Raw genomic sequence first — 117,795 nt, 5'->3', positions numbered from 1 at the left:
ATAGCTCAATGCCAGTTTGCCAAATTAACTCAAGTCCTAACTTCTCAAGATGGGAAGAAAACTGAGAAATACTCCATATCAAGGGAAGAGCATGTAGATCATTAGGCTAGAAGGGTAATACACATCAACACCATATGATCTCAGACCTGCCAATTCTACTTTCTCAGCTTCTTTTCTTACCTGTAAACTCAGTACATTAAACAAAAACATGGAGGCTCCCTTCAGCTCTGACATTCCATGAATAACTGATACCAGTTACCATGTACTGAGTGCTTCCTATGTGCCAGGCACTATGTTAAAACCTTACATTCAATCCTCACAATAACCATTTGAAACAGGGACTGATTATGCTCCAATTTTATAGTTGACAAAACTGAGGCTTAGAGAGGAGAGGGATTTGCCTGGCCATCCAGCTGCTAAATGTTGGAGCTGGGAGCTGAACCCAAATTTTATTCTAAATCTCAGGCTCTTAATCACTATGCCATTTGCCTTTCACTGAATTACTAGTATCCCTGCAGTCACCAGCTGGTTAAAATGCAGATAAGTAATTATAAATCAAAGTAAAACATTTTAAATATTTTGTTAGTATAAGAAAAATAAGGGTAAGATTCTAGGGACACAAAGAAAAGAGATGAGTCATTCTGACTGAGAGGTTGGGGGAAGGTGTTTTATAAGCAAGATCTATGCCCTGCAGAAGCAGGGTAGAAACCTGTATGTGCCATATGGGCACCAGCTGCTCACTTTTTAATGCCAGCAGAAATAAAATAAAATTGCTATTTGATGCAACGCCATTTACAAAGCCCATGTCACCTTCTTTGATGCTATCTCATAATTCAGATGTTTGTTATCCTTTATGAATAAGGAAACTGATTCTCAAGAGACATGAACTGATTTTCCCAAAGTCACACAATAAGCTAGTGACAGAGAAAGAAACTTGGACTTCAGTTTTCTAATTCCCAAAAGGTGGTGCTCCTGAATTTTTTTTTTTTGAAACTTACAGAAGGTATCCCAAATCAAGATCTCCCTGCCTAAATTGATATTGCTCAGTACCATGGCCAGATCCCCATGCAGATAACCCAGAGGCTTGGCTGTAACAGAGTCAAAGACTTCTGGGAAAACTGTCCTAAGGTACCAGGGAAAGCTTTCAGGCACCTTCCCAGCTGCACACTTGAATATGTCAAACAACAACAGCTGTAGGCAAAGAAGGATAATTGAACTAATCAATTGTCTGGACATTTTGCAGGTTAAAAGAATCTTGATGTCTTAATAGTGATTAAATGTGGTGAATTCCTAATAAAAGAACAGACCAGGACCTAGCAAAGGTGGACTGCAAAGAGGTGGCTACAGCACCTATTTCCTCAAAGGGATCAATGTAAAGGCCCTTTGCCTTTGCATATGCCTTCCCCTCTGTGTGGCAAGCCACCAGGTACACTGCACAGGTTGTGCCCTGTTGAGGACACCCAGCCAAGGACGGGCGGCGGCTTGAAATCCAGTCCATGCTCTGCTTGCCAGGCTGTGGGCTCTGCTTCCCAAGCTGAGTCCATTCCAAAGCAGAGGCATCTCTTCCTAACTCTCCCAAAGGAACTCTTTGTGCTAGTGGTTCTTTTTTTTTTTTTTTTTTAATATTTGTTTATTTGGCTGCACCAGGTCTTAGTTGCGGCACGCGGGATCTTTGTTGCCATGTGTGGGATCTTTAGTTGCGGCCTGTGGTATCTAGTTCTGTGACCAGGGATTGAACCTGGGCCCACTGCATTGGGAGCATGGAATCCCAGCCACTGGACCACCAGGGATGTCCCTGTGCTAGTGGTTCTTAAGAGTCTAGAATACCTTTCCTTCCTCTTCTCTGCCTAATTCCCAGAGTTTCCCCAACCATAGTTGAAGAGAATGTCCTGGGCCACAATCTGTATAGTTGCCCCACCTCTGAACTTCCAGAACACCCTGGTCTTATTTATGGCACTTACACAGCTCTATAACTGTCCATTAACTTGCCTGTCTCCTCTATTAGACTGAGCTGGACTTTATTTTAAATCAGTTTTATTGAGATATAATTTATATGCAGTAAAATGCACCCAATTTAAGTATACATTCTGATGTGTTTTGACAAATGTGTACACCCATGTAACCACCACCACAGCCAAGGTATAGAACAGTGCTTTCCAAAAGAACTTTCTGGGATGATGGAAATGTTCTGAATTAGCACTGTCCAATAGGGTAGCCACTGGCCACATGTGGCTATTGAACCCTGGAATTGTAGTTATGGGAATGGGAACTTAAGTCTTTTAACTTTTTTTGGCGGGGGGAGGGCCTCATCTCGTAGCATGTGGGATCTTAGTTCACCGACCAGGGATGGAATCCACGCCCCCTGCGGTGGAAGCACACAGTCTTAACCACTGGACCGCCATGGAAGTCCCAGTTTTTATCTTTTTTTGTAGTTGATTTACAATATTGGGTTAGTTTCAGGTGTACAACATAGTAATTCGTTTTTTGCTTTGTTTTTTTTGCAGATTATATTCCGTTATAGGTTATTACAAGATATTGGGCATAATTCCCTGTGCTATACAGTAAATCCTTTTTGCTTCTCTATTTTATGTATTTTACTTTGAATCTGTTAATCCCATACTCCTAATTTGTCCCTCCCCCATCCCTCTCCCCTTTGGTAACCATAAGTTTGTTTTCTAGGACTGAGAGTCTGTTTCTGTTTTGTATATGGATTTATTTGTATTATTTTTTAGATTCTACATATAAGTGATATCATTAAGTATTTGTAAAATTTTTATCTTAAATTTAAATAGCCACATGAGGCTAGTGGCAACTGTATTAGCATTGATATAAAACATTTCCATCACCCCAAAAAGTTCCCATGTGATCCAGTCCCAATCAATCTCCATTCCACTTCAGGAAACCATGATCTACTTTCTGTCATTAAAGATTTGCCTTTTCTAGAGTTTCAGGTACCTGGCATCATACAGTATGTACACTTTCTGTGCCTGGCTTCTTTTGAAAACAGGTACTTTTAATTCTATATCCTAAAGTCTATCATAGTACCTGGCAGATAATAGGTGTTTAATAAATGTTGGTGAAAGAGTGAATTATAAACCTTAATTAGAATTAATGATCTTATCCCAAACACTCTTTTTTCCTCACCTAACAGAATACAAGAGTGAAAAAGGCCCTCACAGAGACCATTTAACTAAATCTCTTGGATGTACCAATGGAAATACTGAGACCCAGATGGGTTCCATGGCCTGTCCCAGTTCACTCTGTAAACGTAGAGCAAGGGTTACAGCCTACATGTGCAGACACAAGGCTTGTACTCTTCTCACTTCCCAATGCCCACCTCCCATCCATTTCCCACAGGCAAACATGGCAACTCTGTGAATCCCCGTGGGACCACAGGGATGCCTGCAAGATGCCATGCTGCCTACTTCAGCCTCCTGTGGATGCCATCCTGGCCCCAGATCACCTACCGAAGCACAGAAACGGCAGCAATTAAACTCAGAAAAGTATCTCATTTCATTCCAAGCATACCTAAAACCTAGGAGTGACCTTCCTCCAATACTGGGCTGTGGGTTGGTTTTCTGCTCAGAAAACCAGCCACCCGGTACCGCTCAATAGAGAAAGAATAACACTGCATTTTGGGGGTAACACTTTTATTGAAGACCTCCTAAATAAAAGGGAGAGAGGAAAGGACCTACCATTCATTATAGATGCGGCATGTGCTGGGGTGCTTCACATATGATTTCATTTAACCTCAGTGCGACCTTAAGAGGTCAGCATCACTATTCCTTCTACAGGTGAGGACAGTAGGATTAAGAGCCATCAGTTATCTTGCCCAGGATACTACAGTGTGGAGCCTGCACTGGAATCCTCTCTGCTTCCAAAGCTGATACTTTGTACTACAACCTATTGTGTTTTAGAACTCAGTTAAAGAGCTTTTCTATCGATGTTCCAGGATGCATCCTTTCATTAGTAAAAGCTAAGTAATCTATATTGTTGTTTGCTGGGAAACTCAGCTAAATTAGGTGCCAATTGCTAATGCAGCCTTAGCCTAGCTTTGCTGGTGTACTCCTACCTCCTCTTTGGTATACTAAACGGGTACTTTCATCCTTTATTTAGTGGTTTAATGATCTCTGTCTTTTAATACAAAAGGTGAGGTACAGATTATAAGTAAATGAAGTTCATTCTTTACTCAGGACTAATAACCTGTTATCACTGCTACCTTTTCATTTTAACTGAAGGAGATTCAAAATGTAACTGTTGCCAAACTCTGATCCTTGCTCCAGCATATAAAGGGCTCTCCATTTCAGACAATTGCTTTGGAGATTAATGGCCCATTGGAGTCTATACAATTTGCTGAATTGCCCCCAAATTATTATCTCAACTAAAACAGAATCTTAAGAGACAACCATTAATGTCTTGATCCTTGTCTGGAAGAATCTCATGTCTTGGCAAAAATAGCTTCTTCAAATGAAACTGCATAATCCCCTGGCCATGGTGATTAAAGATAACAATGGCTCATTTAAAAAATGTTTTGGGGGAATTAAAAAGCTGAGATTTAGCCTGTTCTGCAAGCTATTGAAAATAAAGGCAGGCAGGGGAGCACAACAAAAGCATCCATATATCAGACTAAGTTTGCTTCCTACCCAGTCAGCACAGGCCACAATGTTTGAGGATATGCAATCCAGTCTGTGGGCGAGATCTCTCTCTGCACTATAGGAGTGAGCTTCATCGGCACCGTTTCGCTGAAGGAAATTTTGTGCTGTTTGTTCCCAGTGTCACTCAGAAACATCCCTATTTACAAATGACTTGGTGCTGCCCCAGATAACAGTCTACTTGGGTTTTGGTTTAGGCTTGCATTACTTTAAAGCTTACAAACTGCAGTTCTTACACGCCTTTACCGTATTTACCAGTGTAAACCCTGCAGTACAGCAGATTCCATCACTCATTCATTCACTAACATTTATTGAGCACCTTTTGGTACCAGGGCTACGCTTGGCAATGGCATTAAAAGATTATACAGATATTTCCTTCTAAACATTTTCTGTATATGCATTTTTTCAAGAGTTGAAGTCATGTGCATCCATCAGTTTTTATCCTATTAAAATTTTTCACCATAACATGTTACATAAATATCAGAGTATACGTGTATGTGTGTATACACACACACAGTGTTTAAATACAATGAAAACCCATGTACACACACACTACTTAAGAAAGAATATTACCAATACCTTTGGAGTCATCTGTGCATGCCCCTCTCCCTTCCAAGGTTATCTTTACTTTTGTATTAATCATTCATTTTCCTTTACAGTTTTCCCACATAATGTTTTGTTTGTTTGGTTTTTTTTTTGCAGTACGCTGGCCTCCCACCGCCGCGGCCTCTCCCGCCGCGGAGCACAGGCTCCGGACGCGCAGGCCAAGCGGCCATGGCCCACGGGCCCAGCCGCTCCGCGGCATGCGGGACTCCCCGGGACCGGGGCACGAACCCGCGTCCCCCGCATCGGCAGGCGGACTCCCAACCACTGCGCCACCAGGGAAGCCCACACATAATGTATTTTTAAACACCATATTCCATTTCCCATTTTGGGCCATTATATAAAAGAAATTATATTGTATATATTCTATGACTAGCTTTTTTTGCTTGACATGTTTTGAGACTCATCCATGATGTATATAGCTGTACTTCATTCATTTTCAACTACTGTATAAAATTCTGTTCAAAGTATATGGATAGACCACAATTTATCCATTCTTCTACTGGCAAACAATTGGGATATTTCCAGTTATTTTGCTATAACAAATGATACTACAATGAAGAGTTTGAAACGCGGGTCCTGGTACACATACATAAGAGCTTCTCTAAACTGTATACCAGAAGTAGAATTGCATGCACATTTTCAAAATATTCTATTTTTTCACTTAATTTTATTGTTTTTAATCATCTTCCTTAGTCTTTTTTTTAAATAAATTTATTTATTTATTTGTTTATTTTTGGCTGTGTTGAGTCTTTGCTGCTGCACGCAGGCTTTCTCTAGTTGCGGTAGGCGGGAGCTACTCTTCGTTGCGGTGCACGGGCTTCTCATTGCGGTGGCTTCTCTTGTTGCGGAGCATGGGCTCTAGGCACGCAGGCTTCAGTAGTTGTGGCTCGCAGGCTCTAGAGCTCAGGCTCGGTAGTTGTGGCGCACGGGCTTAACTGCTCCCCAGCATGTGGGATCTTTCCAGACCAGGGATCAAACCCACGTCCCCTGCATTGGCATGCGGATTCTTAACCACTGCACCACGAGAGAAGCCCCATTCTTCCTTATTATTAATGACAATATGTTAATTCAGCAGGTGTATGCACTAAGCCATGTCTCTGTTGTTGAACATCTAGAGTTTGTCTCCATTTTTTTGAACTTTATACACGACTCTGGGGAAAAAGAAATTTGGGGGGGGGGCACAGAAGTCTCTGCTTTTTAGGTCATTTCCTTATGAGAGATTCCCAGAAGTGGATTCCTTGAATCAAGGCTGTACCAATTTACATTCAGTGGGGGAGGGGATTATTGCTGAAATACATAAAGTAATCCCCATCCTAATAGCTGTTAATCCTTTCGGGATCATAGATCCTTTAGATATTGTGATTAAGGGTATGGACCTTTTCTCCAGGAAAAAAAAACACACACAAATTGTTTGTATTCACAAGTAAGCATACAATCTCAAGAGTTTCTCAGACCCTCTGAACCCTGTATGCTGACATCTCTATTAAATAGAAACATTGTCTTACCCACTGAATATAAAATTTCTTATAATACCTCACCAAATAAGTTCACAGACCAACTGTTGTATCTGTCAAATACTTTTTGTTTTAAACCACCATTTACTGAGTACCCATAACATGCCAGCACTATGCCAGATACAGGAGACAGAAGAGGAAATGCTCGTGGCCTCAAGGAATGCAGTCTACTGAGGAAGACATAATATAACAAGTATTTGTAATAAAATATGTGCAATAAGAGAGGTCTTCATTAGGCAAATGGAGATATAAATTAAGGACTTATCAACCTTCTTTTATCAAGGGTTTGCAAAGAATGAATAAACATTCTCAAGGATGTTATAGATAGAAGGAATAGTACCAGCAAAGGGAGAAAGACATCATATAACCTGGCATATATAGGAAATTGTACATGAGTTTATACAGTTGGGTTAGAATGGTAGTGAGCATAAGAAAGGGCTAAGACTCTTCCTTATTTGGAGCAGAGATTAAGAAAAACCTATTGACATTACAGGACTTTAGCAACTGGTCTGACAACACAAAGGAAACCACAAAAGAAGATCTCCTCCCAAACACTTCATTACCCAAACCTACTCTTATTACATACAAAGAAAACATTTTGCCTGCTTTCTCTGCAACTGTCTGAAGTTTAGTGTTCAACACACAACATGTGTATTCTTCCTTTTTTAAAATTTATTTATTTTTGGCTGCATTGGGTCTTCGTTGCTGTGCGCAGGCTTTCTCTAGCTGCGGAGGGTGGGGGCCGCTCTTGCGGTGCACGGGCTTCTCCCTGAGGTGGCTTCTCTTGTTGCGGAGCACGGGCTCTAGAGCGCAGTAGTTGTGGCACATGGGCTTAGTTGCTCCGTGGCATGCTGGATCCTCCCGGACCAGGGTTCGAACCCATGTCCCCTGCATTGGCAGGTGGACTCTCAACCACTGCGCCACCAGGGAAGCCCCCAAAACAGGATTTTAAAGTTCAAATCTCAACCAGCTGAAGCTGAATAAACCAACTGAAGTTTATAAAGCTCTCAGGACAAAGGCCTGACTTATTTTTTCTTATTTTTCAGGGTACCCCTTGGATCTCTAGATGGCATCCTTTGAGCTTTGTCAAAATAGAGGATCTCCAAGGGTACCTCAAAAGAGTAAAAAGATGTACTTTCATTACAGGTTATCTAACAAACACATAGAACATGGTTCCCTTCATATTCTAAAGAAAGGACATTTTTTACATGCATGAAAAAGAAATCCAAAAGAGCAAGTTTTTTTCTGTAATATTTTCATGGAAAACCCAATGGATCTCATCGGAGGCAAGTAAAAGCACAAACAAGAATATATGTTAGGGCTTCCCTGGTGGCGCAGTGGTTGAGAGTCCGCCTGCCAAGCAGGGAACACGGGTTTGTGCCTCGGTCCAGGAAGATCCCACTTGCCGCGGAGCGGCTGGGCCCGTGAGCCGTGGCCGCTGAGCCTGAGAGTCCGGAGCCTGTGCTTCGCAACGGGAGAGGCCACAACAGTGAGAGGCCCGCGTACCGCAAAAAAAAAAAAAAAAAAAAAAAAAGAATATGTGTTAATATATGCTTTTTTCTCAGGGTGTTTTGTTTTGTTCTGAGGGGGGGAATCTTCTTCGTGTGACATTTCTTTTCCTAAGTGGAAAACATTCTTTAAAGGAACTTCTTAAAACAGAAAGCATGGTCAGTAAATGAAGGGTTCAAAGACTTTCATGAAGTGGTTTGAAAATGAGTGATCTGTGCCATATATTAAAAGACTTCCCAAAACTCTGACCACATAAAAAAGTAAAACAACAAATCTACAATAGGTACAAATTATATACATTTATTTTTTAATAATTTTAAATAACACTCTTGTATAAATTCTTTCATATATTCAAATCATACACAAATTTAGAAATGCATCATGAAGCCTAGTACAGCATATGCATGAGACATGTTTTTAAAATTTGTGTTAGAATTTTAGTGACATAAATACAAGTTTAATGTTTCAGAAACACTCCCCAATTGCTTGGGCTGAAATTTAACGTAGTACAGAGTGCTTGTGCCTAGCATGAAAACGTCACTGTAAATCAGTTAGCTCTTGGACTAGTGCAGACCTAAAGCCTGGGCTCACGTTCTAGGGCTGCTGGTTCAGTTACTGCGTATGCATGATAAGTAAGAAAGGTTCCCAATGGCCTTTGAAAAAGCATCATTCAACCACTGACATTGTGATGATCCAGAACTGTTCTAGTCCACGTGATGTCATTTGACTTCTTCCGCTGACTCAGTGTGTTCTTCCTGCTTCTCCCCTTGGCATAATCACTGGCTCAGGGCTGAAGGGAAAACTTGCATTAACCTTCCGTTACTCCCCTGCACACACCAAACTCATTTTAGCTTCCAAATTCCTATCAAGATGATCATAATAGACCAAAGGTTCTTCGTGGATGAGGCCAGAAATGCTTTCTTTGCTCTAACAGATTACATTGGGTTGCTTTTTACTTCTCTGACATTTCTGTCAGAGAGGTTTCCTTGAGATATATAAATTCAACTCCTTCCCACATACCTCAAAATATAAGAACCAGGGAATGTTCATCATAAGTGGTGCTACGTTCACCATATGTGCTACAGAAAATACAGGACCAAGGTGAACGATTTAATAACCCAGTCCAAACTGAGGCTGTCAGGAAGAAGTACTGTTGCTTCAGCTCTCTGGCTCCAAAATAGCACAAGAAGGACTAAGTGTCCTCAAGGCACTCAGCTGACCAAAATGAACTAGTGGGTCAGTGAGTATTGCCTTAATGGTCAATTTGCTGGGAATACTGGGGCTAGAGAGTAGACATATAATTTGATGCTTCCACAAATCCTCTCCCCCCACATCTCTCTCCTCCCATTCCACGTCCGCTCTGTTCTCCTCTCTTAAAATTCAGGTATCCCTAAGAGTAACACACTAGGTCCATAGGACATTAGTATAAATGAGGTTTAGTTTTTATTATCATTTTTCTCTATAACTGGAGAAATTCCATTAGAAGAGACCTCTGGGAGGCAGAGGATGGAGGGAGGGAGGGAGGGAGGGAGGGGAAGGTAAGGGAGGACAGACATACTTAACAACACTACCGAGGGCATCTGTCAGAAATGCGGAAGGGCTTACTAAAACGAATTAATGAAGATAGAAGTATCACTTCATAGCAGTATCTGTCATTCATCAATAAGATTCATACTAGTCTTATCTCATTTGAAAATAAACACATTCCTAATCCTTAGAAAAAAGTTCTTCCAATATTAGTCTTTCTAAAGGACGTATGGGATCCTGGTGCTAAATGCCATAGTTCATGGGGATCACGCCTTTAGAGAAATGACTATTGTGCAATGCATTCCATACTGGTCTCCTAGTCTGATTTTGGTGGTAGATCACTTCATGATTGATTTCATTTTAGAGCAAAATTATTTCCACCAGCAGAAGCATGGGACACTAAAGAATATTATTTAAAACAGATTTTAAGACTTTAATTTTTTCCATCAGGACAAATTGAGAACATGCCCTAGGAACTGTTCATAAATATTTAAAGGTAAACGTTCTTTGTGATTCAGTTTTTTCAATATCTTTTAAAGTGGGTTTCATGGAATCTCTACATGGCCAGAATCCGGACTATTTGGCTTTGGCTCTTAGACCCCAACAAACTCTTTCTTTCTCTATTTGGTTACCTTCTGTTTAACAAACGCTTATTTCTCACCATCCTCAATCCCTGGCTTGAGGAGGTAGTAATCTGGGGGAAAGGCAGGTATGTCACTTTACACAATTCCTTGGAACTATGCACTGCACAGTCTATACACGCATATGTGGCAGCTGCTGGGGAAATCAGGTTTTCTTTCCCTGCTTGGAAGGATTAGTTCACTTTAATGAAGCACAAACTGGTATTTTAATTTTCTTATCACCAATACTGGCTTCAGAGAGTAATCCTCCTGTGTTCTTTCCACAAAGTCCTTCATGGCTGTATGGCCCTGGACTGTACCTTGTACTTAGAAAAATTAGAAACATTCACAGATGGGCTCTTCCTCCCAGCCTTCTTGTGTTCATGGCTGGGCAATTTCTGCACAAGCATATGGTTGAAAGAACATGTGCTTCAGAGTTAGGAGTCCTGATTCCAAGCCTAATAATGACATATTATATAGCTTTGAACAAGACATTTAACCTCACCTATAAAGTGGGAACAACAATTACTTCCTCAGGGGCCTATGGTGAGGAACAAAGGACACACATATAGAAAGATGCTTTGCAAACTGCAAAGGGCTATAGAAATAGTAACTAATTCTAATGTAATGTAATCTCTACTTTCACAAACCATGGCCAAACATTCGGAGCACCTAAGGTTAATAGAAGTAGATTATCTGCCTGTGCATCCTCCAGAGCATCATCTCCAAACCCTGAGAACAACTACAGAGGGATGACCAAATTCCAGGTTTTTCTCTGGGGAAGTTAGGCAAAGTTACCAACTTGGATTTCCGAGGTCTAATCTTTGTTTTTTTTTTTTCTAACCACTTGACAGTTTGCTCTCCTTCCTAATAAATATCTATATTTGACTTCTGGCTGATTTTCCTGGCTTGCTTAATCTACAATCTGTCAATATCATAATTAGATGAGAGCAAAGGTAGAGATGGTCTCTAAGAAAAAACTGCGTCTAAAAGCAAGGACCAACTAGAGCCACTCAACTACAGAGCTACCCTCTAACCAGACAAGAAGAAGATACAAGAACTGTAGCACTGCAGAGAGATGGTACACACCTCATGGCATGTGAGTGACAGGCTACGTTCAAATGTAGAAAGTATTTTGGGGTGGGGGGAGAATATAAATATTTCACAGGCATGATATTTCACAGGGGATCCCAAGTAATATGATGGCTTTTCTTTTGGAACTAAAATATTTCTAATTCCTTTGGAAGACTATGTTTTACATTAAAAAAATTCTTTAATGAGAATATATTCTACATTCATCTATGTAAAATATATAGAGGCTAATGTCTAATTAGGTGAGTAGTTTGGAGAGTGCAGCCTGTGTCCCAGCTTAACAAACACTGTCTGCAAAATCTATTGCTTAAATCTATAGGAAGCCAAGACCATAGAACTCTATTTTTAGATTGTAAAGGGAAAGAAAAATTAGAAACATCCAACCTCTTATAAATTTCAACAGTGTCCAAAGAGGGACTAAAAATGACTGGTGCTCACCAGAGTCCCAGCTCTAGCAATTTTGCCATCTATTTTACAGTATTTTAACCCCATATTTTCTTTTTACAACTCCATTAACTGCTGTACAAATAAATTCTAGATGATAAAATATGACATGATTTTTTTTACAAATAGATACAAATACAATGCTGACCAGATATTCTACATTAACTATATACACCTTATTTCTCTAGAGGCAGGAATATTCCTTATTTTTAGATAATTTATCATTTACACTGAGACCCCAAGGAGGACCATCAGCTTCCTGCTCCCAGATGTTGCCTTCCTCTCTCTACCATTAGAAGCTTATCCTGTGCTTTAATCTTATCATTGAGCAAGAATTCTGGAAGGAAAAATCAAACCCTTCTAAAGATCTTCTTGGGACTTTTCTGCCCCTATTCTGGAAATAATCAAGGTTGTTTATTGTGATACAGCCCAAACATCAGCTTATCACCCCTGACCCCTCCTTTAAAAAAATGTGTTTCAGGAATGGAGATGAAGTCTTCTGGCAGTCCTTTCCCCCTCCACATCCATCATCCTGTTTCCGCTGGTCTGATAAACACTTCCCCAGGAGTCTATTTGGAGGTCAAAGTGGATTTGGGCTGCACTATGCGGTTCCGCCTTTCTATATTCCCATGTGGTTTGGTACAAAAATATACTTTACTTCAAGTCCTTATTGTCAGTGACTGCTTCAGATCTTCATGGGAAATCTAAGAGTAATAGGCTAAGTACATTATAAATTTGTACCTGAAAATTTCAGATGCACTATATGCCTTTGCTTTCTCATCTCAGTGACTCTACCCAGGCTTTGTTTGGCCCAGGGGCTGATGCTGTTTTAGTAAGCACTGTGGTCTCACAATCCAGGAGAACAGCTCTAGCTCCTTAGGCTTTATAGTTATGTATTGGTGTCGTCAGGGTCAGTTGCCCATTGGGAGCCACTTCATTGCCATCATCTTCCAACAATCCTGACACATCTGCATTGGGAATGCTGTCATGGTAGCTGCTGAAACTGATATTGTCTTCTTTCAGCTCAATGGTCCAAAAGGGGGCGTTGAGTTTCCGGTTTTGGTACTCCCGGTACATATATACGGCCCCCACAAAACCCATCAGCAGCACCACCACGATGATGATGACTGTCAAAATGATGATGTTAAACTGGGTCCATGATACATCAGCTAAAGCTGATGTGCTATTTTCAGCAGAGCTTACTGAAAAGATAGTCTGCAGAGTTGTGGGGGTAAATGTACTATTTATAACAGGGGTGGGCACTGATGTGGTCAGAGAGGCATTGGAAACCAAAATGGTAGAACCTTCAGGTGTTGGAACAATAACTTCTGAAAATAAAAACAGAGAATGAAATGTAAAAGACAAAATATCTTGTTTTAAGAAACCATAAAAGAAATACACATGGGAGTGGAAATTGATATGGAATGCTGACATGATACTCTGCTTTAAGGTAATGCAAGTTAAAAATAACTTTTTAAGAACTGTCATGAAAGGAATCAGGGTCTAGAAAGCTAGATTATTACATCCATGGCTGTTATCCAAAATGTATAATATCTATGCTAAAATCTTTGGGAAAATTCTAATGTTGGAGTTTTCCAACCTTCTGTACTCTTGAATAGATTCATACAAATTCCTGAAAAGGTAGTAAATATGTCACTAGAGACTTCTAAATCACTTGGTTAAAAGTGATTTAGATAATAATCATTTGAACTAAGATAAGTTCAACATGTCAGATGGCATTTCACAAAGGTAAAATTCTCTTCAATGGAGGCAAAAACAAAATAGGAAAAATTGTATTTCTAGTTACTTCTGAAAAACACAATTTAAATATCCAAAGTTGATATCAGCCAAGACAGAAAACAGCCATTGCAAGCGTAATGATTCTTCCTTTATGTAGGTTATAGCTATTTTATAACTAAGGTACTATACTTTGTACTTTTTTTTTTTTTTTTTTGCGGTACGCAGGCCTCTCACTGTTGTGGCCTCTCCCGTTGCGGAGCACAGGCTCCGGACGCGCAGGCTCAGCGGCCATGGCTCACAGGCCCAGCTGCTCCACGGCATGTGGGATCTTCCCGGATCAGGGCACGAACCCGCGTCCCCTGCATCGGCAGGCGGACTCGCAACCACTGCGCCACCAGGGAAGGCCAATATACTTTGTACTTTTAATGCAGCATAGCTCAGTAGAAATACCAAAAGCTTTGGAATCAAGTAGAACTGTGTGGCAATAAATAAGTCAGTTAATCTTTTTAAAACTGAAGTTCCTCATCAATAAAATGGGAATAATGATATCTACTTTGCAGAGTTCTTGGGAAGGATTAAATCAGATAATGTACTATATAACATTCTCACATTTAATGTTTACAGTGCTTGGCACATAGTAGGCACTCAACAAAATGATTACTATTATCATTACAATTCATCACTAAAGTCAGACACATCAGTCTATCCTAAAAAGAGGCATGTTTTACATTTCCTAATAACTAATAAGAAAAATCATCACAGTCCTGTCAGCTAAGTATGGACAAGGTATGCCTCTAGTGGGAAAGAGAATTGAGTGACAGGACCTCCAGGCTAATGACAGGGTTCAGTCTGAGCTTTTGAGCCTTGATAACAGCAGAATAAGGATATCAAGATGGCAGAAGGATAACCCTTGCCACAGACCAACTGCCTATCAGCCCAGTATTCAGCATCTGTCAGAATATCAAAGAATGGTTTATAGGAGAGCATGGCCTAATCTCTATGATCTAATAAAGCCTGAGTATCCCTAATTCATCCTAAATTTCTAATCATTAATTTTTATCTAAACCCTTACTGAACTTCCCTGAAAGAAACATTTTGCCATATGAATAACTTTTTCTTTTAAAAATTGAGGAATATTTTTACTGTTTCCTCCATCACACCTGGGAAAACTTAAGCCCAAAGTTAGGACAGAAGTTAGAATAAACCCTTGTTTCTCAGCTGGAACTTCTAACCAGATACAGGTTTCTACTTTAAAAGACCTTTGATGATCACTGGAAGTGATGAGAATACAGGAAGCAAAGGATAAAAGAAATGATAGGACTTTTAAAATATTTTTTTAAAAATAGATGAAGAGGGGCTTCCCTGGTGGCGCAGTGGTTGAGAGTCTGCCTACCGATGCAGGGGACACGGGTTCGTGCCCCGGTCTGGGAAGATCCTACATGCCGCGGAGCGACTCGGCCCGTGAGCAATGGCTGCTGAGCCTGCGCATCCGGATCCTGTGCTCCGCAGCGGGAGAGGCCACAACAGTAAGAGGCCCGCGTACCGCAATAAATAAATAAATAAAACTAAAAAAAAAAAAAAAAAAAAAAAAAAAAAAAATAGATGAAGAGAAAATGTGAGAACACTGCAATGACTTTGTCTTGGTCCTCAGATTTCTAGAGTTGACTCTGGAGTCTCAGGAGAGCAACAGGAATAGAAGGAAATCTCTTTAGGCAAATATCTGTCAAAATCTATTTCCAGAAAACTTCTCTGGTAGGATTGGAAGCTTTTACAAAGCTAAAAGTAGCTGTCCTGAAATTTTCACTGCTAGGTTTAAATATTAAATTTACAACCTTAGGTGAAGTTTTACCTTTCTTGATGCAATTTCCCTCGAGGTCTTGAACATAACCTTCTAGGCAGTTCTCACACCAAAACCCAGTGGTGTTATGGAGGCAGTTGATGCACTCACCACTCTCAGGCTTACAAATCTTTGGAGTTTTAACTGGGTCCACATGGCCATGACACTGGCACTCCATACAGATGCTGTCAGAATTGTAATAGCCATTGTCACATTCATTGCAGTTCTGGCCCATGTAACCATCTTTACACCGGACACATTCAGGTTCCAATTCACCCAGTTCTGAAAGAGAGAGAACATCAAAATAATTTAGTAAAATTTCAAGCTACAATTGAAAATGCAAAACTACTACTAGTCCCCCCACCAAAACAGTTTACACACCCTGCCTACTATCTCCTCTCAAACTTAAGAAACACATGAGATTCAAACTAATAATTTACACCTTATTTATTAATTGTCCAGTTTGTTGTGAGAATGATAGGGCCACCCAGAAAATCTATTTAGGTAGAGAAGGAAAGAAGTGTGCTTACATAAAGAATCTGAGTAATTGAGATGGATAGGCACTCAAAATTTTTTTATTCCTTCCTCTTTAGTCATGTCAGATGGAACAAAATACAGTTTTAACAAAAACTTCCTCATCCCTCCCTCATGTCTCATTTCACATATGTATTTGGCTTTGACTGAAAATTCCTAGAAAGGAAAACCTATACTGTTTTTATAACTCCCTTTCACCTACAGCATCTAGAACTTTACCAACAGACTTTCTACCTATTGATAATTGATTCACTGATTTTTCCTCTAAAAATGAAGATTTAGGGAAAGGCCTTACTTATGATACAACTGCCTGTAGATGTCACTGCTGAACAGGGGCAGCGAAGACATTCTTTAGTGGCATCAGGACTCTGATAAAATCCTTCTTTGCATTCTTCACAATGATCCCCTCTGCTATTATTCTGGCAATTTAAACAAGCACCTAAAAGAAGCAAATCATTTCAAGAAGTTACAGATTCAAGAAGTTAAAGATTTACTCTGAAAGCACAGTAACTTTAAATAAATCATACCTGCAACCAAAAAACCTTAAGAGTTAACCAGAAAAAGTTATCCAACAGAGATTGCACAGAGTTCAGTTTCTACCCCATCTTATTTCTATACTAAACAGGCCTATCAGTTCTGTGTCCCCTACTAGATTGTAAACTCTTTAGGGAAAGGCTAGGTACATGACTAGAGTCGCAATAAGCCCTTGTTGATTGACTGACTACATACCAAAAGCAGGCCAACAATTTGCAAAGAAAAAATAAAAACAACCTAAAGACCTATTAAAAGAAGAATAGATAAATTGTATTATTTTAATAGTTGGGATACTGTAGTTAAATTAGTGAACTACACCATATGTATGAACACACATAAATCCTAAAAACAACATTGGTTGAAAAAAGCAAATTGTAGAATGATACACAAAGAAGGAGAGTGCTTACTTATTTTGTAAAAATTGATTGATTGATTGAAATAAAAAATTTAAAAACCACACTAAACAATACTAAGCAAATGGATACATAATACTCTAGGCAGATGGATACATACATATGCAGTAAAAACTAAATCCAGACTGACAGGGTATAGGCAAGTTATATGCTGTTTGTCTCTGTAGAGGGAGGGAGAAAAACGAGAGCAGGGAAGAAAACAAAGAGGAAGAGTTCCAGCTCTATTTGAAATTTTCTATTTCAAATATATAACTACAAATATGTATAAATATTAAGCAAAATACCAAAGTGTTAATATTTATTAATTCTTTGTTATATTATTCTCTATATTTTTTTAAGATTTTTTTTTGATGTGGACCATTTTTAAAGTCTTTATTGACTTTGCTAAAATATTGCTTCTGTTTTTTATGTTTTTGGTTTTTTGGCCCCAAGCCATATGAGATCTTAGCTCCCCAACCAGGGATCAAAACCACACCCTCCCCCTGCATTGGAAGGCAAAGTCTTAACCACTGGACCACCAGGGAAGTCCCTCTCCATATGGCTTTATATTTAAAAATTCAAAATAAAAATGAAAACAATTAATAAAGGAAATGAAAAGGAAGGAGGCAAGCAAAGTTATGTGTTTCTTAATAATACTCCTTTGGTTCCCTACTAGTAAGGACATTCTACAGGCACTGAAGCAGCATAACATCTGCAAACAGGAAACAAAAATGCGTAGTGTAATTTACATTCCACAAAGATTCAAAGGGACACTCAGAACTCCTATTACAAAAATAAGTGAGTAAACTCTACAAAGAAATCTAGGAAGACAATGAAATTTTTACATGATAAGCTAAATATAGTTCAGTGCAGAAGTATCATAAGTAATTTTATTTGATTTCTTTTCCTTACTAGTGAAATATTTACAAAAAAAGGGGAGCGAGAATGAGGATGTGGAATAAAATGGTCTGACAACTGGAACAAGATTTGAAAAACCGAAAGAATGATAATTATTAACGTACATCTCAAATCTCAATTCTTATGTGATTACAGCAAAGTTCCTTGAAACTTCATGTACTTATTCAGAAAGACATTTTTTTAAGTTTATTATATGAACACTTAACTCTGAATTAAATCAAATTTGCATGTAAATATCACTTTTAATGATATAATTTTTTAAGGCCTGATAGTGTTAATGATGTATTTCATATACGTAACAAAGTAGTATATCCTCATACGTTGATAAACACTTAAGGTACTGGTTTCTTCGTAGATCTTCTTATATCCTGATCCCTCTTTAGCTATGTTTCATTGTGACAATAAAAATAGCTGAAAAATACATACTAGGAAACTGTAGATTTTGGCTCTAAAAATAAAATAAATGTCAAAGTGTTCTGCAGGTTGGAAAAGTCAAAACCTGCTTTATGTATAAAATCTGTCTACCTGCTCTCCCCCTATTAAAAATGTCCAACAGAAATAATTTTCAAGAAAAATTTCTGATAATGTCCTAAACTTTAATATAAAAATATCTCAAAAATTAATAGTTCTGAAACAGAATAAGGATGCATTCCAATAACATGCCGTTTGCAATGTGGCAAGAAAAGGTCTTATTAAAAAACAGTATATATATATATACTTTTAATACTTTGCTCCTACAATGTTACTGGACCTACATGCTTATTATTTTGGGGCTTTCTACTATTCTAGGTAAGACCTTCAAAAGTTTGTCGCTGTGCTTATCACAATACAGCTTCACTCTCCTAAACCATTTATATTAGAATATTTAATATTTTTTTCCAGAAGATTTTCTTATTTCAATTTGTTTTATGCCACAAGCCACAATGAGAAATCAATAAGAAAAAATAAGCCTACATGGTAAATATGTTATCTGAAAAGTAAAGGAGGAAACAAGTATAACAATAAAACTCATCAGTTTTTAAAAACTTATCACTCTACATTGCTTTAAAAATAGCATGTACCTGGAACACAGCTATAGAAAAAGAAAATTAATAAATTAAAGACAGATAAGACATAAATACACCAGAATGCTAACAATAGTGTGAGGGGCAACAGTCCTTTAAGTGTTTTTTTCCCCGCTAATTTTTTTTTTTTTTTGTGGTACGCGGGCCTCTCACTGTTGTGGCCTCTCCCATTGCAGAGCACAGGCTCCAGACGCGCAGGCTCAGTGGCCATGGCTCACGGGCCCAGCCGCTCCGCGGCATGTGGGATCTTCCCAGACCGGGGCACGAACCCGTGTCCCCTGCATCGGCAGGCGGACTCTCAACCACTGAGCCACCAGGGAAGCCCCTCCCCTCTAATTTTTAAATTGTCTCTAGTATGCACTTATCACTTTTATTTTTACTATCTTAATTTTTTCTGATTACAAAATTAATACATTATAAAATCTATCAAATGCATATTGTAAAATACTTCAAAAGCTCAAGCAATTTCAAAACATTTCATGTACAAATTGAAGATTGATTTTTACAATAAAAATAAAGATCATAACTTTTAAAGTCCATATAGAGCAGGAACGAATAATATGAATTTGCTTTTCTAACAGCTTAGAACTCCTCTTTGGGAGGCAACATAACATAAGAAAAATGGTATGTATTTCATGTCAGATATGAGTTCCATTCTCAGCTGAACCTCTTACAGCTATGTGACCTTCAGCAAATAGCTTCTCTGAGTTTCACTTTTTTTAATGTGTAAAATGGGATAATAATTCCTTGCCCAATGATTTAATGTAATGTAAACATTTCAGAGGGTATATGTAAATATTCCATAGGATATAATGCTTCAAATTCCTCCTCTACAGGGCTTCCCTGGTGGCGCAGTGGTTGAGAGTCCACCTGCCGATGCAGGGGACACGGGTTTGTACCCCGGTCCGGGAAGATCCCACATGCCGCGGAGCGGCTGGGCCCATGAGCCATGGCCGCCGAGCCTGCGCGTCCGGAGCCTGTGCTCCGCAACGGGAGAGGCCACAACAGTGAGAGGCCCGCGTACTGCAAAAAAAAAAAAATTCCTCCTCTACAAACTAGGAAAGATGAGATCTAAGTTCCCTTTAAAATCTGAAATTTGAGAATCTTTCTTTTATGATAAATGACATAAAAATTAGCTGAAGTGTAACTTTGTTCATTATGCTCTGCCTGGAACCTCCCAAATATAACAATACTGCCTTAAAATTCACATTTTCTTTGCTGCAAGATGGCCAAAGGAGTGAATCCAAAAAAAAGAATAAGTGTTTCCTGAAGATGATCTCATGCTCTTTGGCTAAGCATCAAAAAAATCTGGTGGGGGTAACCAAGAAAATAACTGGTCAAAGAAAAGAATGTAGGGTTCTTTTCCAACCAAATTCAGTGACAAAGCTTTGAAAGCATAAGTCGCCACCTGTAAAAAGCCTTTTCCTTATTTATTTCGTTACCTCTAGTTCACATATAAACCTGTCAGAAATGCAGCAAGGTACTTTGTTATAAAAAGAGATGCCTAATCTTCTCTATGCAACAGAAGACAAACATCAACCTGTTAAACAGAAAGAAGGCCAGCCTAAGCAAACAAGGGAGAGGGTAACAGAAGATAAGGTCAGAGAGAAAGGCAGAGGCCAGAAAAATGTAGTCATGGAAGGAAGTTTGAATTTTATTCCAAGAGGGATAGGAAGACTTTGGAGGGTCTGAGCATGCGAACGACATGATCTGGTTTTACATTTTTAAAAGATCACGCTGGTTGTTATATAAGACTGGACTGTGGTGGGGTGGGGGTCAGAGGACGAGAGGACAAGAGAGAAGGCAGAATGATCAGATGAGAGCGTGTTAAAGTAGTTCAGAGAGATGACAGTTGCTTAGACAAGGATGATAGCAGTGAAGGTCATGTTGAATGTCAGGCTGACAGAACTTGCTGACGGACTGGATCTGCAGTAAGCAAAAGAAGCAAATGTGACTCCTATGGTGCCAGTCACCAAAATGGAGAACACTAGGAGTAAAGCGGGCTTAGCTTATACAGTAAAATAAAGAGTTGTTTTGGATGTGTTAAGGCTACCTTGCCACTTAGAGCTGCGGTCCCCAACCTTTTGACACCAGGGACTGGTTTCATGGAAGACAATTTTGCCATGGAGGGGGGTGGGGGGGTGGGGGCATGGTTCAGGCGGTAATGGGAGCGATGGGGAGCGGCAGACGAAGCTTCACTTGCTCATCCGCCGCTCACCTCCTGCTGTGAGGCCTGGTTCCTAACAGGAACCGGTCCACTGGTACCGGTCCACTGCCTGGGGGTTGGGGATCCCTGACTTAGAGCATTCAAATGAAGATGTCAAGTGCACTGTTAGATCTTTGAGTGTAGAGATCAAGGGAGAAATGTAAATCTGGTAATTAGCTCATTTGTAGATGGCATTTAAATTAAATCCAAGGGACTGAATGAGATCATTTAGGGAGAGTATAAATGCAGAAGACAAATGTGTCAAGGCAAACAAACCTCTGAGGCACTCCAGTGCTTATAGGTGAAAAGAAGAAGATCTAGCAGAGCTGACTGAGGAGGAAAAAAAAAAAAAAAAACCAGGAAAGTGTGATATCTTAAAGTGAAGAAAGTCACTGACGAATGAAGGATGAAGGAGTGGTCAACTCAGTCAAGCTACTGACAAGTCAAGGTACTCACCGTGAGACACTATGAATACACGAAGTCACCTTAAATTCTTAAAAAGAGGTACACTATGTGAACATAAAGTTTTAGCTTAAAAATGACAGTCCCTCCCACCTCCATTTTAAGGGAAGTATCTAGAAAAATATCTAGAAAAATACAGGAGAATAGAAACAAGATAAAAATCATCCAAAGAAATCTGTCATTAAGATTTTGAATACTTTTCCTTGCATCTCTCCTTATATAGAGAAGTTTGGGTTTTGCTTTTTAAATAGTCTAAACATATGGCACATGTCATTGTATACCCTGCTTCTTTCACTCTCTCATGTCGTTATGTTTCATTCTTTAAAACATTTTCATGGCAACATAACAATAGTTGCCATTTACTGACTGCTTGTAACTAGCCAGGCACTGTACATATTGCATTTAATCTTCACAACATCTCATTAGGCAGTTACTGTTATAATCCCAAATTTCTAAGTGAAAAAACAAGGCTAAGTAATTTGTACAAGGTAAGTCAAGATTTCACTTTCTGTGCTCTTATCACGTATTGCCTAGATAACATAATTTGCTTCATTCCCTGCTGTTAGAAATAGAGTTGTCTTATTTTTTAGAATTATAACTGCCACTGTGGTGAGCATCTTTGAACATAAAGCTTTTTATGAATTTCAAATTATTTCCTAAGAATTGATTCCTGAAAACAGAATTACTGGATCAGTGAAATATTTTTAAGACATATTTCTTTCCAAAATATTTTTCTCAATATATTGTATCATGAAAAGGTTACTTTAAAAATCTACTTCAATCTAAAACACAAGGTATAGATAAAGACTAGGCGGGTGGGGGGAATAAGAACTGCAAAAACACAGTAAGTGGCCACCAGAGGGCAACCGTATCACAACACTGTTGAAAAAAATTCTTTTCAAAGTTTGAGACAAAAGGAAAGACTGATTTTATATTAAGCTGGCAGTTTTATATTATTTGCACTCTTTCACATTAGATACCACTTTTATTATATTTCCAAACAGAGAAACCATTTATTTCTTATGACTAGCTGCTTTAGAAATCATAACCATGAAAAGGATTTCTTTTGCCTTAAATTATCTCCTGAGCAAAAACAGGTTGGGATTTATATGACACTAAAGAAAGTTACCTTGCTGCTGCAAGGAAAATTAGAAATGAGAACCAGCAATGTAGACTGCTTCCTGGTACCATAAACGAGCTAGGGAGCAATTTAAATCAACTCAGCATGATGAAGCATTTCTGTCCTTATCCAGGATTGAAACTCATCTTTGCTTTGTAAGTTTCCCCACTCATTTGTTCATTTATTCAACAAAAATTTAGCAAATACTTACTATATGCAAATATCTTTGCTAAATATTGTATAAAATGGTGAACAAAACTGGTATGAAACTTACAATGTAGTGAATAAACCATATATGACTCATAATCACAAATAAATATATAATTACAAACTGTGATATGTGCTATGAAAAAAGTACAAGCGTATATGAGAGTGTATAATTGGGAATTATCATTTAGCCTGGAGCATGAACTGCTTTCTAATGAAGTCACTTTTAACTGAAGGCCTGAAGGAAGGATATGGTTTAATAAGGCAAGGGGGCCAGGGGTGCGGGTACAGGTATATTAGAAAGACCATTCTAGGCAGAGGAAAGATCATGTATGAGAATCTTGGGACAGGGGAACATAACACGTTTTAGGAGTAGAAGCCAGTATGACTGGATCACAAACAGTAAAGAAAAAGAATAGCACAAAATAGAACTGGCAAGTAGGTAGGGACCAGATCACATAATTGAAAAAAAAAAAAACACAATTTCTTCTAAATCAATTTGTTTCACCACAGACTACAGGATTAGAATGAAGAATAAGATTTCAACACATTTTTCCAGGGTACTTTCTTTTCAAATATTCTGCTACCTTGGTCTCATAAAAACACTTGTACTTGTCAGACTAGTATGTTCTGATTTTTTTTGTTGGGGAAAAAGAGATTTCCAAGGAAGTATCTCTAATCCTTACATTTAGGAAGACTGAAGAGCAGAAAAGTTAATTGTCTTTAGTTTTAAATAGTTTAACTAAGTAAGCCTAGATGTGGTTTTCTTTGTTTTTATACTGCCTATGGTTTGCTGAGTTGTTTGAATCTGTGGGTTGATGTCTTTCATTAATTTGGAAAACTCTTGGACATTATCTCTTTAGATATTTGCTGCTGTCCCAATATCTCTCCCCTTTCATTCTGAGCCTTCAAGTACATTTATGTGAGACCTTTTGGCTATTTCCCACATGTCTTTCCTGCTCTGTTCTTTCCATTGCATTTTTTTCCTCCATGCTGCAGTTTGGATATTTCAAATTGAGCTGTATTTAAATCTACTAACCTTGTCTTCACTGTATACAATGGTATATAACCTTGTCTTCACAGTATATACTGTATACTGCTGTTAAGTCCATGCAATGAGGTATTAATTTCAGACATACTTTTCAGTTCTAGATTATTCTTTTGATTATTTTTATAGATTCCAAATCTCCTGATATTTTGCCTCTTTTCTCCTGTCTGTTTTTTCCTCTATTTTCTTAAAATATTAATTTTAGTTATTTTAAAGTCATTTTATGCTACCTCTAACACTTGGGTAATCTGTGGGTCTGCTTCCATTGTTTTTCTCTTTATTATTGGTCACATTTTCCTACCTGAGCATTGTCTAGTGTTTTGATTGCCAGACACATGTACAAAGAACCACAGATGATTCCCCTTTCCTCTGTTAGACAGATATAATGAGAGGATCACCTCAATTCAATCAGAAATTGAGATAGGTTGAGGATGGACTGCAATATTAGTATGAATCAGTTCACCTATGGTTCATCACTACTTCTTTGTCATGACCCTCTAAGGCTTTTGACTGAAAACCTAGCAGGCATGTGTCTCCTCAGCTCTGAAAGACTGCAACAGATTAGTACTTCCCTTAAGTAATGTGAGCCTAAGTCCCACTCCACGCACCTCTGAATATGGCAATGTCTTGAGAGAGAGATGGTTATATGTTGTAGCAGGTCCTCTCTTTCTAAAGAGGTTTTGTCTCCTAAGCACCACAAGACTGAGAAATTTCTTTCTACCTTTTGGGACAGCCTTCCATCTCTTGCACAGTCAGCTTATGTCCTGTGGGAAAACTGGCCTTGTGCTTAGGGCTCCTCTAGTTTCCAATTCATCACGCAAGCCCCAAATGACTGCCAGAAGCTCTTCTTGTATCTCTTTCCTCAAGAAGAATTCTTTTACTTGGACCAAGCCTGCTCCTTAGTCTGTGCCCAGAATCAGCAATGTCCCTTGAAAGGAAAAAGGCTGGTTGATCATCAGCTTACTTAGGAATACCCTGTCTGCAATTTTAGTTCATATAGTTTTCCTTTCTTCCATGGATCTCCAACCAATATGATTTTTGAAATTTATATATCTTTTTAAAGTTGTTGTAGCAGGAGTTTGGCCTGCTATGACCTATTACATCCTACTTAGAAGAGAAAGACCCTTACAAACTATTTGGGAGAATCAACTCATAGGTGAAGGACTTCAAAGTGAAAAGAACAGTGGAATAATTATATAAAAAGGTAAGGAAAGGGTGTACCTGTGAGGGCATCACAACTGGCAGACCGATTATTGCATTGGCAGGGCAAGCAGCCATTCTTATTAAAGTCATAATATCCATCTTGGCATCTATCACATGAAGAGCCGGTGACACCCACTTTGCACTGACATTTCCCAGAACTGCAAATAAAAGCAAAGACAATGAACAAAAGTAAATAAGTTTGAAAGTTTTGTTGCCTAACATCCCATCATAGATGATCTTAATGTAGAAATAGTTTCAACTAGATTCTAGTCACTAGATGTACTGAGTGATTTTTATTTTGAATTGGAAGTTGAGCAGCTTCATGACTATATGAATTCAACTAACAAAGTACTAACACTAATCATTTTTGACAATTTAATCCTCTGCACTTAGGTAGTTTAAAATAGATGATAAAGGAACCATGGAGAGTACAAGTCCCTGGTCCTTCAAAATCTTTATTTACTAAAAGCACTGGGGCATAGAACTGGCACTACTGCTACATCTCATTCCTGAATCATTCCACAGTTCCCTCAGCATCTACATTGCCCAATCTGGAGAAGAAATACCACCCAGCCCTCATGCAATCTAGCTTTTGGCTGAAGAATATGAAGACCAGGACCTTAATGAATGTGCTGGAAACTCGACATGATTTTCTACTTTCGGTCAATGCTGTATTAAAATATTTCTGATAATTAACTGGAATTCATAGCTAAGTAAATATGACTATAATGGGGACCTCTATTGGTTTCTGAATTAAAACCATATAAAAACTCTAGATTGGGCCTCCCTGGTGGCGCAGTGGTTGAGAGTCCGCCTGCCGATGCAGGGGATACGGGTTCGTGCCCCGGTCTGGGAGGATCCCATATGCCGCGGAGCGGCTGGGCCCGTGAGCCATGGCCGCTGGGCCTGCGCATCCGGAGCCTGTGCTCCGCAACGGGAGAGGCCACAACAGTGAGAGGCCCGCATACCTCAAAAAGAAAAAAAAAAAAAAAAAACTCTAGATTGTCAACCCAAAAAGAAGACTAAAAATCTAAAGTAAGAAAAATATTTTATTTAGTATCCCATCTCTTCCTATTAACCTGTTTCCTTAGAGGTCAATTACATCAGTGACATCATCTCTCTCTAATCAGTGAAACTTACATCTTTGTTGTAATTTTCACCTCTCCTCTCTCTACCCCATGCTCTTCCAATCACTCCCTCAAATCCAATATATCAGCAATTACGGTCAAATTTTCTTTCAAATTTTCTCTTCTTATTTACTCTATAGTCACCCCTCTTAGACTATCTCTCCTCTTCTTCACCTCTCAAAATTTTTCCTGCTTTCAGGCTCATCTTTTCCCATGAAACTCTTCCCTGACTGGTCGACAGAGATCTTTTGGCCTCCTGACATCACACACTCTCTACCATACATTTTATTCCTAATTATGGACCTTTCTATATTCTTTCATATATGTAACTCTTGTTTCTCTAGTTAGATTGGTAAAGACCTGAGGCAAAGGCCATATCATGCAGTTTTTTAGAAGGTTATCTTCAAGACTTAGCACGAGCCTAGGAATAGTGTACTCTAACTATTTTCATGTCATACATCTGACTCGGTAAGTTTGCTGAGTTCAGGGACCATATCTTAGCCATCTTGGTATGCTCAGATTCTAGTATAGTTCCTGGTTTGCTGCAGGCACTTAATATATGCTTGATAAATAAATGCTCAATACACAAACTGAGTTTTAGAGTTAAGCACTGGAAGGGAAAAAGAAAGATGAAAGACTATATTAATTACTAGAGTTCTCAAAACAGCTAAAGTACTTTCCCTTTTTCAACCTTTCTTTATATGCTCATTCTGGACATCAAGTTTTTAGACTTCATCTCAGTAAAATTTTGGCACCAGTCATATTGGATGGGAGACAATATAAGGTAGATCTGCATTTCAATATAATTATTTTAGAGACTGAGCTCCTAATAATGAGCCCCTATGGGGTTGTTCATTTTAGTTCAGAAGACTTAGCTAAAATTATTAATACTTACACAGCTCTTACATATGTCAGTTAAAGTAATCCCCTACTGCTTCCCATATTCCTATTTCTGTAATAAAAATAGAAGTTCTAAATTTGAGTTATTGGAACTTTGGGTTGAACTTTGCAGAATGGAAGTAAAGCAATTTTCAGCTGTGTGTATTCTACTTGTAGCATACAAACCTAAGAATTATTTTTTTAATTTGAGATGTGCCTCTCTGTTTATCAGCATGCCCTGGGCTAAATAATGAGGCTTTTGCCTTCTATCCTAAAGAACTATTTTGAGCAGCTAGAGTTGAAGTTTACTTCTCTCTCCCACTTACCATGCTTCTTTGCAATATCCCAGGGTATGCCAAAAAAGAGTAGAAAAACAGTTCTACATGTTATATTTTTAAGGCATAACTCAAAACCATTCCAGAAAGGAAAGAAAGCCAGGCTTATGTAAATAATAAATACTTAACATATCTTAAAGCCTTATATCCTGAGAAGTCACCTATCAAACTCTGTATTTCTATCTTAAAGCTGCCTAGTATACTTGGTTACGTAATTTCTTGACTTACAAATAATTTTACAGAAAGTGTAAAATGGAACAATGTCATCATTTATTGAGGGTCTATGTCAATAAATATATATTCTCTCTAATCCTCAAAATAACTCTACAAGGTGGCGGTCATAACCCTCATTTTACTACAGAGGGAATTCAGAGGGTTAAAGTTACTGTCCACACCTAGTAAAGGCAGGTTTACTTATACAAAGCCAGACTTTCCCACTCTGCTACCGACCCTTTCCTCAGTTTAACTCTATATTTGTACAGGAAATCTGACTGCCAAATAATCTGATACCCACTTGTGTATCAAGCTTCATTCTGTAGATTCCAAGCACCAAAATTCACCATTTATTTAGGTTCTGACCCCAGTGAGCTGTTTCTGCCTTGCCCAGAATAAATCCCAGTCTCTTTTCTCACTGCCAGTAAGCTTCAGGTCTTCCTTAACAAAAGCTGAGAGTTCTTTCTGCTTGAAGAGACTGCAGCCTAACAAAGTCCAAGGTTCTCAGAGACACAAGCCCAGATACTTTGATGTTTAGTTAAAACTTAATTAAAGCTTGTATGGATCATACTATAGAAGATGATTATTCTCTTTAAAAATGCAACAGAGATGTACATTTCCAAGTCTCTCAAGTAACTTTGCAAAAAAGAAAACAACTGAAAAAAAACCCCCAAAAACCCACCTGCATACATATACGCAGTCTTACACCAGAATACCCCAAGGTATTTAAAGATCTAGCAAAGTAAATCTGTATTCGTCAAATATGAAGTTCAGGATTATCTTATGACTCAACAAGAAGGAATCAGTCAACGTAAGTCTCACTATACTGTCAGAAAATTATAAAGGATATAATGTACCTTTTGGAGACTGGCCTTAGCCAATTTCCAAGGCTTTAAAAATGTTCATCAAAATATTCTTGCTCGGGGCTTCCCTGGTGGCGCAGTGGTTGAGAGTCCGCCTGCCGATGCAGGGGAAACGGGTTCGTGCCCCGGTCCGGGAAGATCCCACATGCCGCGGAGCGGCTGGGCCCGTGAGCCATGGCCGCTGGGCCTGTGCGTCCGGAGCCTGTGCTCCGCAATGGGAGAGGCCACAACAGTGAGAGGCCCACATACCGCACAAAAAAAAAAAAAAAAAAAAATTCTTGCTCCCCATTTCTCTATAGACATTAGGTTATTTGGTATACAAAAGAATAAACGGTTACTTTTAATGACAGTGTCTGCCCAATCCACCATCTATAAGAAAAAGGTATTACCTTGGAATACCTAATCACCTAATAATATCTCAACACCATAATATAGCCAGTGTTCCCAAAGTAGTTGCTATTCCTGTAAGTGACCTTTCTCTTCATAGTTCTGCTCTAGACACTCAGAAGACTGATTCAAGCAGGCATCTTTCTCCCTGGAGAATATGCTCCTTAGTTCTTCATTTAAAAAAAAAAAAGTGGCTTTATGAATCTTGATGAGGTGGTTGACTAGTCTAGATACCATGCATCACTTTTCCTGGTTAGATTTTAAAACAACAAGAAAGGAGGTGTTTTTTCTCTCTTTTAAAAAAAATATAGAATGGAGTGGGGAAGTTTGGTTGTGAGCCTGCAACTAGTAGTGCTTTTCCATCATGTTACTCATGGCCCATGGCCAATTTCTGCATGTATAAGAATTAAATCACTCAGCAAATATAAAGCTTTCCCTGTGTGACTTCTCTTATAGAATAAAGCCTTTACAACACCACTTTTCATGGTCTCCCTCTGTTAAAGACTGCTGAATGCTTTTTGAAGCAAAGGTCAATGATATAAATGCAATGAAATTTTTTAAAAAAAGAAAAGAAAAAAAAGGCCTGTTAACAGACCACTTATGCTTATCCATAGGTTTAAAATGAAAGAACCAAAGACTCACATCTTCATATCTGGAGAATAAGGGCACAGAGCTGGATTTTGAAAAGTCAGAAATCTATACTACTGAGATCAACTAACAAAGAATTTAAGATGGAATTTCCTCATCTGGCATCACTTTTTATAGACATGAGTTAGTTGCTAGTAAAGAACCAATGAAGTATGGATAATTATATCAGAAAGAAGAATATGGAATTATTTATAAAGGAAGCACATTGTGGAACTAAGCTACACTAAGTATAACTAAACATATATTACACATTCTTAAATTATCCCAGACAGAATTATCAGATTTTCTTATGGTGTCAGTGCTTAATTATAGAATTTATCACACTCACAGGTGTGAACAACTATTACAAGGTTTAAACACTTGAAAAATTCTCTCTTAAAATGTAAACAAAGAATGTGTTTTCTGACATGAAGTTATTCGTTTTTCAAAAGGAAATTCAATGGTGTGTCATCTCAAGATATTGTACATATTTATGTCATACAAGTAGTAACCAAAATATCATTTTAAGCGTTCTGTTTTAAGATGAGGGCTTCCCTGGTGGCGCAGTGGTTGAGAGTCCGCCTGCCGATGCAGGGGACACGGGTTCGTGCCCCGGTCTGGGAAGATCCCACATGCCGCAGAGCGGCTAGGCCCGTGAGCCATGGCTGCTGAGCCTGCGCATCCGGAGCCTGTGCTCTGCAAGGGGAGAGGCCACAACAGTGAGAGGCCCGCCGACCGCAAAAAAAAAAAAAAAAGATGAGTGGGTGGAGAATCTTCAGAATTTCCATTATTTTACTAGGGTAGGAAGGGTGGAACACAGGAAGGGAGGTATCAGGGTCTATGGAAAATTCATAGCCTGAGGAGACAGAGAGAGAGCTTGGTTCAAATTCCAGCTCTGCTAGTAACTAGCTGGGACTAAGTTCTTATTCTATCTTGGACTCAGTATTCTCATTTGTAAAATGAAGATAATTATACCAAACTTTGTAAAGTTCTTGTGAGGATTAAAGATCACATATTCAGGGTACTTAGCACAGTGTCTGGCACATAATCAGTACTCAAAGATGAAAGAACTATGAAGGTGATGACAATGGTCCTAGATCTTTAATTTTTTCTGTGAATTGTAAAGAGAATGAGTTAGAATCTCTACTAGGCAAAAACAGACAAGATTATTTACTTTTAAAATTCTGTTAACAAACCTAGAAAAATGGCAAGAATTTATGGGGTAATTACTAGTTTGGAGCAAAAATGTGGCTAGGAAAAGAGAGCACATTATGAACACATGGTAGAAACAGTTTTTGGAAAGAAAATTTAAAAGTTGAGAAGGGAAAGAATCAGCAAAATCCTACATTAGGTGGGACCAAAGCCAGCAAGAACTGATATGCTTTTGTACCAACTAGCTAATTGATTTAACTTTTTTCTAAATTGCCAAATGTCTTGACATGTTTTACATTATCAAAAACATTGTCTATTTTCTTCCTAAGATTTACAAGGTATAAATTATGTGCATGGCATACCTTTATATATAATGTTATCAATTTTAATTCAAACAGTCACAGAGTAACTACAAAGGTATAGTTCTAATTAGGGGAAATTAATTTATTCAGAAGCCTTGTTTTTCCTCCTTCCTCAGACAGCTTACATGTTGTCACTCTGACATGGAAAGAACAAGAAACAGAAAAAGAGAGATCATTAAATGTATCAATTTTCTTCTTCTGCCTCTTTTAATAACTAAAAGCAATATAGTTTAGGAAGAGACTTAAACTACTAGTTAAAACAGAATCTGAAATTAGAAAATTGCTGATTGCAAGCTCTCCCAATATATTAAAAATAATATTAAAAGGCAGCTAGCAAAAGTTTTTCTAACCAGAAAAAGCTTTTACATGGGAAAATAAACAACATGAAAAGTTATTAACAATCCTTAATATCATGTTTGGCTCATGGTTTGTAAAGGTAATGAAAAAAATAGTTTCTCCTTTTTGTGAAAGAAACTCAATAATCAGACATTTTGGCAAAAGACTATTTGCATTTAGTGTTCCTCTGTCTTTCTACCATCATGGAAAAGACCATTATGCAATGAGCAAAGCTCCTTGTCTGGAGGAAAAAAGAAGATAGCTTTATTGTTGACAACATTGGGCTATTATGCTAAACATTCCTTGTTTTTTCGAGTCTAAAATATGTTTAGAGGAAATTCTATTTGAACAGAAATCCTTCATACTCAAAAAGGGCACTGCCTAAGTGTAAAAATATTTTCTGATAGCTGGTCTTACCAAAGTCAAATTTTAAAGTTTATTTGAAAAGCCAGAAGTAAAACTTAATGGTAAAAAAAATAAAAGTATCATATTTCCAGAGCCACAACTTGGGAGGGCAAACTTAAACTAGGAAAGTTATTTTTTATTTCCTTCACTTTTTTTTTAATGGAAGAAATATAGCCATAAGAATTCGCAAACCCACACAATTACTCCATTATTTGATAGTGATTTCTGCATTTCAGAAGTCATTTTGAAAACAGAAAAAGCATGAAGTCCCAGTATCATCTTCTTGAAAAGATGATGCTTCTCACATGTTAACATTTGTATTCTTTTGTAACCACTGTAAAAGGTTTGCTTAGTAAAACGACAATTATTAATATTTAATTTGTTTTCACGCTGAGTTCTAAAAATTAACTTGTAGCGCTTAGAATTTAGAACTCATTTTCTCACAGAAATGACAGCATAAGTGGTGGCTTAGTTTCCAGATGAGCGAACAAAAACCTGTTTAACTCAAAATGTTGATATCAACAGTACTGAGGACCAAGTCCTTTATACCCAAGTCCTAACTAAGCCTTTGTGTTCTGAACCCTGTAGGGGGTGGAGTGGTCAGGGGGCAATATTAACATTTATTGAATTCCTACCATGGGAATTATAAATAAAGTGCACAGAGCAATACTTATCTACACATTACTTAATTTTGTCCTTACAATATGACATTCATTAGTTTCAGTTTTGTCACTTTCTTGCTGTTTGATTATTGGGCAAATTAAGTTTCCACATCTGAAAAATAAGAATAATAAGCCCTGTTTCAAAACATTGTAATCATTGGCTAAATTTACATATTTAATTGTCTTCCGAATATTAGTAGCTCCATATATGGTAAAACACTAATATTGTCAACATCCCCAATTGTTAGAAAATCAGCAATGTGAACGACTCAATTTTCGAGGTCACACAGCCAGAGAGTAATCAGAATCAGAGCCTAGGTCTTCTGCCTACTAATACAATGTTTTTTTCTCTCTCTTCTATATTACAGATTACCTCTATGTACATAATGAAAGCAGTTCAGAAGGATTTAATGTGCTCATCTCTATAGACTTGCAAAACTCCTAGAAGAAGCTTTTTATGTTGATCTTCTCCTGGCTCAGTCGTCAGTCATTTAAATATCTCCTCAGTTGAATGAGACTTTAAAACAATTGCCAAAGAAATAAGACATTGCTTCCGACCTGTCTCAATACAATTACAAGACTTAGGAGCTCTTGTTTCCTACCTGTATCTAGCACGATTTGCAAATGCCCCTATAAGAGCCAGTTTCCTTGCAAAGTTTTCTTTTTCCCCCTACCAACTTTATTGATATAATTTTGCAAAAGTTTTTCAGTCTTTATTTTTAAATTATGAAATATTCTTTCAAAAGTAGACAAATTTAGGGCTTCCCTGGTGGTGCAGTGGTTAAGAATCTGCCTGCCAATGCAGGGGACACGGGTTCAAGCCCCGGTCCGGGAAGACCCTACATGCTGCAGAGCAACTAAGCCTGTGCGCCACAAGTACTGAGCCTGCGCTCTAGAGCCCGCGAGCCACAACTACTGAAGCCCACGTGCCTGGAGCCTGTGCTCCTCAACAAGAGAAGCCACCGCAATGAGAAGCCCGCGCACCGCAACGAAGAGTAGCCCCCACTCGTTGCAACTAGAGAAAGCCCACGCGCAGCAACAAAGACCCAAAGCAGCCGAAAATAAATAAAATAAATAAGTTTATTTAAAAAAAAAACAGAAGTAGACAAATTTAAAGACAATACAATCATCTCTGAGTTATTTAAAGAACAATAAACTCAAAACTTTGATACCCACTAGTGAGACATTTGAAGCCCCTTAAGTGTCCCTCCTCAACTGCACCCTTTCTCTTGCCCCAGAAGCAACTAAGTTTTAATCATTTTTTAGCGTTTTAAGAGTTTTACCATCTCTGTATGTATTACTAAATAATATATAGTTTTGCCTGCTCTTAAACATCATTAATAAAAATAATTATGTAAAGTTCGATTCACTATTTTCTTGCTCAGTAGAATATTACGTTTTTGAAATTCATCACTGTAAATTTGTATAGCTGTAGTCATTCATTCTTCTCTGCTGTATATTTCATCATATGAATATAACCCTATGTATTGATTCATTCTTCTAGACATTTGGGCTGTTTTCATTTGTTATTGTGGATACCAAAGGCTTCTGTGAACCTTCTTGTATGTCCCTTCTGGTACACATGAGCATGCTTTTCTCTAGGGTATTTACCAAGGAATGGAACAGCAAGGTAATAGTTTGTGCATGATCAACTTTACTAGGCAATGCTTAACTGTTTTCCAAAGTGGTAGCAACAATTCACACTCCCACTACTAGTGGAATAGTGGTCTCATTGCTCTGTATCCTCACCAACGCTTGATGTCATCACCTTTTTAAATTTTGGGCAATTTGGCAGCTTGAAGCGGTATCACGTTCTGGTTTTAAATTGCATTCTCCTGATTACTAATGAGATGGAACATGTTTTCTGGAACATGTTTTCATGTTTATTAGCCATTTAAGCTTCCTCTTCTATGAAGAGTCTGCCCAAGTATTTCTGACATTGATTTGTACACATTCTTTAGGTATTCCTGGAAAAGCAAACCTTTATCAGTATAATGTGCTACAATTATCTTCTCTCAGTTTATGGCTTGTCTTTCCACTCTTTTCATAAGTTTCGTAGTTTAATGAAGTGTTAAGATATGAACTCTGGCGCTTAACGACCTGGATTCAAATCCTGGTTTTATCACCTACTAGCCATATGACCTTAAGTAAATCATTTAAACTCTTTGTGCCTCAGTTTCCTCAGTTATAAAATGGAGAAAATAATAGTACCTCTCTTATAGGTTTGTTGTGATGATTAACTTAGTTAATGTGTCAAGCATATAGTACAATGCCTGACACATAGTAAAGACTATGTAAGTACTGTCATAACATTAACATTATTGTTTAGGAAATCCTTCCCCACCTCAAGGTCATTAAGACGCTTTATGTTTTGCCTTTCACATTTAGGTCTTTAATCCACCTGATCTTTATTTCTGCATACGAAGAAAGTTAGAGGTCCAATCTCATTTTCTTCCTTACAGATAATCAAAGCTCTAGTACAATTCATAGAAAAGTCCATCCTTTTATCCCTAAGCTTTAATACTTCCTATGCCATATGTCAAATGTCTTCACAATCATGGATTGCTTCTGAGCTTTCTTTTTTGTTCTATTTATCTGTTTGTCTATTCCTGAACCAATACCACACTGTCTTAATTACTATAGCTTTATTTCCCTCCCCCCCATTTTTCACATAAAATTTTTTGAAAATATAGATATATTGAAAGAACAGTATTTTGAGTATCTGTGTATATATTTTGCTTTACCTAGTACTCCCCTAACCCCTTCTCCCAACTCACATCACTTCAGCCACAATCACCCTGCTTTTGCTCAAATATGCTAGGCATATTCCTGCATCAGGAACCCTGTACTTGCTGTTCCCTCTATTAGCAATATCCTTTCCCTAGGGGATCCACATGGCATGCTCCCTAACTTCTTTTTGTTATTTATTCAAATGTCATATTCTCAACAAGGCCTTGGCTAGCTACACTATCTAAAATTATAATATCTCTTACTATTTAACATAATATATATTTTATTTCCTTGTTTATTCTCTCTCTCCCCATCAAGAATGTCAGCTCTATGAAATCAGGGTGTTTTATCTGTTTTTTTCCACTGCTGTATTCCCACGGCCTAGCACAGTGCCTGGCACATGATAGACACTCAAACTTTTTTGTTTAATGGTTATGTAATCTGGCTCTAAAATCTATGTACCTTTTTTTCATTAACTCTGATGCCTTCTGAGTGCACTATTTGTCTTCAATTTAGTCCATTTAATATTTTCCAAGCACCTAATCCTGATGCTTTATATCACATTTAAATAAACCTCCTAGAATCTTAGAAATAGGATATTTATTCTAGGTGAGCAAAATGAGACATTTAATGACTGGTCCATGATGGGTCAATCAACCTTGGAAGACAGTGATCCCTTGGGTTTGTTCTTTAAAGTAGGACAAAGAAGAGCAGATAAAAATAAAATTACTAGCCCTCAAAGAAAATGCTATGTTACTTAACTTCAATATTCTATTATGACCCTGTTAAAAGGGCCTCTTTAACGTTTATAATCCTTATATAAACAAAGAACAGAGACTAGAATGCCTGCTGGTTTTCTCCTGCATGTAAGTTGACATTAGGTTTTAGGGGGCACCATTGTCCACTAGATCAGTGGTGCTCAAACTTAGGCATGCATCTGGAAAGCTTGTTATAACACTGACTGCCCGGCCCTATCCCAGGATTTCTGATTCAGATAGGTCTAGGGCTGGCCCCAAGAATTTTCATTTCTGATTAATACCTAGGTTATGCTGATACTGGTCTGAAGACCATACTTGGAGAACCACTGCACTAGACTAACTGGGAAAAAGATCATTGTTCTTATTTCACTCCCTACTTTTAATACTCTTAGCCCTGACTTAATTTCCACCTCTAGGCTTAGTGCTGAACCCTTTATTTGGTATCAGTTCTGACCTAAGGAGAGGGTACTTACAGCCGTCAACCTCAGTGATGTCTGTCATCAACTTCCATTTGCTTACTGGTTCCTTTGACCTCAGTCCCCTGTATTCTCAATGACTGAATTACAACTATTGTCCCTAGCTTCTCAATGCCTGGCTCCTGGTCCCAGTTGCCCTGCCTCCCCACTTCCCACCTCAATGGCTAGGTCCATGACACTTGTTTTCAGATCTCCTGCATGTCAAATGCCTGCCATTTAGGCTCCAGCGAGTCAGGTGGACTCAGCTTTGATATTCATTAATGTGCTAAGTCCTACCTTTCAAATGATTCTCTACACATACTCTCATTATTTCAAATTGCCTTCTTCTATGCAATATTTATTTTTATTGCCCAGATCTGACTTCTAGATTTATGTCTCCATGAGCCAGTTCCTAGGTGGATGAATCATGCTAACCACACCCAGAACTTCACTTACACTGAGCCGCTGCCATATCTAATCTTGCCCATTCTATTTTAGGGTACAGTGGGGAGAACCTTGGAGTCAGACAGACCTAGTCTCAAATCTAAGCTCTGCCACTTATTAGTTATGCCATATTGCTAAGTAACTTAGCCTCTAAGAGCAAGATAGCTAAATTGTTCTGAGAAGTCAGAGAGGTTATATGTGTAAAGCATCAAGCATAGAGGTTCAACAGTGTTCATTAGATGTTAGTTTCCTTCTGATCCTCCTGCTAAATTATGCAGCTTCCTTAGGTAAACAGTTTAGTCAAGAAAGCTAAAACTATTACCCTGCAAAAACCTTTCTTTCAAATACCTATAGTATCTGTTTTACTGGACATTCTATTTAACTGTAGAACTTTAAAAAAAAATCAACTCAAGACCAGGAAAAATAAAAATTAAAGAGATGGTTGTAGTGTATGTGTTGGGAATTGGCAGAAGAGACGAAGGGATTCCGGTACTGATAATATAAGCCATATTTTCATTACTGCTTTTGGCAATGTGAGAAGAACATCTATGCCCTTCCTGTATAGTATTCAGAAAACTTCTTACACTTGATGGTATCTCAGATCTCTTTGAGAATCGACTGAATGTTGCAGACCTTCTCCACAGAAAAATGCACAGATTCACCTTTACATTTCATGTGCTTCCCCCTCTTAGGTTAAGAACTCCTGACCTCGAGCACAGGGGGGTATACTTACCCAGAACTGCAAGCCATGGGAGTTTAATGCAACAGAAAGAACATGGAATATGGTGTCAGAAGACCTTGAGATGACTCTTCTCACTCTGGTATGTAATAGATATCCAACTCTGGGCTTATCATGTAACCTTTCAAATATTACTTCTCATCTGTAATTTGGTGGATAACAATTTTTACCTCCCTCTCAGGGTTGTTGTCAGAATCGAATGAGAAAATGTACGGGAGAAAAGAACACTATTACTTCTAAATGACTTTACAGATATTAGTTATTAACATTCTCTGGAAAACTACTGAATTTATAAACACAGAGGCAAGCTTGAAAATCCCAAATTATGGAAACTAATGGAATATATCATACCAGAGAATTATCTTAATAAATAAAAAAGCATAATAATGATTTTAATAATAATGAAATTAATAATTTTAAACTAGTCCTATACACTTTGAATGTCAAAATTATCATGGCTGAAGCACTTATGCTCCTTTTTAAAGGAAATCTTGAGAAACTTCAAGCCCAAATCTCTAACTGGGATTGAGAAATTTAGATATTTTGAGTGCAAATCAAATCCAAGGAGAAAAAAGATGAATAGTCCCATATTTCTCTCTACCCTACAGGAAACATATTTCTTGCTATGAAAAAACCATCTGAGACGGAGAAAGTCATGCTGATTTAATTTTCTTTCAAGGGACACAGGGGAAGACAAAGCCTTCTCTGTGGGAACAAGCGTCCTTCTATTTTAGCCTAAGTCTACTAACATTTTAGAAGCTCTTCTTTTAAAACTTTAGAGAAAGAAGATACTTAAAATATTAAAGTAGGCTACGAATTTGATCGTATATTCTAACCACAACGTCATACATCTAAAATGGCAGATCTCCATGACAACAACGTAAGTTTATTTCCTTATCCTGATTCCTCTTATGGATCTAAGGCTAAAAATTGTCACCAGGACCAATTCTGCCCTCATAATAAGAGAGTAATGCTATCCATATTCCCTTGACTGGCTGTTCCAAATAACAATTCTATTAACTTTTTATTTTGAAATAATCTTAGATTTAAAGAAAAGTTGTAAAGATAGTGCAGAGGGTTCTTGTATACCATTCATGCAACTTCCCCTAATGTTAACTTCTCATGTAACCATGGTATATTCATCAAAACTGAAAATTAACATCATTACAATGCTGCTAACTAAACTATAGACTTTGTCAGATTTTCCTAATTTTTACACTAAGGTTCTTTTTCTGTTCCAGGATCCAATCCAGGATATTACCTTACATTTACTCATCTCCTTAGCCTCTTCCAATCTGACAGTTTCTTGGTCTTTCTTTGTCTTTTATTACCTTGAACCTTTTGAAAAGTACTGGTCAGGTATTTTGTAAAATGTTCCTCAATTTGAGTTTGTCTGATGTTTTGTCATGATTAGACTGAAGTTATGAATTTGGGGTAAGGATATCACAGCGGTAACATGCCCTTCTCATTTCATCATATCAGAGAGTACAGGATACTCACATGACTTATTACTGATGATGTTATCTTTACCACTCAAAGGATAATTTTTCATGCTAGGAATCTGTCTATATGGTAGCTAAACCTAGGATGGTTACCACGCTTATTTGGAAAATAAGCAGAGGTTCAGCTGCTCAACTAAGAAACTCTGGGAACCACTGAAGGCAGTATAGTCAGACAGGTGTTGGTTTGAGTCTGTTTCTGCCACTTACTAGTTGTCTGTTGGGGGGCAAATTACTCAAGTCTCAGTTTCTTCACCTGTAAAATGAGAATAATACCACTTCAACAAGTTGTTATTTTATCCTTACAAGATAGCATATATAAAGCACTTAGCTTGGCACATAGTAAATTTAGTAAGTTTAGAGTGAAGAGGCCCCACTGTCCTGAGAGAAGGGTTTAACAAGACCTTTTGTATTGGGGAAGAAGGGAGATTTATAGTTTGTTAGGTAAAAGATTCTACAAAATGTCCTCAACCAGTACTCTTGGAACTGGCTTATACACTGGGATGTAGCTGCACATATAAACTAAAGGAGCCAGTTGTTAAATCTCTATAACTTCCGAGCCCCAATTCAGAGTATAATTGAAGGAACTTGGAACCCAGGGAGTGGGTTCATCCTACCTCAAAGAAGCGTTGCTGCCAACGATTCTGGACCAGTAAAAGCATCATCTCAGTAGTGAGCAAGGATCATCTGTCAGGTTGTTCAGGGTCAGGCCTCAACCCCAAAATTCAATATAAGAGTAAGAAACAATAAGATCAGTGAACTGATCAGAATCATGTTCCCCTGATACTCAGCATTAGAGGGGGATTGACTCCTAGAGCTACTGGAAAATTAGTAATTAATTGCTGGGGAATGGATTGATGCAAAAAGAGGGCACTGGATTTATGCTACTGAGGCATATGAGTGTCAGAGTAATTAATTGTAAAATAAAAGAGGTATGCCTATATTTGAAGCCCGTTCGTGGAAAGTTTATCAGTTGTATAAGCTTTCAACTTCCCTACATCTGTTGTTTGCTACCCCCATAGGCCTCTCTATAAAGACGAATAGTTTTTAAAATGCTTAAAAGGTAAAGGGCCCCTGGATTTATTTTTAGCAACACAGAAAGAACATGAGTATGGGGACATGGCTTGACACTTAGCAGCAAGGTTTATGAGGGAATAAAAATCCCATGGGATACAGTGGGTGGTAGCAACTACTGAAGCATAGGAAAGCAGATTCAATTCCTGCAGCCTGCAACAAAGGAAGAACGGTAAGCATACAGGGAGGGTATCGGCCTAAGAAGGAATCCCGGGGCTGAGCCCTTGCCTAAATTCAACTTAGAAACACAAACTGCCTTTAGATTTGTGTGCATGTATTAATGCAAAACTCATAAAATGTCTAGAGAACTATGCACAGAAACACTATCATGGGGCAGATCACCATTCTCCTTTCTCTCCGCAGTCTCTCCAATCTCACAGTTTTCATTCTGCCTCTGATCTCCCCCTACTTATATCCACCCAATCTACGACTGCTAGAACACAGTGCTGATCTTTTACCTGCTTAAAATTGCTTTGTGAATAAAATCCAAATCATGTGTCTGGCCCTTAAGGCCCTCTGGGACCTGACCCCAGCAGGACTTGCCAGATTTATCTCCTCTGCCCCGCTGCTCTTGCACCTTACATCCTGTGTAAGCACATCTCTGAGATGTTAATCTTGCTGTTTCTATTCTGTAACGTTCTTTTCCACTTTTTGCATTTCTGTATGTCTAAATCCTTTCCTTCCTTCAAACTGAGGTCAAAAGCTATCTCCTCAATGAAATCATCTCTGATTTTTCCAGCTATAAGTGATATCTCCCAGTTTCTTAATCCCCTTAACATTTTATCTTTCTATTTTATGATGTGGCTCAGTTTTTACCTTGTATTATATATGTATGTATATATATATGTATTTCTTAATGACCTTACTAGACCAGAAGCTCCTTTGGTCTTCATATTGTCTTATTTATTTCCCACAAGGTCTGTTAAAGTATCCTGCACATAATTTGTTAAACAAATAAATACCTTGGCACCAAATACTACATTTATATGAACTTGATTATCTGTACTATTAGCATATATATAACTACAGATGTGGGGGAGCTTCTCAGAAGAAGCAAAATAAATAATCTTTTAATATTATCAATAATAAAACTTTAACTTTAAAAGATTTCTTTTAAAAATTCAAAACTGACCTAAAACTGGCTTCATAAAATGAAAGAAGCAGAGGATTCTGCAATATGGTTTAGGAAAAATTACGCATTTGATCAACAGCAACTACATCAATTCACTGTGACATGTTACGTTAATGTTCACAAAGGTCACCGATAGCTGGGAGGAGAAAGTGTTTTGTTTGTTCTTTTCATTCGACTACAGATGATATCTAGTTAATAATTAGAAGACCAGGAGGGCAGATCATGTTCTGTATTGAAAGGAGGATTTAAGACAGAGTGCACTGAAAAACATACAAAGCTTTCCAAACTGTAATAGACATGCATTATTTACACTTAAACCTCAATGCACTCAGTGCCTTTTCTAAATAAGCCCCTGTCTGGCTATTTATTAACATTCAAATTTTATTCTAATCTGTTTTACCATGAACTTTACATGATTTATTTTCTAAGATATAAACCATTTGGAACTGTAGAAACATTTATTGAAACAAATGAACCATGATAGGATAAGGGCTGAGATCAGTTACCTGCTTCTGACCAAGAAAGCTACATTTTAAAATTCTACCAGCAAGGAAAAAAATACTGAAGTGTACCAAAAAAAAAAAAAAAAAAAGTAATTTAAACTAGAGATTGGTATACTTGCAAGAATAATAACAGGGGTATAGAATAAAGTTATTTTTAAGTAAAATTAAAGCTATGAGGCTTTGTTTTGTTTTCCTTAGAAAATGCTAGTTTCCTTTCCTAAGAATATGCTAGCTAGTTTACAAGATTTCTTGAGTTTGGCACACAATGCATGTGCAACTGTCTACCAGACACCACTATCTGAATGTCCCATAGAAAATGAACACGTTGAAGCCTAAGATCATAATCATCTCCTTCCAACTTGCTTATCCACCTGTATTCTTTATCTAGTTAATAGAATATCTCTTCACTCATGTGCCTGTGTCAGAGCCAGAGCCAGAGCAAAAAACATGGGAGTCATATCTATCTCTCTCTTACTCTATAAATACAATCAACCATCTAGTTCTGTAGATTTTCTCTCTTATGCTGGTTCCCTCCTCTCCAGCACCATTGCCAATGTCAGTGTCAATGCCTTAGATCAGCCCTTTAATTTCTCTTGCTTGGAGAGTTGCACGATAGCCTTCTCCCTGGTCTCTCTGCCTGAGCTCACTCTCTCTATCCACCAGACTTCTGATGGAGTAATTGTTCTAACGAGCAAATCCGATGTTACTCCTTACTCAGTATTCTTCAATGGACAAACTAATTTACATGGCATATCAGGCCCTTCATGGTCTGGCCCTGTTTACTCTTAACCATTCACTCATTCTGTTCATTCATCAAGTATTTACTGAGTCTACTTTGTACCAGGCATTATTCTATGTATTAGAGATACAACAGTAAACAAACAGACAAAAATCTCATCTTTTCAACCTTTCCTCTCTACCACTGCCAAGGGTTCCCTGCCATCAAGAAACAGTGAGCCACTTGCAGTCTACTAAAACATGGCTGTTCTTTCACGCAAACTTCTACTCATCCTTCAAATTTCAACTTAAATGCAACTTCCTCTCTCAAGACCTCCTGAATCTCCTGTGTACTTTATAAATACTCATATTATGTTTGTGTGTCTATCTTTCCATTTCAAGTTTCTTGAGCACAGAAATAATATCTTTTGACATATAGTTGGCAAATGCAATGTCTGTTAAATGAAATAAGTGAATAAAATGACAAAGGTTTCCTCAAGTTTTAATTGTTTCTAGTGATCAAATAACTTTTTCTTGATGTCCCAGAGTTGCAGGCAAAGTAATAAGTAAGAGTTTACACAAGCAACTGTTACTCCTTATTATTACACAACAGATGATTTTCAGAGCCCCATATGAATGTAAGTCTTGGCGATTTTGTCATCTTTCTATTTGACATTTATTTCAGCCTAAGTTTATTTCATGAGTAAAATTTTGCCCTCTGCCCTGCAGCATATTCCCATAATTAAAAATGCAAAGTAGTAAATATTTCAACATACACTATACAGCAGCAACCACAGGTTTTATGGGAAAGGATATTACGCAATGACAGAACTTTGTTATCTCACAGAGACAGTTTTAAATGATGCATCTTGTATACTAACCTACTATGGATACATTAAAAAATCTCAAATCAGTGTATGACTGCCTACATATAAGTCAACCCTGACGACATTCTAAGGCTATATTAAGAGAGTTAGGCTCTCACTAGGCATACTGCTTTATTGAGATAAAATGCTATCTGATTTCTCCATTCATTTATTCAACATATGTCCAAATGTGAACCAGGAAAATATTAGAAATGCATTCCAAAAGCAAAGTGAAAATATAGATATTGTAGACCAAATCCTTCCCAATTAAACAGGTTGGAACACCACTGTTGATGTGAGGGGTGGCCATCTGTCAGTACATAAAGGAACTTGTGTTTGCACACAAAGACATTGCTCAACCCACATCTGGCTCCTGCAGCCAAATTCTACCCTCACTGGGGCAACTCCCACTGAAATATATGGGCATAAAGAACAGGAAAAAAAAAAAGAACAGGCAAATAAATTTTTAAAAAGCCAGCTATTCATTCATGGACAGTAGATGTATCAGAGAATCTGGATAGAATTGAGTCCACATTTCTACTTTCATTTTTAAAAAAAAAAAAAGAGAGAAAAAGAAGGTCATGACAGAAGAGAATTTGCATATGTGTTAGGAGATCATATTCCTCATCTCATTGTATAAACTTAGGAAATTCTCTTGGATTCACATGTTTTTTCTCTTCTCATCTCTCTTCTCAAATCATAACCTGTAAGGCACAACTCAGTTCCTACCTCCTCTGGGAATCCTTTCCTAATTATTCCTGCTTTTTTCCTACTCTAAACTACTCTACTTAGAAATTTAGCATATATTTATAAACTTCCTCTAATGTTCTCAATGTCAACTAAGCTAAAACTGGGATTACTCTTTCCCAAGAAGAGTTATTTATATAGAACCAACTATATAATCAGAAGAAATTCCTATAAAATATCAAGTAGTTGGCACCACAGCATAAAAGTTTCTTACAATACTCACTCACTTTGCTCAATATCTGAGATTTCGAGAGGGGCTATACCAACATAATGGATAGGAATATATACTATAGATCCAGACTGCATATGTTTCAATTCCAACTCTTATTTACTGGCTATTATATCATAAGTCAGGCAAATTACCTAACTTGCAACTCTTTTCCTGTACAAATGAGAATAATAATAATAGTGCCTTCCTAATATGGTTGCTGTGAGGATTAAATTAATCACTACATGCAAAGGCCTTAGGATAGTGCCTAGCATGCATTCAATTCATTTTAGCTGTTATTATTCTGAAGTATGAAATGTCCAATTTTAAAAAGCATATATGGGTTTCTTTAAAATGGAAGAAAATAAGCTAAACTTTTTTTTCTTCTACAGTGAACAATTTCTTCTTTAGCCTACCAACAGAAACAGATATCCCAACCCCTACTCATACCCAAGACTGGTTGACTTAATTCTCCTCTTTTGTGAGTCACCAATTCTATTCCTCACTTAAAAACAAAAACAGGGGACTTCCCTGTTGGTGCAGTGGTTAAGAATCCACCTGTCAATTCAGGGGACACAGGTTCAAGCTCTGGTCTAGGAAGATCCCACATGCCGCAGAGTAACTAAGCCTATGTGCCACAACTACCGAGCCTGAGCTTTAGAGCCCGCGAGCCACAACTAGTGAGCCCGTGTGCCACAACTACCGAAGCCCATGCACCTAGAGCCCGTGCTCCACAACGAAGAGAAGCCACCGCAATGAGAAGCCCTTGCACTGCAACGAACAGTAGCCCTGCTTGCTGCAACTAGAGAGAAAGCCCATGTGCAACAACAAAAACCCAATGCAGCCAAAAATAAAAATAAATAAATAAATTTATAATAAATAAATAAATTTTTTTAAAAATTAAAAAACAGACTCAACTACTGGGGGGTTACTGAGCCGAATCTAAGTGCCAGTTACAACATAAGTGGGTATACACACACACAATTTAATTCTCACAAAAATTCTTCATGCTACATTTATGAATCCTATTTTACAGATGAAAACACTGAGGCTCAGAGAGGTCAAATATCTTAAGATTGTACAGTTAGTAAGTGGCTAAATCAAGAATGGAATCAAAGTACTAATTTCAGATTCTACCTCCTTTCTGCTACATATCACACTACTTGCCTACAATTTCCTTTTTCCCTTAACTTACCCACATATAATTTAGAGCAGAGCAGAACACAGAGGTGTTTCCTCAGAGTCCACCCATATGTTCTTGCCAAAGTACATAGTCCCGCAACTTCCCATTTCTGTTCCTCAAGTCTCATGTCAAATTAACTTCCTTTCTTGTAGTAAGAAATGCAGTGCTTACAATTTGTATGGAAACACAAAAGACCCCGAATAGCCAAAGCAATCTTGAGAATGAAAAACGGAGCTGGAGGAATCAGGTTCCCAGACTTCGGACTATACTACAAAGCTACAGTAATCAAGACAGTATGGAACTGGCACAAACAGAGAAACATAGATCAGTGGAACAGGATAGAAAGCCCAGAGATAAATCCATGCACATATGGTCACCTTATTTTTGATAAAGGAGGCAAGAATACACAATGGAGAAAAGACAGCCTCTTCAGTAAGTGGTGCTGGGAAAACTGGACAGCTACATGTAAAAGAATGAAACTAGAACACTCCCTAACACCATACACAAAAATAAACTCAAAATGGATTAAAGACCTAAATATAAGGCCAAACACTATAAAACTCTTAGAGGAAAACATAGGCAGAACACTCGATGACATAAATCACAGCAAGATCCTTTTTGACCCACCTCCTAGAGAAATGGAAATAAAAATAAAAATAAACACATGGGACCTAATGAAAGTTAAAAGCTTTTGCACAGCAAAGGAAAACATAAACAAGACAAAAAGACAGCTCTCAGAATGGGAGAAAATATTTGCGAATGAAGTAACTGATAAAGGATTAACCTCCAAAATTTACAAGCAGCTCATGCAGCTCAATATCAAAAAAACAAACAACCCAATCCAAAAATGGGCAGAAGACCTAAAGAGACATTTCTCCAAAGAAGATATACAGATTGCCAACAAACACATGAAAGGATGCTCAACATCACTAATCATTAGAGAAATACAAATCAAAGCTACAATGAGGTATCAGCTTACACCAGTCAGAATGGCCATCATCAAAAAATCTACAAACAATAAATGCTGGAGAGGGTGTGGAGAAAAGGGAACCCTCTTGCACTGTTGGTGGGAATGTAAATTCATACAGCCACTGTGGAGAACAGTATGGAGGTTCCTTAAAAAACTAGAAATAGAACTAGCATACGACCCAGCAATCGCACTACTGGGCATATACCCTGAGAAAACCGTAATTCAAAAAGAGTCACGTACCACAGTGTTCACTGCAGCTCTATTTACAATAGCCAGGACATGGAAGCAACCTAAGTGTCCATCGACAGATGAATGGATAAAGAAGATGTGGCACATATATACAATGGAATATTAGCCATAAAAAGAAACAAAATTGAGCTATTTGTAGTGAGATGGATGGACCTAGAGTCTGTCATACTGAGTGACAGTAAGCCAGAAAAAGAAAAACAAATACTGTATGCTAACACATATATATGGAATCTAAAAAAAAAAAAAAAAAGGTTCTGAAGAACCTAGGGGCCGGACAGGAATAACGCTGACGTAGAGAATGGACTTGAGGACACGGGGAAGCGGAAGGGTAAGTTGGGATGAAGTGAGAGAGTGGCATGGACATATATACACTACCAAATGTAAAATAGATAGCTAGTGGGAAGCAGCCGCATAGCACAGGGAGATCAGCTCGGTGCTTTGTGACCACCTAGAGGGACGAGATAGGGCGGGTGGGAGGGAGACACAAGAGGGAGGAGATATGGGGATGTATGTATATGTATAGCTGATTCACTTTGTTATAAAGCAGAAACTAACACACCATTGTAAAGCAATTATACTCCAATAAAGATGTTAAAAACATTTTTTAATAAAATAAAAAGTCGAAAAGAAAAAATAAAAGAAATGCAGTGCTTAGAGCTGGATTCTGAGCTCCCATGCCTTCCTTCTAATGACTTTCTTTAAGCACAAGTTTTTAAATGACTTTTGTGATGCACTGCTTGCTCTGACAAATTGCCTGACATTTTGAAATAATATTATTTTAAAATTTTAATTAGGGCTTCCCTGGTGGCGCAGTGGTTGAGAGTCCGCCTGCCGATGCAGGGGACATGGGCTGGTGCCCCGGTCCGGCAGGATCCCACATGCCGCGGAGCGGCTGGGCCCATGAGCCATGGCCGCTGAGCCTGCGCGCCCGGAGCCCGTGCTCCGCAACGGGAGAGGCCACAGCAGTGAGAGGCCCGCGTACCGCAAAAAAAAAAAAAAAAAAAAAAAAAAATTAATTAATTAAATATTACTCTGTAGTAACTCATAGAAAAGAATTATGGATTTATCTCAAAATTTTAATATGCCTACCCTTGGGGCCAAAACAATCAAGAAATGAGGCTTCTGTGCTCCGATGGAACTTTATTTACAAAAACAGGCAGTGGACTGGATTTGGTTCATGGATTTGGTTTACAGACCCCTGCCCTAGACCTTCGAATGTCCAGTGCACTTTTCCACTACTTTATAGTTACTACCTATTTTCAGAATGGTGTTTCAGCCTGTGTCACTTGATGACATTCACTGTCAGGGAAAAGATAAATAAAAAGTAATTTGTAAAAGACCTATGAAAACAGCAGTATACTACGTAAACATTAGTATTAATTTTTTCCCTCTTCTCCAGCTTTTCAAACTCTCTCTCACTCTTCTCATTTCTTTCTCCTCTAATAAGGTAGTTTGGCCTATAAGTAAACACAACACTTTTTTATCTTTCCAAAAGTACTCAAAGCAAATGTGTTTGCAGAATCTTATTTTAAAAGAAGTAGTGGACAGGGGACTTCCCTGGTGGTCCAGTGGTTAAGAATCCACCTTCAAATGCAGGGGACACGGGTTCGATCCTTGGTCGGGGAACTAAGATCCCACATGCCATGGAGCAACTACTGAGCCCACGTGCCACAACTAGAGAGCCTGCATGCCGCAACTACAGAGCCCATGTGCTCTGGAGCCCACACGCTGCAACTAGGGAGGAGCCCGCACACCACAACAAATATCCCGAGTGCCACAACTAAGACTCAGCACAGCCAAATAAATAAATATTATAAAAAAAAAAGTAGTGGACATGCCTTTAGGTACCAGAATGAACAAAACTTATGCAAATCTCATCTTTTAAAATGGTAAGAAATGTGGGCCTTCTGAATATAATTTGTGTCGGCATGTTTTAGGGGAGTAAAGGGAGCAATGGTAAGCAACCGTTATATTCTCAAATTCAAGTAACAAAGTGATTATCAGTTTTCTCATTATAGAAGCTATACGGCATGATGATAAGAATACTGGACTTAGTACTGGAAGACCAAATTTGGAATTCCTTTTCTGTCACTTACTATCTTTGTGAATTAATAACCTACATAAAAGGAGTTGCTATGAGGATTTAGACAGTTAACTATTTAAAAATACCAAGCATCATAAACATCAATTATTGGTGTATTTGAAATTATAAACTTCTTAAGTTCACATCTATATTTTTAATAGAAGTACAATATGATACAGTATTGTACAATACAATTTTTTGCGGGGTGCCGTGCCGCACTGCATGTGGGATCTTAGTTCCCCGACCAGGGATCAAACCCAGGCCCCCTGCAGTGGAAGCGTGGAGTCTTAACCACTGGACCACTAGGGAAGTCCCTGTACTATATGATTTATAAAGCATCCAAAATATCTACTGCTAAGTATAAAGAAACTTTTCTGCCAAGGAGCTAAAAATTGTTTAAAATACTCCCTCATTAAGCCAACAATATTCCTCTGAAATTGAAAGAAACCAGAATTAATTGAGTGATGTGTGCTGGGTATTTTACATAGATTCTACTCATTTAACCTTCACAACAACCTTGAGAAGAAACTGAGGTGCAGAGAAGTGAAATAAGTTGCTGAAATCACAAAGCTCCTAAGTGGCAGCCGATCTTGGATCCATACCCAGGTTGATCCTAAAGCTCTGTTCTTTTCATCACATAACACTGCCTCTTCAGCTTTTTCACTTGGGGTCCACAGAAAGCTAAGTACCTCACACAAGGTCAAATGATAATTACTTTCAGTGGAGTAGAAGGCAAATCCTTAGATTACAGGGCACTGTTCTACTAGATTAAGTCACCTACAAATAATTTACTATTTTAAAGGTAATTTCCAGACAATTTCTGCTTAATCTAGTTTTGGTCCCCCAAAATGTATCTACTGGTACATAGAGCGAAACCAGTCTTCTTCACACTAATTAAAGACATTAGGATATTACCAAGTTTAAGCCTTATATGTGCAAAGAAACAGCTTTAGAATTTTGAAAAGAGAAAAAATAAACCAAAGAATAAGTTTCCTGAAACTCTAATGGTATGTTAATAAACATAACAAGGACATTTTCACTGGAAATGCCTGGAAGTTATTGCTTCCAGGAAGCAGACTGTTTTCTCAATACTTTTTTTCCATGAAATTTAGAGAAACTATTACAAGGCAAAATTGGCTACCGAGGTGCTTTTGAAGAACTAAATCAGTAAATTAGAAGCTTTTAAATCTTGACATTAAATATAATTCACACAATGATAAAAATATGTGAAATATTTTGTAAACCTATGGCCCCTTTATTTAAACCAGTCTGGTCCTTGAGAACAGAAGCCTTTTTGTGTGTGTGATAAAATAAAATTAATTTTACCTTCAACTTCTGCTGCTTACCTGTTGCAGAGTATGCTGAGGGCTCCACGTGGACTACAGTCACATGGCAGACAGAGCCTGGAAGTACGATTCAGGTACAAACCCTCCTTGCAGGTTTCACAGCGAAGACCCTGATAACCTGGCTGACACTCGCACTGCCCTGTGGTCTGGTTGCAGCGATTCACATCCAGGCTTCCGACCACAGAGCAGTTACATACATATCCTGCAAAGAGAAGAGGGAAAGAGATATCAACTAAGGTTTAATGTTTTCCTAATAAAATGAACTCTATTTTATTTTTCTTAATAAATATTCATGACAACTTTGTAAGGATGGATAAAATTAAGTCTAGTTCAAATTCATTTTCTATCTTAGTTTATTTAAATTGGGAATTATATACAGTAAAGTACATAAACTAATTATAAAGCTAACATTCTCAATTTCTTTTTCAGCACTCTTCATCTTCTAGCCCTCTTACCCTATACTCCAATGTGTGGGTGGGTTTGTATATTATTAGTTTTTCTGGATTAGAAATCTCCAAAGGCAGGGCCTATGCTTATCTACATGGCACTGAGAGCACATGATGGAAATGACAACATGTTAAATAATAAATAATCCCACTGTATAGCAGCAAAAGTGCAGACGGTTGACTGTGGTAACTTATACAGGTCAGACAAGATTGTGCTACAGCTGGAATCATGAACTAGTATGTTCTTCCCAGGAAAAAATTAACGGAGAATTGAAACTTTAAGGTGAGGAAATGACAAACAATAAATCCCAGATGAGAACGTTTACAGGGGCATCCTGATCAGTGGGTTAAAACCAATCACAATTTGAATCTCTTTCCCAAATTAAAAGATTTAGAAAATAAACATTTTCTTTAGATATTCAAAGTTTTTTGAATGAAAATATTTAGAAGTAGTTGGCTTTAGCTTTTCAAAAAAAAAAAAAAAAAAATCATTTCCAGGGGGCTTCCCTGGTGCCACAGTGGTTGAGAGTCTGCCTGCCGATGCAGGGGACACGGGTTCGTGCCCAGGTCCGGGAAAATACCACATGCCGCGGAGCGGCTGGGCCCGTGAGCCATGGCCGCTGAGCCTGCGTGCCCAGAGCCCGTGCTCCGCAACGGGAGAGGCCACAACAGTGAGAGGCCCGCGTACCGCAAAAAAAAAAAAAAGTTTAGCTTGAATAAAAATTGTTAACATAACTTTTGATGATTTTTAAAAAGATACTGGATGAACTGCAAATCCAGAGTCTTAAAAAGAAAGCTATAAAGAGATTTGCTTCTCTATTCTAGACAACGAAATTAACCTTCAAGATTCTTTATGTCATCACAAATAGCTTATGCACACAAGTCCAAACAAAGGATTCCACAAAGATATTCTCACTTGGCCAACTCTTGGCCCACACTTCTTCAGTTCCTAACCTTTGGTGTCAGCTTATCTCCCTGCTCTTCACACTTCTTCTAATTTGTAAGTATACCAAATGAATGAATATGTAAGTGATTTGTTTATTTTATGTGTATTTTAAGCTTGAGTGGTGAATTAGTTACAAAACCCAGAGGAGAGTTCAGATTTCTTAAGCCCCAAACTTAGGAAAGGAATAAGCTTCCCATCTCAATCAGGATTCTTATTTTTACTAAGCTACATAAGCATGACATTTCTGTGACAGAGTTACATGTTTTCACATTATTTCTAGTTTCTGGGTTTGTGTGTGTGTGTGTGTGTGTGTGTGTGTGTGTGTGGTTTTTGTAAATAAGGAAGCCGTGTTTAGTGGTCTGTAAACCTGCCAATAACAACTTCATGGCAAGGCCTTCACTCTACCAAAAATGACCAGAATGCTAAAAATAACATTTTCTTCCAAAATCTGGCAGAATTCCAACATACATTCAATTCCTCCTGCTGGACCAATTTCATCACAAGTTAAACCAAGCAAATTGTGCTGGTGTGGGCAGAATTAGCTCAAGAAAAATGAATGGACTAAAAAACTCTATAATAAAGACTGAGAATTTTATTCTATTATTTCTTTACTAATGTACTTCCATGTGAAACCTGAATCAGTGTTCCCAATGAGTAACATTTTTAGTAAAACTGTTACGAACTTTGAGATAAAAACTAAGTATTTTTTTCAATCAAGTCTTATGGATAAAACTTCAGTAGTAACCAAGTTTGCTGGTTATTTATTATTTCTATAGAACTGATTCAGCCTTTTCATTATCCCCTGAACATACTCTTTTCAGTCCCATTCTGTGCTCCTTGTAATGTTCTCTCCTCTCCACATATTTAAATCTGTCCCTTATTTCAAGAATCAGCTGAAATTTACTCCTCTATAAACTCTAATTCTATTGCCCCTTGTTTGAACCCACAACAACAACTACCACCCATGACCCTCATACGACAGTAATTTAAAGAGGCAGTAAAGTGAAGCAGATATGAGCACAGACTATAGAAGCAGACAGTTCCAGGTTCAAATCCAGCTCCATCACTTACTAACTTTATGACCTTAGGCAAGGTAGTTAACCTCCTTGTGCCTTCCTTCTCTCATCTGTAAATAGGCATAACACAGTACCTATAACACTCAGGCCCAACACATAAACTGGAAGTGGTTTGGAGTGCCAAAATAATTACTACAATAGCTGGAAGAAAGGGATTCCAAAAAAAATAATAGAAACACAATTTAGATGGCCAGATTCACAGGCCACAGCTTTGTGATGAGATCTGAAAGCCTGGGATTAGGTTTATTACCATGTCAGTTTTGGACAATGTCTGTGAAATAGAATTAGTGTCCTGACATTCAGGAATTTAAGCTGTGGGTTAGGTAGAGAAGAACAGCGTATCCTTCGTATGCTGGGCTCCATACATTACCAACATGGGTGCCTACAAATACAACGATGAAAACAAAAGGGTATAGGACATGGTTTCAGAGGGAAAAAAAGGAGCATTTATTGATTATATGCCCTTGGTACTAATCATCCTAACAGTAGTGGGGTGAATTGCAAATATTTCACCAAGAGAAGAGACGATCACCCTAGTGCCAGGATGACGTGCGTGCTATCACCTGACATAGCACGACAAAAATACACTATCACATTAACATTCCTCCCCAGATTAACCAAAGGGAAGGAAGCTGAAGTAAAGAATACCAAGTGCCAGGGAACATATGCATCTTTCCGGTTTGGAGCTCAGAATCTGAGGCCCTATCCCAGTGTTTAACCTCAAGTGAAATGATCCAAATTAAATGAATAGTATGAGCAACAGTAATAAATATAAAGGACTATGAACATGCGTTAAATTGTGTCAGGAAAACTCATTAGCTTGTAAGTAAACTCTCAGAGCCTTCACAGTTCTTGACATTCATACGGAACCAGATAGGAGTTAATGCAGAAACAATGCAATTTTCTAGGAGACTGGCAATATGAAAAAAGAAGAAAAGACATGTCACTCGATAAAAGCAGTGGGAAGGACCTATAGCCAAAGTCAAGAGATGAAGTGCTGACTTTTTAATGAGGTAGAATCTTAGACACCAGAGCGGCACAAAGGAGTCTGTGACATGACTGATGGTAAGGCACTAGTGTGTATGTTAATGGGAGTGAAACAAGATGAAGAGGACACAAAACGCTAATCACAGTCAAGTCTGGATGAAATGCCAAAAGGCTCATTTGGTTGCCTATGAGTAAATGTGGAATAAACTCGCCATCATTTGAGTAGCGTGTTTCCTTTCAGTGCCCTATAATTCTTAGGAAAACTCTACAGAAAAATAGAGAAGAGTAACATATATATTAGCAGGGAGACATTTTTCTTTTTGTTCAGCTTCTGAAGAACAATGAAATACAGTGACTTGAACCCCGAAGAAGAGTAAGAAACTAAAATCTGGAGCCAAACTGATTAAAAACAGAAATATAGGGCTTCCCTGGTGGTGCAGTGGTTAAGAATCCACCTCAGTGCAGGGGACACAGGTTCGAGCCCTGGTCTGGGAAGATCCCACATGCCATGGAGCAACTAAGACCGTGCACCACAACTACTGAGCCCATGCTCTAGAGCCCGTGAGCCACAACTACTGGAGCCTGTGCGCCTAGAGCCTGTGCTCCGCAATAAGAGAAGCCACCGCAGTGAGAAGCCCACGCAATGCAAGGAAGAGTAGCCCCTGCTCGCTGCAACTAGAGAAAGCCTGCACGCAGCAACAAAGACGCAACGCCGCCTAAAATAAATAAATGTATTAAAAATTAATTAATTAAACACTGCAGTTTTCAAACATCCCTTACCAAAGTCAAAAGATGAAAATTTTAGCACTAAAGAAAAAAAAAGTAATTTTGTTAAGAAGTCCCATAAGTCCCCTCTTTATGCAAAAACACCTGTCCTGGTAAGAGATTATCTCCTTGAACATATTAAAGATCTTCTCCGGGCTTTTCATACACCTGGTAGGCTTCTCCCTGCATTCAACTTTTAACCAACTCATGTCATTAGCTCAGTAAAAAGTCCATTATATCATCTACAGAATTTTAATTATGTTTTGGTATCTGCAGCTACTTTGATGGGAGTTTTTAGAAAAATATTAATTGTAGTAATATGGCCTAATTAATGTGTCCTTTGTTTCTCTGTGCCTGTTTCTGAAGTCCTTTCTGAGTGCTGTAATTAACTATGATGTCTGAAGACTAAAGCAGTTTGATACAATAGTGTGTTAGCCTTTTGCAGATAAAAAAGAACTATAAAAGAAGTGAAAGATTTGAATAAGATTGAATAAGAAAGTGAAAAAAAATTGTGTCCTCAGTCAATTCATGATGCAAATCTCATAAAGAAATGTTCATTGATATCAGCACTGTTGCTGAACTAAAATGATTAGGAAACAAGTATTGCACTTAAGCATAGATACTGAAAAAAATACTTGTAAATACAACTAACACAGAGCACTCACAGGAATCTGATTCAGGAATATAGTCTGAAATTCTATCTATAGCCTCTTGCAAGACTGTGGAAATACCTTTGCAAAACTCAATCTCTGACTCCATTCCTTCAACAATCATTTCACTCTTGCTTTTCAATATCTTCAGATATTGAAAGAATACAAAAATATATCTATTAAGAATACCAAAAAAAAAGAAAGAAAGAAAAACTGCTTTCGGCTATTCTAAAACTTTTCATTCTTCTCCATATTCAGAAGACATAGTAAATGTACTATAATATTGATGGCATCTTCTGTTCAATCTCAAAGCAGCAAAAACTAGAAGATAAGTACTTAAAATATATTAAGACTCAGTACTTAATCTTATAATGAAAATTTAAAACATTAAAAATTCAAGTTTAGTAAGTGTAAAATTATCTGAAAATATACACTTAAGTAAAAAATAAATACACTTTAGTATCTCCTTCAGGAAAACATAATTATTTTGTAAGGCACTATCTAGAGGTCACTTATAATTATGGAGAAATTGAGTTTCTCAGGCTTATCATTAGATGGGAATAAGCTGATTCCAGGATATAAAATATTTGGGGAGCTTTATGAATGGAGGTCATATGACAAGAGTTATGGCAGCACTCATCATACTGGTACAATTGTCACCACTTCCTGCTTTGTACCCTAAAGCCAAAGAAAAAAACATATCTTCCCAACTTCCCAAAGAATAACCTCTTATTCCTCCTCTACTTTCTCCTTTTCCTTCTTTTCTCTCTATTAACTGTATTCTAATGTTTAAAAGTATTCTCTACACACACAACGCAACCATTATGACAGCATCTACTGAATGGAAGTCAAAGAGCAAATTGCACAGTAAGAGGCAATGAATACCCACCTGTTAGAATGGCTCAAGTTAAATAAACAAAACAAAAAAATGACAATATCTATTGCTGGGAAGGATGCAGAGGAATTGAAACTTTCAAAAACGATTGCTGTGAATGCAAAATAGTACAGACACTTTGGAAAATAGTTTGACAGTTTCTTATAAATTAAATATACCTTCATCATATGACTCAGCAATTCCACTCCTAGGTATTTATCAAGGAAAATGAAAACCTATGTTCACACAAAAACTTGTATTAAAATGTTTATAGAGCTATATTCATAATCACCCAAATCTGGAAACAACCCAGATGTCCTTCAACTAGTGAACTGGATAGGGTGTGGTACTTCCTTACAATGGAATACTACTCAGCAGTGAAAAGGAAGGAAGCATTGACATGCAAGGATGTGATGGACCTCAAATGCATTATGCTAAATGAAGAAAGCCAGACTCAAAAAGGTACATATTATATTATTCCATTTAATGATATTCTGGAAAAGGCAAAACTATAAGAGCAAAGAAAAGATCAGGGGTTTTCCAGGAATTGGGGGGGGGGGGGGTAGGGGGAAGAGCTAACTACAAGCTCAAGGGAATTTTGAGGGAGTAATGAAATTGTTTTGTATATTGATTGTGCATTTGTCAAAACTGATAAAACTGAGAACCAAATGAGTAAATTTTGTTGGATATAAATTTTAAAATTAAAAAAAAAACTTTTAAAAAAAACAATGAGGTTTTACTAGACTAGATTCTTAAATTTTGCTAGAGGGAAGCCATGGTGTACCACAAGCAACGATTTTAGCTGGACTGTGGCACTAAAGTCAACATGGGACCCAACTAATAACACAGTCTTTTTCAAAGCTAATGTTACAATTAAGACAGGGAGAACTGATTAACGCTTCAGCTGATTACTGCATAAGGAGTTGTGGAACATTTTAGGATTTAAAATGCTATTTAACTAAAAGAAGTAGAATTTTCCTTTTTCCTTTGGCTTCAACTAAAGTCTTGGATTGTAATTGCTCCTGTGTAGAATAAGGGAGAAGAGGGAAAAAATGAAAGATAAAGATGTATAGGATTTCCAACCCCTTTTCATATACAATTGCTTATTTCCCTTTGAGATTGATCATTAAAAATCCTACTCTATTTAAACAAAGACCAGGAAAACAACTTTGAATCTATCCAACATAAAACTTCATTCTTTTTCACAAACCTAGGATAGCATCTACAAAAATAACATCTCTCCTGATTTTCAAGTTGAAAAGAAAGGAAAAATAATTGTTGGAAATAGGAATACTTAATTCAAACCTCTGCCTGCACATCAAAAGAACAGAAAATTACAACAACAACAAATTATACTGTCTTGACTATAGACCTGATTTCCTAAGTGTATGGGGTATTTATTTCAAAACGTAATTTTTATTAGGCCCATATTTCATCCTTGTAGGTTTAGAGTACAGGAATCTCAGAAAGGCCTCATTCTAGGGAAAAGGAATTATCAACATGAGTTCTTATTTTTATAAAAGGTCCTACTCTAGCATAACACTGATACTCAAATTATATTTCACATTTATGTTATGCCAGTGTAAGGTCACAAATCTTTGCAAAGCTGGGAAATAATATTAAAGTTGATGAGTTTTTGAGTTAAACCAGGCTTTGTAGAAATATGGAAAGTTTTAAAGCCACCACTTTTTTTTTTTTTTTTTAACCTTACAGAGATTTTTATTTAAGACCCAGTCATGCATACTGAAATTACATTTTCACCATTTTGACTTAGAAAATGCACTAGAAAAATAAACTTTTGATCAAAACAAACACTGAAGTAGATGTATCCACCACCATGTGTCCCTATACTTGAAGCCAAACTGAATTTCAGTTTGAAGCGAGGAATGCGACCAGTGGCCGAAGTGGTGCCCCAATCTGGTCACAAAATTAGTCCACCTCTCACCCCTTCAGAGTGGTGTCAGAGGCTCTTGGCCCCAGAGAATTTTCAAGTATTTCACTTGTAACAGGTTCCCACCTGATATACCAAGAGGCCGAGGCATATCCACAAGAATCCCAATGGCAGCTACTTAACCGCCCAACTAAACATGTAAAGCCACCACTTTTAAAGAAAGCTTTACCTTTTAAAATAAAAATATATCCATTAAAATTCCCAATCACAATTCACTATTGCAAAACATTTCTTCTACTTTATGGTAGACATATGAAAAAAAAAAAGTGTACCATGACATAGGTTTTGTTGAAAATTTTCTGTCTCATGCTTTAAGGACCATGTTGTTAGTGCTTGTCCCTGGCTCACTGCCAGTTTTCCACAATTCAAAGACAATTCATCTAATTAATGAGACAAGACAGCAAGTTCTGGGAAAGGCTATAACAACTACCTTTTACTACAAATAGTAACAGAGATGATATTACCAGTTATTGAGCATGTGCTATATGTATATCAAACTTCACATTAGAAACTTTACACATATGGCCTCCTTTAGTCTTCACCACAATCCTGTGAGGAAGGTTCTTTGAAGGAGGAAATTGAGTCTTAGAGAGATGAAACAAATCATACAACTAACCAGCACAGGAGAACAAACTGGAACTCAAACTAAATAACACCAAAGTACACGTTTCTTCACTATAAGAAGCTTCTGCTTTCACTTTGTTATAAAGCAGAAACTGACACACCATTGTAAAGCAATTATACTCTAATAAAGATGTTTAAAAAAAAAAAAGAAGCTTCTGCCTATGAAAACGAGTAGTAAAAACACTAGACAGACCCAGCAATCCCACTACTGGGTATATAACCAGAGAAAACCCTAATTCAAAAAGACACATGCACCCCAATGTTCATTGCAGCACTATTTACAATAGCCAGGTCATGGAAGCAACCTAAATGCCCATCAACAGACGAATGGATAAAGAAGATGTGGTACATATATACAATGGAATATTACTCAGCCATATAAAGGAACGAAATTGGATCATTTGTAGAGACGTGGATGGATCTAGAGACTGTCATACAGAGTGAAGTAAGTCAGAAAGAGAAGAACAAATATCGTATATTAACGCATATATGTGGAACCTAGAAAAATGGTACAGATGAACCGGTTTGCAGGGCAGAAACTGAGACACAGATGTAGAGAACAAGCGTATGGACACCAAGGGAGGAAAGCGGCAGGGGTGGGGGGGGGTGATGAACTGGGCGATTGGGATTGACATGTATACACTGATGTGTATAAAATTGATGACTAATAAGAACCTACTGTATAAAAAAGTAAATAAAATTAAATTTAAAAAACAAAACAAAACAAAACACTAGAGAGACCCAGGACACCTGAAAACCAGAATATGCTGCTAAGTAACTATCTCTGTGACCTTCAGTAAGTCTAACTGTTCTGTGTTTCGGTGTCTCAGTTCTATAAAATATGGATAATTCTTGCCATCTCTCTATATGAAATACTTAGATATAAAGTAAAATAGTATGTGTATGGTTTTTATGCTAAAAACTGCAAAACACTGATGAAAGAAACCAGAAAGACCTACATAAATGGAGAGACATACCATAACAATTAGATCTACAGAGCTGATGAACCCTGATCAAAGTATCAGCAGGATTTTTTGGCTGAAACTTGAATAGCCAAACAGAAATAAAGTTGGAGGAGTCTCAATAACTGATTTCAAGACAATCTAAACCTGCAGTAATCACGACAATGTGTTATCGGTGAAAGAATAAACACAAAGATCAACGGAATGGAATAGAGAGCCCAAGAATAGACTTTCACAAATATCATCAACTAATTTTTGACAAAGCACAGAGGCAATTCAATGGAGAAAAAAATAGCTTTTTGGGGGCTTCCCTGGTGGCGCAGTGGTTAAGAATCTGCCTGCTAATGCAGGGGACAAGGGTTGGAGCCCTGTTCCAGGAAGATCCCACATGCCGTGGAGCAACTAAGCCCGTGCGCCACAACTACTGAGCCTGCGCTCCAGAGCCTGCAAGCCACAACTACTGAGCCCACGTGCCACAACTACTGAAGCCCGCACACCTAGTGCCTGTGCTCCATAACAAGAGAAGCCACCGCAATGAGAAGCCCGCACACCACAACGAAGAGCAGCCCCCACTCACCGCAACCAGAGAAAGCCCACACACAGCAACGAAGGAAGACCCAACACACCCAAAAATAAAAAATAAATAAAAATTTTTAAAAATAGCTTTTTTCAATAAATGGGGTTGGAACAGCTGGACATCCATATGTGGAAAACTGAACCTTGAGTTAACCTCACACCCTGTAAAAAATTAAGTCAAAATAGATCATAGCCCTAAAAGTAAAATGTAAAACTATAACACCTCAAGAAGAAAACATAAGAGAAAATCTGATTGACCTTGGGTCAGGCAAAGAACTTTTAGATACACACCAAAAGCAAAATCCGTAAGAGAAAAATTTATAAATTGGACTTTATTAAAATAAATTTAAAACTTTTGTTCTTTGGAACACTACTGAGAGAATGAAAACACAGCCACTGACTGTGTGAAAACACAATCACAAGTTTCACTGTGTGAAAACACAATCACATTTCTGTCAAAGGACTTGTATCAAGAATACACAAAGAACTCTCAAAACTCAATAAGGAAACAATGTAATTTAAAAACGGGGGAAAGGTCGGAATAGACCCTTCACCAAATATGTGTGTATGGCAAATAAGCACTTGAAAAGATGTTCAACATCTTTCATTAGGAAAATGCAAATTAAAACCATAATGACATACTACTAAATACCTAATAGATTGGTTAAATTTCAAAAAACTGGCAATACCAAGAGCTGACAAAGATGCTGAGTAACTAGAACTCTTATATGTTGCTGAGAGGAATACTTGGAAAACAAGTTTCTTATAAGGTTAAATTTACACCTCCCATATGACCCAGCAATTCCACTCATACGGATCTACCCAAGAGAAATGAAACTTATGTTCACACATCAGTGTAAGTGAATGTTTATGGCAGTGTGCTTCATCATCACTAAAAGTTGGAAGCAACCTAAATGTCCTTCAACCAGTGAATTGTTAAATAAACTATGGTCCTTTTTATAACATATATTAATATATCTTTTCACATCAGAATCTGTTTCTGATTTTGAAATTGATCTATTCTTGTGCCAGTACAGTAAAAAAAAAAAAAAAAAGGTTTTAATAACTACAGCTTTATAATATGTTTCACTGCTATTCTTCTTTACATTTTCTTTCAGTGGTTCATAGTACTTATGTTTTCATCTGAACTCTGTTTGCCACATTTCCTCCAAAAAAGATCCTACTGTAATTTTTCCAGTAATTCTACTTATTCTAAAAGCTAATGTGTTAAGAACTGATAGTGTTACGATATTCAATTTTCCCATCTATGAGCACTGGCACGCCTCTCCATTTATTCAGTCTTCTTTTAAATCTCTTAGTGAAATTTCATAATTAAAAATATATTTATATGAGTTTCACACATATCTTGGTGAGATTATTCCTAAACTTTTTATCATTAGTGGTAGTGGTAGCAGTAGTGGTTAGAACTGTGATCTTTTTTTCCATTATCTCTTCTAATTAGTTTTAGTTAATAAAACTTATTCACTTGGATTTCTTGGGATATAAACATAGTTATTTTGATGAAGTCTCTTATTATTTCTAATGGTTTTTCCCTTGATTCTTTTGAGTAAGGACTCTTTTTTTTTATATATATAATTTATTTACTTTATTTATTTATTTTTGACTGTGCTGGGTCTTCGTCGCTGCGCGTGGGCTTTCTCTAGTTGCATCGAGCAGGGGCTGTTCCTTGTTGCTGTGCACGGGCCTCTCACTGCGGTGGCCTCTCCCGTTGCAAAGCACGGGCTCCCGGCACTCGGGCTTCAGCGGCTGTGGCACGCAGGCTCAGTAGTTGTGGCTCGCGGGCTCTAGAGCGCAGGCTCAATAGTTGTGGCACATATGCCCAGTTACTCCATGGCATGTGGGATCCTCCCAGACCAGGGCTCGAACCCGTGTCCCCTGCATTGGCAGGCGGATTCCCAACCGCTGCGCCACCAGAGAAGCCCTAAGGACTCTATTTTTAAGCTACGTGGAATGAGGTCTTCCATTGAGTTACATTTTGCTTGGCTAAAAACAGATACAATTCTGAGTTTCCTCAACCACAATAGTTTGTTGGTAAAATAGAGCAGGCCATTTCATATAACTTATTATCTTAATCCCTAGGTTAGTTTTATTATTAATTATAATAAAAGTAGTTACCACTTACTATTACCTACAATGTCTCGGCCTTTGTCACACATTTTACTTGTATGAACATTTACCTTCCAACAACCTTGCAAAGGTTGTTTATAAATAGGAAAACTAGAACTTAAAGAAGGTAAGTACTTGCCCAAGGCCACAGAGTTACAGTAAGTGGTTGAGACAGCATTCAAACCCAGGTTCCTCTTACTCCAATGCCCTTCCTCATTCCACGTCACCACAGAGCTTTCTTCCTTGGTAAAGAAGGGGAGGAGAGAAGGGGGGAAGGAAGGAAGGGAGGAAGGAGGAAGGAAGGAAATAAGAAAGAAGGGAAATAAGAAAGAAAAGAAAGGAGGGGAGGGAAAGGAAAAAAAGAGGAAGGGTAGAAAGAAAGAAGAAGAAAAAGAAGAGGAAGGAGGAGTAGTAGCAGTAATAATAGTAGTAGTAGTAGTAGTAGAAGAAAGAAATTCCACCTAGTATTGTTTAAAGCAATTTTTTTTCCAATCTGTTTTCCTCGTGAGAAAGTAACATCAAGTCAAATGACTGCCAAACAGTATGGTAGGGGGAAACAGTTGCTCCAGCTACAAAAATAATTCTCAACTGGCGACTCACAACACCTTGTATATGCTTTGGGCTGGAGAGTCTTAATATATTGCTCAAAGTTAAACATGCATGCTCATGGTTTAGTATTTGGGACCTGTTTATTTAAATGCATTCTCATAGCTAAAAGAATACTGCTAATTAATATTTCCAGTATCTCTCTAAAAGAAGTGTAGTGATTTAGGAGTCAAGGGTTACGGATATGGAATATGCTAAACTGCCAAACTGCTACCTGAACCTAAACAAAACTTTTTTCTTTGTGTGCCAACATTTTCCCATTTGTTTGCATTTTTCAAGCCTTTAAAAAAAAAAACTAAATTTGCCATTTAATAAGAGTCAATTGCTTACTTTTTGAAAGTGCATTTTATTCTTTCAGGCCACCATCAAATTCAGAATGCACTGACAGAATTAACCAAATACTGCCCATATGGCTTGGAAGAATAACTATTCTATCAAACTTTGAATTTCTGTGAGCTTTTTTATTTACAGCATTTTTATAGTATCCTTGAGCTTAAGGGGAGGTAAGGAGCAGGGAGGGGAGCAAATACAGAAAGTGAATTAACATGTGAAATCTGGTTCCAGGCCATAGTAGAAAAAGATCAGTCTATGAGGTGAAGGGACCTTGGTTCAAATACAGAAACCACTGTTTATAAGCTCTATGATCTTAAAGTTCATGACCTCTTTTCATAAAATTGGGATAATTATACCTAACTTATAAGAATGTTTTAAAAATTAGAGGAGACAAGGCAAAGAAAACACCTATGACACGGCCTTCTCCTCCCCATCCTACAATTTTATTATAAGTAATCTTTTTAACAAAGCAGCATTCTTAGATGTTACTAAAAATTGCAAGAATTGAGAACTAAAAGGGATCAGCAATCTCAGAATGCACTCAAATTACCCTAAATAATTTCATTAATACCTTAATTTTGTAGCAACAGAACAGAAAAGGTAAAAAAAATAAAAGAACTTCAAGTACTGCTGATTGCTTCTGGGGTTGAGACTTAGATTTGCTCTCTATTTACAGAGCACAGCAGAGCAACTTAAAGGCTAGAACTATTTGCTCATTATAATACCTGAAAAATGAGTTCAGAGAAAAGGAGTGCAAACAGAGCAAGAGGAAAGGTCAATTTAAAAATACTATCTTAAGGCACCCAGTGATGTAACCTAGGAACTGTTTCCTAATTTTCAAAAAAGGGAAGGTTGGTCCCATATTATAGTTTAACATTCATCCCCAGCCAATCTTTAAACGTTGTTAAATAGATGGTTTATGGATTACTAGAAATACATATTTGATCACAAAATTACGCCATACCATCCTGGGAAAATACCTGGTGTATACAGGGAAGCATGAGTAGACAGAAAATCTTACTATGGTTTCAACAGACTAATAGGAAGGAACATAGGAGAAAATACATATCTAAAGGGTTTACTGGGGCCCTGAACTCCAGACTAAGGAGTCGCACTTCATCCTACATGGAATGATTCTCCAGATAAGGTCACAGTACCATCTGCTTCAAAATCCCCTGGGGAGCACATTGAAATTCTGACTCCTGGGTCCCATCTTAGACCTACTGAATAGAAACCTCTATTTCTATTTGGGGGAGAGGGGGCTCAGGAATATGCATTTTTTACAAGTTTCAAAGTGATTCTGATGTACCCAAAAAGTTTGCTATAAGCAAAAGGGAATATGAAAATTTCTTGAGCAGAGTAATGATGTGGCCAGGGTTGGGCTTCAGAAGTAAAAACAACAACTAAGACAAAATAGCAACAATAATAATGACAATAGTAACACTCTCTACTACTATTCATTATTTGTTACTTATTTACTTTTTATATACCAGGCACTGTTTCATGTACTCTACATACACTGACATTTAAAACTTTCAAGGAATCAATAAGGTAGGTAGGTATAAGGTGATACAGGGGGTAAGATAAGGAAATGAAGGCACAGAAAAATAATTTCCTCAAGGTCAGATGGCCACAAGGAGCCCAGCTGGGATTAGATTATCCTTAGCAGCAGTGTGAAGGAAGGATTAGAGAGGAGAGACTGGAGGTGATAGATTTACTGATAAATATCATAGCAGCCTAACATGAAAATCTGAATTGAGGCAGTCTCACTAGTAAAAATTGCTTCTGCAAACATACAGATACCTGTCTGTAATTCATAAAGTGAAATTAAGTCTGCTTGCTTTCAGAATAAATAAATACTGCAAGGTGGAAAATATACCTGTCTGCAGTGCTAAAAGTTTAAAAGATTTGAAGTTAAGAGTCAAGTGAAATAGCTGAGCCTTGAGTTATTCCAAAGGACCCTTGAAAGAAGTACTTTTTTCTTTTGGAACTGGATGTGGGCTATCTTACTTTGTGTTCCCTATCTAATCCTCTTACTCCTCAAAACATGTTGACAAATTCTTCCCCCTCTCTGCCACACTTCACTATTATCAAACACTTATACAGTATCAGCATTGTTCTACACTGCAAGCTGTGAAGTTCTTTGCCTTATCATCATGACTAAGCATTTGGGTAACACTTCAGATTCAAAAATAAGGGCACAAGAGAGAAGAAACTCCTCTTCCAACTCCACTGCTCACTCCTGCTCTTCCTGTACATACCATTAGTGGAATCCAATTGTCCCTCCTTCCGAAAACACACGCATACACTCACAGGATCCTCAAAAGAAAACTGAAATGGTCAGAAGTCACTGTTCTAAAACATGGATTGGGAGGCTTCTTCTTCTTTTTTTTTTTTTTAACAAGAATTTGGGAGCACCAAGATGTCAAAGATCTTGTTCAAGTTTGCAAATAATACAAAACACAACTTTCAAACTTTCCCTAATCATTGCTAAAGCACTACTGGAAGTTAACAATCTCAGAAATTTGCAGGGACCAGTGGTCAATAATAAGCCAAAAAAAAAAAAAAGAAATAATTTGGCTTCCTCCTCCACTCCTAAAGTATTAATAATAGTCTTGGAGAAGCAAGCAATGTTAGCTAAAATATCTAAGGGAAACAGATGCTGGCAAAGTGAAATTTACCTTCACACCAGTAGAATTTACCTATTCTTCCTACCTCACTTCTGATTTCACATATCCCATTCGCTACTTTCTGTGCCATTAAAAGACGTCACCACACTGTTGGTAGAATTGTAAAATGGTGCAACCACTATGGAAAACAGTATAGAGGCTCCCCCAGAATTTTAAAATAGAATTACCATATGATCCAGCAATCCCACTTCTGGGTATATATCCAAAAGAAGTGAAAGAAGGGTCTCGAAGAGATATTTGCACACCCCTGTTCATATCAGCATTATTCATAATAGCCAAGATGTGGAAGCAACCCAAATGTCCATCAACAGGTGAATGAATAAACAAAATGTGGGATATACATACCACAAAATATTATGCAGCCTTAAAAAGCAGGGAAATCCTGTCACATACTACAACATGGATGAAACAAAGTCATTATGTTAAATGAAATCAGTCATAAAAAGACAAATACTACAAGATTCCATTTATAAGAGGTATCTAAAGGAGTCAAATTCAGAGAAACAAAGTAGAATGGCAGTTACCAGGGATGAGGAGAAAAGGGAGAGTTCTGTTTAATGAATATAGAGTTTCAACTTTGCAAAATGAAAAAGTTCTGAAGATCTGTTTCACAACAATGTAAATTAACACTCCTGAAACTGTACACTTAAAGATGGTTACAGTGGTACATTTATGTGCTTTTTAATTATAACAGAAAAAAACAGGTGGGTAGAAGCTATCATCATACAATATGTGTGTATGCATTTCTTAATTTATCAAAGAAGCTAGGAAATCTTAAGTGCTGGGAGTTAAGGATCTAATTATCTGATCTACTCCCTTTTTACAGGTAACTGAAACTAAGAGCAGTAAACTAATTTCCCATATAAACCTTGAAGCCAGACAGGTTAGACTACAAACACTGGCTGTAATGCTTAGCTGTGAGCTTGTACAAATGTGGGGATTAAATGAAACAATGTAGCATGGTGCCTGACGCACAGTTCTCCTTCCCTTTCAGCATCTGGGATAGTTCATCTTATATAGCCTGAGCCCTGTCTGGGCTGACAATGGAAAATGGAGTATTTGGAAAAAAACAAGTGAATTTTTAGAAAATTATTTAATTAAAAGCTATATATCTATATAATTTAGATCAATTCCTAAGAAATACTGTAGTTAAGCTAACTATCCTCTGAAATAATTTTATTATTTCATGCTTTCCCACCCAAAAATCTTTCTAATTTTAAGAAGAGAGTGGCTGCAGATTACATTTAAATAGTTATCTAGAAGAGGCTACTCCTGGGACAACCAAATCCCTCATACACTCCTGCTGGAAATATAAACCTGTACGACATCGTCAAAGAGCATGGCAGTATCTAGAAAGATAATGATGTGCCATAACCTACTATTGCCTTGCAATTCAAAGTGTGGTCCATGGATCTGCATCACCTGGGAACTTGTAAGAAATGCAGATTCTCAGGCCCGCCTCAGACCAACTGAGACAGAATCTACATTTTAACAAGATACTCAGGTGATTCCTATGCACGTTAATTGCAACGCATGGCCCCAGAGAAAGCCTCCTATTTGTGAAGAAAGAGACATGGGCAAGTTCATTGCAGCTTTATTTGAAATAGTAAAGAAAAGCATTATTTGAAATAGCTATCAATAATAAAATGGATACACTGTGGTATATTCATATAGTAGTAAACTACACAGCAACTTAGACAATCTAGAGTTACAAGAACCAGCAAAGATAAATCTAAAAAAAAAAATGTTGAGTGAAAAAAGCATGGGAAGATGCTATTATGCAAAGTTTAAAACGTTAAAACAACCCTATATTGTGCATGTGTGTGTATGCATGTGTGTGCACACGCACGAGCACACACAGAACCAAATTCAGAATAGCGGTTACATCTAAGTAGGGAAAGAAGACAATTGGATAAAAGAGGGACACTGGAGGCTTTAGTCACATCTAGTATTTTCATTCAAAACAAAACAAAAAAACCCGAAGCAAATGTGGGAGACAATTCAGATATTACAAAGCTGAGAGGAAAGTATACAGGGGATGCTTACCACATTACTTTCTATGCTTTTCTGGAAGCTTGATATATTTCACACAATATGAAATATTGTATTGAATATAATATGATATACAAGACATACATTTCTCCCCAGTGATTAATATTCCTCATTATTAATATTATCCTACTCAACCTTGTACTATATTTATTTATCTACTTGTCATATTTAGGTTCTAGAAGAACAGGTTTCACATCTGATCTATCTCTGAATGTATACTCACCCCTCCCCAATACAAACATACATGGCTCTTTGGGCTTCAGACACCAGGTTAGGAGATGCAGAAATCAGATTTAAGTTGAGTAATGGTCACCTGAGGCTATAAAATGGATAACAGGATTTGCCTGGGGTAGCCAAGATTATGGCCTCAAAATAGGACTAAATGTAAAAGTCCCAAAAATGAAAGACAGAAAAAATAAACAGCACAGTACTGGAAGCAGGACTGAATCAGGGGCACCGAAAGAGTAAAGAAGAAAGAGACGCACATTTAAGGGTATGAATGTATTCATTCATTCAGCAAATATTTATATATTGGTTCACCATGTGCCAAACATTGTATTAGGTGTTGCGGATGCAGCAGTAAATAAAACAAACCAAAATTCATGCCCTCATGGCCCTCACCTTGAAGCAGGGGGAGACATACAATAAGTAACTTAAACAGGTTAAATACCTAGTATGTTAGAAGAGTTAAATAGTAATGAGGGAAAGCAATACAAGGAAGCAAAACATGGCGGCTGTGGCAGGGAGAGGAAGGACTATATGTGTGTGTATTAAAGAGTCCAAGTTTCGATAGGATAGACAACGGAAGCACACACATGTACTTTCCACATGCTTCTGGGCAAGGTATGGAGGTTGAAGAGGTTCAAAGCAATTCTGTTGAATAATTAAATGAATAAAAAAGTTAATGAATGAATATGACTAGAAGATGAGAAGAAAAACATCAAGAATGTGAAAACAGAGAATCGTAATTTTTCTCTGATGTTGTTAAAGATTCTTGGCAATGCACATGATTATTAATTCAATCATTCAACATATTAGTTTTGTACCAGAAATGAGTAGTATAATTTCTAGATGCTGAAGATATAACAATGTGGAAAAAAAGAAAAGGTTCCTGCCCTTATACAGCTTAAGGTCTAATAGAGAGAAAAACAAAGTAGCAATATAGTGTGATAAGTACTAAAATGGAAATATGCCACGTTATGGGAAAACATGGCACGTGTTTGCACAGGGAGAAACACCTAATTAAGACTTTCCAGAGGAAGAAATCTAGACTGGGACATAAAGAATGAGGAGGTTTTAGCCATGCTAAGAGTAGAGAGGAAGAATATCCCAAACACCAACGTTTGTGTAATGACCTGGAAGTAAAACAGGGCACAGAGAACTGAGAAAAGTTCATTATAGCTCTGACATAGAATAGGAGGCAGGAGTGGTGACAGGTTAAGGGCTTTCTTAAGGGCAACTGGGTAGCCATGGAAGAGATTTATACAAAAGAGCATAACATGATCATACCTTCATTTTAGAAATATAACTGACTGCATGTAAAGAATGGATTGGGAAAGAATGAAGGCAAAGAGACCTTTCAGCAGCCTGCTAAAATCAAATAATCCAGTTGAGAGACAAAGATAGCCAGAAAAGTAAATGCCAAGAGCATATGCACACTATTATAATCAGAGAAAATTTATCGTTACCTGGGCCAGATGGTATGCTCATGTCCTAAAAACCTACTTTTCTATTGTCGCAAAAACAAATCATATGTGCCAATGAATTATCAATGTCTCTTACCCAGAAGAAAGGAAAATTGCATTAAATCAAAGACCCTAATAAAACAGGGCTACAAAAATGTTATCAGAGTTGTGCTTGATAACAACCTTAAAGTCATTACGCTCTTCCCTGAGAGAGTGCATTCATTGCACATCATGTCAATATCTGATAACAATTTTCATCCTTTCCCTTCCCAAAACAATTTTTCCACCTATTTTAACAGCTTCTGAGACCTTGAGATTCACGCCTGACTGTATAAGAGACAAGCACAGCTTTTCAGCTGAATAAACAAAGACAGACAATGAGGGCAATGTGGCAAACAAATCTGCCCACTCAGATATTTTCCAAAGTAGGAGTTCATGCTGGGCTCCCTCAGCTGGAAAGCCCAGGGGAATAAACATTCCAGATATATAACTGAACCAATATCAAAGAGGTATTTCAGCAGCACTATCATTTCTGTTAATTGTGGACCCGACAGTGTATAAAACTTTCGGGAAATTAAGAGGTCCAAGGGCTTAAAAATTAAAGAACAGAAATAAAAAAGGCTGGTATACTGGGGTATTTTGTAATCAAAATTGGCACCACTCAGAATGGAAGTTATTTTTATGTTAGGGTATACTCTAAAAGACTAATGTTTTATATCACCTACACAGCAGATGTAAAATATTTGACTTGAGTGTTGCAATGTTTGAGGCAGCTTCACTAACCTTTTTTCTCATTCAAAATGAGCAGTACATTCCTAACCAGGTCTGCTCAGACACCCAGGGTGCTAGCGAATGGTAACACAGACTCTTCAGTGACCAAGCAACCAATATCCTGGAATTTGAAAAGAACTTTTTATAATGAAATGTTCTACTATCAATAGACCATTTGCTTGAGTTGTTTTCAGAGTTGCAACTGATCCTCTGCTGGAGACCAAAATTTCGCCTGTATTAGCCCTAAAGTCACTCCACCAGCTAAAAATTAGGATAGGACAGAGGAGGGAGAAAGTACTTTAAAATTCTAAGACAACAAAAGATAAAAGAAATTAGCTGATCAAAGGGAAGAATGTCCTTGTTATAAAAATAATGTGGGCCATAGACATTTAAAAAGAAATATAAATAGTAAGTTTCTTGAACTCAAATATTTATGGAATGAGCATGGTTCAAATGACAAATTTCAGCACAAGTTGTTTGCAGGTTATATGACCATTGACAAACCATTTCTTTGAGTCAGTTTACTCACACGTAAAAACCAGATAATAATATGCACCCAGTTCTACCCAAACAATTCAAGGAGTCCTCATATTGCTAGTTTTCATCCTTAGTTGGGTTATATGAGGTGTTTAGCAATGTCAGAAATGATAACAAAAAGACTACCAATTTTCATTACTACTCCTCCAAACTGATCAATCAAGTCTCTAGATTTAGCTTTGAAAAAGGGGAAAGGGAGGGATTTCCCTGGTGGCACAGTGGGTAAGACTCTGTGTTCCCAATGCAGGGGGCCTGGGTTTGATCCCTGGTCTGGGAACTAGATCCAGCACGCCACAACGAAGATCCTGTGTGCTGAAACTAAGACCCAGTGGAGTCTAAGTAAATAAAATTATTTTTTAAATGTTAATAAAGAAAAAAAAATAGAAAGGGGAATTCCCTGACGGTCCAGTGGTTAGCACTCAGTGCTTCCACTGCAGGGGGCACTGGTTCTAGCCCTGGTTGGGGAACTAAGATCCCACAAGCCATGTGGCATGGCCAAAAAAAAAAGGAAAGATTTTCCCCCTCATCATAAAGAAAGCATTTTGATGATATTAAGAAACTGTTCATTTTTTCATTTAGATATGATAACAGTATTCTGGCTATTTAAGAAAAATGGGAGAAGACATATTTTAGAAACACATTCTGAAATATTCACAGACAAAATGATATGACGTCTAGGATTTATTTCAAAATAAAATAGGAGAGGGGTAAATGGATGGGGTACGGATGAGGCAGGATTGGCCCGAATGGTTGTCCAGATGGGTGATAGGTATGAGAGAAGTCAGTACACTGTTCTGTTAACTTTTATTTTCAAAATTTTCCATAATAAAAGTTTAGAGTGTCTTTATGCTAGTTTCACAGGCATATTTTCATAGGTGTTTGTGATACCAAGGTCATTCACCTATCCCCTGAACCAGAGGTCAGATTTCAAACACGCATGCCAGGCAAAAGCTCTTCACCAAGATTAATTTGAATAAGGTAGGTTGATTTAAATACATTTTAACAAAATTTCCTGAACGTCTGGAAAAAGATGAGTTGCTATTCCAAAGACAATTTTAACAGCTAACATTTAGGTAATTCTTTCCTTATGCTTCCCCTGTTTTAACATTATCTCACAACAGTACTCTCAACTCTATGAAGTGGGCTGACAGACTTAGGGTAAATGATGGAACTGCGATTTGAATCCAGACAATACGACTTTAGAGCCTGCACTTTTAATCACCAATGACTGGATCTTTTGAGGCTCAATTGGTTTGGGTAGTGTTTGAAAGAGTTAAGAAAATATGGGAAGAAAACTACTTCAGGCTTGGAAATAATACATATGCATTATCTTGTCAGAGGAAGCTAAATATATGATGGGAGGGAAGAAACACTCTGGAGCTGGGTAGATGGAATACTGAATTGTAGCTATCTACCATTAATCATTACATAAATACCTCTCTTAGTAGAGCTTTAAAATTCTCACCATAATAACAACAAGAAGGTAATTATGTGAGGTGAAGGATATGTTAACTCAACTTATCCTGGTAAACATTTTGCAATATAAATGTGCACTGAATCATCACATTCTGGCCTTAAACTTAGACAATGTTATACATTAATCATGTCTTAATAAAGCTAGAAAAAATCTCTCTCTTATCCTGCATTTCCTCATCCATACTTTGAAGGTTTGAGATAAGGATAGAAAGTGAAAACGTAAGTAAAGGAATCTAGTACATAAGTATCCTAAAGCATTTGGATACAAGTCTATCCCTCCAACAGATTGTAAACGCCTAAGTCATTCACCGTTTTATCCTCAGCTCCACAGTGCCTGTCACACAGGAAGTACTTGGGTTGGTTCAGTCTAACACCAGATCCATTAAGAGGTCCAGCACCAATTGCTGACTTTATTTGTAAAGTCTCTAATTTCAGACATCTAGGTCTGTGTGTTATACCAACAAGCAAAATAGGTTTCAAATGTTTGCTTAATAAGAGAGAATAGAAAACTAGTTCATGTCCCCTCCTACTATTATATTATCTTAGCATTTAAACGCTTTAACCCAAAATTAATGATGGGAAAGATTTAGAGGGGCAGTCAGTGGCCTCTAATCATCTTTGCTGGGGATCACTTTTAGGAGTGCCCTGCAGTTTCCATACTGATCTAAAACTCAAACCGTACCATACCACTTCAGGGCTTAGAGCTCTTTGCTGCTTTTAAAATAAATTTCTGAGCATGACACATAAAGCACTTCATGATTTGACAAGTGCCAGCTGTTCCAGCCTCAACTCTCACCATTCCCCATTCCACACTCACATATGCTCACCTTTCCTACTGGAGCCACCCAGGACTTCAGTTCCCTGAACAGGCCGTGCATGTGCTTTCTTACCTCCATACTTTTCATGTGCAGTTGCCTTTTCCTGGAGTGTCCTCCCCCTCCTCCGCTTGGCTAATTCCTATTTGTGCTTAAGACTCAGCTCAGAGAAAACTTCCTCCAGAAAGGACATCATCTTTCACCCCCCGCCCCCGCAAAAGTCTGGGTGAGGAGTCCTCTCTTTGCTCGTGTAGTACATGCATACCACTATGGTGGAACTTATCCAACTGTAGTCTGACTTTCTGTATCCTCCACTATGCTCTCAAGGACAGAAAACACATCTCATTTGTCTCTCTTACATCTATCCAGTCCAGCAGTAGGTGCATAGCAAGGGATTAACTACGATCAGATAGATGAATAGAAGAAACTTATTTTGTTAACATAGAAAGCCCAATGTAAAGTTATTGACAATAGCATACCCTTTGGGCTTCCCTGGTGGCGCAGTGGTTAAGAATTCACCTGCCAACGCAGGGGAAACAGGTTCGAGCCCTGGTCCGGGAAGATCCCACATGCTGCGGAGCAACTAAGCCCGTGCGCCACAACTACTGAGCCTGCACTCTAGAGCCTGTGAGCCACAACTACTGAAGCCCGCGTGCCTCGAGCCCGTGCTCCTCAACAAGAGAAGCCACCGCAACGAGGAGTAGCCCCCACTCACGGCAACTAGAGAAAGCCCGTGCCCAGCAACGAAGACCCAACTCAGCCAAAAATTAATTAATTAATTAATTTTTTTAAAAAGCATACCCTTTTCCCTATTACTTAAATAAAAGTGAATGCAATGTCTTAAGCTGAACCATCTAGTGAAACACAGGTGAAGGCCAGTTTTAGCATGGTGAGACCCCCCCACCCCCCAAAAAAAAACCAAGTGAAAAAGGATCTGAAATCTTGTCTGATTAACAGTGAAAGGAAAGAAGGAAGGAAGGAAGGAAGGGAGGGAGGGAGGGGAAAGGAGGAAGAAAGAGAGAGAGGGAGGGAGGGAGGAAGGAAGGAAGAGGAAGGAAAAAAAGAAAGGGGGAGAGAGAGAGAGGGAGGGAGGGAGGGAAGAAAGGAAGCAAAGAAAAGAAAGAGGAAGATACCATTGCAGATTGGTTAAGCAATAAGAAAGTACAAAGTAACAGCTTGTGACACTTGTGGCTTTATTCCCTGAAGACTACTTAATCACTGATTTTCTAAACGAGTGATCTATTATATGAGATTATCAACCAAAAGAAATACAGCAAAGAGAAATGCTTACTTTCTGATAAATTGTTAAAACGACTGTTGTTAACAAGAAAGATCATATGCTAAGAAAAAGAATTCTCTCAAACTAAGTTTAAGTAAACTTCTTTTTTTGCAACAAATGTCTGGAGTCCATTTCTAATTTCTCAATAGAAGTTTAATGCACAAGTTAAACAATGATTAATGCACAGAAAAGTACTTTACTAGGCTGCAAAGCTTTTGAGGCAACTCAATATCATTATTTGTTACTGTCTCTATTTCTGACAATCTTGTGTTTCACCTGTTGCACCAGCTGAAATGGCCCTCAGTTGGGTGTATTCTATTTGTCCTTAAACGCCACCCTGGCTAATGTATAAAATTACTCATCTGACTCATAACACTACGTCTTCTTTCCTGGCAACAATCCACTGTACAGATCAATTAAGCTAACAAAAAAATGAAAGTGAAATTAAAATGAACAGTCATAGTAGTATGTGAGGATATGCTTTGATCTTTCAAATAAAATACATACTTTCTACTACAAAAAGAATCAAGAAGACCACCAAAGAGGGCAGTACACAGACCTACGGTATGGACAGAAAAACAATGACTACAAGTCAGGAAAGTGAGTGAAGGTGGCAGGGGTAAAAAGAGACATTAAAACTAACAGGAGTTACGGGGACTTCCCTGGTGGCCCAGTGGTTAGGACTCCATGCTTCCACTGCAGGGGGCACAGGTTCGACCCCTGGTTGGGGAACTAAAATCCCGCATGCCAGGCGGTGCGGCCAAAAAACAATCAAACAAACAAACAAAAACTAACAGGGGTTAGAAGGATATAATAGAGCACAATCTACTTTTAACATACTATTTTGCCATGATAGAAAGTGCTTCCAAAAAGGAGAGATCTTGGTTTGAATTCCAGCTAACTAGTATTTCCAAGCTCTGTGACTATTGAGCAAACAACTTAACCTCATCTCAAACTCAGGTTCTTTGTAAAATGGGGTGATACTACTAATTCAGAATGGAGAGGATTAGCGGTAGTGAAGAATTAAAAAGATTGTGAGTAGCATTCCAATAAGTAAATGGGTATTCAAAATATAAAAATGAAAAGAACAGCTAATATTTAGAAGGCCTACTTATGCCAGGCAGTCTAAGTACTTCACATATGTTATCATTTAATCCTTGTAATAACCCTGTGAGGTAGATGCTATTATTATGCCCATTTTACAGATGAGGAAATTGAGACACATCCCAAGGTCACACAATAAGTAAGTGGTAGAAAAATTATTCAAACCTGGCTCCAGAGCTGATAGTTACCATATAACAATAATTCTTCAGTTCGCTTGAACAAAAGTTCTCTTTCAGCTTGACATAATTATGCTTGTGTCCCTCCAAAAAGCTAACCTCTAAAAGCTACAGAACTCTGGTCTACATATAGTACATCTCTACCACTCCACTACCTGTGTATAAATCATTCCACAATTATGGGTCTTCATTTCTTCAAAATGAAATGCTACCACCCTAGGTTATTAAACTTTTTAAAACAGCATACAAGACAGTTTGCCTAAAAGCCTTTTCTTCCCAGAATAGACTGCATCTATCAAGACATAGTTGGTTATAAAAAAGGAGACAAAAAAGATTTCATGTCAAGCAGGTATGGTACTTTAGGCCATTTTTGTGGCTAGTGACTATGGTGGTAGGTCTGGGAAAGAATTCCTAACTGCCCTTTTCTGGTTATGCTTCTGGATAGGAGCAAGAGGTAACTAGAGATGAACAAGGCAGTTTCTGGCTTCATACTATATGTGGTCTAGTTGTAAATTATGATAGAGTGCTTTGAATCTGCCATTCACATTCAAAGGTTTTTCTGACAGCACCATTCCCAGAAATAAAGAATGTACTATTTAGGAATATTCATTTATTCTATAAACACTTGCTGAGGTCCCAGCATATGTTAGTAATTAATCTAGGTGCTGGGGAAGACAGTGGTTTAAAAAAAAAAAAAACAGAAAGAAAGACAAATACAGACATCCCTGCCCTTGTGGAACTTACATTCTAGTGGTGGTGGGCAAGGAGGATTTATGCCTCAATTCAGTTCAGCTTTTTATTGAGTACTTCCTATGTGCTGAATGCTGAACACTATCCTAGGTAGGCAGATGTTAGACAGTACAAACATCAGTAAGACACAGCCTATGAGCTACTTGAGAGTAGGTTACAGAGGAGTCAGTTACATTAACAAGTAATACTTAAAACAAGAATCCTTAAAAAGCAAGTAATCAAAAAATATGTACAGTAATATTAGAATGTATAAGGTAAAACAGTATGGGAGGCTGCATGGATGATGTTTCTCAAGGACAAATAAGTTTCTCAGGTAAAAGAAAGGGATATGGTAGACATCTGTCATTCTTTTTGGCATCCTGCTAATTCCTTCGTATACTGGGAAATTCTCCATCTTTTAAGGCTTGCTATCCCACCACAAAGGTTCACAATGCCAGATTATTGTTTTCCCTGCCTCCCCTACATCCAGGGCACGAGCAAGTGATTGAGGCCCCAGTAAGCACAAGCACCCTCACCTGGCTTGTAATTAGAAACTAATGATCCTAAGGAATGAGCATGAGGCCCTTCTCTGGTGGCAGAGGGGGTGATGGCTGCAGTATGACAAGTGGCAATAGTACTTGCTATTGCATCCAGTACCCAGTGTTAGGAATGTTGATGGTGCAAAACTAGAGCATCTAATGCTCAGTGGTGATGGCAGTGGCATACTCAGTGCACCTCTCTGTGTATGACTGGGCCTTATCTCTAGCTCCATGTCCTGAACTTGGTTCCCCTGGAGATTCTGTGAACTCTTTAACAATCTTTTAGTAAAGTCCATTTCTGATTACATCAACAAGCATTCATTTCTGTTTTAAGGCCTGTATTAAAACTGAAGAGAAGGGCATTCCAGGCTGAGGGAGGAGCAGAAGCAAAGTAAACGAGAGGCCAGTTAGCTTAGTGATTAAGAGAGGAGCCTCTCAGGCTAGAGAGATCTAAATGTGAATCAAGGTTCTACATTTTACTAGCTGTGAGACCTAATTCAATGTATTTAAACTCTCAAACCTCAACTCCTGCTTAGTAAAATGGAGATAATAATACATATTTATTATAGGTTTTTTGAGAATTAAACAAGGTGATGATAATTCATTTAAAGCTCTTAGTATCTCACACAGAGTAAAACCTCCACAGATAATTGTTTTATTAGTAATATTTATGATGTAATAACCATGATATTTGGGGGTAAATACAAGCAATCTGATTCTGTTGGAGTTTAAAGCACAAGGAGAGGGGTGGTAAGAAATGAGGGCAGAGACAGATTACAGAGAAGTTTTAAATCACATTGGGAAACTTGAGCGTTACGCACTGGGGTCACTCATGGTGAACACATAGGAGAATTATCTTAAGTATAAATATTGTATTAAATTATTAACTAGGAGACTGATGTGACCAGGTTTTGCGCTATATGTGTATTCTCCACAGCTATAGTTATATAGTTGCACTTGACCACGGTACTTGTGCACTTGCAGGATGTAATAATATATTATACATTGTTACTGTTGAGTCCTGATGCCATACAAACTGAAGCTATTTGATTCTAAATCAAATCCTCCAACATTGTGTATATCATCTGTCAATATGTTTGCAACTGGATCAGAAGAGGTTGGTTCTATACTTGAAATAATAGCTTCTCCTTGTCCGATATGAGAGACAACTAGCCCTTCAGTGAGGAGGGAAGTTTATAAAATGGGGAGGGGGAATGCATCCTCGGGTGACTGGCAGAAGTATGAATCACAATTTGCAAGTCTGAGATTCTTCTATGACTTTTGTATAATCAAATATCACCTGCCACTTTTTACAACATGTTGTTTTGCACCAGCATCTTCATCTAGAGTCCATATTAAGTTAAAGATGAAAGGTTTCATTGTCAAGTCAAGAACAATCAATACTATCATTTTGCAGTGTGTGGTATTTCTTGCCAAATGCTAATAAGCATCACATTGTCTCTGTTAGCCCCGATCCTTCTGGCGCTGAGTAGACAATCTCATAGTTACTGTTCGGTTATGCTTTACATTTACATGTAGTCTACCTGCTTACCCTCATCTAATTTCTACCATTATCTCCTCTCCCTACCTCCACTCCACACCCATATCTACCTCTGAGAAACACTCTTTGATCTAATTTTGATTTTCACAGCAGCTACTGAAATCAAACCTGAGTCAAAACTGTGTAATTCAGAAAAAGCACTGAGAAGGACAATGTATGGGCTTGCTGGTGGAGGCTCTGGGAGGCTAGGGAAGGCAACAAAAATGGAACCCAAAATGTGCTATGTAACCACTGAATGCTTCATTTCATTTTCTGCTACTCCCATCTGTTTTGGCAATGCAGCACAGTTTAGTCAAAAGAAAAAAAAAAAGCAAAACACAGACTTTTAAGTCAGCCAGAGCTGGGTTTGAATTCTAGGTCAACACTCAAGAACCCTATTAGGTTGGTACTATTATACTCATGTTACTGACAACGGTATAGAAGCCCAGGGAGATTACGTGACTTGCCCTGTGTCTGTGCATGTAACAGGTCTCATTTTATAGTCAGAGAAACTAAGTCACAGAGCCATTAAAAAAAAAAATGTGCTCCGGAACTTACAAAGTGAATGAAAAGAAAGACTGGAATTTATTTCTTCTGACTGCTATTCCACTGATTAGCTGGACCATTCAGCCCTGCCTTTGTGGACAAGTTGAAGCAACAAACTAACTTAAAAACTAAAACCAGTTGAACAGGATAGGTTTGTAGGCAATACACCAACAATTCAGTATAATAATAAATACCCAACAGCTAGCTTGCTTTGTGGTTTTGGTACACTCTATAACCATTCATTCACCCACACAACATCAAGGGATGGTGGGGTTACCTTGTTAAAGCAGTTCATATAGAACAGGTAATCAAAACACGCTGTAGAGTTATAAGGAATATGAAGTCAAATGAGAAATCTACAGCAAAAAAAGCCCAAGGCCTTCCTCTAATCAAGCCTCAATAGATATAAAACAGGATAAATACGTTGGAATACGAAGCATTCCATCTTTTCCCTCATTATTACCGTTAACCCTTCCCAAACTGCCATTTCATCCCTATAAACAGCAGAGAGGACTGAAGAGAACCTAAAAGCTATTCGGTTCATGCAATTTCCTTCAGAGGAGACAACTTTCCCTAGAATATGTTTAGAGGAATTTCACTTTTAAAGACCATTTCCAAAATTAAAAGGAACGAGAGAATACGATGTTCTCCTTACAATTAACAGTGTTACTCCTAACCTCTTCTTTTTGCTCACATACATCAAATAAAAACTAAACAATAAAAATCTAATAAGATCCCTGGTAATATGCCAGTTTCTAGGAAGCATGCAAGACTGAAACAAAAGTTTCCAAAATCAGTTATCTAAAGAGTGTAAAATTTACTAAATAAAGGTTATTTAACGTTCTCCAGCGAGGTTGAAAACATTCCTACCCCTTATCATTTTCCCTGTGACTAGGCAGAATACATTCCTTTTTCCAACTGAATATATTTCCCCTTCCCTCAGACCTTAGCTGTCTCCCTGGCAAGGATATCATATAGAACAGCTGTTGTATTACCAGTATTAAAGCAATCCCATCTGATCTAATTGCAAAACATATGAATAGACTGAAACCAAACTTTGGGGAGCTCTGTATCTTTAAAGGACGAGATAACCAAAGACCATCTATTAGTAAAGGCTGTGAACAATGTCATGAATTCAAATTCTGCACAATTTAAACAAGATTCATTTCAAAAAGCTACTTTAATTAACTTTTAAGTTCATGCTTTAAATTCCCTAGACAGGGCTTCCCCGGCAGTGCAGTGGTTGAGAGTCCGCCTGCCGATGCAGGGGACACGGGTTCGTGCCCCGGTCCGGGAAGATCCCACATGCCGCGGAGCGGCTGGGCCCGTGAGCCATGGCCGCTGAGGCTGCGTGTCCGGAGCCTGTGCTCCGCAACGGGAGAGGCCACAACAGTGAGAGGCCCGCGTACCGCAAAAAAAAAAAAAAAAAAAAAAAAAAATTCCCTAGACAGAATGAAATGGATAAAGAATCAGCTCTGTTTTCAGCCTCTGCTAAGATCTCAGTTAAACCTTCCCTAAAGGTACCAAATCTTAGATGTGTCTTCACTACCCTGATTTGTCAGGTGTCAGGAACAGTTTCCTTTCTTGGGTATTGTCTTCAGCAAATCTCCTTTCTTCAGAACCACAACTCACTGAGACTAAGCAAATATCTCTGATGCAGATCAAAACTGGTGAGTCAATCGCAGAAATTAGAAAGTGGCCCAGGGTAATATCGCCTGAGTTGGTCTCATATAAGTGGAGGCTTATCAAGCTTATCATAACTTTTTATTCATTTTTTCATGCTATACATTTATATTTATGACTGTAAAATTAAAATTGGATACATTCATTGAAAAAAAAACTTGGAAAATACAAAGAAACACAGAGAAGGAAATTAAAAAGACCCATAATCCCATTACTTAGCTTTAGCCACTTAATATTTTGGTGTATTTCTCTCCCTCTATGTATACTGCTACTTAACATAATGTAAGCATTTTAATAGATGCATAATAGTTCAGAGATTACCATAATTTCTTTATCATAGAATTTTAGAGTAGAAAAATTCCTATTTCAAATATCTCTACTGAAAAAAACAAACCCAATATATAAACCAGATGAGAGTGGAGCTGATTGAAGTGTGGGTGGTGATGCGGGGGTGTGAGGTGAGGGTGGGGGTGGAGGGCCCGGAAGTAGACCCACTTGGCCTCCTGAGTCCCTATACTGGCTCCCAAACACATCTAAGGAACCCTGGCTTCCCAAATAATACAGTTTAGAAACAACAAATCTAGCCTCTCTCATTTTACAGATGAAATTACTTGCCCAAGATTACAGAACCAGTAAGAGAACTGTGAAAGACCTTAGGGTCCCATGTCTTACATACAAGGGCTCTGCTTTTCCAACCTTAGCTACTTTTTCTACAAAAGGCATCAGATGTACATCTGTATATTGCTGTTCTTCCTTTAAGAAAAATAGAAGGGACAAAGTTATGTAACAACAAATGAATAATTAATGTAATTTGCTAGATCTCAAAGAACTCCACTTGCCTAAGTAGGTTCTCATACTATTCCTATGAGTAATGGAGAAAAGGAGAAAAGTTCATTTCTCAACTAAGGAAAAGGCCATGAGATTACATTATTTTCCTCAAGAATACACTACACATCTAGTGTAGCTACAAACCACTCCTTCTTCACTCATTCAATCCTTAAATTTTTATTCAGAATCTATTTTGGGCTGGACGCTGGGGATACAATTGTGAACAGAACAAGCAGAAGTCCCTGCCCTCATGGACTTCGTAAGCCTGACAGTTTGAGCAAGCTGCTTTCTCTTTCTGAATCTCAGTATTTGCCACCCATAAAGTAAGGATAATAATATTTAACTACTGCTTTGTCTAAGAATTAAATAACATGATGTAAGTAAAAAAAAAATCCTTGTAGGTAACTAGGCATATAATAGGTGCTCAGTTAACATTAATTACCTTTCCTCCCAGAGCGTTAAATATTAGATTGGTAATGAGAGGTGAGAGAGTACCAAGTTCCTTTGCTACTCACACTGATTTGAGGCAACAGAACAAGTATGTTAAAATAATTCCAAACAGATTCCTACACTAGGAAAGAAGTAAGTAATATTTCCATCTGAAGAAATGAAATTTACCTGAGTTCTCCCAATCAAGTTCTGTAGTTTGCGTTGCTACCTCCATCACCATTTACTTTCAATTACTGGGCTCTTTCCATAACATTCAGCCCCATATAGTACTTAGGAAATAAAATATAAAGTAAGCAATCCTCTTCCCCAAATGCTATCTTTCCATCCCGTAAATATGGACAGTTAAACCAGTCAAAGATTTACATTCAACAAAATAAACTTAAAGGACAACAGTTTGGGACTTCCCTGGTGGCACAGTGGTTAAGTATCTGCCTGCCAATGTGGGGGACACAGATTCGATCCCTGGTCGGGGAAGATCACACATGCCGCGGAGCAACTAAGCCCGTGAGCCACAACTACTAAGCCTGCACTCTAGAACCCGTGAGCCACAACTACTGAGCCCACGTGCCACAACTACAGAAGCCCGCGGGCCTAGAGCCCATGCTCCGCAACAAGAGAAGCCACCGCAATGAGAAGCCTGTGCACAGAGAAGAGTAGCCCCCACCGGTGGCAACTAGAGAAAGCCCATGCACAGCAACGAAGACCCAACGCAGACAAAAAAATAAATAAATAAAATAAAAAGGAAAAGAAAAGACACCAGTTTGATTTCTTTTTTTTGGCCACACCATGCGGCTTGTGGGATCTTAGTTCCCCAAGACAACAGTTTGAAATACAAAATACCAAATGTGAAACCCACCAAAAACCTATAAAGTTTTCGTCTATATTCACCAACATAAGTACCAACAGAGGTCAGAATCTGAAGTTTTACTGACTCATATAATACCCAGAAATCTACAAAATATGGATGCCAAAGTCTCAGAGATTCTAAAAGCACCTTGTAAACCATAAAGCACTGCATACCTGTTAATTATTAGAAGCACTCTGTTCACTATTAACTTTAATTAGATTTCTACAGGGGAAATTCTATCATTCAAAAGATCAAATATTTGCTTCTCAACCAAATTAAACCTTTTATATTGCTGTTTAGCCCAAATACACCTACCCAACAAAAACAGCTCATATTATTCATAAATAGAAAAAGAAATTTGCTACATGTTCAAAGTACTGGATTTTTTTTTTTTTGGAGGCAGATAACTTCTGTTATGACAGGTTTTTTTTTCTGTATTGTTCCTCAGGAGAAGGAAAAAAAACAAAAACAAAAACTGGACAATAAAGAAGATCCAGAACAAAAAGAAAATCTTTTCTTTCATTTTTTTCTAAAAGAAAGAATTAATACCATATCCTGAATATTGTATAAACTATGACATTTTCTTATCAAGTGGGCTTAATAATCTAAGTTAAACAGACTTTAAAAACAAATTCATAGGGAAAAAGTCAAAGTCACAAAGAAAGACAGGTTTTGTTCTGAGTGCAAAGTGTTCAACCCTGTGCACCCTGTTACCAGAACGTCTTCAAGGACCTTTTGTTCCCCTGGAAAGACTTCTTGGAAGAATTAGGCTTTGAGGAGGCATTGAAGGAGGACAAATGGGAAATTGTTAAGTTGAGAGGATAATTTGGTTCCTTAAGGAACATGAAAGAATGGATGGGTCCCAGAATAAGAGACAGGAGTAAGAAGAACATACAGAGGAGCTTAAAGTGAAAAAAAAAATGAGCAAGAAGAACAGAAGATTTTATTTTAAGGAAGAAAAAGTAATAGGGAAAGATTTTTCAGACGGTAATACTTATCTGTGGAACAGTGGCATTATTAGAGGGATTATTCTGACACACATTTATCACATGTACTTAAAAAGATACAGTTAAAAAGAGCTGAGTAAACCTTCACTGTGATTCAAACACATATGTATCCAGACATAATCTTTATCTTTTTCATGACAATTTTTAAAATATCTCCCTTCAAAGTTACCAGTGCAGTTAGGGTAGCTGTTTCTAGTGAAAAACAGATAAACCAAAACGCATACTTGAAAAAAAGAATAAGTGACCAAGAAGAGATACCTATAACATAATCTCAACATTAGTATTAAAGATGTTTATATTATATCTAAAGAAAACAAACAAAAATAAAGATCAAGGCAAAAAGCATGAATTAAAGCTATTTTTAACTAAAAATATCATCTAACACTGTCTTTCAGCCGAACAGATCTTATATTTCTATTCTCTTCTGATCTATTAAGTGCCCTAGAGCAGTAATCTCTCTACCCATAATCTACCCATCAGTAAAAACAGCACCATGATACTTTTCTTCTATTCTTTTTATAAGGGTGCCAAGATGTCTGGAAGTTAATATATACATGCTTAGAAATGCTGAGATGAAAAGTAATGCTCACTTTAATTTTATGGATCTTTATAAAAAATCAAGATAAAAAGACCTAGTTAGATTATTTCAATGTGTAAATTTTCAACTAGCCAGAAGGCTTCCTGGGGACATAATTCAGTAGATTTGAAACTAATGCTTTAGAGTTTAACTGTGCTGTTCCGGAAACTAATCAGACTAAGGAATTTCTGCAGAAAGCTAGGCACTCAGGCCAGGAATAAGATATAGTGAATTTGAGACGTCCCTGGGCCTAGCCCTAAAAAGACTACAGACAATCCTCCCTATCGCAGACCATATTAGAACCTAATCAAAGGAAGAGTTAGAGCTATAATTGTACAACATTGTAAAACAGAAATTTTGAGGAGGTGACTAAATAGCACACAAGAGAATGAAGAGAGTAAATGCCAAAGAACAGGTGAAAAATTTTCAGACTAGTATCCAAGGGCAAATATTTTTAGCAAAATGGTTTCCTTCTCTTATCCTCTATGTAACTATTTCTTTAAATGCCAATAATATGGATTCTGGAACCACAAAGGCGGGGTTTGAATCTAGGCTCCACCATAGCTGGGCTTCTCTGAGTCTCAGTTTCCTTATCTATAAAATGAAGATAGTAATAGTACCTAACTCGATTATACCTAACTGTTGTGAGGATTAAGTAAGGTAACGTATGTAAGGCACTTAGAACAGTACCTGTAGCATAGTAAGTACTATATGTGCTTGCAATTACTATTACAGTGGTCCACAGTCCCTCAGACCTGATGTAAATACCAGAAGATCCAAAAAACCAAAACTTTTTCTGTTATTCATTTGGCAGCAAAACCTGACCTGAACAAATGCAAGGCTATTTATAGCTTTTAAAAAAAACCCACTCAGTGTGAATATACATGCATTTTGCTGCCAGTATCTTCATGTGTTTGATTACAGGATGCTGCCCTAGACTTCACTGGGGTGTATTTATTAACTTCCTAAAATCTGAAAAATTCTAAATTCTGAAACACACCCAGCCCCACAGGTTTTTGATAAAAGATGATGAACATACATTATCTTTGAAGCCTGAACAATTTCTATTTCCTTAAAATGAATGGTATCTTCTTAAATAACCATAAGCAAATGACACCCTGAACCTAGCTGTACAGAATTTTAGGATGAAGAAAACATTTCCCAGTACAGGTAGGAGGGCCCTGAATTCCCAGAATGCTCCTTTCAAATAAAATCCGTTCATAATATTTTATTTACATGCCATAGTAGTCAGAGCTTTCAAACTCTAAATTCTAGGACTTGCTTGAAAAAAAGCCTATTCTCTTAACTTAGATCACAAATAAATGATTAAGGCTCATTTCGGGGGCATGCATGTGCCCTGAATCATGTGTACCAAATCATCACAGAACTTTACAGCTGGAAGAGACCCTTGAGAACTAATCTAAATCATTATTCCTTCCCTTCCAAACTGTTTTATCATCCATAAATGTACTCTCCCCTATGAGGTAAGAACAACCTGCCCTAACTTGTCCTTAGAATCTGTCTATAGGAACACCCTGTAGGTGAATGTGAATAAACTGGGTGGGGTACATTGACAGACTCGGGATCCAAAATGATGGGTTGAATCTAACACAATAAATCCTTACATGCTTGGCAAATGTCTCCGTTTATACTTAAGAAAATAACAAGAGTTTCCAAGTCCAGAATGAAGAAAGACTCATCTACTCCGTGTCTTTAAAAGAAGAAAACGAAGACTTAACTATCTTAATGGACTCAATGAGTCAACTACATAATGTGGCTGCTAAAAAAGCTAATGTGATTAGGAACTAACTACATCAACAGTAGTACAGCATCCAGAAAGAACAAGGTAACCACCCTCTCTACTATGAGCTGGTTAGAGCACATCTGGAGCAATACGTTCAGCTCTGTGCTCAACACTCCAGGAGAGACACAGAAAAACTGAAAAAGTCCAGAAGAGGGGTAACCAGGATAGTAAGGGAACCTGAAACCATTTCACATTAACAGTTGAGGGAGCTGAAGTTATTTAGTCCAGACTCAGAGGGAACATGATCACTGTCTGCAGATCCCTGAAGAACTGTCATGGCCCAGAGAGAGCTGACTTGTTCTGTATGGCCCCAAACGGCAGAGCCAGAACCAGCTGGTGTTAACCACAGTGAGAAATATTTCAGCTAAGTCCATGGAAGTGTTTCTTGCAATGTAGAGCCACATTAGGACGCAGTGGCTTCTAAAGTCGTATCTAGCCCTGAAGGTCCGTAATTTTAAAAATCAAACATTTGTCATCTCTTCGGTCTCTTACTGTTGATAACTATTATTCTCTAGTATCACAGCTTCTGCCTTCATCCTTCTTAAAATGTTCTACCCAGCCAACCTATCAGTCAAATGTTTTGCCAGGTCTGTGGGAGGAAAATGCTTGCTTGCTGGGCAATTAGTTTCAGTTTGCAGATCAGTGTCCCTACAAACAAAAGACAGCCCTAATTGAGGGGCAGGCAAGAGCTCTGAGCTAGACCTCCTTGAAAGAAATTCTTATTAATTCAAAGAGCAGCTAGAAGACCCATCCAAACACGTAATATATTATCTACGGTGTTCAGTCCTTACAGGAACATTAAAATAAAACACCCTGTACCCGTCTTCCCAAATGCCAGAGAATCCAACTTTGCCAACCTAACTAGGTCTCTCAAATTCAGTTAGAAGTTTTCCTTCTGTCAAAGAGATGCGTTTACTGTTTGAAGTAGACTAGAACCCATGCTCAGATAGAAAGGCCATACTCGATTACATTACTGCAAAGCTAAAATTGCCCATCAGTAGGCCCATAGAGGCAGTTCAGCTTCTGAGAACTAGACACAGGCAATCCATAGTGAATTCACAGAAAACTACAAGCTATGAAAAATTTAAAACGCAGGAGAGCTACAAAAATTGGACATCCTTCTAAAACTTCTGTTGCTCAAAGACCACCACAGACATAGATATATGGTAGTCCATGGAAGTTACTAAAAGCCTTGAACAGCTCAGATGGCAAATATTACTCAAACCAGCTTTACTTCTCTTGAAACTGATTTGGAGTCTACAAAACTCCAGCCAAAGTATTAGAGAATATAACATATACGTGATGGACTGACCAAGAACACATTCTTCCCTGTGCTTTTTAAAGTGAAGCCCAGAAGCAATCTAAGTGTCCATAAACAAGGGATTGGTTAAATAAGTTATGGTATACACTTACAACGAAAAATGCAACTGCTGAAAAGAATAAGGTAGACCTTAGGTACTGACATGAAAAAAACAGTCCATGATACATAGTTAAGTGGATACAGCAAGTCGCAAAACTCTACGACTTGCTATAACCATATATAATTAATATATGTAACATACACAATATATAATTATTTCATTTTGAGTTTTTAAAACCTATTTTTAAAAACCCTGTGTTTATGTTCATATATGCCTAGAAAAATGTCTGAGAAAAGATCAAACTGCTAACAGTAGTGACCTTTAGGAAATGACTGGAACTGGGAGGCAGTAAAGGAGTGACTTTCACTCTTTCCTTTGTAGACTTCTGGTTCTTTGTAAGTTTTGCAAGTAAAGGTCACCTTTGCGGACAAATGCCGTATGAGTTCCCCTGTATGAGGAACCTGGAGTAGGCAAATTCACTGAGACAGGAAGCAGAATGGTTGTTGCCAGGAATTAGGGCGATGGGGTTGGGAAGTTATTGTTTAATGAATACAGAGTTTAAGTTGGGGAAGATAAAAAAGTCCTGAAGATGGATGGTAGTGATGGCTGTACAATTTGAATGTACTTAATACCACTAAACTGTACACTTAAAAATGGATAAAATGGTAAATTTTATGTTATGTATATTTTATCACAATGAAAAAGCAACTTAAAAAGGAAAAGGTTACCTTTGTGATTTAAAAATAACAATACAAAAATTATTAAGGCAAAATAACATCAATTACACAGACATTATATACTAACCATTCAAAATAAGCAATCTTCCTACATAAAACTATGGTGTGCTTCAAACTTCGTAAAATCTAATTCATTCTTTTCTACTATATTTTACTAAAACAAATAAAAATCACCACAAGTCTCTACTAGGTTTCTCAAATGCTTTCTATCCCACAAAAAAAAAAAAAAAAAAGAAGAAGAAGAAGACCTAGTCATAAGGAGAGCTAACACACACACCCACAGTGCTTGTTTACTCTGCACGGGGAACGGTTATTCTAAGCTTTATAAATGTACTAAATTATTTAATTTTCACAACAATCCTATGAGCTAAACACTATTATTATCTTCATTTCTCAGATGAAGAGAGGTTAAGCGACCCGCCCAAGATTACACAGTTAATAAAGGGCAGAACTAGGATTCAAACCTAAGAATGGACTCCAGAGTCCATACTCTCAACCTCTATGCTTCCTGCCTCTCAGTAATATATCAGTCTCTCTATAGGAAGGCCAAAAAAGGTTACAGTCAAAATCCAGCTAGTTAGTACAGCCCTTGAAGCTGGAAGAAATACAAACTTGGCTTTTTATGGGTGAATAATCTGCATTCCTTCTTATGTCAATGCCAAGCTCCAATCCAAGATGTGACTGTATTAAGGCTCATAATCATGTGGGAAAACTCTCTACAAATTCAATTATAGTCCAAAGTCCATACCTGACTCCACAGTAAATCACTGAGCCTAAGAATTAGGTCAGAGATCCATTAATATAAATACAGCTAGACAAAATGGTTTGGACAAATCAAACCCCAACTCAAAGCAAAGGAATTCAGAAACTCTTGACTAACATCTTGACAAGGTACGTTTTATTTGTTTAGTTCCAGGCCCACTTTAGATCTCAAGGGGGAAAGAACAGAAGTTGTCTCTAACTTTGCTTGAAGACTTCAATCAGCAGGAAGAAGAGCTTTCTACGAGGACTCAGACAGAAATTGGCTTTTATTAGCATCAGCAAAACTGAACATTCCCCTTAAGGGGGAAAAAGCCGGCATCCCTGCTTAAAATGTGTATTTGTCCAAATATATTGACCTTGTAATTGAAGAAGGGAAAAAAATGGTGCAAGGAAGGGATTTAACCTAATTTATAAATGTGCTCAACCTAGATACACACCTGCCCCAAAAGACCTACTGAATCTATTTATTTGCAGGGAAAACATGGATTACAATGTCTTTTTTTTTGGCCTCAAGTGGTCTGTACTACTGTTTGTAAACAAAATCCTCTCAATATCTTTTCCACCTGTCACATGCACATCTGATATTTATATAAACAAGGAGAAATGAACAAGGAAAGTGGAGCTGTAGGAGGAATCCCTTAGACTCAGTTTTTGACCAGTTGGCTTCAGGAGGTACTGGGCTGGCTTTCAAACTTCCCCAAATCACCCAGGCGGAGAGGTAAGGTGAGCGAACCGAACGCAAAAGTTTGCGCCCATTCACCCTGTCTGACAAAGGCCGTAGAGCCCTGTTTGGAAGGACGTGCGATGCCTTTCCACGCAGCAGCCGCCCCCCTCCCGAGGAAGCACAGCCCAAGGGGGGGACAAAAGACTTTCCAGATTGGGGGCTGGGGGGCAGGCTAGCTGGAGCTTGGACCTCCCCTTGAGAGTCTAAATCTGGGGAACCTTTGGGGCAAGAAATGATCCATTCCAGCCAAGAGCCCAACGCTAGAGGCCAGGGCTGGGGAAAGGCACTGGCAGCCGCTGGGAGGGTCCGGCGGGCGAGGAAGCGCTGAGACTCACCTGGGGGAGGCGGCGAGGGGGCCTCGGTGGCAGGTGGGGTGGGCGGGACGCTGCTGCTGCTGCCGCCGCCGGGGAGAATGGAGGTCGGAATCGGGGGAGTGGTGGGCGCCGGCACCGTGGTCGCTACTGGGGTGGCCGGCGCTGGGCCAGTGGTCGTCGAGATGGTGGTCGGCGCGGGTCTGGTCGTCGCCCGAGCGGTGGTCCGAGTATGTTCCACCGCAGTAGGTGTGACCGGCGAGGAGCCGAGCGGCGCCCGAAAGGTGGTCGGAGCGGGTCCGGCACTGGCCCGAGAAGGGGTGGTTGCCAGGGGCTGGGCTGAAGAGGACACAGCCAGGGCTCGGTGGACGGTAGCGCGCGGGGGTCCGGTCCTCTGGGCCTGGGTCGTGGGAGCCATGGCATTAGAGAAAGGGTGACTGGGCTCGCCCCCCAGCCCCGGGCCCGGCGACGCGTCCACCTGCCCCACGGCCCCGCCGCCACCGGTGACATTCCCCGCTGAGGTTGCTGAGGCGGCGGCGGCGGCGGCGGCGGCGCACAACAGGGCGAGGCCGCCCAGGCTCGGCAGGCTCCTCATGGCGCGCTCGGCTTCGCCATTCATTCATTCAGTCAGTCGGTCGGTCAGTCATCTTCTCCTCCCTGCACTCGGACCAGGGAAGCCGCCGCAGCCGCCACCGCCACCGGGCGCACCATCGCCACCTCCCTCTGACAGGCGGCCGGCCCCGCGGGCGGGCCCCAGCGCGGAGGGAGCGACCGGGCCGTGCGAGGACAGCCCGCCCTCCCCGATTGGCAGCCTGACCCGACCAATGGGAGGCCAGGCTAACTCACGTGACCCACCCGCTTCCCGGCCTCTTTGTGGCCCCGCGGGCCAATCAGAGGACGTCAAGGAGAGGGGGCGGTGCTAAGGCGGGAAGAGGGTGGTGCGAGCACAGCATCAGCCGGTCCGGCTAACGGCAGACACGGCTTTGTCTGCCCAAGGAGTGGGGCGCGGGCCTCGGGCACCGGGCGCCACGGAGCAGACAAAGGACGCGCCCCGAGCGGCAGAAGCCGGGCCAAGTCGTCTGCTCCACTGGGCGGCGAGCGCGACCCGGAGCGGGGAGTCCGCTCTCGAGAGCTTCCCCGCCCTCTTGAACAATGGGGCGCCGGCGGCGCGCCCGGGCTCGGGTGGAGACGGAGCTGGAACCCCAGCGATGGGTGAGGGCGGCTGCAGCGAGGATGTGGAGCCCAGCGTTCCCTCTGCTGCCCGAGAGCACCTGGCCTCGGCCCTGCGAGGTCTGCGCTGCATTCCCATTTCAAAGATGGGGAAACTGAGGTCCTTGTTGAGGACCTCACCGAACCAAGACCCACGCCCTCATCAGACACCTGCAGTGGGCTAGGCGCTGTGCCTGGCAGGACGGGGGTTCTAAGAGACCCGTCAGGAGCCGGAGATGCAAGCTTCCTGAGTGGGGGAGACAGGCTCACATGCACACTTTACCCTAAAACGCCCGGGAGAGTGGGATCGGATGGGGTTGAACCTCAGCTCCAAGTTTCCTGCTGAGTGGCTTTGTGGCCTGAGCGCAGTGTTCTCACCTCTAAAGAGGGGTGATAGAGAGCTAACACCCCCAACGCCCCCATCCCCCTCTTACAGAGCTGGTGTGAGAATTAAGTAATGAATTGAAAGGGCTTAACACAGTGCCTGGCCCACAGTAAACCCTCATTTATGCTTACTACACTCAGTGTACTGTTAGGACAAGACCCATGCCGCAGCCCTGCGTGTACCCAAAGCCGCCTGCCTCTTGGGGTGGGTCTGATAGCAGAGCTTGACCCTGGGTGACACTCAACCCTGTGTAAAGCTGGAATTCCGGTGCGCAGCCTCGCACCATCGCCCAGGATTCAGAGCTCGCTCAGACGCTGCAGCCTCGGCTCAGCAGCTTCTAGTGGCAGCCGGGCAGGGCGCGTTTGTCATCTGACAGAGCTTAATCCCAGCCCCACCGCCAACCCATTCCTGGCCTCCCCTGCGTGATGCTCGCTTTGTGTATGGCTTCCCATTAGTCACTGGCCTCCAACAAGAACGGGGCGATGAGATTTGCAGGCGAACCCGTGTATATGTGAATTAAAAATGCATTTCTTTACCTGCATGAGGAGTGGGTGGGGAGAGGATAGTTTTGTGCTTGTGTAATGAAAACATAAACATGTTTGAGTCTGTGTGTATGAGTATTATGTGTATTTGTATGAGCTTATGAGTATGGGAGCTAGTATCTATTTTTGCGTATTGTATGTTTTAAGTATCTGCATGTGTACTGATGTGTGTTTTATGTGTATTTTCTGTGTGTTTTTGCATTTGTGAGTACCTATTAGTGTGTCTTGGTAGGTCCATGTATATATGTAAGGGGAGGGGGCAAACTGGGAGGGCTGTGTGTGGGTTCTGGTTTCAGAACCATTCAGAATTCAGAATTCTGGTTTCAGACCAATATTTAGGAAGCACAAATCAAGATTCTGTTTTTACTTCTCTTGGAGAAGGAAGGGGACAGGTCATGCCTCTTTCCCATATTCTTTTGCTGAATCTTTCTAGCCCTTCAAACCCCAACCCAAATACCATATCCTCTAAGAGACGCTTCTGGATCTCTGGGTGGGAATTAATCTCCCCCTCCCCATTTTCCCACTGCCATTTGTTTGTTCATTGATTATAGTCCTGATCTATCAATCTATCTCTCCCCTGCCTCTTCCTAAAAGGATTAAGGACGGCTTTCAGAAATACATACAACAGGATAAATAGAACTGCCCACGTGATTTTATTACTTCTCACAGGCTTGCATCAGCGGGAATACTAGAACTTGTGATTTCTGTGTCTGTCTCTCCCATTAGGCTGTTCTCTCTGTTCTCAGTGCTTAGCAAGGGGTAATATGTGTGAGCATTGACCCATGCTGGTTAAATTGAATTAAATTGAAAAGAGATCCTGTGGTGCCCTGGGAAGAGCTTGTATCTTTAGCGTCAGACAGATCTGGGTCATGATTCTACCAGCTGTGTGACCTTGAAAGAAACCTTTCACCACTCTGAGCCTCAGTTTCCTCATCTATAAAATGGGACCAATGAATTCTGTCTCACTTAGTTGAGCTGAGGCCTGAAGAGAATGTTTTTACAGAGCCTGGCACACAGAAGTTGTCCGATCTGTGAAGGCTCATTTCATTTATACCAGTGCTAACTTTGAGTCTTTTTTTTTTTTTTTGCTGTACACAGGCCTCTCACTGCTGTGGCCTCTCCCGTTGCGGAGCACAGGCTCCGGACACGCAGACTCAGCGGCCATGGCTCACGGGCCCAGCCGCTCTGCAGCATGTGGGATCTTCCCGGACCGGGGTACGAACACGTGTCCCTTGCATCAGCAGGCAGACTCTCAACCACTGTGCCACCAGGGAAGCCCCTAACTTTGAGTCTTGTTGGCCTAAGGACCACAACCAGAAACAACTTCCCCATCAGGTGACATGGCCTGACAGTCACCCTACCAGATATCCCAAGTGATAGCTGAAAAATGCTGGGTTGGCCCTAAGCTGTGCTGTATCAGAGATTCAATGGCACTAGGAGAGAAAAGCTGATGCAGCTTCTTTGCCTGAAGAATCACAGAGAAAAGACTAGAAGGCCCTGCCAAAGTAATCCAGGCCAGCTCCCTGCCTCAGACAGGGATCACCCCCACCATAGGTTCTAAAACAAGTTAATTACCCTGTAATAAGTATAGAAAATGTGGAATTTTTTGGAAAGGTGATTAAAGTGTATTAACGTTGATCCACTCAACATTTAATCCTTAAATTTCCTGTTCTGCCTTTATCTCTAAAGTGCAAGATAACATTTTTGTTTGTTTGTTTCTTAGGAATAATATTTTATTTTTGTGTTTAAAAATTGGAAATGCTCCAAATATCCAAATCAGAGAAAGTTGTTATTAAATCTCTTCAATTTAATCATATAAAGTCATTGTAAGGGTGGCTATGAAGACATTATAGTGAATATTAATAATCGACCATTGAGCTCTTACTACATGCTAGACATTATACTAAGAGCTACACATTAATTCTTTTGTTTAATCCTAAGAACAACCCCAGGAAGTAGGTACTATTATTATCCCTATTTTACAGTTAAGGAAACTAGGCCACAGGGAGGTTAAGCAACTTGCCCAAGGTCACTTAGTAAATGATAGAGCCAGAAATCAAACTGAGGCTGGCTGGCTCTAGCTGGCACCCTTAACAATTCTGCTCTAAAAGGAAAATGCTTATGAAATAATTTTAAGAAAAGAGAAAATAAAAATTAGAGCTATGACTCTCGGTGTAACAGAATGTCGTTTGGTACTTTTCCTGTGGCTCCAGAATTGCAGCTAAGGCCTAGGGCTCTAAAGAGAGCTGTCAACCCATCCATGGCATCCGGGGCCTCTGGACTTAATGGGGGGTGGTGAGGAGGTGCAGAACAGCAGGGGGCAGAGAGGGCTGATTCCTCTTTGTATCTTCGGCACCTAGCACAGTGGCAAATACAGAGAAGTGAATTGTATGTTGAGCTAAACAAGGCCTTATGATGTGGCAGACACTGTTCCAGGAGTTTTGCATTCGTAACCCATTTATTCCCCAAAGGTAGGACTATCATCTGTAATTGAAAGGAGGAGAAACGGAGCCTCTGAGAGGTTAAGGGACTTGCCCAGCATCTGCCCAGCTCCAAAATCCAGGCTCTTCTCCAGACTCCAAAGGCCATTTACGTAGCTACTATGCCTTGCACATAGTAGGAGCTCAATGAACACAAAGAAAGAACAGGTATACACCAAATTTAACCCTCCTGCTAGAGCAGCATTTAAGAAAAGAGAAGCTTTGAGGGCTTCCCTGGTGGCGCAGTGGTTGAGAGTCCGCCTGCCGATGCAGGGGACACGGGTTCGTGCCCCGGTCTGGGAAGATCCCACATGCTGCGGAGTGGCTGGGCCGGTGAGCCATGGCCGCTGAGCCTGCGCATCCGGAGCCCGCGCTCCACAACGGGAGAGGCCACAACAGTGAGAGGCCCGCGTACCACAAAAAAAAAAAAAAAAAAAGAAAAAGAGAAGCTTTGAGAGTAAGGAAAGAAGGCATAATAATATAATCAGCAAAATGACTTCATCTCCAGATTTCAATAAAACACAGAAACTTTCCCCTTTCTGGTTTCATTGAAACAGCAGTGCTGACATGGACTTTTTTTTTTTTTTTAACATCTTTATTGGAGTATAATTGCTTTACAATGTTGTGTTAGTTTCTGCTGTATAACAAAGTGAATCAGCTATATGTATACATATATCCCTGTATTCCCTCCCTCTTGCATCTCCCTCCCACCCTCCCTATCCCACCCCTCTAGGTGGTCACAAAGCACTGAGCTGATCTCCCCATGTGATGCAGCTGCTTCCCACTAGCTAGCTATTTTACATTCAGTAGTGTATATATGTCAATGCTACTCTCTCACTTCGTCCCAGCTTACCCTTTCCCCTCCCCACGTCCTCAAGTCCATTCTCTACGTCTGTGTCATGGACTATTTCTAATCCTGCCAGAGCCTGGGCTCCTATAAGATGCGGCCAGATGCAAGGTTTGGCATCATCTGTAGACAGCTTTAGTTACTGGGGCCACTATTAGCAAAGCCTGCTCAGCAGAGTCACAGAAAGAGAAATACAAATGGCTGAGCCACATAAAGCACTGTGTATTCAACTTAAGTCATCAAAGATTTGCAAACTGAGACAATAAATTACCATTTTTTTTAACCTATTGATTTGGCAAGGATTTTTTAAAACTGGTAATACTTGTTGCTGGCAAGGGAATGCCTCACATAACTGATGAGACTGTAAAATGATACAACCTTTCCAGGAAGCCTTAAAAGTGTTTGTACTCTTTGACTCGTTATTTCCACTTTTAAGAATCCATTCAAGGGCTTCCCTGGTGGCGCAGTGGTTGAGAGTCTGCCTGCCGATGCAGGGGACACGGGTTCGTGCCCCGGTCCGGGAAGATCCCTCATGCCGCGGAGCGGCTGGGCCCGTGAGCCGTGACCGCTGAGCCTGCGCGTCCGGAGCCTGTGCTCTGCAACGGGAGAGGCCACAACAGTGAGAGGCCCGCGTACCGCAAAAAAAAAAAAAAGAATCCATTGAAGAGAAATAAACAATTAGATGTAAATAAAGCTTTATGTATGAAAATGTTCATCAGAGTGTTATGGATAATAATGAAAATTAGGAAAATCTAAACAGATAACAGGGAATTCCCTGGCGGTCCAGTGATTAGGACTCCACGCTCTCACTGCCGAGGGCCTGGGTTCAATTCCTGATCTGGGAACTAAGATCCCACAAGCCAAGTGGCTCGGCCAAAACATATAAAAATAAACAGATAACAGTAAGGGAGAGGTTAAATACTTTGTGCTGTTATGCCCTCCCTATGTTGGAACACTATACATCTATAAAAAATGATATTCATGGGGGCTTCCCTGGTGGCGCAGTGGTTGAGAATCTGCCTGCCAATGCAGGGAACACGGGTTCGAGCCCTGGTCTGGGAAGATCCCACATGCCGCGAAGCAACTAGGCCCGTGAGCCAGAACTACTGAGCCTGCGCGTCTGGAACCTGTGCTCCGCAACAAGAGAGGCCGCGACAGTGAGAGGCCTGCGCACCACGATGAAGAGTGGCCCCCGCTCACCGCAACTAGAGAAAGCCCTCGCAGAGAAACGAAGACCGAACACAGCCAAAAATAATAAATAAATGTACAAAAAAACAAACAACAACAACAAAAAACCTGATATTCATGAAGGAAATGCTTGCAATATAAAATTGTGGAAAAAATAGGTTATACACCTCTGAGAATAGCCAAAATCCAAAACTCTGACGACACTGAATACAGGAGAGGATGTGGAGCGGGAGATAGTCTCACTGCTGGTGGGATGCAAAATGGTGCAGCCACTTTGGAAGACACTTTGGTGGTTTCTTACAAAACTGAACATACTCTAACCATATGATCCAGCAATTGTTTTCTTTGGTATTTACCCAACGGAGTTGAACACATGTTCGTACTGAAACCTGTACAAGGATGTTTACAGCAGCTTTATTCATAACTGCCAAAACTTGGAAGCAGCCAAGATGCCCTTCAGTAGGTGAATGGATAAACTGTGGTGCATCCAGACAATGGAATATTATTCGGCACTAAAAAGAAATGAGCTATCAAGCCATGAAAGGACATGGAGGAAACTTAAATGAGTATTACAGAGTGAAAGGAGCCGATTTGAAAAGTCCATATACTGTATGACTCCAGCTGCATGACATCCTGGAAAAGGCAAAATTATGGAGACAGTTAAAAGTTCAGTGGTTGCCAGGGTGCGGTGGGGCGAGGAGGGATGAATAAGTGGAGCACAGAGGACTTTTAGGGCAAACAAAACTACTCTGAATGATATTATAATGATGTATACATGTCGTTATATATTTCTCCAAACCCATAGAATGTACAACACCAAGAGTAAACCATAATGGACTGAGTGAATATGATGTGTCAGTGTGGTTCATTAAGTTTAACAAGTGTACCACTCTCTCTTAATAGTGAGGGAGGTTATGCATGTGTGGGGCAGTGGATATATGGGAAGTCTCTATACCTTCTCAATTTTGCTGTGAACCAAAAACTGCAATAAAAAAATAGTTTTATTAAAAAATAGGTTACATGGTTATTTGTACTATGATCTCAATTATGTAAAATAATATGCAAATATATATCCATATATTACTATATTCATATATTGTTTTACATATTATAAATAATACATTAATATATTAATTATATAATATGAATATATTATTAATTATATATAGTATTAACTATATATTAATATGAATATAACATTTTATATATACATAAAATAAAGGACTAAAAGGGAATATACCAAAACATTAACAATCTCTGTCTCTGAATGATTGTATTATGGGTATTTACATTTTTTTCTCCTTCATACTTTTTCATATTTTTCAAATTTTTTTTTTTTGCAGTAAGCACATATTACTTAAATAATCAGAAATAACCCACAATAGAACTCATTTGGATCTGGGGATATGTCTGCCAACCACATCCTGGATCTGCCTCCATGGTATCTCTTCTCAAGATGATGAGGAAGAGAAAGTTTTAAGTTGTAAACTCGCATTAACTGCAGAGTGCCTTCCCCAAGGAAGCTAAATGTTGAAATCCTGCTTCAAAGTCCTTCTGATGCTAAAATAAGCTCAGAAAAGCATTTGCTGCAGTTCTTGGAGATCCATTGAAGGACGTCATTCACAGTGGGCACCAAATCAAGCCCTCACTCGTCATCAGCGCTGGCTGCAGAGCAAAGAATTTGAACCATCTAGAGGAGGAATGGGGTCAGAGCCTCACAGATAACTCTTTCCCTTAGGTTGCTATAATTATAATACAGGGGATTACTGACAGGTGCAGAACACACAAAGCTTTCCCAATCATTGTCTTGTTTGAGCTTTGCAACCACTCTGGAGAGAAGGTGGTGGTGGTATTAGTAGTAGTAGTAGTAGTAGTAGTAGTAGTGTAATAATAATAATAGTGACTAACGTTTACTGAGCACTTATTATATGCCAGACATCCATGCAAAACACTTCATGCACATTATCCCTTTTAATCTTATACTGTGAGGTAAGAGTGATTATCCCCACTTTATAGGTCAGTAAACTATTGCTTAAAGAATTCAAATGACTTGCCCAAGGTCACCAAACTAATAAATGGAAGAACTAGGATTCATAGCCATTTTTTTAGTCCTCAAGTCCAGAGTGATTTCCACAACTGCTTACTGAACTTCCTCAACTTTAATTTTTATTGTTATTGTTATTAGGAGAGACATTAGTGCAGCAGTAAAGAGGGCCTGGCTCGAGGAGCAACTAAGCCCGTGCACCACAACTACTGAGGCTATGCTCTAGAGCCCACGAGCCACAACTACTGAAGCCCACGTGCCACAATTACTGAAACCTGCACGCCTAGGGCCTATGCTCCACAACAAGAGAAGCCACCGCAATGAGAAGCCCTCGCACTGCAACAAAGAGGAGCACCTACTCATTGCAACTAGAGAAAGCCCACGCACAGCAACGGAAGACCCAACGCAGCCATAATAAATAAATAAATAAATAAATAAATAAATAAATAAAATCTTAAAAAAAAAACAACAGAGTGCCCGGATCAATCCTGGTCTTTCTAGCTGTATAACTTTGGACAAGTCACTTTAGCTCCGTGTTTCAATATCCTCCTCTGTAGAATGAGAATCATAATATCTATCTCACAGGTCGAGGTCAAACAAAGCAATGTACACAAAGTGTTAAGCTAAAGCCTGCCCCATAGTAAACACTCAGAAGACATTGAAACATATCTGATTTTCCTAAACCTTGTCTTTTCACATAGTGGGTCAAGGCCAGGAGAATACAATGAACTTGGGGGTCAATGCCCAGTATTCACACTCCCCATGACCTCAGCCCTCTTGAAGAGCCTCCTTCACTGGAGTGAGTACCTGTCATTAGAATGTGTACCTAGTATCTAGGGCTAGGAGAGTGGTAGGAGTGCACACCTGGCTCCCCGGGTGTCCCTGAGAAACCCAGGCCTTTGGGACTAAGATGCTCTTTGTTGAATTATTTTAAGGTAGCCATGTTGATTTCATGCTGACTTCTGAGGGCTGGAAGATAAGGAAACCCAGTCCTAGTGGGGAGCAAATGTTTCCTGAAAAAAGCCACAGAAAGAGCAGATATCAGAGCTGGAAGAGGACTCAGGAATTAGCCCCTCCAAACCTGTCCTTGGACCAGTGATAAACCAAGACCCAGAGAAGAAAAGGACCTTGACCAGATTCCATGCTGCACATTAGTGACAGAGCCGGGGTCGGATCCAAACCCTCTGCCTCTCAGGCCACCAACAGACCCAAATCTTTCCTCACAAAGGTGGCAGCTGAGGGACAAAGTGTCTGCTGGCTGGGAGATCCAGGCCCTTCCCACCCACATCACTGCCCTTCTGGCTTCGGGTCCAGGGCTTTTTATGTCACCAGGCTCCCTCACCAGGAACTTTCCTCCTGGAATCAAAGAAATGGTACCCAGCTGTCAGCTCTTTACCAATGGCCAAGGCAGTATTTTAAATGATAACGATAATCAAGGTCTGATCTCAGGCAGTATTTGAGACCTCAAAAATGGCAAAAATCTGCCAAATTAGGCCACATGAAACTAAAAGAACTAGAAACAACATCTTTCCCATTCCATCAGGCCTAAATTAGAACAGCTCTGAAGAGGACCCTGGGAGATCAGGCCAGCTCTCAGGCCTGTGGGTTTGATTTTCTTCCTCAAGCAGTCACTGCACTTTTCTTGTGATCATTGGGTGTTTATTAGGTGTGTGTGATGCCTCAGTGCAGCCTGGAATTCGGAACTGATTGTAATCCTTAGCCACATACAGGCGCCTCTTTAGAGATAGGAACTTTGGAATCTCTGCCATCTGGTCCCATGTTGTGGAATTAGTCTATGAATCAGCCAAGCTGGGTTCCCAAGCCAGAGTCTATCTCCCCTCAAGGTGAAATAGTCTAGCCGGAAGAGATCATAATCTAGGGCCTGGCTACACTACTTCCAGTCTATGTGACTAGGGCAAGAATCCATCTCTCTAAGCTTCAGGGTTTTTTTGTTTTTTGCGGTAGCGGGCCTCTCACTGTTGTGGCCTCTCCCGTTGCGGAGCACAGGCTCCGGACGCACAGGCTCAGAGGCCATGGCTCACGGGCCCAGCCGCTCCGTGGCATATGGGATCTTCCCAGACTGGGGCACGAACCCGTGTCCCCGGCATCGGCAGGCGGACTCTCAAACACTGCGCCACCAGGGAAGCCCTAAGCTTCAGTTTTGACATCTGTAAAGTGAGCATATAATGCCTGGTCTATTCATTGTGCTGCTAGGAGGATTCAATTCATTCATTCATTTATTCATTCATTCATTCAGCAGAAATGTATTAAACACTGATCAAGAGATACCCTAGTGAACAACACAAGAAAAGGGAGAGTACCTTGCACTCATGGTGCTTACAATATATCAAGTGAGATAACCAATTAACATATAAACAGGTAAAAAAGCAAGGTATTTACAGCTTATGATAAATACTACAAGGGAGATAAAAGGATGCTGTGACACAAAGAAACTGGGAAACATTCCCTTAGGGTGGTCAAGGAAAGCATCTTTGAGGATGTAGCATTCAATCCGAAATCAAAAGAAGCTGGTTCTGCAAAAACCACAAGGAACAGCAAGTGCAAGGCCATGAGGTGGGAAAGGGTCTGAAAGGAGGCCAGAACACACAAAGCATATTGAGGGAGAGAGTACTAAGTGGTACAAAATAAGGTGGGAGCTGGAAATGCAGAGCTCTGTAGCCATGTAAGTAGGCTGGATTTTCTCCTAAGAGCAGTTTGAAGTCCAGGGAGAATTTTCAGGAGGAGATGGAGGTGGATCAGAGGGCGGCAAGGGCGGGAGCATGGTGAGAAGGCTGAGTGGTCCAGGTGTGAGAAGGTGGTGGCCTGCACGGGCCTAGAGGAGATTCAGGATCAATTTTAGATGTGGGGTGTCAAGACTTGCTATTGGGTTGGGTGTGGGGTGGGGGAAAGAAAGAAAACAAGAATGATTCCTAGATGGGGAAATCAATAGAATCACTCATTGCACAATCATCAATGAAGCACGTAGATCTGCGTGACCCTATGCTTGGTGTTGTAGACAAAGACAGGGATGAAGAGCATAGCTTAGTCAGGGAGGTAGACCGGAAAATAGGCAAATGCATGCATTTAAATAAGTTTAGCAGATGTTAGAGAACATCTAACTCTGCTAAAGGAAAAGGATCAAAGAGGTCTTCTGGGCTTCCCTGGTGGCACAGTGGTTGAGAGTCCGCTTGCCGATGCAGGGGACACAGGTTCGTGCCTCGGTCCGGGAAGATCCCACATGCCGCGGAGCGGCTGGGCCCACGAGCCATGGCTGCTGAACCTGCGAGTCCGGAGCATGTGCTCTGCAACAAGAGAGGCCGCGACAGTGAGAGGCCTGTGCACCGCGATGAAGAGTGGCCCCCGCTCGCCGCAACTAGAGAAAGCCCTCGCACAGAAACGAAGACCGAACACAGCCAAAAATAAATAAATAAATAAATAAATAATTTAAAAAATCTTTCCCCTGAGAATCTAACCCCTGTGTTTGCATAGGTATGTGTATTACACAGAGCATTAAAAAGGTAATGGTTCAGGGCTTCCCTGGTGGCGCAGTGGTTGAGAGTCCGCCTGCCGATGCAGGGGACACGGGTTCGTGCCCCTATCCCGGAAGATCCCACATGCCGCGCAGCGGCTGGGCCCGCGAGCCATGGCCGCGGAGCCTGTGTGTCCGGAGCCTGTGCTCCGCAACGGGAGAGGCCACAGCAGTGAGAGGCCCGCGTACAGCAAAAAAAAAAAAAAAAAAAAGGTAATGGTTCATTTTTAATCCCCAATTCCCAGCCTGGAGTTAGCTCAGAGAAGATACTTGGGAAATATTTACTCAACGACTCGGTTTTCTGAGCCTCTCACTCTTACAAGAACCCTACAGGGTGAAAGAAACAGCTGGCTCAGGACAGAGAATGGTCCCAGGAACCCAGTACTAGGCTTTCCTGTTCTTCCAAAGTGGTTGTGCCTAAGACTAATTCAGATGAATTTCAGGAAAGCAGAATGAAACTATAAAACATCATGAAATCACCACAGGGCATCATGAAAAGTCTCCTTTTCACAACATCCCCTTTCCACTCCAGGTGCAGGAACACAGGGAGGCTGCCACACCCAGGGAGGTCTTGGGATAAAGGCCACCCAAGGAGTCCCTACACTGTCAGTGACAGAGGCACAAAGTCCCTCTCCTGGTGTGGAGAAAAGGGAACCTCCTACACTGTTGGTAGAAATGTAAGCTGGTGCAGCCACTATGGAAAAAAGTATGGAAGTTCCTCAGAAAACTAAAAATAGAGCTACCATATGACCTAGCTATCCCACTCCTGGGCATATACCGGGACAAAACTATAATTCAAAAACATACATGCGGGGCTTCCCTGATGGCGCAGTGGTTGAACGTCCGCCTGCCGATGCAGGGGACACGGGTTCGTGCCCCGGTCCGGGAAGATCCCACATGCCGCGGAGCGGCTTGGCCCGTGAGTCATGGCCGCTGAGGCTGCGCGCCCGGAGCCTGTGTTCCGCAACGGGAGAGGCCCCAACAGTGAGAGGCCCGCATACCGCAAAAAAAAAAAAAAAAAAAAAAAAAAACACATACATGCGCCCCTATGTCCATAGCAGCACTATTCACAATAGCCAAGACATGGAGACAACCTAAATGTCCATGGACAGATGAATGGATAAAGAAGATGTGGTGCATATATACAATGGAATGCTACTCAGCCATAAAAAAGAACAAAATAAAGTCATTTGCAGCAACATGGATGCAACTAGAGATTATCATACTAAGTGAAGTGAGTCAGAAAGGGAAAGACAAATACCATATGATATCACTTATAAGTGGAATCTAAAAAAAGGGTACAAATGAACCTATCTAAAAAACAGAAACAAACTCACAGGCATAGAGAACAGACTTGTGGTTGCCAAGGGGGAGGGGGAGAAGGAGAGGGATGGACTGGGAGTTTGGGGGTAGGAATGCAAACTATTACATTTAGAATGGATAAACAACAAGGTCCTACTGTATAGCACAGGGAACTATATCCAATCTCCTGGGATAAACCATAACAGAAAATAATATAAAAAAGAATGTATATATATATATATATATATGTATAACTGAGTCACTTTGCTGTATAGCAGAAATTAGTACAACATTGTAAATCAATTATACATCAATTTAAAATACGTTTTTTTTTAAATTCCTGCCCCTTGGATGAGCAGCCCCATCAGGGGTGCTGGTGGGACAGCCTCCAGGGTGACTCTGGACCAGATTCAGCTCATCTCTCTCCTGATGGACATGCCGGGCTCTGCCCACTGAGAAGCTTGCATGCCGATGTCATCTGCCCAGCCAACACTGTGACTAAACACAGACACTCGGAGAAGACTTGAGATTCTGATGACGGACGTCAGGGGTCTTGGTTCCTTGCCAGGCTGCCCACTAAGAAAGATGTCCTGCTGAAGAATTGGAGCCTGGCACAAGCCCTGGCCACAGGTCTGAGGTTTGCTGGGTAGCCTCCTGGAATGTTAGGATTCCAAGAGAGGCCCTTAGAAAGCATCAAGGTCTAATCCAAATATTCTCGTTTTTCCAGAAATACATACCAAGGCTCAGAGAGGGAAAGAACTTAGTCAAACTCACACAGCAACTTGGCAACAGAACCAGGTCTGGAACTCATATTTTTTCGAGGTGCTGCACTCCTGATTCAGTCGATCAGCTTTTCAGTGCAAAGCAAAGAGCAGGTGGGACAGATGTGGTTACTCACCAGTGCACTGGCTCTGGGGGTCACCGACCTTTAACCCTGGCACAAAATTAGCATCTTAAATAGACATTTCACCAAAGAAGATATACAGAGTGCCAACAAACACATGGAAGAATGCTCAACATCATTAATCATTAGAGAAATGCAAATCAAAACTACAATGAGATATCATCTCACACCGGTAGAATGGCCATCATCAAAAAATCTACAAACAATAAATGCTGGAGAGGGTGTGGAGAAAAGGGAACACTCTTGCACTGCTGGTGGGAATGTGAAATGGTACAGCCACTATGGAGAACAGTATGGAGGTTCCTTAAAAAACTACAAATAGAACTACCATATGATCCAGCAATCCCACTACTGGGCATATACCCTGAGAAAACCATAATTCAAAAAGAGGCATGTACCACAATGTTCATTGCAGCTCTATTTACAATAGCCAGGAGATGGAAACAACCTAAGTGTCCATCATTGGATGAATGGATAAAGAAGATGTGGCACATATATACAATGGAATATTACTCAGCCATAAAAAGAAACGAAATTGAGTTATTTATAGTGAGGTGGATGGACCTAGAGGACAGAGTGAAGTAAATCAGAAAGAGAAAGACAAATACTGTATGCTAACACATATATATGGAATCTAAGAAAAAGAAAAATGTCATGAAGAACCTAGGGGTAAGACAGGAATAAAGACACAGACCTACTAGAGAATGGACTTGAGGACATGGGGAGGGGGAAGGGTAAGCTGTGACAAAGTGAGAGAGTGGCATGGACATATATACACTACCAAATGTAAAATAGATAGCTAGTGGGAAGCAGCCACATAGCACAGGGAGATCAGCTTGGTGCTTTGTGACCACCTAGAGGGGTGGGATAGGGAGGGTGGGAGGGAGGGAGACACAAGAGGGAGGAGATATGGGGATGTATGTATATGTATAACTGATTCACTTTGTTATAAAGCAAGCAACTAACACACCATTGTAAAGCAATTATACTCCAATAAAGATGTAAAAAAAAAAAAAAAAAAAATCCAGTCTGTCACTCCCTGGAGGCCCTGCAGGCCACAGGTGGAGGATTAGAAATAAACTCCTCTCTTCCAAGGCCCTGAAAATTGGAGATGAAATGGCTCACAAAGATCATCTGATCTAGTTCCCTCAGCAATGCCAAGTCCCCAGCATCCATGTTGAGGCCAGTTCCAAGTACCTGTGAGCTCAGCGAGCTTGCAGGTTGGCAGGCAGGGCCCATGGACGGATGGACCAGGTGTAAAGCTAGCCGAGGTAAGCAGCAGCATGATCTTTCAGCCTCTGGCAGCTCTGCTCAAAAGTACAATTTACATCCACCTCAAGTCTGTCTCTATGAGCTTCTGCCCAGTGGGTCCAGTCTGCTGCTTCTTCAGGCTTGGGTAGAGGAGGTGGCCCAAGTCACCCCGTAAGTGAAACTACCAAGTTAGGCAGGAACCCTGATCTGCATGCCGTCCAGCTAGGAGGGCTCTCTCCCGTGGTTTATCCCACTCAGGAGAAGAATGAGAAAACCGAACGAAGAAGAGTGGGGGCAGCTCTGCCTGGGATTCTTGGACGGATTCCCCTGTATTTGCCAGCTCTCAGCAGAGAACAGAATAGCCTTTGACCCTGCCCTTGTGGAGCTGATGTTCTGGTTATGGAGTCAGACAGTATGTGGCTAAATAAATGAATAAAATAGTTTGAGGAAATGACAGTGCTAAGAAGAAAACATAGGCTGATAATGGGATAGTAAAAGGACCCAAGGGGCAGCATGACCTCTTGGGAAAGGTGCCCACTGAACTGAAGGTTGAATGAGGACAAGGAGGTGAGCATGGGATGATCTAAGGAGAGGGAACGCGGCATGCAAAGTCTCTGGGGCAGGAACAAGCTTAGTGTATTTGAGGAAGAGAAAAGCCAGGATAGAACATCGTGAATGACGGGAAGCGGGGGAGGAGATAAAATCTGAGAGGCGGTCGTGGTCTGAGCCACAGCGTATTGCACTGGGCTTGGCTAAAGATTAAATCACGGTGCCAAGTCTACTGCCAGAGTAGCAGAGCCTCCACAGAGCAGGAATCACAGCATCATTGTGAGGATAACTGTGAAAGCCAGGTGCTCACATGCAATGTGGCTGGGATGGGGTCACTGGAAAACTCCACTGGGACCTGCGGTTCTAGTCTCAAATCCAACAGGAAACATCCATCCCAGGGTTCTGTTGAAGCCCAACAACCCTGAGGGGTCTTGTCTGCAACTCCCCTGGGGGCACTGCATTCCTGGGGGAGTCCCACAGATCAGAGGCAGTAGAGAAGGAAGCCTAGGTTTTAAGAGATTTTGTGAAAGGCTGGACTCTGAGCTTCACCTGCTTCCTGGGGCCATTTCTCTTGCTTTCAGGGTCTTCACTGGGACTCTTCACCTCCTTCCCCCATCAGGCCTGTTCTCAGAGCCAGAGATGATACAGTCGTTCACCCTGGGGTATAAATGGCACTGTGCCCTCTCCTGTGTTTTATCAAAAGTCAAAGTCCTGATCTAGAGGAATGCATCTGAAATTGTGTAATTTCAGTCATCAGCGCTCCAAGGTTGGGGTGGGAGGGAGCGCTTGCTGAGTCAACAGGTTGATGGCAAGGCCCTGCCTGGAGCTTGGGCTCCTGACTCCAGGGTGGGTGCTGTGCTCCCTCCACCATGTTGCCTTGTTCTGGTAAAACATTGATTCCCACCCAAAACAGGCATTTGGCTCTCTCTTGGGAATTCACAGGAAATTCTAGAGAGCACCCAGCTCTGTGCTAACTGCCAAGGTACAATTCCAGCAGAGGTAGTTGAGGAGGTGGAGTGGCCCTGGATAGACTGAGGGTCTAAGGAGCGGGATATCAGTTGAGGATGTTCTCACAGAAAAGAAAAATCCAGCCCCTTCCAGAAAATTCTGCCTGGCTCAGCAAATTGTCCTGTCACCTCATTGGCACTGCTTCTGCATTTTTTCCCCATTTCAGACTGGGAAGAACATGTGGGCAATCTCCACACATTGGTTTTATCTTCCTTCAGGATGATCTAACCTTCAGGAAAGTCCAAGAAGCCCTGTTCTTATCCTTTGCCTCCTTAATCTGCTTCCAGGAATTTATTCCAAGGGCATACTTACAAAGATAGATTTAAAATCTTGTTTTGGACTTCCCTGGTGGTGCAGTGGTTAAGAATCCGCCTGCCAATGCAGGGGACACGGGTTCGAGCCCTGGTCTGGGAAGATCCCACATGCCGCGGAGCAAGTAAGCCCGTGCGCCACAACTACTGAGCCTGTGCTCTAAGAGAGCCCATGAGCCACAATTACTGAATCCCGCGTGCCTAGAGTCTGTGCTCCACAACAAGAGAAGCCACCACAGTGAGAAGCCTGCACACCACAACAAAGAGTAGCCCCCGCTCGCCGCAACTAGAGAAAGCCGGCACGCAGCAAAGACCCAACACAGCCAAAAATAAGTAAATAAATAAAAAATAAAATAAATAAAATCTTGTTTTAATAAAGGTTGATAGTATATATATAATAGCAGAAAGTTAGAACTACCCAGGCATCAAATGACAGGCGGATGAACAAACTCTGGCCCATTCACTTGAAGGAATACTATGAGAAGCTTAAAAATGATAAAGATAAATCTAGTCGAGACATGGAAAAATATATGTGAAGGAATGTCCAATGAAAATATTAGAAACCCAAACTGTACAAGTCTATCTTCTTTTTGTTTCTTTTTTAAAAATCTCCTCACTGTGCCCTTGAAAGGCCCTTGAAAGGCTACCTGTCTACCGTTCTAGTTTCCTCTTGTTAATGGCTGAAGTCAGGGAGACATTGCCCTGTGTGAACTGGGCCCCATGACTAGGGTTTTCTTCAAGGATGAAGAAAAACAGCCAGTACCAATTCCAATTTACTTTTTACCATCTCTGAGACTTGTCCTTAATAAACAGTTAGCTCTCAGAATCTACAAGTTTCCCATCCTCGGATAGAGAGAGCTGACTGGAGGCCTATAGATGAAAACCTGAAGAGCTCAAGAAAGATTTAAATAAAACTGAAATAAAGCCCATCTTCTTTTTCATGGGTATTTGTGTGCTTAGATAAGGTAAATAAAATAATCCCTGGGAAAATGCTTTCTAACTTTTTTTTTTTTTTTTGCTGTACGCGGGCCTCTCACTGCTGGGCCTCTCCCGCTGCGGAGAACAGGCTCCGGACGCGCAGGCTCAGCGGCCATGGCTCATGGGCGCAGCCACTCGGCAGCATGTGGGATCTTCCCAGACTGGGGCATGAACCCGTGTCCCCTATATCGGCAGGCAAACTCTCAACCACTGCGCCACCAGGGAAGCCCAACACTTTCTACCTTTTAAGTGTTATTCAATATAAAATTATTACTCCCTTTCTTCAAAACATAAAACGTCACTTTAATAACTGCTAATTGCTCAATTCTGCATTAGGTGGTTGGGACAGAAAAATGATCGTTTGCTACCGAAGATTCAGAAGAGCGGGGGTGGAGTCTTGACCAGGCCTCCCCTTCCCAGGTTACTCTGGCAGTTGGGTTACAGAGAAGAAATAGCACATGCTCACACCCAAAGGATGGGAGGTCGCTTTCTCCGTCACACTTGTGCTGGACCTGGGGAAACTGCCCATCTGGCCCAATCAGCCTGTCCTCCTAGAAAACTGCCTTGCTCCCCCAAGTAATAAGTGTATCAGTTAGGATTCTTAGCTGCAAACAACAAAAATCTACCCTGGATAGTTTAATAGTAACAACTATTATTATTGTTATTTTCATCATTAGTGTCACGGCTGTTATATGTGGGCACTTGCTAGGCCTGGTGGTAAGGGTTTTCAATGCATTATTTCTTTTTATCTATAACTTTGAAAAGGAGGCAATTCCTCCCCGGTAAAAATGAAGTAATCGAGCTTTGGAAAAGTTGAGAAACTTGCCCCAAGGCCAGAGATTTAGAAAGTGGTGGAGATGGTTTTCAAAGCTAGAACAGACTACAAAGCTGGAGGTCTGCATTGCCAGGTCCTGCTCTCTCGACAACAAAGCTCCTTCTGGGCTTCAGCAAGAATCCACCAAAGGGGCGATGGGGCCTCCATCCTCTGGGGGCCTCTCCTGGCCTTCATACTTCAGGGCAATTTCCAGAGGGCTGGCTAGAGGTGGCTGTTGACATTCCCACCAGCAGAACCATGGAACCAGCTTTCCCAGCAGCCACATGAACTGGCAAGAAGCAGAAATGCTCTCATGGCCTCAGGAAACATCTGCAAGTCCTCAAGGAGGCAAGACCTGCTCCTTTATCGCCTTTCCAGAGGAGATAGCGGGCCTGTCCCATCTGTAGAGATTGGACAAACTTACTGCTTTTACTTTCCAGGCTGGGTTTCTGCAAATGGAACCATTCACTCCTACTACGCTTTTAGGACTGGGCGCTTGGGAGCAGACCCTGTACTGGGCAGTGGGGTTGCAGTCCTGAAATCAGAGCCACCAAATGCCTTCTAGGGCTCACAGGCAATGATGGAGACAGTGACAAGTAGCATTTGCAATTCAAGGTGTTTGTTGCAGGAGAGGGGATGTGGGGAAAGGGGAAAAGTATGAACTTTGGAGTCAGAAAGACCCGTTTCCTCACATCCTGGTAGTGTGACGTCGGGCAAATTTTCTAACCTCACTTAGGTTGTTTCTTCATCTGAAAGAAATGTAAATAATTATATTTTTATTGCATAATTCCCATAAGAATGAAAAGGACAAAGTACATCAATACTTAAAACTGACTAGCGGGCTTCCCTGGTGGCGCAGTGGTTGAGAGTCTGCCTGTTGATGCAGGGGACACGGGTTCGTGCCCCGGTCCGGGAAGATCCCACATGCCGCGGAGTGGCTGAGCCCGTGAGCCATGGCCGCTGAGCCTGCGTGTCCGGAGCCTGTGCTCCACAGCGGGAGAGGCCACAACAGTGAGAGGCCCGCGTACCACGAAAAAATAATAATAATAAAATAAAAATAAATAAAATAAAAATCAAACACATTTAAAAAATTTTTTAAAAAACTGCCTAGCACATAGTGGGGTCTCACTGAATGATAATTACTAGTATTAATATTACTAGCATTATTGTAAAGGCTCTAGGAGGGGCAACTATAAATGGTGTTTTTAAGGAGACAACAACAGAAGAGACTTATAAGCTGGGTTTTGACAGGTAAGTAGGAGTCTGTTGAGTGGCTGGTGGGCAGGAAGAGTTTTCTAGTTAGAACAACAGCAAGAGCAGCTTCCTGAAGGAGCATGGAATGTTCAGGCAGGTAAGAGGACCAGTCAGGAACTACTGAAATATTCCCATCAAGAGATAAGGGCCTTGCCTCAGGCAAGATGACGCTCTGAAATCCTCTTTCTACTGTTCTCAAATAAAGGGCCCTCATTGACTTAGTGTAAATTCATAGACCAGCATTCTTACAATCTGTGCTACCTTGAGGGAAGCAGCCTCCACGGCCCTGGCCAGCGGGTCTACAGAGAATAAATGAAGCTCAGAGCTTCCTCCAGGCATCCAAGCCTCTGGCTCACCTTCCCCGGAGCTATACAGGCTTGGGTTTCGTTCCCGGTGGAGCCGCTCTCCTTGCTGTATAACCCTGGCAAGCCCCTCGTCTCTCTACCCTCTCAGTTGTGTTATCTGAAACGATGGGAATAATGACACAGTACGTACAGGTCCTTACACACCATCTCAGCTCCCAGCACACAGCAGGTACCCTGCTTCCAAGAGCAAGGGGCTGCTCCGGCAGCTGAACTTATCGCAGAATCGGGGCAGGACCGACATAGTCCTGGGGAAGCCTCGCAATATCAACCACTACAGATAGAAAAAAAGACTTCCACCATAATGGTATACTTTAGATATTGCTCTGCAACTTTGCTTTTTTCAATGAATAAGAGATCATGTCAATAGACATCTTCCTCATTCTTTTCTTTAGCTGAGATAGAATTCACATCCCATAAAGCTCACTTATTTTTTATTTATTTAATTTATTTATTTACTTATTTACTTATTTATGGCTGTGTTGGGTCTTCATTGCTACGCATGGGCTTTCTCTAGTTGCAGCGGGCAGGGGCTACTCTTTGTTGTGGTGCTCTGGCTTCTCATTGTGGTGGCTTCTCCTGTTGCAGAGCACGGGTTCTAGACACGTGGGCTTCAGTAGTTGCGGCACGTGGGCTCAGTAGTTGTGGAACATGGGCTTAGTTGCTCTGCGGCATGTGGGATCTTCCCAGACCAGGGATCGAAACTGTGTCCCTTGCATTGGCAGGAGGATCGGCCACTGCGCCACCAGGGAAGCCCCAAGTTCACTAGTTTAAAGTGTACAATTCAGTGGGTTTTAGTATATTCACAAGGATATGGAACCATCACTATTATATAATTCCAGAACAATTTCATCATCCCCCAAAGAAACCCCAATACCCATTAGCAATCATTCCCCATTCTTCCCTCCTACCAACCTCCAGTGACTACTTAGCTTGTTTTCTGTCTCTATGGATTTGCCTATTCTGGGTATTTCATATAAATGGAATCATCTGAGGCCTTCTGTGTCTGACTTCTTTCACTTAGCATAATATTTTCAAGGTTCATCCATGTTGCAGCATGTATCAGAACTTCATTCCTTTCTATGATTGAATGAGATCCCACGGTATGGATATTATACCACATTTTGTTTATCTATTCATTATTTGATGGACATTTGGATTGTTTTTACTTTTGGGTTATTCTGAGTAATCTCCATTTTTTTTAATGCATAGTGTTCTATTGATTGGATGTAACATAATTTATTTAAGCACTTCCTACTTAAGAATAGTTCTGGTCTTTCCCATTTGGGGCCAGTGCAAAATGCTAGTGCAAAAAATGTTGCCACAACATCCTTCTGGTCTTCCATAACAGGTAGTCAAAACTTACCCCATTTCCTAAGGAAATTATTCAACAGGAGCAAAAAGTTATGTTGACAAAGATATTAATTGAAGCAATTTTTGCAGTAACACAAATGGAACTACTTAAAGAGTCCACAATAAGGAGCTCTTTCGATAAATTCTACTATTTGATGAAATAATGTAGTCAGTAAAAATGAGAATTATGAAGGCAATGGAGCAACAAGGGAATTGCTAATGATGATCTTAAGTTTAAAAGAAAATACAGGGCTTCCCTGGTGGCGCAGTGTTTGAGAGTCCGCCTGCCGATGCAGGGGACATGGGTTCGTGCCCCGGTCTGGGAGGATCTCACATGCCGTGGAGCGGCTGGGCCCGTGAGCCATGGCCGTTGAGCCTGCGCGTCCGGAACCTGTGCTCCGCAACGGGAGAGGCCACAGCAGTGAGAGGCCTGCGTACTGCAAAAAAAAAAAAAGAAGGAAAGAAAGAAAATACAACAAAATGCAAAATGGTATCACTTGCCCACGCTGGTTCTCACAATAGCAAGACATGGGGCTGGGAAGCACACCCATGCCCTCTGTCCTCAAGGGTCCCATCTCTGCCACATCACCATGACAAACAGAAGCTGGGCTTCCTCTCTAAGGAGCAGACTGGGGGTCACTGCACTGCTGAGGGTGCCATGAGAGGATCGCTCAGTAGTGGGGGCAGCAGTCACAGTGCCTTTCCTAAATTTAAGATGCCAACTCCTTATGTTGTCAGAGGGTGGGTCATAGCTGGCTGTGTAACCGTGATAAGCATCATGGATCAAGGTCATCTTGGGGCTGTGGAGCCAGTCATTCGTGGAGGTAATGGGTGACCTGCTGTGATGGGTACCCTCTCAACTTCCCATGTGCTATGCTGGAGTCTCTTGCCAGCATTCAGCGTCTGGGACAAAGGCTGCCTTCTCAGAGTGCTGCTTGATACTGTACTGTCCAGAGTAGTGATTGCAAATACGTTCAACTGTAGCAGTTGTGAATGTATTCATGTGAATCTCTTTTTTTTAATGTATGCTTTCTATTGTCATAATCATGTATACTACAATCATTGCCATTAAAGTTACACAATGCAGCTACAGAACAGACTTGTGGTTGCCAAAGGGGAGGAGTGGTGGGGGAGGGATGGACTGGGAGTTTGGGGTTAGCAGATGCAAACTATTATATAGAGAATGGATAAACAACAAGGTGCTACTGTATAGCACAGGGAACTATATTCAATATCCTGTGATAAACCATAATGGAAAAGAATGTACATATATGTATAACCGAATCACTGGGCAGAAATTAACACAACATTGTAAATCAACTATATTTGAATAAAATAAATTTAAAAAAAGAATATACAGTGTAGCAAAACCAGTGATGAACATGCAGTCTTTAAAATATTAATGGGAAAAATTTAGCCCCAATGGAGGATGTTGGCTGTATGCTCGTAGTTGTGATTTTTGTGATTTTTTGTGATGGGTTCTATCAATACACTTAGATTATATTATCTATTATGTCTTAGGTTATAAGTTATAATAAATAGCAACAGATTACAGGTGTTATTCATAGACATTCTAAACTTAAAATATACTAAATATATAATTTTTGTGAAATCAAAGTTTATATGAAGGAATAGAAAAGACCAATATTTTATGGTATTCTGTAAAGTTCATAGTGACTTCCAATCAGCTCCATACTCTGCTACTAGCCTCTACTCAGCTCCATGAACTGTGAAATGACCTCCAAAATCTCCCAAATCTTTGGCAGAGGTTTAAGGTTGTGGTTGTTAGGGTCACAGCTAAGCTGCTATAACAAAGAGATACTAAAATAGAGTGGTCCAAACGCGATGAAATTAATTTCTCTTAAAAACAGTCGGCCAGTCTGGGCTGGTGAGGTGACTTTGCTATGGACAGGCACGAGGTTCCCCGTTGCTCTGCCATCCCCTACGGGGTCATTATTTGCTTAATCAAAGCTGGGTTGCTACTCCTGGGAAAGAGGAAGGAGCCAGCATCTAAAATAAGGAGCTTAAGTTAGAGATGACTCAGAAAATGCACCCATCACTTCCTTTTATATCCTACTAGTCCGAACTTAATCATGGCCACATCCAGCTGCAAGGCTCAGAAATGGACTCTCTACTCTGCCCAGGAAGAGGGAGAGGAGGGATTTGGGAGAACAACTAGGGATCAGCAGAAGAGATTTTTTTTTTTAATTAAAAAAATGTGTAGGGGCTTCCCTAGTGGCGCAGTGGTTGGGAGTCCGCCTGCCGATGCAGGGGACACGGGTTCGTGCCCCGGTCCGGGAAGATCCCACATGCCGCGGAGTGGATAGGCCCGTGAGCCATGGCCGCTGGGCCTGCGCGTCCGGAGCCTGTGCTCCACAATGGGAGAGCCACATCAGTGAGAGACCCGCGTACAGCAAAAAAAAAAAAAAAAAAATGTGTAACAATAGAATTATATCACTTCACACAACTGCTGACATTTCTCTATGGTTCCTTCCACACTTGATATGTATATATCTTTTTACAAAGTTGTAAAAATAGTGTCTATGCAATTTACGTTCTGCTAGAATAAAATGACATGATTAAAATATATGATACACTATTTTTTATCTGTGATATTGGCAAAGATTTTTTTAAAACACAGTAGCCAACGATGGGGAAATGATGGAGAAATAGCCACTCTCAAATATTACTAATGAGGATGTAAATTTGTGCAACTTCTCTGGAGGGCAATTTGATGATACATCACAAAGGCTTTACAAATCTAAGGGGGAAAATTCAGAGGTCTGTATACAGATTTGTATAAAAGGCTAGCCACCAAAGCCTTATTTATAGTGCTAAAAAACTGAACCAATCTAAATAATCAACAGCAGGAAATTGTTTAAATGAATTATGACCCATCCATCCATATGATAGACTACCACACAGCCATTAGAATCATGATTTTGGTAAGTCAGAAAGAGAAAGACAAATACCATGATATCACTTAAATGTGGAATCTAAAATATGGCACAAATGAACCTATCTACAAGATAGAAACAGACTCACAGACGTAGAGAACAGACTTGTGGGTACCAAGAGGGAGGGGGAGTGAGGGAGGGATGGACTGGGAGTTTGGGGTTAGCAGATGCAAACTATTACATATAGAACGGATAAACAACAAGGTCCTACTGTATAGCACAGGGAACTATATTCAATATCCTGGGATAAACCATAATGGAAAAGAATATATATATGTGTATTACTGAGTCACTTTGCTATACAGCAGAAATTAACACAACATTGTAAATCAACTACACTTCCATAAAAAAAATTTAAAAAAGAAACTTTGAGATACCTAAAAAAAAATCATGCTTTTGTAGAACATTAATGATATGAAAATTATGATAATATATTAACTGAGAGAAACACATTGCAAAAGAGCGTATGTGATCTGTGTTGATGAAAATAATCAATAAACAATCTACAATAGGAATAGAAAAGAGTTTTATTTGAGCCAAAGTGAGAACTATAGCCAGAAGACAGCCTCTCAGATTACTCTGAGGAACTGCTCTGGAGAACCATGGTTTTCAGCACAGCTTTATGTCTTGTCAGAACAAGGAACATCAAACACATCAGGGGGACTTCCCTGGTGCTCCAGTGGTTAAGAATCCGCCTGCCAACGCAGGGGACACGGGTTCAATCCCTGGTTGGGGAACTAAGATCCCACATGCCGCAGGGCAACTAAGCCTGTGTGCTCTGGAGCCCACATGCCACAACTAGAGAGAAGCCCACATGCCACAACTAGAGAGAAGCCCGCATGCCACAACAAAGATCCCACATGCCACAACTAAGACCCGAGGCAGCCAATAAATTAAAAAAATTTTGTTTTTTTTATAGGTTTATTTCTGGACTCTTTATTGTGTTCCATTGATCTGTACATCTATCCCTCTGTCAGTACCACATTGTCTTGATTATGGTTGCTTTGTAGTAAATTTTAATATAGGAAACTTTGAGTGCTTCAACTTTTGGGTTTTTTTCCAAGATTGCTTTGGCTACTCTGGGTGATTTGAGATTCCATATTATTTTTAGGATCAGCTTGCTGATTTTACAGAGAAGCCAAATAAATGTTAAAACAAAACAAAACCAAAAAACACGTCAGGGATATATTTCTTTCAAAGTTTCAAAAAAAGCAGATCAGCACACGCACAGCAAGTCAGGATGGCCTTGGCACCCGGGAAGGGAGTCTTATTATCGAAGGAGGACCGGCATTGGTGTCCCAGGAAAGAAGGCATTTAATCTTGATTTTTAACATGGACATTCTTTACTTCTGGTCAATGTGCCCTTTCCTTTAATAATTAAAGCAGATGTACAATGTACAAACAGGCTGTTTTAGTTAGCAGAAAATTCAAGTTAACTCATGTATAAGCCAGAATTACTTCCCTATCCCTCAAATTGTGAAAATATCTTTTATCATCTAATTCCAATTTTTTTTCACTTAAAATTATCCAGAGTTATAAAAAGGGCTTGACGAATATTCACCAAAATGTTAACAGTGGTTCTTGTGGGTGAGTGGTGTAAGCAGTGATTTTTTACTTCCTTATTTCTTCTTTTTAGTATTTTTCAAATTTTTTGCAATGAATATATGTTACGTTTATAATAAAGGGGTTATTTAAAATGCTGAATCAGACGTACAGAATCCTAACACATTAGAGCAGGATGGCTCCTCGGCAATAACTCCCTCAAATTTCTAAAAACAATTTCACCTCTGACAACTTAGTCCATGTTGAGGTGAACACAAAACAAAATGTGTATGGAGGACTCAAAATAACTTAAAGCACACATGCACACACTCCCCAAACTTCCGATACAACCAGTGCTAATGGGAAAATATACACTGGGAAAACAAACATTGACATTGGCAGAGACAGGAGATGAGAACTTCATTCATTCATTAAAAATCTATTTGTGAGCACCTGCTATATGACGTTTTTGACACACTAGATCCTGATAATCAATGATGAACAGATATGGTTCTTGCTCTTCTTGTCTTACAGTATTTAAAGTCTGCTAATGGATGCCGAATGTCTATTATACACTATACATTTTCACAGACATCTCTCCGTCCTATTACACCAATAGTATTAATCCCCACTTACCGAGTTAGGGCTTAATTGTTACGCATGGTTACATAGGCACTATTTCTAATCTCACAGCAACCCTATGAAACAGCTATCATTAACCCCCTTTTACAGATGAGAGAACTGAGAACCAGA

At 39.7% G+C, this 117,795-nt stretch overlaps 1 protein-coding gene across 1 annotated transcript; it reads right to left on the bottom strand.

The window, feature by feature from the left end:
• Positions 1-12,356: 12,356 nt before the first annotated feature.
• On the bottom strand, positions 12,357-90,985 carry MEGF9 (multiple EGF like domains 9). The gene is made up of 6 exons (XM_081237664.1): positions 90,258-90,985; positions 50,281-50,482; positions 25,248-25,387; positions 16,371-16,514; positions 15,554-15,823; positions 12,357-13,292 (listed from the first exon to the last, which is right to left on the bottom strand). Exons 1-6 carry the CDS (start codon positions 90,850-90,852, stop codon positions 12,841-12,843), a joined length of 1,803 nt encoding a protein of 600 aa, XP_081093790.1. The 5' UTR covers positions 90,853-90,985; the 3' UTR covers positions 12,357-12,840.
• Between the last annotated feature and the right edge of the window lie 26,810 nt (positions 90,986-117,795).

Source organism: Mesoplodon bidens (assembly GCF_964165515.1).
Source record: "Mesoplodon bidens genome assembly, chromosome: 6".
Taxonomy (NCBI): Eukaryota; Metazoa; Chordata; class Mammalia; order Artiodactyla; family Ziphiidae; genus Mesoplodon; species Mesoplodon bidens.
Note: the sequence above shows the minus strand (reverse complement) of the source record. Positions and strands in the feature narration are given on the sequence as shown.

What these genes read in the sequence shown, in the direction of transcription:
- MEGF9 (XM_081237664.1), bottom strand. Translation starts at nt 90,852, where the DNA reads ATGAATGGCGAAGCCGAGCGCGCCATGAGGAGCCTGCCGAGCCTGGGC. An exon ending in CCCCTCGCCGCCTCCCCCAG is followed by an intron (nt 50,483 to 90,257) that starts GTGAGTCTCAGC and finishes TTCTCTTTGCAG; the next exon opens with GATATGTATGTAACTGCTCT. An exon ending in CTCAGCATACTCTGCAACAG is followed by an intron (nt 25,388 to 50,280) that starts GTAAGCAGCAGA and finishes TTTTATTTGCAG; the next exon opens with TTCTGGGAAATGTCAGTGCA.